Genomic DNA, 121,896 nt, shown 5'->3' on the forward strand with positions numbered 1-121,896 from the left:
AGCAATAGGCATAATTCATGAAATGTAAATACGGGCCATAGTGATGCTGGCCTCTGGAATCTGTTTATGATCCAGTGTGTGAATTTTTTTTTAGCATAATGAACAGCCACAGAACGCTTTTATTCTCCTGAGCACTGTGAGTACACTTATTCAGATTCTCCCCTGCTATGCCAGTGTTGCTAATCAATATCAAAGTGTATTTGTGTGTGTGTGTGTGTGTGTGTGTGTGTGTGTGTGTGTGTGTGTGTGTGTGTGTGTGTGTGTGTGTGTGTGTGTGTGTGTGTGTGTGTGTGTGTGTGTGTGTGTGTATGTGTGTGTGTGGGAGAGAGAGAGAGAGAGTGCTGTAGGCTAACAGATGCATTTGTGTCCTGTTTCTCCCAGTATTGCTTGGTGTCAAGCACAGTTTCATCAGAGCGGTTTCTTTAGTCCTCAGAGGCCTTTCATCACAAACTTCTGCCTGTCAGGTAGCAACCGAGACCTTGTTCCTCAGCTCTCCTTGCGTTTCATCCAAATCTTGCATAATTCTGTACTTTTCCATTTTTAAAATTTTCTTCACTACCTTATCTCATTCTTTACCAGTTGTTGCATATCAATTAAGTAATTTTCTTTGTGTATTTTGTGGAAAAAAAAGAGTGAATAGGATTTACCATGTACAAAACTCATCACCAAGATGTCGCCGGAGTTTAGCTATGATTGCTACGGAGATTTTTTGCAGGTTTCTGAGGGTGTTACTGGGTCCACTGTGATATTCTCTAGATTTCTGCTGTTTTATTGAAAGTCAGATGAAAATAGTAGGCTATGTATAATCTCTAAGAGAAGTAATAATACACATCTCAACCAGAGTATGGGAAATAGTAATAGTTATGCTTGCCTTAAGGCTAGTCCACACTTAAATCTTATCAGATCCCACAGAGACCACAAACATGGTGATAAAAAAAAATCATAATTGAACAGTTTTGTTCATATAGTGTGTGGTAGGGCTGCATGATATTGGGAAAAACTGACATTGCGATGTTTTGCATATTTGTGCATCTCCATAGAAAATAATAAACAAATTACAAGCATATAAATAAAACAAAGATACAAATAAATATGCAGTGCTTTGCTTTTCAGGTAGCCTAAATGTAACAGTGTACAGAAATGGAATAATCAAATATTATTCCATTAGTTAAATAACACTATTTACTGTATAAATGTAATACAATTAATAAATACAATTTATTTTTGTTAAAGCTACAAAAGTGATTTTCTCTTTTGTTGTTTGATTAACATTGCTGACACAAACAGCTTAGGGTATATTAGGCTGCTGTCACTTTAAGATGAATGCACGGATCCAATATAATGATACTCATCCGTTTCCTTTCTCTGTTTACAACACATAACCAACTGTGTTTACGAGGATACTCGCTGAGACAAGCTTTTTGACTTAATTTTGCATGCAGGTGTCTGTTCAGGCTCAAGAGAAAGAAAACTGAATTCGGTGTTCACATGCTGTCTGTGCGGATCTGGTGCGCGCACTGTTTCCAGTCTGCTTGCACTGGATACGCTAGACTGACACGACTTAAAAGCACATGCAAATGATAACATTCACTCTATGATGATTAAACTTAGCAATTAATCTGCAAATCACATGCGTTCTGATCCGGGGAGTCGCTGGACCGTTCGGATCAACTACGATCCCTATAGGGATCTCCCAGCCACGTGACCCCTAGCCGCGTGTCAGCCATTTTGTCGGAATACATCCGTCAGCTACTCAAAGGCAATGGATCTATTATTAGGGGTGGGCCACCCCTAATAATAGATGCATTGCCGTGGGTAATATATTTTATTATACTAATAATATAATTACATAAAAACGTTTTGACATTGGACTACAGTGTGTAGGTAAATGCATTTACCAGTAGTGACTCTGAAGCTAACTGAGCAGTTCCACGGCTCTCTTCTCTACTCTTTACTACTACTTTAATACTGTTTCTCGATAATGTTGGTAGGTTTTTTGTTCACTGCTACAAAAAAAACGTAGAACAATTTAGTCAACCCATACACCGTTAGAACCGTGAAGGGATCATAAAGTGTGACAGCTAAACGTTTGATTAACAAATGATTTTCTGTTTAAAGCAACAAATATATATATATATATATATATATATATATATATAATTATATATAATTTATATATCGTAAAATTGGGAGCCTGATGTGTCCGGCTAAGACAAGCTTATGTTATTTTGAATGCTTGGTAGTGCAGAGAAACATTGCGGACAACTTACCTGATCCAAAATGAAGACTGCAAAGCCGCGTGTGTTGAGTTTGAAGCCCAACACCGCCATCAGCTTTTTGCCTGTTTATTGCCGCCCACCACTTGTTAATCCGTTTTGTTTCTTTTGGGATAGGGTATAAAGATATTCATTTTGTATGATCACGTAGCTGATCACATCCAACTGCATCGCTCGGGCATGATAGAAATATTTTGCGACGAGCTGTATTATCACCGGCGGTATAGCATTTTCCATTCCGTCAAGATGGCTGCTCTACCGTCACACGGTACGTCCCTATACTTGACATCGCAAATCCTGGGATGTGACTATTGCGGATGCGCACATCGCGATATCAATGCTAAAACAACATAATCGTGCAGCCCTAGACTCTGTGGAGTGCCGCAATGTGACCAAGACAGTACAGAACAGATTCCATTCACAAACAACCAGAGTCTCGACTGTGAACATGGGAAATCTCGCAAAGTATGCTTCCGTCAGCTTGCTTTCTCATATGGAATGGTTTCGTTCCATTTGACAGTCAGTTTGTCAGTTTGCGTGCGTTTGTCCTCGGTGTTCCCCCCACTCAACAGGATTTCTGATCATAAATACTCAACATGTTGCTTATATATATATATATATATATATATATATATATATATATATATATATATATATACGATTTGAAATCAGTTTGGCCCTGAGCAGATTCAGTCACTCTTAACACACCTCACACCACAGGAATCTCTGATAAAATCATCTGTAGAACTATCAGCATAATCAGGACTTAGGATCATTGGAAGGGGAGAAATGGCCCCAAAATCGGCTGAATATCTTATAGTGTGTGTTTGTGGTCATGTTTTTAAAAAAATTTTTTATCAAGTCCCATTCCTGTGATCATGTTTCCTGCCAGGACTTCCTGAGTTTGAATGGGTGTCTCTGAGACATGATGTTTCTGCTTGAATGATGGATCAATAGATAGACCTCATGAGGAGAAAATGGCTTCACTTACACTCGGAGAACGCTTCCGGTGGTTTGGCAGTGGAAAAACACACTTAAATATCCAAAATGATTTTTGAAACGAGTCTCAGTTGATAAAGATAGAATATTTGATCGTCTCCTGTTAAAATGTTATTAATTCATTAATTGAGTCATTTATTTATTGCACTTATCTTTTTCCTTTTTTTCGTACTCGGCTCATTTAGCTTTCCAATTGATAGCCTTTTTATCTGTTGTTTCCATGACAACGTGCTATAGCTCAACCTCTCAACAAAATGTCTAAATATGAGCAGTGTTTGAGAGACACCCCTTATAGTCCATTTGTGTTGCAGTAGAAGGCAACTTAACGGCATGCATAAGAAATATACATTTGGATTTTTTTTTTAAATTGTTAAAACCCACTCAGAAAACCCAAAGACTTTAGATAAAGGCTACAACAAAGACAGTGCACTCATATATACGTAGATTCCACATTTGCCCGCCAGCTTGGAACAGTCAGCATGTCGTAAATCACAGTAAGAATAAATGGTCAAAACATTGTGCAGCTTCTGGTTGTGAATCCGTCGAGATTTAAATTCCAGAAGAAATGTGACTCTTGAATAAACTTGCTCTCGACGGTTCACGGACCAGTGTTTTGACCATTCGAATATGGCGGACGGCTTTCTATAGCGGTGTCATGACAAATCGGGTCCTCCCTTGAAATTGGGTCTCCAAAAAATGTCAGTTAATGATTATTCTAAGTATATACAAATTATATTAATTTAAAATACGCATAGCTTACTATATAATGCGTGATAAAACAAATTAGTGCATAATAAAATCAATTTAACATAATTTCTTACACTTGGTTAACTGTTAATTAATAAATAATAATAGCCTATTAAGTGAATAATTGAACATCATTCATTTGTTTTATTTATAACTGAAATATTTGGACATTTAACACTTAATTTAACACATAATTACATTAAAGATGATTGTGAGTAAATCTAGGTATAAGTGCAAATGTGTGTATAGGACGACGCGCTTTGCGGGTTGCGCAATCTTCACTTGGACGCGCGTTTCAATCTATCGCCGTTGCGAAGACTCTCTATTCATTCCGGTGAAATCACAAAATAAAATGCACACAAACGTGTCCCGCCTCGATATAGACTGTAACCACTGGTGAACATAGGCTAAGGCTATTCAGTTTTGATGAGAGAGAAAAAAAAACTGTACAAGTGCGCGGATTAGAACCACTGGCTATAATGAGATGTTCCTGATTCACCATCGTCTGGCCGCTGGAAAAAAGCTTTTAAGGCTAGTCTGCCTGGGCCTGGCCATATTTTAAACGTCTCACTCAATCATTCATTATTTAGGCCTATATTACAGCCGTTTTAGGCGTGCGCTTTATTTGAAATGCAGCATGCGATGTTGTTCTCTTACGAGAGTATCTCTCGTACTGCGTAATATCTTACGCTATGGGGAAAACCTCTTTTCCACGAGATATTGAAGCCAAAAATTATCCTTTAATTTTGATTAATGTAAAACGCTGTGCGGCAGCGTGCAGACATAGGAAAAACGGCTCGCGCGCCTATAGGCTGCCCTGCGGCCACAGCAGCAAGCCTATCGAGAGAGGCCCTGCGTGACGTGACATCCAATGGGGGTGCTTCGCGCCCATTTCGTCGTGTCCCGCCAGAATAGGCGTGGCCTTGGCCTATAAATACGCTCGACAGGCTGATACAAACTGATTTTCAACTCTTCAGCGAAGCACTACTGCATCGCTGGATCCGGAGTGAGAAGCCGCGCCGTCTGATTGTAAGCCTTCTGCGGGACGAGCCTTCGAGCCTGAAGTCGCTGGCCTGCACCTCGCCGCCTTCAGCCGCCGTACCTGCTACGCTTTCCGGCGTTCATATCCTTTTCACTGCTGAGTGTGTGTTCGCCGCTGCGACTCACACTCTATCTCTGTTTTCTATCTGTTCTAAAAGAGCAAGCGTCTTTTTAAAGATGCAAAGATCCTGCGGCTCGTGCCGAGCCACACTCAGCGACGGGGACCGTCATGTCATCTGCGCTTCCTGCCTGGGTGAGGATCATGCGGCTCTCGCTCTCGTCGAAGGCGGATGCCCTCATTGCGAGCTAATGCCTATGGTGACTCTGAGGACTCGCCTGGCATCCTTCTCAGAGCCTGCACTTCAACCCGCTGCGACGCCGCGCCGTGAAAAGCGCCGCGCTCAGCGCGTTCCCGAGCCCTCTCCTGCCCGCCTAAGCTCGCCGGTTCGCCCGCTAGCTTCGCCGGCATCGCTCGAGTCACTCACCGATGGACAGCGGCCGCCGTCTGCCACCGCTTCCGCCATTGAGATCGACGAAACAGCCGAGGCTTGTTCTATCCTGGCGTCGGACAGCGAAGATTGGGCGAGCTCTGTGGACCTCCCCTCCGCTGTTCGCGAGCCTTCCGGGAAAAGAGCGGGCATTGAGTCTGAGTTGATGCGTCTGCTCTCTCAAGCCGTCGACAACCTCGGCCTCGACTGGGAGGCGCCCGCGCAACCCCCGCGCAACCGACTGGATGGATGTTTCCTCAATAAGGACCACGCCCCATCACAGTCCAGACCCGCGCCTTTCCTTCCTGAGCTTCACGAAGAAGTCGCGAGGTCTTGGAACGCCCCCTTCTCGGCCAGAATGCGTACATCTGTCTCTGCTGCATTCTCCACTGTGGACGGTGCGAAAGACAGAGGGTACCTTTCTCTTCCTCCTGTGGAAGCAGCGGTAGCATCACATCTCTGCCCGCCCTCTGCTGGACGGCGAGCACAGACGGTGTTGCCATCTAAAGCCTGCCGAGTGACGTCAGCCATGCACGGTCGCGCTTACACCGCCGCCGGGCAAGCTGTGTCGGCGCTACACACAATGGCCATCCTGCAGATCTTCCAGGCCGACCTTCTCCGAAAAATGGACGAGGAAGGCGTGGGATTGATCAGCGTTGCGGATTTAAGGAGCGCTACAGACCTGGCTCTTCGCGCCGCTAAATCTGCTGCACAGGCCGTTGGGCGGAACATGGCCTCTCTCACCGTGGCTGAGAGACACCTATGGCTAACGCTGTCTGAAATGACGGATTCGGAGCGCTCTGTGTTTCTCGACGCGCCCATTTCGCCAGTGGGCCTCTTCGGATCTGCCGTCAAAGATTTCGCGGACAGATTCCAGGAGGTTCAGAAGACATCGCAGGCTATGAAGCACTTCCTCCCGAAGCGCTCTAGCTCCGCAGCAGGTCGCTCGAAACAGCCGTCTGCCCGTAGCTCACAGCCACAGCCTGCACCACCCGCCGCCGCTTCTCAGCGCCGCCAGGCCCGAGAACAGAGACCGCGCTCTCGCTCTGCTGGACGCCGCCCCCCTCAGCGCGGGCCCCGGCCGAGGATTGAGATCAAGCCCGAGGTCTCAAAGCCTTCCTAGCCATCCTAGGAAAGCGACGGTGTTCAAATCTCGCTGCGGCCGGATTTTCACCGAAACATTTCGCTCGTCCAGTTCCATGCGATGTGACTGTTCCAGTGTATTTAGCAGTCAACAAGTCGGTTCATTTGCCCGCTTGCCTGCACACAACAGCCGTTTTTACGGCTACCCAGATAAATCCAATAAAGAGTGTATTTTCTGGTGTCCCGGCCATAGCCGATGGTGTTATGAGTGTTGTAAGAATGCCCACGTCACAGTGCCCATTCCCACACACAGACACAGCCCGCCACAGTTCAGGGCTAGCACAAATAAAATCGACTCATGTCGATTGTGCAAACGTAGTGAATGTGCCCACGACACAGTGCCCACAAACACTACACAGTGCGTGTCCCACGGTTTCTGTAAAAACAAAACCAACACATATTCAGTCAGCGCAAGCCGACGGTGTTTTCAGTGCAGTAAATGTGCCCGCTGTCCCGCGCCCACATTCACTCACAGACACGCTGAACCCTACGGGGCTTGTCCCGCTCGTTCTCTCTCCACAATGTGTCATAGAGAAAGCGAGTGCGAACAGCCTGCCCGCCGTGATCGGCGCGCCCCCCGCCTCGCGCACTCTAAACACAGTGTTCATGTCTCAGCACACCGAAGCTCTGCAGCCGCCGCTGTGCCGCGGCCAGAGCCCGGATATCATTCTGCCTCTAGCTATCCACGCGAATGCATGGGCAATGCTTCCCGGGGTATCAGAATGGGTGTTGAACACTATAAAGAGAGGCTATTCGCTACAGTTCGCTCGACGTCCCCGCCGTTGCACGGCGCGTGTCGAAACCACGGTGGACAACGAAGTATCTCATCTACTTCGAACCGAAATAGCGAAACTACTGAGCAAAGGGGCCATAGAACCTTTATCTCAGGCTCAGAGCGAAGGGGGTGTATACAGCAGATATTTTCTGGTACCGAAAAAAGACGGGGGTCTCAGACCCATTCTAGATCTGCGACAATTGAACAAAGCGCTTCTGAAACGCAAGTTCAAAATGCTGACAACCAGCAAAATCCTCGCGCACGTGCGCCAGGGAGACTGGTTCATGTCAATAGATCTGAAAGACGCCTATTTCCAAATACAGATTGCGTCACGTCACAGGCGATTCTTGAGATTCGCCTTCGAGGGCCAGGCATATCAATACACAGTCCTACCGTTCGGCCTGTCTCCAGCACCCCGTATATTCACGAAGTGCATGGACGCGGCTCTCGCACCCCTGAGACTTCAGGGCATGCGAATTTTGAACTACTTGGACGACTGGTTGATTCTAGCTCGATCACGATCAGAGCTCATAGAACACAAGACCGCATTACTCGAGCATCTCGAGAATTTGGGTCTCACAGTCAATTGGGCGAAGAGTTCGCTGTCTCCCAGCCAGGAAATCTCCTTCCTGGGAACAGTGATGGACTCCCTGTCTATGACAGCACGTCTGTCGCCGGAGCGAGGACTGAACATTCAGCGCGCCGTGAAATCCTTCCGCCGCGGCTCTATAGTCCAGCTCAAACGGTTTCAGAAAATGCTGGGTCTCATGGCCTCAGCATCTTCAGTACTTCAGCTGGGCCTGCTTCGCATGCGCCCACTGCAGTTATGGCTGAAAGCACGAGTTCCGCCCGGGGCTTGGGCCGCTGGTCTGTTTCGCCTCAGGGTCGACAGGAAATGCGTCTCGGCTCTGAAACCTTGGAAAAAAGCCGACTGGTACCAGTCAGGCGTGAGTCTGGGGACTCCCTCGAGTGTGATGGTGGTGTCCACGGACGCCTCCACCTCGGGGTGGGGAGCGCTGCTCGAGGGCAGACCGTTCTTTGGCCAGTGGTCAGAACGGGAGAAGCTCCTACACATAAACTGTCTAGAGATGCTGGCAGTAGACAACGCGCTAAGGCGTTTTTGTCCCCAGATAAAAGGCCGCCACGTCTTAGTCCGGTCGGACAACATGTCAGTGGTGGCGTACATAAATCACCAGGGCGGCACCAGGTCCCGAAGCCTTTACAGGCTGACGAAACGCCTCCTGGGCTGGGCTCAGCACAACCTGCTTTCACTGAAAGCAGCGCATGTGCCTGGTCACCTGAATCTGGGACCAGACAGACTGTCCAGAAACAATGTCCCAGCAGGGGAATGGTCGCTGCACCCGCAGACGATCCAACTGCTGTGGGAGACATTCGGCAGAGCGCAGGTGGACCTGTTCGCGTCCCAGGAAAACGCTCACTGTCCGAACTTTTTCTCCAAGAGCAGGGACGCGCTGGCCCACGTATGGCCCCAACGCCCCCTCTATGCTTTTCCCCCCGTCTCGCTCCTGCCCCAAGTGCTGGAACGAATCAGGGAAAATGGATGCCCAGTGCTGCTCGTGGCTCCGCTATGGACGAACCAAACCTCTACCTGGTGTCAAGCTCAGGGCTTTTCACCCGTAGACTGCGGGGTTACGGAAGTGCTCTCCTTCCTTCAGGAGCTGCTGGATAAGGGTAGAACCCCGTCCACGCTCAAAGTATACGTGGCGGCCATAGCGGCGTTTGCAAAACCGACGTCTGGCCAGTCACTGGGGAAGAACGACCTCGTCGTGCGATTCCTCAGGGGAGCGCGGAGGCTGAATCCTTCCAGACCTCCCTCAGTCCCTATGTGGGACCTTTCTACGGTTCTGGAAGCCCTGAAAGGTGCCCCATTCGAGCCAATCCATTTGTCAGACATGAAGCACCTGTCTTTCAAAACGGTATTTCTTGTGGCTCTTGCTTCAATGAAGCGCGTGGGGGACTTGCAAGCGCTTTCAGTAAGCGCGTCCTGTATTGAGTTTGGGCCTAATGACTCAAAAGTCATACTCAAACCAAGGCACGGGTACGTGCCAAAATCCCTCAACACACCGTTCAGGGCCCAGGTTATTTCCCTGTGCGCCCTCCCGGTGAACAATGAGGAAGCGGATGCTAATCTCCTTTGCCCCGTCAGGGTGCTGAGAGCTTATGTGTCCCGCTCGTCTGTCTTCAGGCAGACCGAGCAGCTCTTTGTTTTGTTTGGCGGACGCTCCAAGGGACTGGCCGCATCAAAACAGAGCCTATCCAGATGGATAGTCGATGCCATAGCGCTGGCTTACACTTCTAAGGGACTGCAGTGTCCTTTGGGTGTCAGAGCGCACTCCACGAGAGGCGTGGCCTCTTCGTGGGCGTGGTCTAGTGGGATTTCCTTGCATGATATCTGTATGGCGGCAGGCTGGGCCTCGCCGTCTACATTTATAAGGTTCTATAACTTAGCAGTTCCCGCCTTCCAGGCCAAGCTGCTGTCGGTCTAGAATTCAGTACTATCTGTCCCGCTGCGCCGGCGCAGAATGCTGAGTTTTGATTGAGTATCGCTCACTGATCGATGGAACAGCTCCATGGGTGTTGAATAGCCCGTATTTTTGCCCAGTTCAGGCTGAACGCGTTCACCCTGTCTGCGGGATATACTGTTGACATAACTAGCTCCTATGGGATGCTATTACGTGGGGAATGATGCTGGTAGCCTCTCTTCTCCGACTCTCTGTGAGTCTACGGTGATTATGCACTATATGAGCCCCGGGCTACTGCCCTTGGGACTTTGGTGTCGGATCCCAGTACGCACGGCGTCTTACATTGTGTTCCCCATAGCGTAAGATATTACGCAGTACGAGAGATACTCTCGTAAGAGAACGTACTCGGTTACTAACGTAACCTCGGTTCTCTCTAGAGAGGGAACGAGTACTGCGTATCTTGCCGTGCATACAACAGCGCTGGTTCGCTTCAGCGTTGAAAACCAGTTTGTATCAGCCTGTCGAGCGTATTTATAGGCCGCAGGGCAGCCAATAGGCGCGCGAGCCGTCTTGCCTATGTCTGCACGCTGCCGCACAGCGTTTTACATTAATCAAAATTAAAGGATAATTTTTGGCTTCAATATCTCGTGGAAAAGAGGTTTTCCCCATAGCGTAAGATATTACGCAGTACTCGTTCCCTCTCTAGAGAGAACCGAGGTTACGTTAGTAACCGAGTACGTTTCATAACTTTCAAACGGTAGAGCCTGTTCCTTTATATTTATAACATAGCCAAAGATCGGTGTATTTTTGCTTTATACATTTTAGGCTTATTCTCAAATTCAGATTATGTTAGGGGGGCGGGATTATTAGGCAATTTTAATCGGACAATTTGACCGGAGAGATTTAATTTTGTCGGACATTTCATTTTTTTACCTCCCAATGTCCGGTAATTACCGGACAACGGAAACCCTGATATAAGGCTAACTGATACAGACATAAATGGTAATTATAATGTAGTTGAAAGAGCATCAACATGATTTTAGGAATTGTAATCAGGCGCTGAGGAGAGTACCTGTTAAAAGCAATTTGAACCAATGGGATCGAGTGGAGACCCAATTTGTCACTACAGCGGCCCATAGAAACAGCTGCTAATGAGGCATATACAGGTCCTTCTCAAAAAATTAGCATATTGTGATAAAGTTCATTATTTTCCATAATGTAATGATAAAAATTAAACTTTCATATATTTTAGATTCATTGCACACCAACTGAAATATTTCAGGTCTTTTATTGTTTTAATACTGATGATTTTGGCATACAGCTCATGAAAACCCAAAATTCCTGTCTCAAAAAATTAGCATATTTCATCCGACCAATAAAAGAACTGTTTTTAATACAAAAAAAAGTCAACCTTCAAATAATTATGTTCAGTTATGCACTCAATAGTAAATACTTGGTCGGGAATCCTTTTGCAGAAATGACTGCTTCAATGCGGCGTGGCATGGAGGCAATCAGCCTGTGGCACTGCTGAGGTGTTATGGAGGCCCAGGATGCTTCGATAGCGGCCTTAAGCTCATACAGAGTGTTGGGTCTTGCGTCTCTCAACTTTCTCTTCTCAATATCCCACAGATTCTCTATGGGGTTCAGGTCAGGAGAGTTTGCAGGCCAATTGAGCACAGTAATACCATGGTCAGTAATCCATTTACCAGTGGTTTTGGCACTGTGAGCAGGTGCCAGGTCGTGCTGAAAAGTGAAATCTTCATCTCCATAAAGCTTTTCAGCAGATGGAAGCATGAAGTGCTCCAAAATCTCCTGATAGCTAGCTGCATTGACCCTGCCCTTGATAAAACACAGTGGACCAACACCAGCAGCTGACATGGCACCCCAGACCATCACTGACTGTGGGTACTTGACACTGGACTTCAGGCATTTTGGCATTTCCTTCTCCCCAGTCTTCCTCCAGACTCTGGCACCTTGATTTCCGAATGACATGCAAAACTGAGCAACAGTCCAGTGCTGCCTCTCTGTAGCCCAGGTCAGGCGCTTCTGCCGCTGTTTCTGGTTCAAAAGTGGCTTGACCTGGGGAATGCGGCACCTGTAGCCCATTTTCTGCACACGCCTGTGCACGGTGGCTCTGGATGTTTCTACTCCAGACTCAGTCCACTGCTTCCGCAGGTCCCCCAAGGTCTGGAATCGGTCCTTCTCCGCAATCTTCCTCAGGGTCCGGTCATCTCTTCTCGTTGTGCAGTGTTTTTTGCCACACTTTTTCCTTCCCACAGACTTCCCACTGAGGTGCCTTGATACAGCACTCTGGGAACAGCCTATTTGTTCAGAAATTTCTTTCTGTGTCTTACCCTCTTGCTTTAGGGTGTCAATGATGGCCTTTTGGACAGCAGTCAGGTCGGCAGTCTTACCCATGATTGCGGTTTTGAGTAATGAAACAGGCTGGGAGTTTTTAAAAGCCTCAGGAATCTTTTGCAGGTGTTTAGAGTTAATTAGTTGATTCAGATGATTAAGTTAATAGCTCGTTTAGAGACCCTTTTCATATGATATCCTAATTTTTTGAGACAGGAATTTTGGGTTTTCATGAGCTGTATGCCAAAATCATCAGTATTAAAACAATAAAAGACCTGAAATATTTCAGTTGGTCTGCAATGAATCTAAAATATATGAAAGTTTAATTTTTATCATTACATTATGGAAAATAATGAACTTTATCACAATATGCAAATTTTTTGAGAAGGACCTGTATGTATATATTCATAGATGCCACCTACATCACTAGAAATAGAACGCCGCCATATTGACGACCGATCTCGCCCGGTATGGCCGCCCAAACTGCCCATTTGAATGAGAGAGAAAGACATCTTACATGGATACAATTTTAATTTTAAGCTCCGATCCTTATTTGTTACCCCCAGTTTTCTTTTGTCCTTTATTATCTGCCCCAGACTTGCCCCAATTTGCCTTCCATGATTGATATATATATATATATATATATATATATATATATATATATATATATATATATATATATATATATACAGGTCCTTCTCAAAAAATTTGCATATTTTGATAAAGTTCATTATTTTCCATAATGTAATGATAAAAATTAAACTTTCATATATTTTAGATTCATTGCACACCAACTGAAATATTTCAGGTCTTTTATTGTTTTAATACTGATGATTTTGGCATACAGCTCACGAAAACCCAAAATTCCTATCTCAAAAAATTTGCATATCATGAAAAGGGTCTCTAAACGAGCCATTAACCTAATCATCTGAATCAACGAATTAACTCTAAACACCTGCAAAAGATTCCTGAAGCTTTTTAAAAACTGTCAGCCTGTTTCATTAGCTCGATTTCATTCAGCTCGATAATTTTTCCGGCCGCGATAATTTCCATTTGCATGCTTGTTTGTTTTCTCTCTCTCTCTCTCTCTTTCTCTACCAAAGAGACTGGATGACAACTCTGTTAAAGACATAACCAACATATTTTACGTGAATACTCTCTAAAACGGACATTTAAACATAATGTTGTGTGTATTTGTCCATTCAGACACGAAAGCAGAGCTCAATTCATTACTCGCGCACTGTATAGGGGTCTATGGCTGCACGCTTCGGGTCAGGTGTGTGCGCACAGAAAGATGAGACATGATACAATATTAGACATTCATACAATATGAGACATTTCTTCTATCCTTTTCTTTTGGTATAGAATAAAATACCAGTTTGGGGTTCCTCTTTCGGCTGTTGTTGAAGCCAACTGCACAACATATTGCAGGCATTACTGAGACCGTCGGTGTCACGAGGACTGCTGCGTGAGGAAACTTCAGGAGACGAAAAGCAGGTTAACAGTCTTTAATGGAAACAAGGCAGAGCCGCAACGGCCGATCAACAGAAATAGTCTCAAAATATTCTTGAAGGAACAGAGGAGCGCACGCAGCAGGTCTCATGGACTGGTGAAGGGTGAGCAGAGTAGAGCTGGAGAAGCGCAGATCCCTCACACCTCTTCAGGACTCAACACAGGTAACCACTGATCTGGTAAAGTTGCAGGTCAATAACAGACAACTGGACTAGACGGGACAAAACAGATAACAACAGTTCAACAGCGGTAACGAACGTGACGGTCAACAATAATCCGACAAACTAGAGTGAAACACGAGAGACTATAAATAGAGAGTAGCTAATGATAGAGGACAGAGAACAGGTGTGATAATGAGAGGATGAGATTAAGCTGGGGTAGATAAGAGGTAAATGAAGAGTGAGAGCTAACAAGAGGGAACAGATACAGAGAATGACCAGAGGAGGGAGACAGAGACCAATAAAACATTAGAAGAGAACCAGGATCATGACAGAAACCCCCCCCCCCCCCCCCCCCCTCAAAGTGTGCCCCCTGGCGCACTAAAAGAGGAAGACTGACGGGAGCGAAAGAAATCGTCGATGAGCGAGCGGTCCAGGACATCCCGGGCGGGAATCCAGCTTCTCTCCTCAATACCATAACCCTCCCAGTCAACCAAAAACTGATGGCCACGACCACGAGGACGGACATCAAGGATCTTTCGGACCCAGTAGACAGGGGAACCCTCGACACGAACCGGAGGGTTAACTGGACGGGGGGGTGGGCGAACAACAGTCTTGAGAGAAGAGACATGAAACACGGGGTGAACACAGCGGAGATTGGATGGCAATCAGAGCCTCACAGAGACAGGGCTAGGGACCTGAATTATGCGATAGGGCCCAATAAATTTGGGGGCCAGTTTACGAGACGGATACTGGAGACGAAGATTGGCGCATTAACAGATCGAACGTTAGACTCAGGACTCGAAGGAAAGTGAGAGGGTTTGTACCCTAAACAGCTCTGAAAAGCAGATAGGCCGGTGGCGGACGAGGGAGCGGAATTGAACGCGTACTCTGCCCATGGAAGTTGCTCAGACCAGGAGGCAGGGTTGCGGTACGCGAGGCTTCGCAGAATACGGCCAATGGTCTGATTAGCGTGTTCAGCTTGTCCATTGGTCTGGGGGTGAAAACCCGAGGAGAGGCTGACCGTGGCTCCGATGAGGCGACAGAACTCTTTCCAAAACAGAGAAGCGAACTGAGGACCTCTATCGGATACGATATTCTCGGGGAGACCGTGGATCTTAAAAATGTGATCGACGACAATTTGGGCGGTCTTCTTGGCGGAGGGAAGCTTTGGAAGAGGGACAAAGCGAGCCGCTTTCGAGAATTGATCGAAGACAGTAAGAATTACAGTCTTTCCACCCGAAGGAGGAAGTCCTTTAATAAAATCAAGACCAATCTGAGCCCACGGACGTGACGGAACGAGCAACGGTCTAAGGAGACCAGCGGGAGGTCTATTACTAACCTTGGTCTGAGCACAGACAGGACATGCCGCGACGAAACGATGGATATCACGTTCCCGAGTGGGCCACCAAAATTTCTGAGACACAGACGCAATAATACCCCTAACCCCAGGATGAGCGAAAAGCTTGGAGGAGTGGCCCCACTGAAGGAAGGGACGAACCCTTCCTGAAGAAAGGGTTTGTTAGAACCCTTAGGTTCAAACAAACATTATTTGTTGAACCTAAGGGTTCGACAAATAATGAACCCGTAGGGCAGCCACGGGGAGTTATGGCGTGGGAAAGCACGCGCTTGAGGGTTCGTTCTATTCCCCAAGTAACAGCTCCTACCACTCGTTCCTGAGGATAGACTCGATGGGTGACGTCTCGGGGGAGGAGAATTGACGAGACAGCGCGTCAGGCTTTAAATTCTTTGAACCCGGGCGGTAGGAGAGGGAGAAATCGAAACGAGCAAAGAATAGAGATCAACGAGCCTGACGAGCGTTGTCTCTTAGCGGAACGGATGTACTCAAGATTTCGGTGGTCTGTCCAGACCACGAATGGAAAGGAAGACCCCTCTAGCCAGTGACGCCATTCTCCCAGGGCTAAACGGACGGCGAGAAGTTCGCGATTACCCAAATCATAGTTACGTTCAGACGAAGAGAGACGATGCGAAAAGAAAGCGCAAGGATGGATCCTCTCGTCGGCAGAAAACTGCTGCGAGAGGATGGCTCCTACTCCTACCTCTGAGGCATCAACCTCGGCAATGAAAGGCTTAGAAGTGTCAGGGGTGACGAGAACCGGCGCGGTCGTAAACAATGTCTTAAGATGATCAAAGGCGGTCTGAGCCACGTTACTCCAGACAAAACGAGACTTGACAGAAGTTAAAGTGGTTAGTGGGGCGGCCACCTGGCTAAAGTTCTATATAAACTTACGGTAGAAGTTAGCGAACCCTAAAAAACGTTGGAGCGCAATATGAGAGTCGGGTGTGGGCCAATCGGTGACCGTGCGAACTTTAGCCGGGTCCATACTGATGCCCTGTGCCGAGATGACGGAGCCGAGAAATGTAACAGACTGAGCATGAAACGTGCATTTCTCGGCTTTGACGAACAATTTGTTCTGTAAAAGTCGTTGGAGGACTCGACGTACATGCTGCAAATGAACCTGTAAAGATGGAGAGAAAAACAAAATGTCATCAAGGTAGACGAAGACAAAAACGTTTAGCATGTCTCGTAGAACGTCATTGACCAAAGCTTGAAATACGGCGGGAGCGTTGACCTGGCCGAACGGTAAAACCCGGTATTCAAAGTGGCCCAGCGGAGTATTAAAAGCGGTCTTCAATTCATCACCCTCCTTTATGCGGACTAAGTGATACGCGTTGCGAAGATCCAGTTTTGTGAAGAAGTTAGCTCCCTACAAGATTTCAAAAGCTGATGACATAAGTGGCAAGGGGTAGCGGTTCTTGACAGTTATGTCATTCAAGCCTCTGTAATCGATGCAGGGACGTAACGAGCCGTCTTTCTTCTTCACAAAAAAGAAACCTGCACCGGCCGGAGAGGAAGAGGGAACTATGGTACCAGCGTCTAAGGATTCAGAGAGATACTTCTCTAAAGCCTGACGCTCCGGGACGGAGAGAGAATAAAGCCTTCCCCGGGGAAGAGTGGTTCCGGGAAGAAGCTCAATGCTGCAGTCATACGGGCGATGAGGAGGAAGGGATGCCGCCCGGGATCGACTGAAAACTGTTCGCAAATCGTGATACTCATCGGGAACTCCTGACAAATCACCTGGCTCCTCCTGAAAAACAGAGACAGAAGACACAGGAAACACAGCAGACACCAAACACTTAGCATGACACGAGAGATTCCATGACAAGATAGTGTTCTTGGACCAGTTAATCTGAGGGTTATGTTCTACCAGCCATGGATGACCTAGCACCACAGGTATATCAGGGGAATGAAACACCAGACATTACCGGACACGGTGAGACTCAAGAGGGCAGTAGAGCGGTGCACCCTGGCGAGAACCCGTCTATCCAAGGTGAAAATAGTGGTGGGATCCTGAAGATCAATAAGGGGAACGCCATGCTTAAGAGCCCAGGCCTCATCCACAAAATTTCCCTCTGAACCAGAGTCAATAAGAGCCTGACAGTCAATAGAAGAGTCGGACCGGTGGAGATGAACAGAAAAAATTGTCTGTGAAGGCGGCGGAGGGCATAGAGAAGATGCGCTCACCAGTAACCCTCGCTTTACTGGGGAGCTTTGTCTTTTAAAGGACAGGAAGTGCCGAAATGGTTGTTAGCGCCGCAATAAAGACACAGACGGTTTATAATTCGACGCTGGCGTTCTGAAGCAGAGATCCGGACACCACCCAGCTGCATGGGTTCCTGGTCTGCCGCAGGTGCAGTAGAAGAGGAGCAGATAGATGAAGAGAGAGAAGGCGGGGCCGCTGGATGTGCTCGTCGACGCAACTCAAAACGGTCCTCCACACGTAGAGCCAACTCAATGAGGGGGTTGAGGGAAGATGGTATTTCACGAGCCAGAACCTCATCCCTGATCTCTGCGTTTAATCCTTCGACAAAGTGCGCTACCAACGCGGGCTCATTCCAGCCACAAGAGGTAGAGAGCGTGCGAAATTCCACCGAGAAGTCGGCGACAGAGCGTCTTCCCTGACGCAGAGAGGACAACTGACGAGAGGCCTCCGATCCCCGGACTGAACGGTCGAACACTCGTAACATCTCGTCCTTAAAAAGGAAATAGCTGTTGAGGCAGATGGCATCGGAATTCCAGACCGCTGTTCCCCACTCACGAGCCCGTCCCTTGAGAAGTGAGATGATGTAGGCTATGCGAGTCCGTTGTCCCGAATAAGTGTGTGGCTTAAGCGAAAACACAACTTCACATTGGGTTAGAAAAGACATGCACTCGGTAGGCTCACCCGCATAGCAGGGGGGATTATTCCCCCGTGGCTCGGAAGCGGAGGAATCAGAGGACCGCACAGGGTCTGTTCGAAGAAGATGAAACTGCCCAGACAAGTCAGACATCTGGGAAGCCAGCATCTCAACAGCCTGACGAGCGGCGGCGAGTTCCCTTCGTGTCTCCCCAGCATGGCTCCCTGGATCTCAAGCACGTTCCGAAAGGGTTGCTCATCAGCTGGATTCATGTTGGTCGGATTATTCTGTCACGAGGACTGCTGCGTGAGGAAACTTCAGGAGACGAAAAGCAGGTTAACAGTCTTTAATGGAAACTAGGCAGAGCCGCAACGGCCGATCAACAGAAATAGTCTCAAAATATTCTTGAAGGAACAGAGGAAGGCACGCAGCAGGTCTCATGGACTGCTGAAGGGTGAGCAGAGTAGAGCTGGAGAAGCACAGATCCCTCACACCTCTTCAGGACTCAACACAGGTAACCTCTGATCTGGTAAAGTTGCAGGTTGATAACAGACAACTGGACTAGACGGGACAAAACAGATAACAACAGTTCAACAGCGGTAACAAACGTGACGGTCAACAATAATCCGACAAACTAGAGTGAAACACGAGAGACTAGAAATAGAGAGTAGCTAATGATAGAGGATAGAGAACAGGTGTGATAATGAGAGGATGAGATTCAGCTGGGGGAGATAAGAGGTAAATGAAGAGTGAGAGCGAACAAGAGGGAACAGATACAGAGAATGACCAGAAGAGGGAGACAGAGACCAATAAAACATGAGAAGAGAACCAGGTTCATGACAGTCTGTCGTCAAGATGGCGGCGCAAAGCTACAGTGACGTCATGTGAACCGAACGAAATATCGATGGGTGCACTCATACATTACTTATGAATGTATATGGTGGAATAAGGCGGAATAAGTCCCGCCTTCTAAATAAAAGAGACAATCTCCAATTGTTACCGCAGGTTGTTTTTTAAGTCCTCGGATTTAAGTGACCAAATATGTAAATATGGCCGCTGAATGAACAGACTTTACTTGCAAGGGACAACCTGGTAACTACACAGTAACGCACTAAAACTGCTCAGAACAGAACTGGCGTATAACAAGCCTAGGAATTATGAATGTATATAAAAAATCTATTTGTTATATTGTTGCAATAAAAGTATTGATTCATATCATTTATTTGGTTGCACTTGAAGAGATTTAACACATAAAATATTCTATAACAGAGAGAGACCATGAGTCTTCATGCCCAAAGACAAAGCGATAAATTCGATTTGCTTGCATGCAGAGGTTGTGGCCCACTGCGTGTACTGCCGTGTAGCAGGTTATTCTGACACATGGCCATGACAGTACACATGATATCATTCGTCACTTCACAGATGAGATGTTCTCACAGGCCAGAAGGACTTGATTTAGGTGGAATTTTAATCAGGTCATGCGTAGGCTGGTGTACTTACATGCGGATCCTTCAGACGGCCGTGATTACGACCATCACTGAGGTTTTTTTTCCAAGCACAGAATAAATGGCTCTGTAATTACAATATATCGCTGCAGGCACTGGGACGGACATGCTCTCCAGCTCAGGTTTCCATGGATACTCTGTCTGTTCTGGAACCTTTCTAATGCGAGTCATTGACTTCCATTAGACAGCCGAGCATCAGCCAACGGGGGCATGCTTTAACAGAGACAAAAAAATACCTGTCTGCCTTCTTGTTACGTACACAACTGCGCATCCAAATATACATTACCACATTTAATTTAGTGCCAATCATGAAGCCAATCTTGATCAACAGCCTTCATTGAACATCTAAATGAATTAAATTCTTTAAAGGAAGTAGAACACTTCCACAGAGATCATTGCTTGATACATAGTACTGTGCAATAGTCTTAGGCACGTTAGGATTTCCACCCCAAAAAAAGGTTTTAAGGAAGTTATTTACATATTTTGCCTGTCCCTTTTTCAACAGTGGACAGGCACTGCTTAAACAAAAAAGTTTTAAAGAAGGCTTTTTAGAAATCCGTATTTCAAAAAAGTCTTTGTTAAAACTTTATAGGCCATGAACCAAGCCAAGCTTTTTGATTTGAAGCAAAAAAGCATTTGAAAATCAGGCAAAAATACAAGGGTTCAAGACTGTGTACTTGGCTTTAGTGATAAAAAAAAAAAACCTACAATCCCATGAAGCTTTGCGAACACCATAATCGAATTAGAAATGGAGAAATATAAAAACTATGCATTTAAAAATGTTGATTTATATACTGTATATATAAACAAAATATTTTAAGTTTATTGCAAAATATGCATACATCTTAAAAATATATTTAGATTATTAAAAAATATGTTGAGAGCGTATAGGGAGACCGACTCTATTACATACTCTTTGCAGTGTTTCATGGAATTGGGGGGAGCTAAAGAGATCTTTTGGCGATGGATTCGACTCTCTGATTGGTGGAATCTTCTGGACAGCATTCATGGGTAGTGTAGTTTTTCACCAAAAAAAAACTTTTGCAAGAGATAGTTTTTTTTTTTTTGTATTCACTCGCAAAAGCTTTGCTTTCCCCTGAGAAACTTTGCGTTTGCATTAATTTAGATAATGTATGACTGCTACATTTTATAGGCTACTTTTTTTGTTAAAGGGGAACTCGGCAACTCTAGCTATTTCTTCGCTGATTTTCACTTTTGTTGTCGCATGTTTTCTCAATGAGCTCCCCCTACAGCTGTGGGGCGTACATTTCACAACAATGTCGTAAAAAAAAACTCACTTGCTCACTACCGCTGCTCATGTGCATTTGTTATTATCGGAGCCGGCCAACTTTATCGTGTGGATCTATGTCTACCGAGGTGGGTAATACATCATACACATTGAGGGCGGCGTGTGTGTTTATGTCGAATTGCTGTAAAGCCGTTTGTGTTTCTCGCTCGTTCCCGCTCCTCACGAGACTTCCTATTTCCAACTTACCGGGACGTTAGTCCCCATGTTGCAAGGTTGGTTTTTCGCCTGGGAATGCTGGGGGGAGCGGGGAAAGTCACCATTCTCACCAGAACAAGTTATTAAACCATCCAAATGATTTCTAAACGGTTTTATTAAGTTGACATAGTTGCCGAACGCCCCTTTAAGAAACTTTTGCATTGAGTTTGGCTTCCTAATGTGTCCCATTTTTGTTGTGTCCCTTTGAGCCATGGGTGCTAACAGCAGTGATCACATAAGTTGCAAAAATGTTATTCTATAGTATGTTCCAGTGAATGATTAATTGATATGCATGATATATTTTTCCCTGTCTGCTGCAAGAGTTAAGAGTCACATGACATTTACAGCTCAAATGACTGACTTGCATGTTTCTGTAACTGAATTCCCATGAAGCAAAGAGAGAAGCATCCAGCCAGTTCGTATAATTCTGAATGTGCCACCCAAGCATCAACCTTTGAGATGAATGAGAATTCTAACAAATTGTTCTTTCCATGTATATTGGATTTACTTGAATTATGCACATAAAAAGGTCATGTAATACCAAAATCGCATCTACTGTATGAAATGCTGCATATTACATACTGCTTCACGTACTATTTTTAATGGTATTTTATTTATTTTTTTACCAGTATGTAGTGCTTCCATTCTGAACATTTTAATGAGTCTAACTTTGACATCTCGCCTCTGCACTCCTACGTTCAGTTAGTGGAACAGGTGCATCACTCCCCACCTGCTCTCAGTAGAGTTAAAATGTCTAATTGAGAAATTACAGTAGACATTAACCCTGATAATTACTGGGATTTAAACCTTGCGAATGGGGCACACATTATAATCATTTAATTTGTCTGACATACTGACTTAAAAGGAAAGCCATTTTACTTTCTCTGAACACTGTCGCCAGTTTTAATATGCTTTGCATCAGATATCGCATGCTGCTGTTTGATATTGCATGACTTTGTGTTACATTGTCAATACAGGTTCTTACAAAGTGGCTGCACTTTCTCAAAGGGTTTCCTTCTCGATCTGTGCTGAAGACTGGAGAAGAAAAGTGGTTGGATCTCACAGTCCTGATTGAAACAAAAGTGGCTTAAATTGGTAAGTAGTCAGTTTTAACTGATGCACAGAAATCAGAATGTTTCAAAGCAGACTCACAGTAATAAACAGGAAAATAACAGAATCAATTACGCAAACTTTATCAAATATGAGACAAATTCAAATTCTGCTGTTAAGCAGCTGTAGAGAAGACAATATTGTCATTATTCAGATCAGTGTTGGTTCAGTTCAATTCAATATCTGTCAAGTTCATCAATTTTGAAGCCCAATTTAGTTATAAGAAGCTCTACAGAAGACAACAGACTCTTCATTCAGCTCAAGTCAGTTCAGTGTTGATTCAATTCGGTTCAATGAAAATGTCTATATTACAAAATTAATCAATTCTCGAACAAATTCGATTCAGCATAGAGCAGCTCGACAGAAGGCAATAGTATCATCATCCACATCAATTCAGTTCAAGTTTTGTTCTCATCCGATATTGTGAGTGCAGTCAAATCAATAATATCTTTGAATATTAAGGCAGTGTCCGAAATCACCCCCTATACCCATAAATAGGCCACTATTATACAGCCATTTGTAGTGGTGTCCGAAACCATAGTAGACATTTATCGAGTACACTTATTCAATCCCATAATGCACCCCTTCAATCCCATAATGCACCCCGATAAAAAGTATTCAAACGATATTCACTTGTTATTGGGAGATGAGAGGGTCCGTGGCTCTGCCATTGGAGTAAGTGTAACGGCTAACTTCAATCACGTGTGCCTTGATAACCAATCACATTACAGCCGTGATGTCATTGAATTTCGTTCAGAGTTGTGCGACAGTCAATTACTGTTTGTGGATAAGCATAGAAATGAATGATAAGTGCCATAAACTGAATCTGTCGCGCAATTGTACCTGACTTCTCTTTTAAAACAGCATTTTTTTTTTGGTGTAAACTTTAAAAATAGATTGATCCAAAACTAATGTTTAATTGCAAACATGTTGAAGATTAGCCGATGGTCTGTTGATTCATTAAATAAGCCTTTTTCCCACAAAAGCAGTTTATTCAGTGTAGTGAATCAATTGAAATACATAAATAAATAAAAAAAACCTCTGGTCTCCTTCTCTGCGTACCGTAGTGTTAGTTAGCTAGCGTTACACTCTTCCAATGGCTTTGGCTCAACAGCTAGAGAATTCCCATGATGCACTGTGAGAGTTCCTTGCCAAATGAAGACATTCATCCATTTTCCAAACCGCTGGTCCAATGTGGCTACAGCGTAATATCATACAGGAATAGATTCCTTTTTTCTTGATTATTAAATTGTTTAATTAAAGCAGCACTATGCAGTTTTTTTAGCTTAACTGAACAGCTTCAGAGTTATTGGAATGGTTATATGACTCTTTTCAGGTTGAATGGTGGTCGTCTCGCCCCCCTCTGGTGCCTATGAGTGGAAAAACCGCACTTGTAACTTTGGGCCGGCGGACCTCAGCGTCAGGAAGTATCGCAAGAGTCCTACTCGCTCAGGCTTTCACTGTTAAAGTTGATTCCTGCGATTTTCATGAGAACAGTTGTCAATATCTCACATAATTATCAGGACATAAATAAGCCTACACGTTGTCAATAGTGTAAATGAGCGCAATTTGCAAACTATTATGATAAATTGCAATAATCATGTCTAACAACATCATAATAACGGACATTGTTATGAAATAATGCGACGTACATGATGTAACTTTATTGATGTCATCTGGCATTTAGGCTCAGGTTAGCCTAACGCGGTAGGCTACTTTATTATTATAAAGTGGAGAGGCCGAGTGCAGATCATAGACTGTCACGCTCTGCGTGAGTTGTATTTACAACTGTAACGTTACATACAAGTACTCTACAGCGACTCTAGGGGTCGCTGTTTGACAAAAACGGAATTCCTGCATAGTGCTGCTTTAAGGTTTATACGTGCTAGTTTCTATGACAGAGTTCAAGATAAATGGTTTAATCTCACTGTTGGAGCTGCCAGTTTGCTTTCAAATGATTATCAAACCGCAAGAACAAACTATGCAAAAGCGGCAGCCCCTCCTGCACACTCAGTGTCCGAATTCACTCACTCGTTTTCATTCACTCCCTCAAGTGGACTGTATTTGTGGAATAAGGGAAAAGTGAATGGGGGTGGTTTCGGAATTGTAATTGTGATGCTTGCTGTAGGACTTTTTATCGAAGAATAGATTGTCTGTAAAGCCACTGCTGGGATTCGGCTGGGAATCTAACAGGACCAAGAGTGCATGTTCTCACGCAGACAGGTGTGTTTTGGATGAAGGGTCATTGAATCTCTTCACACTTTTCCGGAGTGAAGGGTCCTTACACAGATCTCACCCTCCCGCTGATCTCTGCCAGACAGCATTACTGTATGTCTGAATCTGACCGCTGAGGACAAAAGAGTTTATACAGTGGAACAGACGAACTCTCAGCGGAGAGAACAGCGTGTCCTCTTTCCGTTGATTTTCAGTGATAGCTCATTTTTTTGTTTGACATGTCACTCACAGCTCTGTGAACATTATGTATCATGTTTAACAGCTGCAGAGCTCTTTTTGAACTTTCTCTTTTGGGTGCTTTCACGGTTACTGTTGCTTTGTTCTCTGGTTATTTTGGGTCATGTCTGTTAATGTGACGTGCAACATCTTGAGCCCCTTTCACACAGAGATTCCGGAAAATACACGGATAAAGTGACCTGGGATTTGACCCGGTTTCTTTTGACTTTGGTTCATTCACACTGCCAGTGATGTTCTGGAAATAGACTGTGCGTTCACACAAAACCTGTTAAGACACGTGACATCGATGTGACGTTATTGTCTCAGCAGCATCTATAGTTTGCTTATGAGCTGCGATTTCTTTCTCTCTCTCTCTGCATTACGTACCGTTTCATGCTGGCGAACGATCCCAGCTTCAGCGCCATCATTACGACAACGGCATTGATTACGGCTTTTGTTCACACAGCGCACGTTCCGGAACTGAACACGGCAATGTTACTAGGTCCCTAACCCGGCATCGACCCCGGCATCAATCCCGGGTCGTGTTTGGTTTATACAGAAGGTGTTCTGGCAATTTCCCGGGATCAACGCCCTGTGTGAAAGGGGCTTAACACTCCTAGAAGAAAAGGTTATACGCAAGGAACTATGTTCTTATGCAATCATTTCAAATAAGCCCCTTTCACATAAAAATTCCGGAAAATACACGGAAAAAGTGACCCGTGATTTGACCCGGGTTCGTTTGATTTTGGTTAATTCACACTGCCAGTGATTTTCCGGAATCAGAGAGTGCGTTCACAAACAACCCGTAAAAATCCTGTGAAGACACGTGACATCGATGTGACATGTAATGTCTCAGCAGCGTCTATAGTTTGCTTATGAGCTGCAATTTCTCTCTGGAGAAACCACGTTTGTGCATTTTTTTCTCTGATTCGATCATAAACTAGCGCATTACATACCGTTTCACTAACCTGCTTTCACTTCACTTCAGCGTCATCAATCCCAGAATCAATCCCGGGTCGTGTTTGCGTTCACACAGAAGGTGTTCCGGCAATTTCCCGGGATCAACGCGCTGTGTGAAAGGGGCTATATTGAATTTCTTTGGCATATAGAACCCAATTGAACCTCTGTTATGGTGGCAAGTTTGCACAGGCAAGAAACACATCATTAAATGTAAAAATCTAGTTTGTTTCTCTCATTTGAAGATGGCATGCAATGTTTAGTTACAACCTTTATTTTTCTGTAAAATAGATATGATTCGTTTTAAAGAGTTGTATTGCTTGCTTCATGAACAATCAAGAACAATCCACATTCAAATTATGAAGCAGAAAATGGCAAAAAGTATTTTAAAAAGTAAAATGAATTATTTATTTATGTGCTCTGTCCACATATTATAATTAAATAATATTAAAAGACAAATTAATATTAAATCCTAAAAGATAAAATAAATAACATTTAAATAAGTAATTGTTCAAATAAAAGATATCAACAGAGCTAAGGTCTCATGAATTTATTTCTTAAATGTATTTGTATTTTTTATTTTATATGATTAATAAATAATTCAAATTTTATATTTTGACAATAAATTCTGTATATGTAACATGCAATTTGTAAAAAGAAATTTAAAGTGTTTCTTTATTAACTATAATATTCTGCTCGGATATTATAATTATAAAAGTAATTATAAAATGAAATATTTAAAAGATGAACAGTTTAAAGGTATTTCTTAACTATAGCCTAATATTCTGCTTGCATATTATAATTATAAAACATGTGTGTGTGTGTGTATAGTGTATATATATATATATATATATATATAATTTTTTTATCATGCACATAATAGCTATTCTACATATGTGTATGAGTTTTTATCATAGTCGATCATGAAGTCAAGAAGTGTCTGTGCTGGAGGGGTTAGTTCTGATCTGCATGAAGCTCTTTGGGGTTTTATCTGATGAATAGAGGATCTGGTCATAGTTACCATGGAAATTGTAACCATGAGACCTTTGTGATCTGTTGCTGAGACACAGAGGGCAGGTAAAACTTATTTCAGTCAAATGATGGCCGAAAAACAGTGAAGTGTTGACAGCTGGATGTGAAAACCCACATGAATCCATATTACGGCTTCTTGTTCCTTCCTCGCCTGCACACTCGACACAGAAGGTTTTTATCTGAAATGACAAATATCTGAGTTTGATTACAATATTCGCTGACAGAATGAGGCTGTGATGCTTGTGTGTTTGTAATTACTGTGATGTTTCTAACTACAAACACACATGATCCTAGATGCAGGAAATGATCTTGCTGATTGAAAAAGGGTACAGTAATAGTAGCATTTACTTTTTTCAAAGACTAATGTCCATATTGTACTTCCCCTGTGCTATAAGCCATCTGAAGTCATACAATAGCGAACAGAGACATCAGGTTATTTAAGTGATTTAAAACTGGCCATGAAACGTGAGAACCACTGGCATTTACTGTTACACCCGTCTAGGGAAAAGAGTCTAGGGACTCTGGAATGCAGTGAATTTGGAACAACAATGATGAATTTACTGTCTTAAATTGAGACTCTAGATTCAAGACCGGGCCAAAAATAACAATCAAAACTTTATTTTCTTAAAACCTCTTTCCTAATCTCTAAACAAAAAATAAATTAAACATTAATTCCCTAACCAAAACAGAGATCAAACTGTTTAGTTTCAATCAGACTCTTTCCTAAATCCTCAATTTACACTATACACTATTTACAAATCTATTTACAAAGCCAAACAAATTTGAAAGGGCAATCCAAACCCAGTATCAGAAAACAGGCAAAGGGGACAATAAAACCAACACAGATCCTCAGGTGCAAGCAGTTTTCAACTCTCTAACACACATTCAAACTCTCCTAACACACACAAACTCTGCACTATATACTCTCGGTTCATTCCTAGACAGACTTGGGATGTGTCCGAAATCGCATACTCTCTTAAATAGGTACTTTTTTGAATATAATTATTGACCACTAAAAAAGTATGTTCTGTATAGTATGCATGTGTGTAGTATGAATGTAATCCGGATGTACTGCATTCACCATGTTGCCATTATCATGTGACCTACCAGCTTTAGTTGTGTCACGTCACTGCCATTCATAAATCCTCTCCTGTGGCCTCATGGGATAGTAAAGTGTCCATCATATTACACTTAGGAATCTCTACAGAAGTAGTAGGTCATCTCGGTACTTTTTGCCTACTTTTTTATGAGTAGTATATTCGGACATACAGTACTTTTGTCACATTTGTTTTTTGTCTTCTATATAGGGAAGTATCTAGTTTCTGATGTAGCCTTACACTCACAAAACAACAGAAATATAACAAAACAAACCATAGGGTAAAAGTCACTTATATAAAAACAAGTGTAATGCACTTTTGACTCTCAAGGTGTGATAGTGCAGAAACACGGATGAGATTTGAAAACTATGGTGACCTGGAGGATTTTCAGCTTTAAAAGACTTAATAAATAGTGCATATAAAGTATTATGAACAAATTTTATGGTTCTGCAAAACCACATTTCTTCTTTATTGTCATGATAAGAAAATTAAGATATTTGTGTGTATGTAATATATATATATTTATATGTATATATATATATATATATATATATATATATATATATATATATATATATATATAGTCTATATATATATATATGTATATGTATATATATATATATATATAGTCTATATATATGTCTATATATATAGCCTATATATAAACTGTATATATATATATATATATATATATATATATATATATATATATATATATATATATAGGGGTGTAACAATATATCGTGCCACAATATATCGCAATACAAAAATGCAACAATACGTATCGTGGATAGTGACAATATGTATCGTGGATAGTCCCCCCAAAATAAAAATTACTGTGTGAGAAAAAATTCAAGTTTTATATAATGTTGATTATAATGTATAATAATGCAATGGGGGAATATTTGTGGGTCCTGATAATGCCAAATGTCTAATGTTACCAGTAAAAAGTGGCCGACATTATTTTAAATATATCTAGTCAGTGAAAGCGTGCAAGCATATTCATCTACAATAACTCATGAATATTGTTATTCTGGTGTCACCATTGTCCTTGGGTTACAAGCACCAAGTCCAAGCCTATTCATTTAAACCCACAATGTAATATCAAATTTAGCATTTTAATCAACAGTACATTTTTTTTAACCTTTTACCATATGTCTTCAAAATCGCAATAATATCGTATCGTGAGTTCAGTATCGTGATATGTATCGAATCGTGACATGAGGGTATCGTTACACCCCTAATATATATATATATATATATATATATATATATATATATATATATATATATATATATATATATATATATATATAACGTTTTTATTCAGCAAGGACATTAAATTCAACAAATGTGTCATAAATTTATAATATTACAAATATACAAAGAATTTCTGTTTAAATAGAAGTGCTGTTCTTTTGAATTTCTGTTCATAAATGAATACTATTTTTTTTTTATCATGGTCTCTACAAAAATACGAATCACTGTTTTCAACATTGATAATAATCAGAAATGTTTCTTGAGCAGCAAATCAGCATATTACTGAAGGATCATGTGACACTGAAGACTGGAGTAATGATGCTGAGTAAATTCAAATATACAAAAGTTATTTAATTTGTAATATTGTTCACAATATTACTGTTTTTTTAACTAAATAAATGCAGCCATTGTGAGCAGAAGAAATATTTTTTTTAGAATGAATTTGTCACAACAGTGAAATACTACATTGAACTGCAAAATAGTGTTAAAAAGTAAAATGGCGAGCAGTTGTAGCACCTAAACCAGTTTAAAGATATAAACTTCACCTTGATTTAAATCATTTTTAACATGAAATCAGTGATATTGTTCTATTATTTCAGCTGCATGGATCCAGTTTGCAGGACTCCAGGGAAATGTGGGATTAAACGGATGGAGACCTGAGGTGGCAGTCGGGTCATATCCTGGAAGGAGCTTGTCATGGTATTGTACATAAATAATGCATAATATCTCAGAAGACAATCTGTGCAGGGCTACATGCTTTTTTGCTGCTGTCAGACTGTAGACAGACTATTTCCAACTTTATCTGAATAGTGACACTTTATCTGAGTGCGTTGCATCGTCAATGTCTTTTCCAATTTAGCAATTTTCTCTCTCTCTGTCTCTCTCTCTCTCTCTCTCTCTCTCTCACTCTCTCACTCTCTCTCTCTCTCTCTCTCTCTCTCTCTCTCTCTCTCTCACTCTCTCTCTCTCTCTCTCTCTCTCTCTCTCTCTCTCTCTCTCTCACCTCCCCCTCAATCTCTCTCTCATACTAAGAATCCTCAGGAAATGACAGGGTACACACGCAGAACGCCCACTTGACTCCAAACTCTTCCCGGCAACACTGTACATCACACTGTTTTTTTGGACAGTGTTTCTCACAATCATCACCATAAAACGGTCGCGCTTATCATGTGACTTGTGCGTTTGAGTGCAGCGTAACCATGACAACCTCAAGACATGCTACATGGTTTAATCAATGCTTTTATCAGTTCCGATATCAGGTGGTGAACGTGAAATATCTGAGGAAAAATGTGATGATTGTGAAATGAAGCAGAGTGCTTAAAGTAACACTATGTAGTTTTTCAAGCTTCATAATATATTTCCAAGACCCAGAGGAAAAGTTCCTTGGTGTTGCTTTAAACTCAATTTAAACCATGATAAAATCAATGGATGCACAGCCTTTTTTCCCATTTATAACAGGAAAGCCACAGCAAAATAGTATACACTGTTGTTGAAAAGCTCTGGGGTCAATAAGAACTTTTTTTTTAAAGACATTAATACTTCTATTCAGCAAGGATGCATTCAATTGATCAAATAATGACATTAATGACATTTATAATGTTGCAAAAGTCTAACGTCTTTAAGGTAAAAATGTCTATTTATTCTAAATAAATGCTGTTCTTTTGAACTCACTATTCATCAAAGAATCCTGAATAAAATGTTTTCACAAAAACATGAAGCAGCACAACTGTTTTCTGTATTGAGTAATGATGCTCAAATTCAGCTTTTTATCACTGGAATAAATTATAATTTTAAAATATTTTCATATAGAAAACAGTTAGATTAAATTGTAATATTATTTCACAATAATAATGTAATTTTTATCATATAAATGCGGAAGAGACTCCTTTCAAAAACATAAAACAAAAAAAATCCTTTTGAATGGTATACATCAGGCTGCTCCATTCCTCCTCTTCATTGTTTTGCATGTGTATGTTATCACGTCACACTCTGCAAGTGATAAACACAGCATTCATTTAGAACTATTAACTTTTCATTGGCCATCAACCATAGTGAAATCCTCCAAGAGGTAAATAACATTGAAACTCATATTTGTTGTGAGAATGGATTCAATTACTCCCATATGAATTCAGGCCTTTGATGAACATGAACCCAAAGCCACATGTGACTAAAACTTGGATCCAGACGGTAAGCTGGAAATCTTACCATTTCTGTGGAACTCTGCCAGACCACATTCGTCATGGGAGATCACCAGCAGCGGCTTTATTTTTTGTGCTATTTTGTAAATAGTTGTTCACATGAGAACGTCTCGGTTACGTATTTAACCCTCGTTCCCTGAAGGAGGGAATGGAGACGTAGTCGACGTGTCGACTGATTGGGATCACTCTTGGGGAACCTGTCATCTTCGAGTAGATCTTCGAGGAAACCATTGCGTCTACGGCTGCTATATGCCCCAGAAGCCTCTGAAAAGGTTTCAGTGGGACCCTTTCTTACTTCTAAATAGTACCGACCAGACACGTTACTGCTTTAAGGAGAGTCCAGCTCCTTCCCGGAAAAAGAGATCTTCAGCCCGTGGGCGAGTTTACTCTTTTCCCAGTTGACCTGAAGACCCAACTAGCTATGTAGCACTCGAAGGGTAGGATTTGTACTTGTGGACATGGTATTAATAAATATATGAGATATAACTAGAGAGTGCATTTTTTTTATCTTTATAGGATTTGTACTAAGATTTCGAACCCTGAAACACAAAACCACAGGATGGCCTGCGTTGCGGAGGATAGAGAGCTGAAGTACGCGTCCTTCAGGTCGAACGCTGCAGACCAATCTCGGGGACGGAGCATTCGAAAATACATCTCTGCGTTAGCAACTTGAACGGAGACTTGAAGAGGGCCCGAATCAAGAGTCGCAGGTCCGAGATTGGCCATAAACCACCACCTTTCTTGGGTACAACGAAGTACGAGCTATAGAAGCTGGTCTTCATATCGGCTGAAGGAACTGGTTCAATCGCATTCTTCGCCAGTAGGAGTGCGATGTCCGCGCGCATGACAGGGCACATTCGCTCAACACCGAAGTGTTGCAAACAACGCTGAACTTTTTTAAACACGTGCTGAACTTTTTTAAATACGTGAAGAGGGGAAATACCGTCAGAGGGGGCCAGGGAACGACCGCATCCAGAAACACTAAACAGTGAACTGAAACAGTGAAGCACTCACTTCTTTGTCCTTTAACCAAGCGTCAACAAACACACAGAAATGATTAAAACAGCGGTTGAGAGCTCAGAAGTTCGCGATCACTGCTGGACTCACGCTCAACCAGCACTGGGAGAGTCTTCCAGAAGAAGACCGACACACTCGCTCGTTGAAAACTTCAACACTCTTCAGAGACATCGACACCGATCGGCTCCGAAGCGAAAGACAACTGGTGCGTGCATCCACTTCCGTATTTGTACCCATGCCGCGGGGCGGAGTGTGAGATGCAGATCTCGCACGCCAATGTGCATTGGCTCGTTTTAACAGTACTCGAAGATGACAGGCTCCCTAAGCGTGATCCCAATCAGTCGACTACATCGAACGTGAGCGACTGAAAGGGAACAACTAATAACATGTCTGATGTTTTTGAGGTGCAGTATTTTCTAGGGACCATGCATTTTCTAAAAAAAATTACATCAAAAGACAATGTGTGAATTTTGCTGTATTGAATTGTATGGTAAAGTCTTTATTTAGTTTTGGAGTCTCTCATAGAGTCTCATAATCATCTCAGCTGGATGCCAAATGCTCTTCCCACACAAAACATCTTGCTTCACCCCCTTTTTTTGACAGGAGTATTTTCTTCTTGAAAGACTGGACATGTGCGGCATGCACATAATGTTCCAAAGAAAAAATAAAACTGCATTTGCAATCCATTTTACTGAAGTAATGGGACATTTCCGAGTGAAACAAGATAAATCGAGGCACAAACGTAGAGCTGGACTTATTCACATCGACATGATTGTATGGTGAAAAATGTCGATAGTTTGATAGGGATAGTTTGAGGGGTTGAAAAATAAGAGGAATTGGTGATCATCAGCCAAACATACTCACATTGGACCCAGTTGACTTTCAACAGTAAAACATTTTTCAAAATATCTTCTTTTTTGTTCCACAGAGGAAAGACAGTCAAACACATTCGATTGGAATGACACGAGTGTGAGTAAATGACAGAAATTAAATTTTTGGGTGAACTATCCTTTTAAGTGTCTGATTATTATTTTATTACCTATATATATATATATAAAAGTTTGTTGTTCTTTAGAGTCACTTTTGTATTGTAATCACTCAGAAAAGCTGTTAAATATTTTAGCTCGGATGCACTACCTTTATTTGCACTCATTGGAGATCAGTTCAGATGGTCGGGTCATAGTTTGGCGTAAACAACTTGAAAGCATGGATCCATCCTTCCTTGTATCACCTCCTTAGTACCAATTGAGCATCATGAAACGCCACAGCCTGAGTATTGTGTATTGCTGACAGTGTCAAGCTCTTTATGACCAGTGTTCTCATCTTCTGATGGCTACTTCCAGCAGAATAACATGCCATGTCACCAAGCTCAAATAATCTAAAACTGTTTTTTGAACATTACAATAAACAAATCCAATAGAGTAGCTTTGGGATGTGGTGGAACGGGAGAATCACATCATAGATGTACAGCCGACAAATCTGGAGCAACTGTGTGATGCTATCATGTCTATGGACCAGAATCTCTGAGGAATATTTCCAGCACATTTTTAAATCTCTGCTACGAAGAATAGGAGACGAAGTAGCAAGATGTTACCTTATAAAGTGAGTGTGTGTGTATATATATATATATATAATTAAAATTACATATATATACTGTATAATATTTGCACACCCTGCTGACACTTTGACGTGATGTGATTTGTTCTTCAAAGCACAGAAAAGAGTGAAAACACAATGACACGCGTCAATCATATGCCCATGTATGTCAATCGTTTTAGGCATGCTGTAATTATATGAGAAAAGCTTTTCACAAAGTTATTCTTCCACACACCAGTCTGCTTGTGCTTCCAGACGACTGCAGAACAGGCCTGTCAAAGACAAATGAAACAGACATATTGCTGTGAGCCTGAATTGCAAAAAGATTTTGCAGCCTGGACACCAGGGAGGCTTTGCCCCGACGTGTGTCATCCTCTCCAAACCCTACTGTATATAGAGAGCAACCTCGCCGTCTACATAGGCTGCTTCCTTCTAAAGCAGCGTTCTCAGTGAACTGTCCTAAAATGTCATTTATAGGCAGCAACTTGTGCATCAAGGTACTTAAATAATCTGTATAAGTTAAGTCTGATGTTGGCATTTCAATAAAAACAAATAAATACATGACACAAATATTGAGTGAAATTAGATTGTAACTATATTTATTTCAGTAAGACTAGTCGCTTTAAAAAACATGTTTGTATTTGTAAATATGCACATATACATTTAATAGCCTTTTGACTTCTTGGCATTAAAGAAGGAATTTGCTTAAGCTCATTTTCTCTAATTATTTCCTTTTTAAGATCAACTGTCAGGACAGAGCAAAATAATTTTGAAGAGAACTTTGCTAGATTAGTTAAAATTTTATAAAAATTTAAGTTTAATACTTATTCCAAAATCAAGAAAACAGGCAGTTTAAACACATCTAAACATAACAGAGACTGGAAAAAGAATGAAAGCAAAGGTGAGGCTTAAATAACAAACTGAAACGAGCTAATAAATGACACACAGCTGAAACCAATAAACTAATAATGACGGTAACCATGGAAACTGAATAAAGTAACAGGTGAAACTCAGACATGAACAAAACAGGAAAACAGATTAAAAAAACACATAATCATGACACATATCTGGTTTAATGGAACAGAAACTGAACTCAAGAACACATGCTAATCTGTATAACCGCACACACACTTGCAGTTCGTTGGATTTGCATCCAGCACGTTTCTGACTTAAGTAACCTCATATTAAAAAACAGTATCTTGACTCTGAACAGAGATCTGGTACAATGTTTTCAATGTCAGCGTTCAAGTTAATTAATTTAAAAGCTAAGTCACACCGCTGTTCAAAAATATATTTTGTTTCTGATAAAAGCCTCATGTTTACCAAGACTAAAAAATAAATACAGTAAAAAATGTAATATTAGGAAAATTTCTTCTATGTGAATAGATTTTAAAATGTAATTTTATTCCTGTGATCAAAGCTGAATTTTCAGTATCATTACTCCAGTCTTCAGTGTCACATGATCCTTCAGAAATCATTCTAATATGATGATTTACTGCTCAAGAAAAAAATCTGATTGTTATCAATGCGAAAACAGTTGTGCTGCTTCATTTTTTGGTGGAAACCGTGATGCATTTTTAATCAGGATTCTTCAAATAGAAGAATGTTTAAAAGAACAGAATTTATTTGAAATAGAATTTTTTTGTACAATTATTGCTGAATAAAATGGATTCCTTAAAAAAAAAAACATACTCACCCCAAACTTTTGCACAGCAGTGTACCTCAACCATGTGTATTTAACTTTTAACTCTTAGAGATAAAGTGGTATTGTGTTTTTATATTGGCAAACTTTATTGCAGTGAAAGTTTTGCGCCTGGCATCATCTCACGCGTGTGAGCGCCAATGCTCTCCTCCTCTTAATGAGAGTGGATGTTGATGGCCGTTATGGAGTGCTTCCGTTCTCCTCCCCGCAGTGCGCTCTTCACGGGGGGCCGCAGGAGTTCAGCGCTCAACCCTTCAAGCATCTATCGGCTCTGCGTCACCACCAAATCACCATGGCGATAGCGGGCGCTGAGGGCCCTGAATGAGGCACCAGCTCTGTTTGAGACGTCTGCTGAGCCGCGAGGAGGGGGATCATTCGCGCAGTGGAACAATACAGGGAAAGTAGACATAAAAAACCCCTTCAATTTAAAATTCCTTCTAAATAATTGGAATGCTGTTTTTTATGTTTTATAAAGTGCTCTGATCTTGAAGGACGTCTGATTCTGGCGAGGTCTTCAATTAAGAGAAGTCTCTCCTGCTGATATTTTGCTGGAAATGGAGTGTTTTGTATTTTTTCCTCCTTTTTACCATGGAAACTTCTGGCAGCTATTGATTTTGAACTGCGTTCCCATCTTTGGAGCACAGTGTGATATAAAAATAACACTTTCCACAATTATGCTATATTATATAGCCTAACACAGCACTCTTCTTCTCTGCGTGATTGTGTGCATATGTTGACCTTTAGATTCTCTGCAGATATTCTTCAGTTTTTGTGAGTTAGTGTGCTCCCCCTCACCTCATTTCAGACAGTATAAATGATGGTGAACAGATCGCAGCAGGACACTGGGTTGGAGGGGTGAAAGCCCCTGCCGTGAGCTCTGAATGCACTGTCATCTTCGGCGCTGTGTATCATTGCACAGGTCATGCGGCCGGGGTGAAAGCATTTGGCTTTTGTTATTCTGCTGATTACTAGAGAAAAACCTGGTGTCTGGTTTAAATACTTACAGGGAGAAGTTTGTTTGTTTTGTTTGTTTTACAGACAAAACTGAAGAAAAAACTAAAAACTTTTAGAAATTGAAAGGAATAGTTCACAAAAAATGTCATTATTTACTCATCCTCATGCCGTTCCAAACCCAAATGCTCTTTTTTTTCAGGGTATTTTCATTTTCAATGAACTATAATCTGTTAACACACTCCTTTAATCTGTTAACAGACTGCCAAACTTGAGGCAGACTTGATTTTCCCAAAGGAATATTTTATTGCTCAAAGGTTTCTCTTTTAATTTCAGGAGATTTACTGGATATGTTAAAGGGTTAGTTCACCCAAAAATGAAAATTCTGTCATTGAGTGCGTTTACATGCACATTCTTAACCTGATTATGTTTAATAAGCTGACACTGAACATGATCATGTAAACGTGTTAACCCAATTTCAAAGCACTCGCATTACTTCACAAAATTGAGGTTAAACCACTGGAGTCACATGGATTACTTTAATGATGTCTTTACTACCTGTCTGGGGCTTGAACGTGGTAGTTGTGTAGCTGTCAATGGAGGGACAGAAAGCTCTCAGATATGATTAAAAAGATCTTCATTTGTGTTTTGAAGACGAAAGTCTGACGGGTTTGGAACGACATGAGGGTGAGAGATAAATGACAAAATTTTCATTTTGGGTTTAACTCACCCTTTAACGTATAGTCTCAGATGTTTCTCCTAAAATGTGTTTGGATGAATAAAAATAGACACAAATTGTTATAGAGTAATATAATAGTAAGATTATAGATCTATAAAATGTGTATAGCAGCTCAAATCATTTGTTCAGATCCATGTTGAGATCTTTTTATTGCAGACTTTTCTTAAAATCTAGAGCAATGTTTTTCAACTGGTTTTGTTTCAGGATGTGTTTTTTTGCATTGTCTTTAACCACAAAAACATCTCGACACATCTGAAATAACTGGGGTCCGGAGACTATAACAAAGGCCTATGTTTGCTTTCTATTGAATCTAATAATCTATGAGCTGCAATTTAGATAGCCTAAGATTTAATTTGTGATTTTTCAGGTCTCTTATGCTTAACAAGGGTGCATTTATTTTCTATTGAAAACAATAGAATACTAATCATTGGAATCAACAAAGGCGAATTTAAAAAGATGGGTTTTTTAGCAACTTCTTGAAACTGGCTAATGTGGGAGCATTTCTAACAGCAAGAGAAAGTGCATTCCATAACCTGGGTGCAGCGAGAGAGAAAGATCTCTCCACCATAGATTTGAATCTACACGGAGGCTGCTGAAGAGTAAGAGGATCAGCAGATCGAAGGGAACGAGACGGCATGTACAGGGTGACTAGTCAAGTCAAGTCACATTTATTGATATAGCGCTCTTTACAATACAGATTGTTTCAAAGCAGCTTTACAGAGATAACAGGTAAATAATGCAACAAAGTTTGTTTCCAGAAGAAAATAGCGTCACAGTCCAGCTTAAGTAAGTTCCGTGATGTTTCATTTTTGTTGTAAAAAAGTTATTAATTTAGTTCATTTATAGCCGCTCTGGAGAGAATCGTGAGTTCAGAAACAGTTCAGATCTCATATAATGGTGTCAATGCAGGCAGATCAATATTATTGCTGAATATTAAATTAAATGTAAATGTCCCCTACTAAGCAAGCCAAAAGCCAAAGGCGAAAAAGGCGACAGTGGCAAGAAACCAAAACTCCCTCAGGTGGAAAAATTGAGAAAAAAAACCTTTGAGAAAAAAAGACTCAGTCAGGGGCCAGTTCTCCTCTGGCCAATGAACGAACAGTGTATGATTATGATTCAGGCAGCATTATAGGTCAGAAGTCAGTTTGGATTGGAAGCCATCAGTGCCGATGGCTGTCGTGTCAATGAGGCCTTCACAGGGGAGAGTCTAGTTGACAAGTTGCATTGTGGTCGTCACTCAAAAAAATAAGCTGTTGAACGAACTTAATTAAATTAAGGAAAGCTTTTCCACGAAAATGAATTAGATTTTTCCAACAAAATCTAATTTGTTTGAAATTATTTGTTGTAATCTTGTTGTATGAACTTAAATTAATTTAGTCATTCCTGCTAGATAAAGTTTTGTCAGGTTGACTATATTTAATTTTTGCCCTGCCTAAAACGACTCAACGACTCAACACCGGCGATATGGACCCTCTATGGTGGACGGCACTGATCCTCAACAACTCGTCTCAACACCGGCGTGATTACTTGGACTTCCAAAAGATGGAAATGGATAAATATTCTAAATGTTCCGATCCAATCTGACTTGTAATGCTGCCCGAATCATAAATCATGCACTGTTCCTTCGTTGGCCAGAGGAGAACTGGCCCTCCGACTGAGTCTGAGTTCTCCCAAGGTTTTTTTCTCCATTCTGTCACCTGATGGAGTTTTGGTTCCTTGCCACTGTTGCCTTGGCTTTTGGCTTATTAGTTGGGGACATTTAATATTCAATAATATTATTGATCTGCCTTACTTAAGGTGGACGTTGACTCAATTTTCTTTTAGAAACAAACTCTGTTATATTATTTTCATGTTATCACTGTGAAGCTGCTTTGATACAATCTGTATTGTAAAAAGCGCTATATATATAAAGGTGACTTGACTTGACTAAAATCACCAACATTAGAATTTTGGCTCATTTGACTCCACAGTTATTTCAAATGATAGTAGCTACTAGTGTTCAGTTTAATTAAAACCACTTTTTTACAGAGTAATATTGAATATTACTTATGCAGGTCTGCAAATGAGGTTTAATGTATAGAGTATTTTGAGTGCCCACAGGCCTAAACTAAACACAGTCACCACTCTTCTGCATAATGGTAACCACAAAATTCTAAAACATTACAGAAAGCCTTCTAAGTTTCTAACATTACTGAATATTAAACATTAACTGACAACATCTTTCCATTTACAGAAAAACACATAAAATAACACTTTAATACCAAAATTTACCCTCCTAATCCAGTCCCTTGCAAAGCATGCTGGGAACTACAGATCCACTGCCCAGTTAGTTGTCAACAAAAATGATTCATGTAGTTTTCTCACAGATGAATTATGTAAACTTCAGTTTTAAATATATTAGGTTGATTGAACACAATTAAATTAAGTTGTGACAAAATATTAAACAATTGTGTTACTCTTCCTTATTTTAATTAATTAAATTTAAAGAGGCAAAATTTAATTTGCAGGTCCTCCATCTGATCTTGATACGGCCCGGATCCGGCTGACTACATCATGCGCTGTGGTCGTGTCTAGGCGCAGATCCACCATCTGAACTGGATACAGCCCAGATCCAGCTGATTACAGTAAACCTCGGAATAAGCAGAAAGACTAACATCAGCGTAGATGCCATTCTTCTTATGATGTAACGAGTACATCAGGTGTTACAGGAAGTGTTCCCAGTTCCGGCTGACCTAATCTATGGAGCCTAATAATCATTTAACTGATTTTAATTATAGGAATGTATAATATTCTATATGAATGCCAGGTAAAAGAGATGCATTTTTAGTCTAGATTTAAACTGACAGAGTGTGTCTGCTTCCCGGACAATGTTAGGAAGACTGTTCCAGAGTTTTGGTGCTAAATAGGAAAAGGATCTACCGCCAGCAGTCGATTTTGATATTCTAGGTCTTGATTATCAACTGGCCAGCATTTTGAGAGCACAATAGACGTGAAGGACTATAATGCGTTAAGAGATCACTCAAGTACTGGTAAGCTAAACCATTTAGTGCTTTGTAAGTAATCAGCAATATTTATTTAATAGGGAGCCAATGCAGTGCTGACAGAACCGGGCTAATATGGTCATACTTCCTGGTTCTGGTAAGAACTCTAGCTGCTGCGTTTTGTACCAACTGTAGTTTGTTTTTCATTTATAAACTTAGTCACAAATTTGTCACATATACAGTATAAGAAGGGGCTATTCCATGCATACTGTAGCTCTTTATGTTAGTGTAAGAGTTTTAAAAATGATACGCGACTGAAGAGGAAACCAATGCAACTTATAATAAAGCACGCCTGAGATGTGCATGCTTATGTGATGGTGTGTAAGAACACCTGCAGCTGAATTCTGGATATACTGCAGCCATTTGATTGATTTAGCAGGTAAACCAACTAATAATGCATTAAAATAATAAATGCTGGAAGTAACAAATGCGTCAATAACCCTCAGGATCAGGTAAAAGTGATAACCCTAAGTCAGTGATTTGCCCCAAAGGAACCATATAAATGCTAAACAATATAGGGCCCAAGACAGATCCCTGAGGAACACCATAGCAGACCTGTCCAATTTCAGATTTGTTGTTTCCCAAAGACAACAAACTGGGAACGATCAGTAAGGGTAAGGTAAGATTTAAACTATTTGCACAGTACCAGTGATATCAAGCCAACTCTCTACCCTATTTAGCAGGATGGAATGGCACACTGTGTCAAATGCTGCACTCGGATCTAACAAGGCCAAGATGGTAGAGCTGAGACAGGAAAGTCATGTATAACTCAAACCAAGGCTGTCTCTATCTGTGTCCCTTTCTAAACCCAGACTGAAAAGGTTGTTGCATAACAAGTGTGAATGGAGTTGTGCCACAACGACACGTTCCAACCTTAGCGAGAAGGTAGATAGACCTGTAATTTGATGGGTCAGACTTATCACATTCAGGCTTTGTAATAGCTGCAACCTTATGGGCTTTTGGAACAATACCAGTAGTAATGGAGGTGTTTACAATGTTCAAAATGAGGGGACTAATTGATGTCAGACTCCTTTTAAGAATAGATGTTGAGATTAGGTCAAGAGTACATGTAGTTGTATTCATTGCCATCACTAATTTCAAAATACAATCAACAGTGACTATTATAAAGCTACAGAATGCGGTTTCAGGAAAACTCAGTGGATAGGTATTAGAAATTGCAGAACAAGGGAACGAACTGATAGACTCATAATGCTCTAAATTTTTTCCGTAAAGAAACTAAGAAACGTGTTACACTCCTGCATAGAGGAACATATTGATGGCTTAATTGGTGTAAGAATATTGTTGATAGTCTTAAGTCTTAAAAATCTTGTTGCGGTTTACAGCACCATCACTAACGATGGACAAGTACTTGGTTCTTGCCGCTTTAAGTGCATCCGTGTATATTCCGTATAGTTTATAACATTGCAAATGTCTTTATGCCACAGTTGATCAGTTGAATGCATCATCACTTGATAAAGTATTAATTTCTTAAGTTTTTTTTTTTAACTAAACTTTTCAGTGCTGAATGGGTTTTTTTTTCCAGAGTGAGAGAAAACAGCACAGCTAGACAGAACTTAAAGAAGACAGCACTCTTATGACTGATCAGAGACGGTGAAGCCCAGCCGGACCGCTGTGATCTGCTCCGCTTCTCTCCACATGATGGATTCCTGCTTGTCCAAATTGTACAGCTTCTTTATTCTTGGCATCAATGGTGGAACAAATTCCAGCTCATACATCAACCATTTCCAAAAGTAACCTCAACTCTTCTATAACTAGACCTCACAGAAACACACACCAGAAAACATGCCCTGCTAATGTATTATGTACAGTAGACCGATGTTTTGGTATGAAAGCATACAAACAGACTATTCTAGTTCTCACACTGAACTGTGCAAACTAATTTAACTTGTCACAAGACAGTATAAAATTATTTTTACTTCTATGGGGGCATCAATCATCTGTGTTGAATGACGGTTCACTGATTGTGTGTAATGGCGAGTGGTGGCACTGTATGGAATCTTCAATGATGATGAATGATAGTGATGAATAATGGTGTGTGAGTTTGAATGTTGTTATGTGATGATTAGTTTTGACAATTGTTTACTGATTGGTGAAACATTTTAGTGCTGGTTATAGATGGTTCAGTAATAGGGAATGATGGTGTGTATGATGATTTATCAATATGAGTGATTTTCAGTGTTGGACAGTGATATTAGTGATGGCAAATAATGATGAATAATGGTAGGACTGATCACTAGTTATGGAGTGCAAACAAAAATTATAAACTTGTAAAACGGCCTTCAAAGAAAGACTGTTTAGTAAAATTTTGAATGATTTTTTAATAATACAAGTGAAGTTCAGTGTTGGAGAGGAATATTAGTGATGATAAGCAATTGTTGGATTGTTCACTTGTTAATGGATTATGAACCACATAAAAACAGTTTTCAATGAAACTGCATTGAATGTGCATTATGCTGATTGGTGAACAACTGTGAAGTGGTCACTGTTGGTGATTAATAATTAATAAGGATGCGATTGTTTATTAATATAAGTGATGTTCAGTGTTGGAGAGCAATATTAGTGATGATGAAGACTGGTTGGATCGATCACTAAGCATGACCAGAAATTGACAAAAGACAGGAAAAGAAAAGAAAATGCATAATGCCAATTAGTGTAAAGATTGTGAGGTGATCTGTGTTGTTGAATGATGGCTCATTTATTTAATTATGTTCAGTGTTTGAGAACAATATAAGTGATGATGAATAATGATTGTTTAATTAATGGGTTATAAACCCCAATTTTAAACCCACAAAACAAAAAATACAAGAAAATACATTGAATGCATCACGCAGGTTAGTGACTCATTGTGAAGCGTTCACTCTTGGTGAATTCAATATTGGAAAGCTATATTGGTGATGATGATGAATAATGATATAATGATCACAAACACTAAAAACCTTGATTCACTGTTGGTGAATGATGGTAAATAATGGTGAGTGATGGTTTATTTATAAAAAAAAATATGTTCAGTGTTGGAGAGTGATATTAGCAATGATAAACAAGGATTGTTCACTAGTTAGTGGATTATAATGATGTTCAATCTTGGAGAGCAATCTGATGGTGACTAGTCAGTGGTAGGATTATTAATGGATTTTAAACCACAATGAGAAATTCACAAAACAAAGACAAGAAAATGCGTTGAATGCATAATGCAAATTATTGAAAAAATGTGACGTGTTGACTGTTGGTGAATGATGTTTCATTGATGATGGATAATAGTGTGTGATGGTTTAATAATGTGAGGGATGCTGGTGTTTTGTCAGTGCAGGTGATTGTCAGCAGTGAGGGAATCACCGAGCACACACACACACACACACACACGAGCGCTCTCAGTCTCACGCTCCTCTAGTGCTCTACAGACCTTCATTACTCCAGTCTGTCGATGTGAGACGCGGATGACAAAGTTGAAATCGCAGGTGCACGAAGCGAACCGTCCATTTGCAGCCGTTATAAAGAAGAAGGAGGATTATATCTTGTGCCATTCTGTGATGGTGAGTTTGCGCTTCTTCACGTTTCTTCAGTCATTGATCGCAGTCTAGCGCTACAGCGATACATTGAATGTGGGCGACCTCCGTTCACAATAATACACGATTATCAACGACATATTTCTCATTCGGTTCACGCGTGTTTTCTATAGACGGATTAATCATGAATAAACGATAAGTGAATATTCAGGGAACGGAGAGATCATTGGGCTTTGCATTGTTTGATATATGTTCAGTTATGTAATTTAAAGATTATTTATGGGTTATAATGCACCGATTCATCAACATCATCACTTGAAAATTATGCATTTCAATGCATCCCACACATATTTGACCAAAATCGTTGCTCAGCATATGAGCGTTTTTTTAGAAACTATAATGGGTGAATCTTACGAAGCTTGTCCAGAACATTTTACATTTCACATCGCAATAAAAACGATATTATTTCAGTTTTTTCCCAACGGTGACCTTATTTTAATGACAATTCATCACCTTTTAATTGACTGTAATGCAGAAAATATGTATATAGCCTATTATTTAAACAGTAAATTATTGATACATTGAGGCTCTGTTTGTTAGTGCTACCTTTAACGCAGGCTATAGCCTACTGATCTAAATAAAAAAACTGTCCAGACAGGATGATTTCATTACTCTATTACAGTAATGAGAATCTAATGAGAACCATCATTAAGAATAATGAGAAATACAGTCAAACTCAGAAGTAGAATCTCTTGACGTTAACACTGACAACAAAGGGAGGAAAAATGTGTTATACTGTAATGAAGATAATTCAAATATCTTAAAGTGTGATAAACATATATTTAATAGAATAATGCTTTTTTTCTTTTGGGGTGAAATGTTCTAAACAGCCATTGAACATTGATCATGAACCAAGCTCATGTGTGTCTTAGTCAGAGAAACATTGCCAGTGTCATTTGAAGCAAAGCACCATGTAAAGCCAATAATCAGACAATTTTGATGGATTCTCTCATGCATTAGGTCTGTTGTCTCTTTCTAACGCCTCACATCATCATCAGTAAATCAATCCAGATTTCTGCAGTGAATATGAAGGCATGCAGTGAGTCACAGCACACATTAATGCTGCCTTCACATCCATGCAAAAAACTGTATACTCCCTTTCGAATGATTGTATCAAAACGAATCAAATTTTCAAAAAGTGTTTCAAATGTATTGACCTCTATCTTATTCAGCATTTGACCTTGTAAAGGTTTGGCATTATGAACCATATGAAGTACCATATGAAGAACAAATGAAGCACTCTGTGTTGGTTTGGTGCTGAAACTGTGATGCTTTTCTCTTTGTGTTACAGTCTTTTTGTGTAGTGGAAATGATGTCTCACCATTAATAGGCTACAGCAATACAGTAGATCACAATAGCATTAGTGTTATAAAAATGTACAAGAACATACAATGTTAAATGACCGTCGTTATTATTGCCAGATGCTGTTTTGCCCTTGCTTCAAGACACAGAGCCCATTCAAAACAGAGCCGTGTTTAGCCCTGTGCTTCTCATTATGCTGGTTATCAGAGCCTCAGTGTGTTTTGCATCCATAAATAAAAACCTTCTGTTTGATTGACACTCTGTCTTTCTCTCCTTGAAGTACCTGTTTGCATCCCATAGGGTTACAAAAGCATATAAAAAGTGTATTTGCAAGCATAAGATGTACATTTACAAAACGAGAGCTTAGTGAATGTAAAGCGTTCACATTCAACCAGAACAAACTTTCAGAGGTTCAGTATGAAATTAGATTAATTTACTCTTAAATTACTGGTGTCATAGAATTCTTGTTTTTCTGATCAGGCAAGAAAGGAGTTCTTCGGCTGCATGTAATTGAATCTGTGGTCGTTCTGTGTGTTTTATGTTTTATGCTTTCTCTGTGCGCTATGATTCATCCATTTATTCATTTTTTGGGGGAACTAATAAAGATGAGTAAGACAGTGGGGGCCCGGAGACCGCTCACTATCCTGGCACAGGTCTCGTCTTAAGGGTTTTTATACCTCCTTAGATTCGCTGTGGATCAGTAAATCTGGTCGACATAAACCCCTCCCTCCCCATCGTTCCTGCGCACTTCAGCGATCAGAAATTTGATTATTTGAGATGGGGTTATAATAAAGAATGTAGGGGTAATTCAGTGATGGGTTGGTTGTGTTGTTGTAGGTCCAGACTGAACATCAGCTACTCTGGTGCAGTATGTTATGATGTAGCCAATAGTACTGAAGCAGTCTCTATCTCTCTCTCTCTCTCTCTCTCTCTCTCTCTCTCTCTCTCTCTCTCTCTCTCTCTCTCTCTCTCTCTCTCTCTCTGTATTTTAAAACAATGTACCTTCTCTTTTAGACTTTATAATGCTGTGCGTGAGATCTCTGGGAACAATCGTGATCAGAATGCATAGACACATGGCAAGAGCGTCTTTCCTCATCCTCTTCCTCATCATCAGCCTGGTAAGAGCAGAGATGATCATGTATTTATGTGTTCTTTGGATCTGTATTCTAATGAATTCACATGATTATATTTTACAAATGTGACGATTTTGTGAAGTTTGAAATGGCAAGAATCACTATTATGGTTTATCATTGGGAGTTAGTGTTTTGAGCAAACCCCTAACCCTTATTATGAAACATCGGAAATTATGATTTTGCCTGGTACACCTATTTACAGATCAGAATATCATAGAGACTTAATGCAACCATCCAGAAAACCACAGAAACCAGCGTCCAATAGAGAGCTACAGTCGGGTTCCAGAAGTAAAAACTTTCCATGGGGAAATTGATTTTTAACAATAAATCATAAGCTTTTATAGACAGCCTTACTGTGACCTACAAGGTTCTTAATCAACACAGTATTTGCTTTTGTTGAAGCCTTTGGCCCACATTGTTTTAAAATAATCATGTTCAACAGCAGAATTCATGGTAAAAAAAAAAACATTTACCCATGATGCTGTACAGAAAATGTAACCAATCAGAGGGTTGAAACAAGCAAGACACACCAAATGTACTGCCCACTGCAAATTATGTAATTGCGTTGATACCTACACTCTCAAAAAACTTTTGAGAAAAATATTTAAATATATATTCATATTTGTGCAGTAAATTTAAAATGTAGTTTTTTTAATATATTATCATTTTTATATGAGTAGTTTTATATTTCTTCATCATTTTTAATTACGCTGTTCTCAATGCTTTATGGGATTATAGTTCTTTGTAGATTGTAGTAGTCAAGTCAAGTCACCTTCATATATATATTGCGCTTTTAACAATATGGACTGTTTCAAAGCAGCTTTACAGTGATAATAGGAAATTAAAGTAACAGAGATTGTTTTGGCTTTATAGCATCTCTAGAATAAAGTTATTGTCCAGCTAAAGTTAGTTTTGATTGATTCACTTCCGTCACTCGCAACGACGCACTTCCGTTGCATAGTACACAGTCTTGTACTTATGCATTTTTGTCTGATTGTCAAATACTTTTTTGCTTCAAATCAAAGTTTGTAATGTAATGATTCACATCGTGGCTGATTGGTTTGGTTCATTGCTTATAAAACTTTAACAAAGACTTTTTTGAACATCATCGCTGAACAAAGTTGGTGGGAACTAATGCACTATATGCCCTAGCAACCACTCAGAACACCCTAACAACCAGTTTTATTGTAGTATTTTTATATACTATTATGTTTTTTTTTTATTTTAATAACCCTGGCAACCACATTAAAACCAACCACAGGACACCTTAGAAACAGCACAGTGAAATGATGAACTGGCAAAACACACAAGCATTGATTGAAAAAAAAGGTAGAAAAGCACATCCTGTGGTTTTGAAGATACCTACTGTACGGCTACAGTTCTGTGAAACATTTTCTGTTAGTTCTCTGTAATTTCCATGCAGTGAGGTAACAAGAGCATCTTATCTTTAATCTGTCATCTTTAATGGTCTTTTTCTATCAAAATAAAGATAAAAATATGTTTGAATGGTGGAAAATCACCTGCTTTTAACTGTAACTGATAAGCTTCCATGACAGTGCAGCACGGCAACGTCACATGAGTCAAGTCAAGTCAAGTCACCTTTATTTATATAGCGCTTTTTATAATACAGATTGTATCAAAGCAGCTTCACAGTGATAACATGAAAATAATACAACAAAGTTTGTTTCTAGAAGAAAATTGCGTCATCGTCCACCTTAAGTAAGGCAGATCAATAATATTGTTGAATATTAAAATGTCCCCAACTAAGCAAGCCAAAAGCCAAGGCAACAGTGGCATGGAACCAAAACTCCATCAGTGACAGAATGGAGAGAAAAAAACCTTGGGAGAAACCAGGCTCAGTCGGGGGGCCAGTTCTCATCTGGCCAACGAACAAACAGTGTATGATTATGATTCAGACAGCATTACAGTTCAGAAGTCAGATTTAGATCAGAACATTCAGAATATTTATCCAGTTCCATCTGGTTGGAAGTCGGAGTCATCATGCCGGTATGGAGACGAGTTGGTTGAGGATCAGGGCAGATGGCTGTCGTGTCGATGAGGCCTTCACAGGGCTGATGAGGCTGGCACTTCAGACATGCGTTGTGGATGGGTCCAGGCACAGGTCCACCATCTGATCTGGATAGCGCCCGGATCCGGCTGACTTCAGTAAACCTCTTATGATGTAACGAGTACATCAGGTGTTATAGGAAGTGTCCCCGGTTCCGGCTGACCTAACCTAACTGATTTAAAAAAGTATAAATGTATAATGATCTATATGAATGCCAGGTAAAAGAGATGAGCTTTTTGTCTAGATTTAAACAGAGTGTGTCTGCTTCCCGGACAATGTTAGGAAGACTGTTCCACAGTGTAAGTGCTAAATAGGAAAAGGATCTACCGCCAGCAGTCGATTTAGATATTCTAGGTATTATCAACTGGCCAGAATTTTGAGAGCGCAATAGACGATAAGGACTATAATGCGTTAAGAGCTCGCTCAAGAACAGGGGAGCTAAACCATTTAGTGCTTTGTAAGTAATCAGCAATATTTTAAAATTTATACGATGTTTAATAGGGAGCCAATGCAGTGTTGACAGAACAGGGCTAATATGGTCATACTTCCTGGTTCCAGTGAGAACTCTAGCTGCTGCGTTTTGGACCAACTGGACTTTGCTTATTAAGGGTGCAGCGCAACCACCCAGTAGAGCATTACAATAATCTAGCCTTGAGGTCATGAACTAACTTTTTCACATTTTTCATTGAAAGCATATGTCGTAAATTTAGATATATTTTTAAGATGGAAGAATGCGGTTTTACAGATGCCAGGAAAGCTTTCAAATGAAAGATTGGTATCAAAGAGCGCACCCACACTGTAAAAAAAAATCGTAAAAAACGGTCAATGACTGGCAGCTGCGGATGCCAAACAAAAAACGTAAAAATAAAGTAAAATATCGTAATTTAAATGAAATGCAAAAAACTTTTACAGAAATTGTACTTAAATTTTTTACAGAAAAACACTGTTATTTTTCAACTATTTGCTAAATTATTACGATCAAACACCTTCATTGTAAAACAATCCCATAAAAAAGTCAAATGACTGTCAGCAACGGCTGCCATACAAAAACCATAAAATTAATGTAAAATATCTTAATTTAAATAAGTGCAAAATACATTTACAGAAATCTCAATTAATCTTTTTTAACAGAAACACACAGTTAAAACAGTTACTTCACATATATTTTCTGATTTATTTACTGAAAAACACACAGTTAATTACATGCATGATTTGCTTTGACTATATACGTCACTACATCAGTAACTACACAGTTTCTGTCAGTTAAATAAAGAAACATGCAGCATTTCATCAGTGTTTATTTGCTCATCCTGGAGTGAAGCTCAGGCTCTACTCTTCAACACAATGGTGACACACGAAATACACCATACAGAAACACTTTAAACCCCAACAGAACATTAAACACTACCAGATCTCTCAGGATCTAAGCATCTTCACTTATTACAATCCAGACTTTATTTCTTTCATACTAACATTATTATTGAGAATTAACAGAGGTTTAGAAGTTGAAGCTTTATTGAAAAGAATAAAGTTTGATGGCACCATGATGGAGATCAGTGTTTGCTTTAGTTGGACTCTTGAACTTTTAGTGTTGAACTATAATGTTTCTCTGGCTGCATTAGCTGTGTGTCTCTGATGCATATTTGTTATGGTAAGAGTCTAAGAGAAACTCGGATCAGATAATATTGATCACTTTGTAGTGAGAATAGTCATCACGTAGAGTCTGGCTCCATTGATACCATCTGAAGTATAATATCTGATTATGTCATTAAATATTAGTTATTCATTTTGAATGACAAAGCTTCTATAAAACATTTTCCAGTGCTGTGATACTCAGATTTTATGAAGTCATTATACAGAAAATATTTGACAGGATCATATAGACTCACTCAGACATCAAGAATCAGCGTATGAATCACAACAATGCTGACAATGAAAGAAAAAACACATTTTGGTTGTCACCATTGTTGAGATTCATATGTTGATTCTTGATGTCTCTATACAACTAAAAAAAATGACAAAACTTTTTTTGTGTAGTATATATATATACTTTTTTAAATGCAGATTGTTATAATACTGATACCACAATATTCCAAGGGTCATGTGAAAAAATTATGACATTATTTTAAGACTTTGTGTAAAGCTAAATTCCACCTACATACTCTGTAATCTAAGCTATCATATTCAGAGATTTGACTGTCATATCAGTGAATCAGATCATCATATGATGACTATAACATCATCTATTAATGATCGAGATCATCTGATATTTTCTCCAGCATTTATGACTATGACAAACGTGTATCAAATACACAGTTAAAGCAGCCAGAGAAAAGCAAAAGTTAATTCTCAAGGGTCATGACCCCAACTAAAGCAGACACTGATCCCAATCATGGTGACATCAAATTTATTTTAAAGTTTTTTACACTTTATTTAAATTAGCATATTTTACTTTAATTTTATGTTTTTTGTTTGGCAGCCGCAGCTGCCAGTCATTTGACCCTTTTTTTACGATTTTTTTACAATGAAGGTATTTGATCATAATAATGCAGGAAATACCTGTGAAATAACAGTGTTTTTTCGGTTTATTTAATTTAGGATGTTTTACAGTTTTTTTGGGGAGCTGACAGTCATTTGACCATTTTATCATTTAACTGTTTTGTTACTGTTAAATTACAGATTATATTTGTAATTTTACATACCTTTTTATGTAATTTAAGAAAACAGAAAAAATACTGTATGAAAAATACAATCAATTTTCTGTATAAAAAATGTAAATTACTGTAATTTGTCATTAATGTCACAATACCTAAAATAACAGCTGAATTTTTATTTTACAGATATTATTTGTAATTTTAAAGTTTTTTGAGTACAATTTAAAATGAAAGAAAATGATCGTCAAAAAATCAGTTATTTTCTGTAAAATTAGGATTTTTTTTTTGTAGTGCAGGTTCCTAACTGACGACAAAGAATTGTTAGACAGTATTCTGGGTTAATACGTGCAGAGGTTTTTTGCCCAATTATTAGAAACTCTGTTTTTTCAGAATTAAGTAGTAGGAAATTACTATTCATCCAAATGTTTTTATATCAGCTATGCATTCCGTTAATTTTGTTAATTTGTGCGCTTCGTCGGGGCACGAAGAAATATAAAGCTGAGTATCATCAGCATAACAGTGAAATCGAATGCCTTGCTTCCTAATGATATCTCCCAAGGGTAGCATGTACAGGGTGAACAGCAACGGTCTTAGTACTGAGCCTTGTGGTACTCCATACTGAACTTTTGATCGATATGACATCTCTTTATTTATTGCTACAATCTGAAAACTGACAGATAAGTATGATTTAAACCATGCTAGTGCAATTCCACTAATGCCAACATCATTTTCGAGTCTATTCGAATGAATGTTGTGGTCGATGGTATCAAATGCAGCACTAAGATCCAGTAACACTACAACTCGATTGGATGATAAGGGCAAATCATTTGTAACTCTAATGAGAGCAGTCTCAGTACTGTGATATGGTCTAAATCCTGACTGGGAATCCTCGAAGATACCTTTTTTTTCAAAAAAGGAACATAGTTGTGACGATAATGCCTTTTCTATTAATTTTGACAGAAAAGGTAGATTTGAAATCGGCCTGTAATTGACTAATTCTCTAGGATCAAGTTGGTTTTATTTTTATTTTTCCATAATTTAGCCACTGTTTCGAATAAATACCTAGGGTTGTGTTTGTTTTCTTCTAAAAGTGTTGAAAAACAAACAGATCTAGCAGTTTGTAAGGCCTTTCTGTACGCAATCATGCTCTCTCTCCATGAAATGCAAAAAAATTCTAATTTTGTTTTTTACCAGCTACGCTCCATTTTTCTGGCTGCTCTCTTAAGGGCCCAGTGTGCTCATTGTACCACGGTGTTGGACTATTTCCTTTAATCTCCTTTAAGTGCAATGGAGCAACTGTGTCTAAAGTGCTGGAAAAGAGAGAGTCAAAAGTTTCTTTCGCAATATCGAGTTTTTCTAAGCTATCTGGGATGCTGACGAAATGAAACTGATCAGGAAAATTAAATATATAAAGCAATCTTTAGTGGCAGAAGTGATAGTTCTACCATATTTATAGGACAGAGTCGGCTTTGCAACCTCGGCTAAATTAAGTATACATGAAATTAAATAATTATCTGAGAAGTCATCGCTCTGCTGCAGAATTTCAATGGCATCAACATTGATTCCATGTGACAATGTTAAATCTAAAGTATGATTACGACAATGAGTAGGTCCTGACACGTGTTGTCTAACTCCACCAATAATTAGGTCTTTATCTGCAGCCAGTGCTAACTCTGATAGAAAATCAGAAAATTCTTTGATAAAATCTGTATGGTGCCCTGGTGGCCTGTATACAGTAGCCAGCACAAATGTCAAACGGGATGTATCACATACACTAGATAACGTTAAAGAAAGCACCATCACTTCAAAAGAATTATATTTGAAACTAGACTTCTACGTAATACTGAAGATATTGCTATATATTAAAGCAATACCTCCCCCTTTTCCTTTTAAACAAGCCTCGTGTTTATAGCAGTAATCTTGCAGGGTGGACTCATTTAAAATAATGTAATTATCTGATTTTAGCCAGGTTTCTTTCAAACACAGCACATCTAGGTTATGGTCTAATCATATCATTAAAAAATAAGTGCTTTTGAAGAAAGGGATCGAATATTCAGCAACCCAAGCTTTATCATTTTTTCATCTGTATTATATTTGTTTTTTATTTGTTGAACATCAATCAAATTTTTACCCTTAAATGGGTTTGGGAGTTTTTTGTATTTCCTAATTCGGGGAAGAGACACAGTCTCTTTTATGTTTATCTGGGATTTATCTGACCTCAGTGACGTGAAACAACTAGCAGACGGTTGGTGTAGCCAGTCTGTCTGCTTCCTGACCTGAGCCCCAGATTGTCATGTTTGATCTCTAAAGGTGATGATACACAGGGCAACTTTTTGGGCAATGTCACTGGGCAATGTTGCCGTCAACGGGCAACCAGGTGAGACACAGGTCCCACGACCAATCTAAATTATCCAGATAGACATTTATTGCCCATTTTCAATGGGAAAGTGCCCAAGCAACAATCGCTCAGCAAGATTGCCCAGCAACATTGCTCAAAAAGTTGCCCTGTGTATCATCACCTTAAGACTATTTGCCATATTACTAGAGAGAAGAGCAGTCCAATCCCAGGAGGGATGAATACCATCTCTTTTCAACAGGTCAGGTCTGCCCAAAAACTTTTCCAATTGTCTATGAACCCTATATTATTTTTCGGACACTACTTAGAGAGCCAGCCATTGAGCGAGGACAGTCTACTAAGTATCTCATCACTCCTTCGAACAAGAAGGGGGCCAGAGCAAATTACAGTGCCTGACATCGTACTTGCGAGTTCACACACCTCTTTAATGTTAATTTTGGTGATCTCTGACTGGCGAAGTCGAACATCATTAGTGCCAATGTGAATAATAATCTTAGAGAATTTACGATTAACATTAGCCAGCACTTTTAAATTTGCTTTGATGTCATGTGCTCTGGCTCCCGGCAAACATGTGACTATGGTGGCTGATGTCTCTAATTTCACGTTCCGTGTAATCGAATCACCAATAACTAGGGCACTTTCAACAGGATTCTCAGTGGGTGCTTCACTGAGTGGAGAGAACCTGTTTAATGTTGTTATCGGAACAGAAGAGCGGTGTTTTGTCCTGCGACCACAGCATCTCACGGTCACCCAGTTGCCCTGCTTCACAGGCTCTACAGCCGTAACCAAACAATGTACAGAGTTCACTAAGCTAGTCACATCCAAAGCAGTATTTAAAGCCCTTGATTTCTTACTATCCTCGATTAAAATTTGGATGCGTGTCTCTAGTTCTGAAATCCTCTCCGTCAGCCTGACTGTCTCCCTGCATTTATCACATGTAAAGCCCTCGACGCTGACAGAGAAGGCTATACTATACATGTGACATGAAGTGCAAGTGACAATAATAGGAGAAGACATGACTCACCGTGTTTGTTGACTGATCCTACTCACCTCATATGTTTGATGGACTCGAAAAGGCGTGAGAGAATAAAAGACGGCAAACACGGATGGCAGATTAACAGGCTAGCGGAAGGCTAGTGCGTTTTGCGAGCGATAGTGATTTAGATGAAAGCTAGCAAAGTCAGATCAATGTGACAGACAAAACGTCTCGGTTACGTGTGTAACCCTCGTTCCCTGAGTAGGGAACGGAGACGTTACGTCGGATGACGACGAATGGGGGTTTCGCTTAGAAAGCCTATCAACTTCGAGTATTACTAAACGAGCCAATGGCAAAGAAATGCCATGGGTCTGCGGAATTTGCATGACGTAACTCCGCCCCACCTCGTGGGTATAAAAGGAGGACGCCGGCAACAGGCAGATATGTTTCCTCATATCTGCGCTGCGCTGCCCCTGGAGGAGGCAGACCCAGCCTTGGCACTGCTCTGTCCAGCACGACACTGATCGAACATCTCCGGGGGTCTTCTCGGTGAGAAGAGCACCAGTTGACGAAGAGGTTCCACTTCAACGCATAGAGATGTCTCGTGGACGAAGCTCTAGCGGAAGTGATGGTAGCCACCACCGGTGGTGGTAGGGTACTCAAACCTACCTCGTCCCATCCAGGAGCCACACGTGGAGGTTCCAAAGATCGGGACGAGGGTGCCACAGGGTGCCCCGTCCCTGAGAAAGGAGGTCCTTCCTCAGAGGAATGGGCAAAGGAGGTGCTGTCGCGAGGAGTACAAGTTCGGAGAACCAGGTCCGGGTGGGCCAGTACCGCGCGACCAGAATGACCTGCTCCTCGTCCTCCCTGACCTTGCGCAGGGTCTGCGCAAGAAGGCTCCCTGGGGGAAACGCATATTTGCGGCCCCGCGGCCAGCTGTGCGCCAGTGCATCCGTGCAGAGCGTGCCCTCGGTCAGGGAATAGAACAGGGCGCAATGGGTCGAGTCGTGAGAGGCAAACAGATCTATCTGAGCGTCCCCGAACTGGTCCCAAATCAGCTGAACCGACTGGGGATGGAGTCGCCAATCTCCCGGGAGGGGCTGAAGCCGTGAGAGCTCGTCGGCTGCACAGTTCAGGGCTCCGGGGATATAAATGGCATGAAGCGACCTCAGATGCTTCTGACTCCAAATGAGGAGGTGGCGGGCGAGTTGCGACATACGGCGGGAGCGCAGACCACCTTGATGGTTGATGTACGCAACGGTGGCGGTATTGTCTGAACGGACTAGTACGTGTTGGTTCTTGAGCACGGCCCGGAAGCGGCGCAGAGCAAGACGTACAGCCAGCAACTCGAGGCAATTGACGTGCCATAGCCGCTGGGGTCCTGTCCAGGAGCCCGCAGCGGCACGTCCATTGCACATGGCACCCCAGCCCGTGGCGGAGGCATCTGTCGTTACAACAACATGCCGTGAAGCTCGTTCCAGGGGGACACCCGCCCTGAGAAAACAGAGGTTCAACCACAGGGTGAAGGTCTGACGGCAGGTCGGAGTAACTAGTACTCGGAGGGTGCCGCATTGCCATGCCCACCTCGGGACTCGGTCGCGGAGCCAAAGCTGAAGCGGTCTCATATGAAGCAATCCGAGCGGCGTCGCCGCGGCTGCAGATGCCATATGCCCCAGGAGCCTCTGAAAAAGTATCAGTGGAACCGCACTCTTGCCCTCGAACTGTCTCAGGCAAGTCAGCAGTGACTGCGCGCGCTCGCTCGTAAGCTGCGCTGACATGGCGACCGAGTCGATGTCCATACCGAGAAAAGAGATCCTCTGCACGGGGCAAAGTTTGCTCCTCTCCCAGTTGACCCGAAGGCCCAGACGGGCTAGGTGCTGGAGCACAAGGTCCCTGTGTTCGCAAACCTGGTCTCGAGAGTGAGCTAGGATCAGCCAGTCGTCGAGATAGTTCAGGATGCGGACCCCGTGTTCCCGAAGGGGAACAAGGGCAGCCTCGACGACCTTCGTGAAGACGCGAGGAGACAGGGCTAGCCCGAAGGGGAGAACCGCGTACTGATATGCCTGCCCCTCGAAAGCAAACCGTAGGAACGGTTTGTGTCGAGGAAGAATGGAGACATGAAAGTAGGCGTCCTTCAGGTCGATTGCTGCAAATAAATCCTGGGGCCGCACACATTCGAAAATGCGTTTGGCCGTGAGCATCTTGAACGGCAGCCTGTGAAGGGAGCGGTTCAGAACGTGCAGGTCCAGGATTGGCCGTAACCCACCGGTTTTCTTCGGGACAATGAAGTACGGGCTGTAGAAGCCGGACCTCATTTCGGCTGGAGGGACAGTCTCGATCGCACCCTTCGCCAGCAGGGTGGCAACCTCCGCTCTCATGATAGGGGCATTGCCACCGACCATAGTGGAGCGGACTCCCCTGAAGCGGGGAGGAGACCGCACGAACTGAATCGCGTAGCCGAGCCTGATCGTCCACGCAACCCAGCGGGACAGGTTGGGAAGCTCTAGCCAGGCTCCCAAGAACTGTACCAGCGGGGTCATACGAACCACAGACTTCCCACCGGTGGTGCAGCAAGGCGGAATGACTGTCCCAGACGTGGACGGCATAGCGGCCCGGTGTGGGGGCACAGTCATTGACCGCGCCCTGACAGAGGAGACCAGGGAAGGACGAACGTTCCACGGGGGTCTGCTCTGCCAAGGGGCTGGTGACAGAGGAGGATGAGAGCGGCACGGTCCGGGGACGGCGCTCACTGTCATCCGGCTCTGAGACAGAGGAGGATGGGCGGCGCACCGTGTCGTCCGAGAACTCTGTGTGCTCAGGGATGTGCCCGTGGGTGAGCAGCGGGGAGTGGAGAACAAAAGATTTTCCCCCGGCCCTCCACCGGGGGAAGGAGTGGTCCTGCTACCATCTCCTGAGAAGTGAATTTCAACATCCCTGAGCAGCCCGTCTCAGAGAGGGCTGGGGCGCCTTCTTACGGCTTCCTCTGCTACCGGGCCCGGGTGGAGGCTGCTGCTTGGGCCGGGCGGGAGGGGGGGAGCCGTAGGAGGGCGCCCTCGGCGGCGAACAGACTGAGGGTTCTGCCCGGTCGGCTGGGTGGAGCCAGCAGCGGGCCGTCGGGGCAGAATGTGTTTGATGGCCTCAGTCTGTTTCTGGGCGGTGGAAAACTGTTGGGCAAAATCCTCCACCGCACCGCCGAATAGGCCGGCCTGGGACATGGGGATGTCGAGCAGACGGGACCGCTCAGCATCCCGCATGTCAGCCAGGTTCAGCCATAGATGTCTCTCCTGGACCACAGCTGTGGACATCACCAGACCCAGGGAGCGTGCGGTCACCTTCGTCGCCCGGAGGGTGAGGTCGGTGGCAGCGCGCAGCTCATCAAAGAGCCCTGGGTCCGTCCTACCCTCGTGCAAGTCCCTTAGCATCTGGGCCTGGTAGACCTGCAGAGGGGCCATGGCATGCAAAGAGGCAGCCGCCTGTCCCGCCGCTCTGTAGGACTTCGCCACTAGGGTAGACGAAAACCTACAGGCTTTGGATGGGTGCTTAGGCTCGCCACGAGAAGAAGCACTCTGAGGACACAGCTGCATCGCAACAGAGCGTTCAACCGGGGGGAGCCCAGTGTACCCACGGGCAGCTGCCCCATCGAGGGGAGGAAAGGCGGATGAAACCAGCGAGCGGTCACAGGAAGACATGGGAGTCTTCCAGGACTTCGAGATTTCATCATGCACATCCGGGAAGAATGGTATTGGGGCAGGCTGAGGACGGGAAGCCGCAGCTGCACCCAAAAACCAATCATCCAGCCGCGAGCGCTCGGGACAGGGCGGAGGGGTCCACTCTAAACCGATGGTCGCGGCCGCCCGGGAAAGCATGGCCGTCATCTCTGAATCAGACTGAGCCACAGCCGTATTCACACCAGAAGGTGGCAGCTATGACGAGTCACTTCCAGATGAATCAGACCCGCCTTGTGATGCTGCGATTGACATCGTGTCTACATCTGGAGCGCCAAAGGAAACCCGCGGGACATCAAACGACGGTCCCGCGGGAATCCCCTGAACGCTCGCGGGTTGCAACAAGGTGCTGTGGGGCACGGACAAATAGTCGGCGCTTTGTTCCACACAGTCAACGTCAGATCACCCTGGCCACCAGCCGAAGTAGAGCCTCTCGAGGAGGCGCTGGATCGGGGTGTGGATGAGGGGACTCTCACTCTTGCGAGATCATTGAATCTCGATCTAAGTGTCGCGATGGTCATGTTCCCACAGAGAGAACATGACTCATCCACGAGCGCTGCTCTAGCGTGATTAATGCCCAAACACACTAGACAACGCTCGTGCCCATCAGAATCAGACACAAGTCGACCGCAACCAGAAGTGCACGGGCGAGGCATCTTTAAAAAGACGTGCCTCGTGCAAGCTCTTTTTGTGAGAGAAACTCAGTGCTGAAGCGCCCGCAGAGAACACACTCACTGGCAAACCACGCTCAGATAGGCAGGAAGTGTGCACTCGCCGGGAGATCGCCGTCACACCAACACTGGAGAGTTGCTCGTCTCGTAAGAAGCTGACAATCAGATAGCTTAGGGAGTGAAGAATACACTTGGCTCCGAAGCGAAAACATATCTGCCTGTTGCCGGCGTCCTCCTTTTATACCCACGAGGTGGGGCGGAGTTACGTCATGCAAATTCCGCAGACCCATGGCATTTCTTTGCCATTGGCTCGTTTTGTAATACTCGAAGTTGATAGGCTTTCTAAGCGAAACCCCCATTCTACGTCATCCGACGTAACTCGGAGTGACAACGAAAGGGAACTAGATAATATCAGATATCTGGTTGATGAGTACGATATATTTAGCGATATAAACAACAAGGAATGATGCGTAACCGCCATATGAGACAAAGCAGTATATCAGCCACAACTACCTGAGGCATTAAATATTTTAGATAATAAACTTTTTGTATATATTTTGGTGCCCCTTTTGCCTGCCTTTGGGACATTCAAGGCTTAGTTGGAGGGGTCAGGGCAGGGGTCAGACCTTAAAATCTCCAAACTATAAAGATCCTGTCTGCTGTCATCCAACAAAAATAAAATCTTCCCAGAAACACAAATAATTCAATGAGTGATGGTTCCATTTTTGTTGCAGCTGACCACACTGAGCCATCTGGATTCTGTGAATCTACTGCATTTGCAGGCTCAAAAATTAGATTTTACTCAGCAATACACATGCAAAAGTGGCCATTCATACTCTTTGTCTTATAGGACAAAGAAAAATCACAAATTAGAATCTTCTTTTAGACATCAAGATTTTTGCTATAGTCATCTGTTTCTCAGATGATTCTGTTGACAAAAAGACCACAGTAATCTCACGTTTTAACCCACTGAAGTGCAATAAGCAACGAAAAGGAACTCATTTCGGTATATACAGCGCGTGAGTACTGAAATTAGTTATTTTTGGCAACGTATTGAGCTTGAGCGGTCAAATACTGTCTTTCAAATGCTTGCTTTTGCATTTGCAAGTATCCTTGTAAGCAGCCGTTTATGTCTTAAATGAATGCAAATAGTTGAGAAAGAAAGCCAATGTGTATCAGTATATTAGATCCATAGGGTCTTTAAGTGACAGCAGCCTAATATACATGCTGTCGTCTGTGGGGTTAATATTGATCAAACAGAAAAAGACTAAGAGAAAATCCCTCACTGCTCTTGACTGAATCACTTTTTTTAACTTTAATAAGAATAAATATATATTTAATTTACACAGTAAAGACTATGCAGTTGTAAAAGATCCACTGGAGGCGAGTGTAGTGAGAACCCAAGTGCAGTTTTTATTGATCCAAAACATGAACAAATACAAATAAACCAAGACTTGGCTCAACTTGAAAATTAAATTTGACCATAACATAAAACTCACCACACAGCGGTTACGGGGACAATATTAGACAAGGCAACAATGAAACTAAAGAGCAAACAAGGAACACATGTGCACAGTCAAACCAATGAGAACCTATGAGAACATAACATGAAACAAGGAGGCACATAACAGGATCACATGAGGGCAAGGACCTGAAACCAAAACTTCAAAAATAAAGGATATGAAACAAAACTCAAAACTAGACTTGACGGCAGTGTGTTTTTGTGCATTTAATTACATTATACAATTCATGTAGTATGTAGTTTTTATGTCTAGTGCTTAAAGTTTTTCAGGTAGGTCTATTTTAATTGTGTCTTTGTTCTATTGTAGTTTTGTCCTATTTCTTGTCATTTGTTTCTCAGTTCTTATTTTATCACTGACTGTTTACTTGTCTTCAGTTATTGTGAAATAAAATTACTCATATCGTGATATAAGATTTTCGTCATATCGCCCACCCCTATAGCTACACATTACAGTCGAAATGTTAGGATTTTCACAGAATGACGTTTGAGTAACCACAAGATTACAAGTTACTCAGAGCATGTATTTTCACTCAGTTGCAGTAGGAGGTAACCATGGCAACAGTTGGCTGGTCAAGTGCTTTCCATTAAGTTCAATGGACAGTTACATCAATTTATTTGGAACTTTATTATAGATTTAAATTAGCAAAATGTGCAATATTCTTGTATGGAAGTAAGTGTTTTATAGTGTGTTTTAAATGTATGTCTATAGTGTGTGTACTGTACTTTTTTTTATTGTGTGTATAGTCTTAATAGCTCTATTTATTAGGCTATTTATTTATTTTACTGCTGACTCTAAGAGCTTTGCTCAAAAAGTCCTATGCACTCGTACTTGATGTGCTTGTACAACCAGCAAATAAACTTCAAACTCATTTAAATTGACCCCCATCAAATATAAAATGCTGTATAATTCACATCCAACTACAGACAAATCATTGTTTTTATATGCATACTACAAGAGTTTGGCACCAGAAACCTCAGCTGCACACATTGCTTTACAATTTAGACCAATTATATTTTTGCTTTCTGATCAAGAGGTATAATATCACAAACATCATTGTTACTCCATGTCTTTTTGTTGGTAACAAAAGGATATTTGGTAAGATGTGGTTTGGACAGTGATAACAAACCAGGTCATACCAGCTTAAACTGTCTTTTGAAAAATAGTAACTGGTTCTCAGTGGTCTAGGACAAGCTCTAACCAGCTTGATCCACCTACAACCATTTAGACCAGCCAGAAAGCATGTAAAATGACCTGTTTTATCTGGATTTTTACAGAGATGGATATTCAATCCAACCCAGTATCAAACCCTATATGGCAGAGACAGAAATAACACAAAAGATAAAGTATGTAAAAGTTAGTTTTATTTTTTTATTTACCCCCAGAGTAAATAGTCTGAACCAGCACAGATTGTTCTGGATATGTTTACTGTATATGCAGGCACACGGTTTGTGGAAACATTCTTTTTCTTTTTCTTTTCTTTTTGGCGTGAATTCATCCTCTCCACTGCTGCTGTTCGTTGGTATTGCTCTTGTGTTGTTCTGTTTTTTTATTTTATAATTTTTTTTTTAACTTTGTTGTTCCAGATGTGGCCCATACATTCTGAGGTCTCCAAATGTGTCATCAAGCGCGAGGAGGAGAGATGCCTGGAGCGAATCGCTCTACATGACCGCAAAGATGACGAAAACTTTGGTAAGAGATGTAATGCAATGTGTTTGACTTGACCTTCCAATTAAATCAAAAGATGAGCAGGAAACAATATAATTAGTTGTGGTTGCCAAAGGCAAGGCATCACTAGTGTTCTCTTGCATACTTATTAGTGGTGCTTGCCAAAGGCAAGGCATCACTATTGTTATTGTGCATACTTATTAGTGGTGCTTGCCAAAGGCAAGGCATCACTAGTGTTCTTCTGTGTACTTATTATTATTATTAGTGGTGCTTGCCAAAGGCAAGGCATCACTAGTGTTCTTCTGTATACTTATTATTATTATTATTATTCTTATTATTCTGGACAAAGTTTGGCGCGTGCTACATCTTTTCTAAGAGATCGGGGGTACGGTAATTGCCCCAGGGGCAAAAAAGCGCCCAAAAAAATCCCATAGACTTAACATTGCAACAAACTTTGACGAGTCATAGCTCAGAAATCAGATTTCACAGAAACGTGTGATTTGCCACATTTGAAGAGGCTGACAGGCTCTTTAAGAACATACCTCACAATGGGGTAAAAGTTGCACCAAAAGTTGGGGGTCAGGAGCTGCTCAAAGTTGCCCCATTGACTTACTATGGTGTAGGACCGTTTCATTGGCCGTTCTACACATTGCATAGGGATTTTGTATTGAACATAGCTCTGGATCACAGTGTCATAGAGACAAGGGGACGGGCTCATTTTACTCAGATGACCAATCAGTCTCTCAGGATCATTGTGGAGCTATTAAGCAACGCCCTAGCAACCATTTAGAGCACCTTAGCAACAAGTTCCATAGACTTCTATTGAAAGAGATCAAAAGGAGATCTCCAGATAGAATTGTCATAGAAACACAAGGGTGGACTCGTTTGACTCGGGGCAATAAACAACCAATAATGAATCACCTCAATACTACGTAGCCCCTCCCTAGCAACCATTGTCGAGCACCTTAGCAACAAAAATCCATAGAGGGATATCTTCCATTCTGAATGTAAACAGGACTTCCAACATGCTACACATGCTAGCTGTGAATAGCTACATGCTAATAGCAATTAGGTAAGTGCTAAATCATACCAAAATATGCTAAGAACTCCAACAGTAAACATCTGTGACAACTACCAACCACCTAGTAACACCATAGCAACCATCCAGAATACCCTAGCAACACCATAGCAACCACTCAGAATACCCTAGCAAACGCCTAGCAACCGCCCAGAACACCCTAGCAACCACCTAACAACACCATAGCAACCACCCAGAACACCTTAGCAACCACCTAGCAACGCCCTAGCAACCACCCAGAACACCCTAGCAACCACCTAGCAACGCCCTAGCAACCACCCAGAATACCCTAGCAACCGCCTAGCAATGCCCTAGCAACCACCGAGAATACCATAGCAACCGCCTAGCAACACCATAGCAACCACCCAGAACACCCTAGCAACCACCTAGCAACCACACAGAACACCCTCGCAACGCCCTAGCAACCACCCAACATACCCTAGCAACCAACCAGAACACCCTAGCAACCACCCAGAATACCCTAGCAACCACCCAAAACACCCTTGCAACCACTCAGAACACCTTAGCAACGCCCTAGCAACCACCTGCACAACATGAATAAGTCATATCTCAGCACCAGAACATAGTGCAGACATGTTTGTTGGCTTGTATGCAATCATGTACCACACCCTAGCAACCGAGAGGTTAGTTTTGCCACTGCAAGCACCACTTCACATTTTCTTCTGGAAATGTACATTCTAGTTAGTGGTGCTTGCCAAAGGCAAGGCAACACTAGTGTTCTTCTCCATACTTATTATTTTTCTTATTATTATTCCACACAACAGTTTGGCGCGTAACTAGTCCCGCAGCTTTTGTCACAGACCCACGAGAGGTGTTCTATGACTTTTATAAGCGATCGGGTGTACGGTGTTTGCCCCACGGGCAAAAAAGCGGCCGAAAAATCCCATAGACTTAACATTGAGACAAACTTTGACCACTCGTATCTCTGAGTGAGAATTTCGCAGAAATGTGTGGGTCTCTACAATTGAAGAGGCTGGCAGGCTCTGTAAGAACATACCTCACAATGGGGTAAAAGTTGCACCCCTGTTGCCCCATTGACTTACTATGGTGTGAACGGCCCCTGAAATTAATGTGTTAATAGTGTCACAGACCCCTGAGTGAGGCGTCAAATCGACCGGCTCATTGAGGAGAGGTGTGCTATGACTTTTCTAAGCGATCGGGTGTACGATGTTCGCACAGCGGACGAAAAAGCGGCCAAAAAAATCCCATTGACTTAACATTGCGGAATGTTCAGAAATTCAAATCCCAACCGACTTTTTCACACACACAGACACAAAGTGCCTGACACCCCTGCGTTTCTCTCCCTCTCTCTCTCCCTCAGAGGATTTATATTATCAAGCAGCCAATAAGTAATGGTCTAAAATCTTCATAGCCTCACCCTAGCAACCAATTACTGCACCTTAGCAATTGTAGGTCATAGGCACGAGGCCTTTCATGGGCCGTCCTACACATTGCATAGGGATTTTGTATTGAACATAGCTCTGGATCACAGTGTCATAGAGACAAGGGGGCGGGCTCATTTTACTCAGATGACTAATCAGTCTCTCAGGATCATTGTGAAGCTATTAAGCCACGCCCTAGCAACCATTTAGAGCACCTTAGCAACAAGTTACATAGACTTCCATTGAAAGAGGTCAAAAGAATATCTCCGGATAGATGTGTCATAGAAACACAAGGGTGGTCTCGTTTGACTCGGGGCAGCACACTGCCAATCATGAATACCCTCAACACTTCCTAGCCCCTCCCTAGCAACCATTGTCGAGCACCGTAGCAACTAAAATCTATAGAGGGATATCTTCCATTCTGAATGTCACAGAGACATGGGAGTTGGTTTATATCATTCATACTGGCAAGCGACCTTTGGACTTTAATGACTGGCAGCTGCCAACCCACTCCCTAGCAACCAAACAGAGTACCCTAACAACCATTTTGCAAGACCTATATCTCTGCATCAGAACATCATAATGAGATGGGGTTAACACAAGTTTGACTCGGGGCAGCAAACAGCCAATCATGAATCATGTCAACACTTCTTAGCCCCTCCCTAGCAACCATTGTCAAGCACCTTAGCAACCAAAATCCAAATAGGGATATCTTCCATTCTAAATGTCACAGAGGCATGTGAGTTGGTTTATATCATTCACACTGACAATCGGTCTTTGGAGTTTCATGATTGGCAGCTGCAAGCCACTCCCTAGAAACCAAACAGAGTACCCTAGCAACCATTTTGCAAAACATATATCTCTGCATCAGAACATCGTATAGAGATGGAGGTTGGTTCTTTTGACCCATGCTAGCAAACAGGACTTCCAACATGCTACACATGCTAGCTGTGAATAGCTACATGCTAATAGCAATTAGGTAAGTGCTAAATCATACCAAAATATGCTAAGAACTCCAACAGTAAACATCTGTGAAAACTACCAACCACCTAGTAACACCATAGGAACCATCCAGAACACCCTAGCAATCACCTAGCAACACCATTGCAACCACTCAGAATACCATAGCAACCGCCAAGCAACCACCCAGAACACCCTAGCAACCACCTAGCAACACCATAGCAACCACCCAGAACACCTTAGCAACCACCTAGCAACACCCTAGCAACCACCTAGCAATGCCCTAGCAACCACCCAGAATACACTAGCAACTGCCCAGCAACACCATAGCAACCACCCAGAATACCCTAGCAACCACCTAGCAACCACCCAGAACACCCTAGCAACCACCTAGTAACGCCCTAGCAACCACCCAGAATACCCTAGCAACCACCCAGCAACGCCCTAGCAACCACCCAGAATACCCTAGCAACCGCCTAGCAACACCATAGCAACCACCCAGAACACCTTAGCAATCACCTAGCAACCACCCAGAACACCCTCGCAACGCCCTAGCAACCACCCAAAATACCTTAGCAACCAACCAGAACACCCTAGCAACCACCCAGAATACCCTAGCAACCACCCAAAACACCCTAGCAACCACTCAGAACACCTTAGCAACGCCCTAGCAACCACCTGCACAACATGAATAAGCCATATCTCAGCACCATAACATAGTGCAGACATGTTTGTTGGCTCGTATGCAATCATGTACCACACCCTAGCAACCGAGAGGTGAGTTTTGCCACTGCAAGCACCACTTCACATTTTCTTCTGGAAATGTACATTCTAGTTAGTGGTGCTTGCTGAAAGCAAGGCAACACTATTGTTATTGTCCATACTTATTGTTTTTTTTAGTGGTGCTTGCTGAAAGCAAGGCAACACTATTGTTATTGTCCATACTTATTATTCTTTTTCTTATTATTATTCTTCTGGCCACTTTTTGACGCGCTACTCCTCCTGCAGTTTTTGTCACAGACCCACGAATGAGGCGTCAAAACGTGCGGCCTGTTCGGGAATGGTGTGCTATGACTTTTATAAGGGATCGGGGGGTACGATGTTCGCCCCAGGGGCGAAAAACCGACCGAAAAATCCCATAGACTTAACATTGCGTCAAACTTTGACGAGTCGTAGGTCGGAACGAGGATGTCGCAGAAACGTGTAATTTACCACATTTGAAGAGGCTGACAGGCTCTGTAAGAACATACCACACAATGGGGTAAAAGTTGCACCCCTGGGGGGCAGGAGCTGCCCAAAGTTTCCCCATTGACTTACTATGGTGTAGGACGGCCCATGAAATGGGCCGTCCTACACCATAGAAACTGCTTTTATATTGAACATAACTCTGGATCACAGTGTCATAGAGACAAGGGGGCGGGCTCATTTTACTCAGACAACCAATCAGTCTCTCAGGATCATTGTGAAGCTATCAAGCCACGCCCTAGCAACCATTTAGAGCACCTTAGCAACAACTCCCATAGACTTCCATTGAAAGAGATCGAAGGGATATCTCTGGACTGAATTGTCATAGAAACATGAGGGTGGTCTCGTTTGACTCGGGGCAGCAAACAGCCAATCATGAATCACCTCAACACTTCCTAGCCACGCCCTAGCAACCATTGTCGAGCACCTTAGCAACCAAAATCCAAAGAGGAATATCGTCCATTCTGAATGTCACAGAGGCATGGGAGTTGGTTTATATCATTCATACTGACAAGCAGCCTTTGGAGTTTCATGATTGGCAGCTGCCAAGCCACTCCCTAGCAACCAAACAGAGTACCCTAGCAACCATTTTGCAAGACCTACATCTCTATATCAGAACATCGTATAGAGATGGGGGTTGGTTTATATCATTCATACTGACAAGCAGCCTTTGGAGTTTCATCATTGGCAGCTGCCAAGCCACTCCCTAGCAACCAAACAGAGTACCCTAGCAACCATTTTGCAAGACCTACATCTCTGCATCAGAACATCGTATAGAGATGGGGGTTGGGTCTTTTGACTCATGCTAGCACACAGGACTTTCAACATGCTAAACATGCTAGCTGTGAATAGCTACATGCTAATATTGATTAGCTAAGTGCTAAATTATGCCATGAACATTATAAAAACTCTATAGTAACCAAATGTGAACACTACCAACCACCTTGTAACACCATAGCAACCATCCAGAATACCATAGCAACCACCTAAAACACCCTAGCAACCACCCAAAACACCCTAGCAACCACCTAGCAACACCATAGCAACCACCCAGAATACCCTAGCAACCGCCTAGCAACACCCTAGCAACCACCCAGAATACCCTAGCAACCACCTAGCAACACCCTAGCAACCACTCTGAACACCCTAGCAACCGCCTAGCAACACCCTAGCAACCACCCAGAACACCCTAGCAACCGCCTAGCAACACCCTAGCAACCACCCAGAATACCCTAGCAACCACCTAGCAACACCCTAGCAACCACTCAGAACACCCTAGCAACCGCCTAGCAACACCCTAGCAACCACCCAGAACACCCTAGCAACCGCCTAGCAACACCCTAGCAACCACCCAGAACACCCTAGCGACCGCCTAGCAACACCCTAGCAACCACCCAAAACACCCTAGCAACCACCTAGCAACCCCCTAGCAACCCCCTAGCAACCACCCAGAACACCCTAGCAACCGCCTAGCAACCACCCAGAACACCCTAGCAACTGCCTAGAAACGCCCTAGCAAACACCCAGAACACCCTAGCAACCACCAGAACACCCTAGCAACCACCTAGCAACACCATAGCAACCACCCAGAATACCCTAGCAACCGCCTAGCAACACCCTAGCAACCACCCAGAACACTCTAGCAACTGCCTAGCAACCACCCAGAATACCCTAGCAACCGCCTAGCAACACCATTGCAACCACCCAGAACACCATAGCAACCGCCTAGCAACACCCTAGCAACCACCCAGAGTACCCTAGCAACCTCCTAGCAACACCATAGCAACTACCCTAGCAACACCCTAGCAACCACCCAGAACACCCTAGCAACCGCCTAGCAACACCATAGCAACCACCCAGAATACCCTGGCAACCGCCTAACAACGCCCTAGCAACCGAGTGGCGAGTTTTGCCACTGCAAGCACCACTTCACATTTTCTTCTGGAAATGTACATTCTAGTTCTTCTTATTATTACTCCACACAAAAGTTTGGCGCGTATCTCCTCCCGCAAAGTTTGTCACAGACCCCTGAGTGAGGCATCAAATCGTGCGGCCTATTGAGGTGAGGTGTGCTATGACTTTTGTAAGCGATTGGGTGTACGATGTTTGCCCCACGGGCAAAAAAGCGTCCGAAAAATCCCCTAGACTTAACATTGAGACGAACTTTGACCACTCGTAGCTCTGAGCGAGAATTTCGCAGAAATGAGTGGGTCACTAGAATTGAAGAGGCTGGCAGGCTGTGTAAGAACATACCTCACAATGGGGTAAAAGTTGCAGCCCTGGGGGGCAGGAGCTGCTCAAAGTTGCCCCATTGACTTACTATGGTGTAGGACATTGCACATTGCATAGGGATTTTGTATTGAACATAGCTCTGGATCACAGTGTCATAGAGACAAGGGGGCAGGCTCATTTTACTCAGATGAGCAAGCAGTCTCAGAGGATCATTATGAAGCTATTAAGCCACCCCCTAGCAACCATTTAGAGCACCTTAGCAACAAGTTCCATAGACTTCCATTGAAAGAGATCAAAGGAATATCTCCGGATAGAACTGTCATAGAAACACAAGGGTGGTCTCGTTTGACTTGGGGCAGCAAACAGCCAATCATGAATCACCTCAACACTTCCTAGCCCCTCCCTAGCAACCATTGTCGAGCACCTTAGCAACCAAAATCCAAATAGGAATATCTTCCATTCTAAATTTCACAGAGGCATGGGAGTTGGTTTATATCATTCATACTGACAAGCAGCCTTTGGAGTTTCATGACTGGCAGCTGCCTAGCCACTTCCCTAGCAACCAAACAGAGTACCCTAGCAACCATTTTTCAAAACCTATATCTCTGCATCAGAACATTGTATAGAGATGTGGTGTTGCCTCTTTTGACTCATGCTAGCAACCACCCAGAATACCCTAGCAACTGCCTAGCAACAACCAGAATACCCTAGCAACCGCCTAGCAACAACATAGCAACCACCCAGAACAACCTAGCAACCGCCTAGCAACACCATAGCAACCAACCAGGACACCCTGGCAACCACCAAGCAACACCCTAGCAACCATCCAGAATACCCTAGCAACCGCCTAGCAACCACCCACAATACCCTAGCAACCGCCTAGCAATGCCCTAGCAACCACCCAGAATACCCTAGCAACCACCTAAAAATGCCCAAGCAACCACCCAGAATACCCTAGCAACGCCCTAGCAACGCCCTAGCAACCACCCAGAATACCCAAGCAACACCCTAGCAACCACCCAGAATACCCTACCAACTGCCTAGCAACACCATAGCAACCACCCAGAACACCCTAGCAACTGCCTAGCACCACCCAGAATACACTAGCAACACCATAGCAACCACCCAGAACACCCTAGCAATGCCCTAGCAACCATCCAGAATACCCTAGCAAAGCCCTATCAATCACCCAGAACACCCCAGAAACCACCTTGCAACATCATAGCAACCACCCTGAACACCCTAGCAACCACATAGCAATGTTCTAGCAACCATCAAGAATACCCTAGCAACCGCCTAGCAACACCATAGCAACCACCCAGAACACCCTAGCAACCACCTAGCAACCACCCAGAACACCATAGCAACCGCCTAGCAACTCCATAGCAACCACCCAGAAAACCCTAGCAACCGCCTAGCAACCACCTGAAGACATTAATAAGCCATATCTCAGCACCAGAACATCATACAGACATGTTCGTGTGCTCGTATGCAATCATGTACCACACCCTAGCAACCGAGTGGCGAGTTTTGCCACTGCAAGCACCACTTCATTTTTCTTCTGGAAATGTACATTCTAGTTGTTATTGTTATCTTTCTAGACACATTTTTATCGGACTGCGTAAAAACAGAACCGTCTCTTTTGCGCATGTCGAATTCACAACGAGCCGTGGATCAGTTACTGTAGCTGATAGTCAGGATTTTAAGTGAGCTAAGGATTTGACTGATGTGGCAAAAAAAAGTTTCTTTAATAGCTGATTACAGTTAAAAATGTTATGTAGCATTTTATTAAAAGTTGCTAACCTTTTTGGTACACTACCGTTTAAAAGTTTGAGGTCAGTAATGTTCTTGAAAGAAGTATTTTCTGCTAACCAAGACTGCACTTATTTGGTTAAACATACAGAAAAAAACAGTAATACTGTAAAATAACTGTTTTTTTAATGGACTGTTTAAGGGCCTGTAATATGCCATGTGGGGATGTCAGGGACCATGCGAGAGAACTTTTTTTTAACCGAATCATTGAAATGAATGTGCAGCATATCAAGTCGCATGTATTCCATTCTGTACTTCATAGCTGTTTCTTGCTATCAGTCCTTCTTTAAAATGAATTAGTCATGATTCTCCATCTCTTCCTCACTGAGTTTACTAGAACTTTCATATATTGGGTTCATTTTGCTCACCGTTCACTAAATGTATCATCCGTCCCCATAGAGGTATTCGGGTGTTGTGGTAAACAGGAAGCAGGGCTGTGACACCTGTCAGCAATTACACAGAAGAGTAGTTCTTTCTGTGAGAGCTGGAGGACTCATACAGCGAGATGTGGATAAATGGGCCGAGGGGGAAGAGGAAGATGGAGAGAAAGCACTTTGACTCTGACTCATATGTTTACAGCCTCAAGGACACTCCAGATATTTCGGACTGTTTGGAGCAGAAAATAACAGATTATAAGGTGTGAAACAGCTTGAGTTGCTAGAAAGACTGAACAGTGAAAGATTGCATGTGGAATTTCAGTGCAAAAACCTGCATGTTATTCAATAACCACCACAATGCAACTTAACCAGATGCACAGTACTGTGCCATTTGCATTTAATGTATATTGTCGTTGTTATTCTTACCAGAGCAAACTCAACTTTTCTTTTCTGACATCAGCAGTAAATAGAGTTTTTTTCCTTTTAGACTGGTTTCAAGCTGTTTGTTTCAGCATCGAGTTGATGTGTTGGTTTGTGATGGTCCTCTTTAGACTTTTTCAGATGTACAAAAATGGCACAACACACTACAATTCAAAAGTTTGGGCTTAGTATAAGAAATGAATATTTTTGTTCTCCAGGGATGCATTAAATATCAAAACTGACAGTAAAGACATTTATAATGCTACAAAATATTTCTGTTTCAAATAATTGCTGTTCTTTTGAACCCTCTATTCATCAAATAATCCTGAAAAAAATGTATCATCACATCAGTTTTCAACATTGATAATAATCAGAAATGTTTGTAATGATTCTGAAAAATGAGCTTTGCATAACAGGAATACATTACATTTTACAACAGTTATTTTTTTTTATATTTTTCTATTATTATTAAATAAATGCAGCATTGGTGAGCATAAGAGAGTTCTTTTAAAAGATATTAATAAAAAAAACGTAACAACCCCAACCTTTTGAATGGCATATGAACCTACATGTTAAGTAATATAAAATGTTTAGTAACACTTTATTTAAAGCCTTTTTATATAATGCATTATGAATGTATTTTACGCCTTGTAATGCACCTTATATTGCATTGTATGATCTCATGAATAATTGTAACCACAGTTATAATACATTATAATTCTTATCTATAAATTGAAAACACCTTTAGACAGTATAATACATTAAAACACATGACAAACAATCAATTTCAGACGCAACAAGGAATCTGCAAATATTATAATGTATTTTTACTTCGGTAACAATTATTTATGGTAAGATATAATGCATTATAACATACATTATGTATACATTTATAATGCATTGTGTATAAAGGCTTTAAGTAAAGTGTTTGCCAAAGTTTTCCACAACAGCCTTAAATTAAAGATGCACTGTGACGTGCAAAATAAACTAGCAACTTTGATACACAAGGAGGTAAAACGTTTGGCTTCATTTTTTTATAGGCACATCTCCCTCACGTTTCACTTCAAACCCATTAAATTCTTGGCAAATGTTAGCCATCCAATCAGCATCCTCTGGGGGCGGTTAAGCTAATTAGACGACAATAGTACCCTCAACCGCAACGAACAGCAACATGCTTACCAGCTGAGAATTAGGCGTCAGTTTCAAGATATGTGAAGACCATTATAACTGCAGTAATTGAAGACCTTGTTATATTGAAAGCTCTTACTGGGGAAGAATGATGTTGTAGCTGCAAAATACTCATGCTCACTTATCGCTGACTGACATGGTTTTAGTGAACTCAAGTTAAATCTGAGTACAGAGACCTGCAATTTACATCTTTAAATGCATTTGATCAATTGACATGGCCTAACAAACTTCTGTTGTGAAATATTTAGTTAGAAATGTGTGCTTTTGTAACCTTTCTTTAGAGTAAATTCTCCTTGGTTTGATATTTTGTGCATATAATGCCGTGACATTATTACACGTGACTATTACACAGGGCCACGTCTCGTAGTATTTTGGAGGAATGACCTCTGTGTGCAGCCTGTTTACATCTGCTTCATTGATCCTCATCCTCTCCTGTTCCTTAAAGCACAGCAGGCTCATCGCTGCGCAGACAGAAAATCATTCAGCTGGAAATAAAACAGCCACGTTTGCAAGAGGGGGGAGACAAGGAGATTGACAGATGCAGACAGAAAAATCAAGTGTGTGAGAGAGAGAAAATGAGACAGAGAGAGAAAACAAAAGAGATAGTGTGCGAGAGCGATACTAGAGTCGTTTGGACCATGAGTTACTATTGTAACTAAAACTAAAACCATAAAAACATTTTTGTTACTTGAAATAAAATAAAATATACAAAAACTATCCCCGTTTTCATAGACAAGGCTTAAAGGGTCAACCCTTTAAGCCTCGTCTCAAACTAAAATGCATGTTTGAGCTGTTTCAATGGAAAGCAACTTGCACTGATATATCTTTAAATATATCAGTGCTATTGTTTTGTCTCAAGATGCACACACGTAATTCTTCTAAAGCACGTTTATAAAGCTACTTAAATGTCCTAGTTGAACTAAAGTCTAATCCTGGTTTAATCTAAACCCTGTCTGTGAAACCAGGCCTAAAATAGTTCCTCGATGATACTAAAATAACACTGCTACCAAAAGATCAGACATTTTACATAGAATTGGGTTAAAACAAAATCTTCAAAAGATATTCTTCTTTATATATAATGTCAAATTTGAAAGATAATAAATGGGAACACTTTTGAATTAAATGTATGCAAAATGAGCTCATGTGACAGTGTTATTCAGGTATTATTTATATACTATTATAGTTTTATTATACTATTGTAGTATTTATTACAGTAATATTTCAAATTATGTTTTATAATAAGAATTATTTTAGGTTATAGTATTAGTTTTTATTTCTTTAAATATGTAAGTGTATTTTTATGTCCGTTTTAGTTTGAGTGATTTTAGTACTTATATATTATAATATATAACTTATATATTTTAGTCAGTTGTAATGGCATCTTTCCATTGTTCACTTTAAAAGAAAAAAAGTATAATTCATATATTTTATTTTAGCTTTATTTCAGTTCTGCTTATAGTTATACTACTCGTCATTTCATACTGAATGCTTCTTCGCATGCTATTTTTCAAAATTTTTAAATGTATTATTACACTAACAGGTTATTCTATATTTGTGTTTTGTTTAATCCTTTTTGAAAAGTTCTTTAGTATGAATGACACACTAATGAGGTTTATGCTAAAACAGCAGTATGCCCTTTGGGCTCATGACTCATCAATGACGTCACACTCTAATTAGCCTTCGAGTCCAATCGGCAAAATCTCACCAATAAACTGATTACAATCTTAGCAATGACCTTTATAGCAGTGAGTCAGACTCTGATATGAGCAGATGTGTTCATCTAAAGCTGTTCGCTTTAGAGAGTTTTCAGTGGAAATGATTTAGAGAGTCAATATTCCGTGTCAATATGAAGACTTTTATCTGTGTCTGGTTAGTTCACAATTCTTCCGTCTCTCTCTTGCTCTCTCCGCTGGTTTAGCGAGCTCTCGTTTGGCCTTTCGCGTAATTGACTTTATGTCCAGATTGGTTGGAGATCTGTGCGAAAGAACATGTGCCACCTGACAGACAAAACCTAGTGCTCTCCACTTTCTCTTCGCATATTAACTATCATATAGAAACGACAGACAGGATGTGTGTGTGTGAGGAGAAACTGAACGTTGCTCTATAGACTCTAATCAAAATTCATGTACAACTTTTAGTTCATCAGACTCTTGGCCAAAGTAACTATGACTTCATTCCATCCTCTGAACAACAGCATGATTCATTATTCTTTTCTCATGTGAGTTAGCACAACATCTAACCACATGTTCATGAATTATAATTGTTTTCACTGATCAGTTCTGTGAAATGAGCTGTAGAGAAATGTTATTTTCTCATTGAGAGTTCCCAGAAGAAAATGATTGCTTAAATGTTGATTCAGTTTGATTGTGTGTGTGTGTGTGTGTGTGTGTGTGTGTGTGTGTGTGTGTGTGTGTGTGTGTGTGTGTGTGTGTGTGTGTGTGTGTGTGTGTGTGTGTGTGTGTGTGTGTGTGTGTGTGTGTGTGTGTGTGTGTGTTGCGTATATGATATTTATTTAATTGTATTTATCTATTTTTATTTTTGTTTTTATAGTATTGATATAATTTATTTATAGAATTGGCATATTATTAATTCATTCATTCATTTATTTAATTTAGTTTGTATTTGTAGTATTCATTTTGAGACTCAGTATTTATTTATTTATTCATATTTAGTATTTATAGTGTTCATATCTCTGCCTTTAGTTTGAGATCTGAGTTTGAGACATAAAGGTCTCTTCTGAAACACTGGAGATGTTTGTTTCCATGTCTACTGTTGAAAATCAGTTGAAATAGTTTTTCAATCTTGAATTTTTCTTTCATTGGGCTATACAATAGAATGAAACGGTTTGCAATAGAATAAATTAATGTATCGTAAATGCTTCTATGTTAATGAACAGAAATAATCTGCCGACGTTTCATTACAAAAGCTGTTGTTAATGTTCTGAATCTCCACGTTCTTTCCTTCATCTTTGCATCCTCTCTTTGCCATTAGATTGAATGAGAAGCATTTCTGTAATTAATTCGAGAATCATTTATGTAATGAGCTGAGGGAAATGATGAGTCAAATGCCGTTCTGAATGTGATGGATTCTGATCCATTTCACATATTGATCATGTTGTCGTCCTGGGGCAGGCGCTGAGTCACAGGAGCCCGTGCTGATGCCCCCTGCTGGGTACATTCACATTCACCTTGGCTTCCTCTCAGGAGCTAATCTTAGAAAGGCCTCGGTATAACTGAGAATTAAACAGAGACATCTGTTATAATGTCAGGAGTCCAGATGTAATTCGGCATTGGTGTTTTCAGGAAGACTTGGTTATATGCAAAAGAGTTTGTTTTCAGTGCTGTTCTATATTGTTTCAGTAGGAAATACCATGATGAATAAAACCTTACTGTAAACTCTTAGTGGTATCTATCGAAGCTGAGGTTTCATTTGTTAACATTAGTTAACTACATTAGGTACATGAACATGAACTAACAGTGAACAATATTTCAAGCATTTATTATTATTAATGTTCATTTACTGTATTTGTAAACATTGTGAACTATCAGGAACAAGCAATGAGCAATTATATTCTTAAATGCTTTAAAATATATATCGCTCATTGTTACTTCATGTAAGCTAATGCATTAACTAATGTTTACAAATGAAACCTTACCGTAAAGTGTTAGTTTACACTAAGGTTTCATTTGTAAACATTAGTTAATGCACAGTGAACTAACATAATCTAACAATTAACTTTTTTCAAACAAATATTTCTACAGGTTTTATTAGTTTTAGTTGATGTTCATTTTAACATTGAATACATTTAGGCTACTAATAAATAACTGTATTTGTTAACATAAGTTAATGCACTGTGAACTAACATTAACAAACAATGAACAATTGTATTTGTATTAAATTGACAAAAAATATTAAATGTCGTAAAACATATATTGCTTATTGTTAGTTAACTTTTGGCGCTCTAGCGGTTAATAAACAGAACTGCATGCCTCTTGCGGAAGCATATTGTAGCCGGAGCTACTTCTCTCTGTTTATGTCTATGACGAGTCACGCAGACACTGGCCTACTCGGTGGCGGTACGATGCGAACCAGTCTAAAATAGTCCGAATATAAACAATTATTATAGGTGGACCGTAGTGATTCAGGATGAGATAAAAACACGGTTTCGAAAATAGATTTATGATGTACTCGCTCATTTTATAATTTTTGTCCCTGAGTTCATTATGCGCAACCCCCTTTTTCCTCAGCATGTTTTTGGCCAAGACTTTCCGTCCATGGTGCGAGCTTCTCATCTATTACAATCCTGTATAAGAACAGTAGATGGCATCATAAATCCTGTTTTTTTCACAGATGATTGCTTTTAAAATATATCATTTGGGGTTTAAACCATTTTGCCCAAATAGAAGAAAAAAATATCAGGTACAGTATCTTTAACAAATGAGACCTTATTGTAAAGTGTTACCTATATTGCAATTTGCTTTTGAATTATTCTTAAAATCATATACCATGCTATTTACTTGGTACTCTAGGGTAGTTCAGATAATACCATGGTTCATGTTGAAAACAATATATGGTACGATAATAAATCATTTGCAAACATTTTGATGAGATTTATGCAAGCTGTAAAGTTTTTTATTTTTATTTGAGTGTTGTTGTTTTTTTTCCATTGTCAAAGAGGCCTTTAAATCTCTGGTAAAAGCAGTCCCAACACATCAAAAACAACTAGCTCCTGTCAGATGTGAGGTGTATTAATGTGAAAAATGTTGTGTTGTTTTCAGAGTGTCCATGGGAGTGGGACAATCTGACCTGCTGGGAGCCGGCCGATGTCGGTAAGGTCGTGGAGGTCAGCTGTCCCGAGCTCTTTGATTTCATGAGTCCAGAGGAGGGTGAGAGACATTCATAGTAATGTATTTAAAAACCCTACTTACAAGAACAAAGTATTGAATAAATACTGCAAAAAGATGAATAAATACTGCTCATTGTTAGTTAATGCATTAAAGGGATAGTTCACCCAAAAATGAAAATTCTGTTAGTAATTACTCACCCTCATGTTGTTCCAACCCTGTAAGACCGTCACACGTAGGCTCACGATTGGCCGACGCTGGTCATGTGTATGATGCGTGTGACGTACAACACAGAAGCGCTGCGCTGGTACACTACGTGAACTCAATCGAGGCTCACAGAGAAGGAAATAAAGTAGATTATCGTCGCTTGATAAATTTAAGATTGAGCCACTGTAGTCAATTGGACTATTTTAACGATGTCTTTAATAACTTTTCGGGGCGCCAAGTTTCAATCCCTTAGAAGCAGGGACGTGCACAGGGGGGTTGCTCAGGTTGCAAGGGCAACTGCCCATATGCCCTTCTCGACTCAAGTTGCCCTTCCGAGAAAAAAAAAAAAAAATCGTACAATGGCTGCAGAATTTCACATAGGCCTAGATACATTTTTTTTTTTTTTTTTTTTTAAATCGCAAAGCCTCATTCACTTCCATTCGTGCACCGAACGTGAAAGTCAGTAAGGTAAGGGCAAACTGTTTACGTGGCTGCAGCGCTGCACGCGACCGGTGCGTAAGACCCCACAAATTACTTAAGGCCCCGCCTCCATCTCGTGTCATAGCGTGTCAATTAATGTGTACAACATCCATGACAAAATGAAGCGAAACTATCCTTCTGGTCACGAAAAGAGGAAGAAGAAAAAACCCATGAGAGTGAATTGCGGGAACAACAATCAGGTAAACTTGTGTTCTCTCCTCTCTAAGTTTGATGTCAGCAAAGTTTGATGTTTTTCGGTCTTGCTAACCTAGCTGGGCAGGCAGTGCATCTCTTGCATCACTTTGTGCCTGACAAAAGTGAGAGTAAAATAAAAAAAATTATTACGTTTGTTTTTGATAAACGACAAAGTGCAACGGTGTTTGTTTACTGCAGCTCGGAAAACATAACCGCGTCGCGTGTGTTATCGTGCGTTCATATGCGCGTGCACGAAATGAAACTCGCATTTTTCAAGCAGAAATATGTGGAGACCAGACATACTGTACAATACATGCACGTGAATGATGGCACTCCCAATCAAAGTCACATTTATAAAACAAGAAACTGATTATCTAGTCTCAGTGTAGTTAAAAACTCTAAACAACTGCACTAATTATGCAAGATAGAAAGCAATGTATTGACAATTTGACATTGATTGACTATTGATTTATAGGCTATATTGAATTTAAAATGTTGATTAGCTGGACATACTCGTCAATATGGATGCACATCCCTCGGTAAATAATAACCATAAATCAAGAATTGCTTCAACATGCATAAAAATCATACTGATGCCGAAAATACCCAGGCTGTAGAGAGAACCAAAGTTAATCCCAAAAGCCAAAGCTCAGGGTTATAATTTATTATTTTCTTCTTATTTATGTTTACGTTAATATTCACTTGTTATGTTAACATTCTATAGAAAATATTCTATTCAATAAATATTGTTTGTTTGAACCTCATTCTGTTCTATATTGTTGTACTTTTTCTTTGACTGATTTGTTTCAAGGAGGGAGGATTGTATTGGGAGCACTGAAGTGTCAGGTGTGATTGTGTGGCAATGGCAAATGGTTTACATAGCTCACGGCGTCACAGGTCAGGTAGAGGGCCCCTTTTGCTTAGGGTCCCAGGGGGAGTTCAGGATCGGCCCTGGGTTTAGCAGTCAATTCTGTTCCCTACCGGAATTCCTGCTCCCTTTACGCAATCATACCTCAAATCATGCGTAGTTGCCCGTAGCCTACCATCAGAACTGAATACGAGCAAGAAGCACAACTGAATGTACAGGAAGCCCTTTTTTCAGGTCAGAGCAACTGCCCCTCATAATTCCTTTGCACGTCCCTGCTTAGAAGCCTATGGAGGAGTGAACCAGCTCTCAGATTTAATCAAAAATATATTAATTCGTGTTCCGAAGATGAACGAAGGTCTTAAGGGGTTGGAACAACATGAGGGTGAGTAAATACTGACAGAATTTTCATTTTTGGGTGAACTATCCCTAACTAACAATAACTTATGGAACCTTATTGTAAAGTGTTACCAACATATTTTGGTATACCTAATATATGAAGTTTATTCCTGTGTTGCAAAGATGAATTTTCAGCATTATAACTTATAACAGTGTCACATGATCCGTCAGAAATAATTTATTTTGAGAAGAATAAATAGTATAATAAAAATGAGTTAAATATATAAACATAAACAAGAGTTAAACTATAAAATGGTATTTTGTATCTTGTCAAAAATTAGAATGTTTTTGCCCTTTTTTATGCTGCAAATCAGCAACACTGCTAAACCAGGCATTACAGACTGAAACTGTGAACTTTAGGCTATATGTGAGATCATGCGTCAGTCGATATAAATGTATGTGGTGATGTATGTACGCTTTTGCTCTTGCAGTTCTGCTGACAGCAGCAAATTTCAGCAGTTGCTTATAGGTTTTTAAAAAAATTGAGAAACACATTTGATTTATGGTTGTTCTGGTTGTTGCCCTACTGCCTTTCAGGGCTTGGCAAGATCAGCAGAAACTGTACAGAGTTCGGTTGGTCTGAACCGTTTCCACACTATGTTGATGCCTGTATGATAGGTTACAACGCAACCAAGCCTGTGAGTATTTCATCTGACTGAAATCTTAATGATAGAAACCATTGGGAACATGATGGTCATAACCATCATAGTTATTTAGGGTTATAAGAGACCCCCATTATTTAAAGGTGCAATAAGCTATTTCTGAGAACGCTGTTGAAAGCCTGAAAACAGACCCCGAGGTTGTGTTATTTCTGCTCCACAGTGGTTTTACTATGTTTCCCAGAATCAAGATATGCTGTTGTTGTAATGTTAGCAATAGTGACAGTTTTGAGTGTCATTGTTTGTTTGGAGCTAATGTGTTGCTAGTGACTAACAACCAACTTTTGCTTGTATATACTCTTGTGTACTGGATGTTCATGTTTTGTTCTTTGCATTCGTTCGCTTTTGTTTTTCATGAAGCATTATTTTACTTTGTTTCAGCTAGAAAGAAACATCCACTCTTGCATTGTGTGTTCATGCATTTGGGGGGCGGAGCAATGAATATCAACAGTGTTTCTCAGAAATCGCTCACTGCACCTTTAAATTAGACCAATTTTTAAAGTAGTGGTAATTTCGTATTTGCATAGTATTTTACTTTATTCATCTAATTTGTGGTAAGTATTTACCCTAGGACAGTGCATGCTCTGTATTCAACTCAAAGAAATGGAAGAAAACAAAAACCTTTGCAAAATGGTTGCTAACCAAAAGTATATATTTTTTTCTCCTCCCTTCAAGGACGACATGTACTACGCATCTGTGAAGGCTCTCTATACGGTGGGCTACAGCACGTCTCTAGTTTCTCTGACCACAGCTATGGTCATTCTGTGCCGGTTCAGGTCAGTTTTAAAGCAGTGTCATCACACAACATTGACCTTTTCATAATATGCTGTTTCTCTTGAGTACGTAATTTTGTCCTAGTCACTTGAGGAAGATTCAATGGAAAATTATCCAACCTGCTTGCAAAGGGCTCTTAGGAGGAATCTCTTGAAAACTGTCAAGAACGTCATATTTGTCAAGAATTGTGACATTATGTTCAATAATTAAGCACAATAATTTAACCTCTGGTCATATATACTGTATGTATAAATAAAACGAAATAAATGGATAAGAAATAATATTAATTAATCGCTTGTCGATTCCTCCTTAATTTAAACGCGATCGATTAACCGAATACTTAATGTGAAATTAAGTATATATCATTTATCTTGTTTAACAAGTTTATTTTGCCATCATTTGCTATATCCAGCAATGTAAACTACCAGATTGAACGCATAAAGGATTTTGAATTAATCGATCTCAAAATTATCATACCGTAACATAAATCGGTAACAGTATTTCTAAAAAAATTATATATTGGTCAAACTCTATAAGTACATGATGAAGGTTAAAACATGGAGTTACCATGATATCTTATAAATACAGGTAGCATATTATATGCAAAATATAATTTCTTTTTTTCTCTCTCTCTTTTCTTTTTGGTGTGTATTATCACCCAGATTTTTTTTTTGTGTGAAATTGTCCCCATAACTTTCAAAAATAACATTTTCCAATTACAGTGAAAAATGATTTCACAGCCTGGTTCAATTGAAGAAGCTTTTCGAGATACACAAAGTACTTTGTTTTCTTTAGTTTTTTTTTTTTTTTTAGAAATCTTTCTACGTACCGGTGCTTTAAAGTACCCTGAAACCAAATAGAGTGATCTGAAGAACCTACGTATAATGTAAATTATGATAAGATGCCAAGGGCTTTAAAGAACTTTTTATGAGTGTTTACACAGTCATTGATACAGACCCTCAGCTTCCCACCCAAACACATTAGAATTTCAATCTCATATAATGGCGTAATCCTTCCTTTGAACGTCTGTCAACAGAAAGCTTCACTGCACCAGGAACTTCATCCATATGAACCTGTTTGTGTCCTTCATGCTGAGAGCCACCTCTGTGTTTATTAAAGATGGGGTTTTGTACGCGGAGGAGGACAGTGACCACTGCTTTGATCATACTGTGAGTAATGCACATCTGCCATTTTGTTTTTAATGCTAATGCTTTTAATACAATGACAAATCTGATTAAAATGATGTTCACTAATACACAATGAAGCCATTTTATTTGACATGAAGTTGAGAGCACATCACCAGCTTAATATTACTAATTTCTTTTTGAACTTACTGTTTTCGACACCAAACCATATGGAAAGATGTTTCGGGCAACATCGGGCCGTTTTTGGGCGACGGCCAACTTAGTTTTTTCGTTGTGTTCTGCACCGTTGGCTCTGGTCGGACTCTGCCGGGTTTTTTGGACCGATAAAACATGAAGAATCGGTGTCGGGCCGTCGGTGAGAGAGAGAACTCTGATTGGTCGTTCAGTTTAGCAAACAAGTCAGTGACCAAGAATAAGAGAAAAAGTGATGAAAGCAAGCAAAGAAGTCATGACCGCTCTTCTAATTTTACGTCATCTTACCTGAGCATTCCACTGCGTGAATATTTTAATATTAGCATGAGCGGAGTGAAAAAAAAACGTGATCGGCAGGATTTATATTCCAAATGGAAAGCAAGCGCTGCTTTTTTATGGTTTGTGACCTGCAGTCTTAAGGCCATTGCACACTGAGTCCGAAATTCACATCCGAAATTTTCGCACGTAAAAAAAAAAAAATCGACCTCACGTTGTCAATCACGCTTGCACACTGCCTCCGAAACTTTCGTCCGTCATAAAAAAATTAGTATCAGGTTCAATTTTCTGCTTTTTCGCATCCGTAGAAAGCAGTTTGAATGGTGTTTGAATGGTGTTTTGACAATTCAGAGCCACTGAATCACGAATACGAAAAAACGCATACGAAAATTTCGGACTCAGTGTGCAATGGCCTTTAGTTTCGCTTTCCCTTTTGGGGAATATAGACGAATATATCTGCTGAAAGAGACAGTTATCTTCTTTACACGCAGGCGCAGAATGCACATGCTAGCTGACAGTCGGCTCTAGTTTTTTCGGTGTGTTCAAGCACAGATTGTATTTTCCCCGACGCAAGGTGACAACACAGTCAGCTTTTATCAGCGCTAGTTCTTTGGCGTCGGTTTGGTTTGTCCCTACCTTAAGACATACTGCAGCTGCACAAATAGAGTATATGAAATTACCTGTAGCAGATCTATACAGGTGGAGCTGGGGAAGGTGAAGGGTTTCAGAGGAACTTTGAAAGCACGCCGCAAACTGCTACAGCAAACGCTGACCAACGGTTTAAATGTTGAGCAGCAAGCTCATTGGCTGCAGATGCAACATGAACCAATTAGCTTGTGCCGTGTAGTTAATGATGTAACGATGTAATTGTCAGCGCCATCTAGAGTTTCATGTCAGAACTTGCTGTTTATTAGTGAACCATTTAATGTCCATAGCTCAATAGTAAGCTTGAAAAATAACTCTAGAGAAGAGCATTTTGCTAAATATATTACATATTCATTATATTTTTGTTTAACCTTTTTACTTTATTTATTATGTTTAAAAAAAAGTTTTCATGAAAACAAGTTATTTTACAGCCACCATTTAAATGTTTATATTTCAACAATGAATTGTAGTAGAAATATAATTATATAAAAACTGCCTTATGTGCAATTTAATTGTTTATATACAACTCATTATTTATTTGAGTGCTGATTATTAAATAAATTTGACCAAGTAATTGATTATTAAAAAAATTTTATTTCCGGTTGAATTTTTCAGCTAAATTATAACTCTAATTTCAGTTTCGGTGTCTCTATAAGCTTTACTTTCACAGTGAGAGACTGAACTGTTGGTCTTGGATGCCATTTGCATGTGAAACCCACAGACTAATAATAACTCGATCCGTTTATGTTCAAGCCCACGTTCTGCAGCAGCATGTTCTGTTTCCCCCATCTGTGCCTGACAAACAGCTGTAATTATCATGAAGCCGAGTTCAGCGAGCTCGATTCCATTATTTCCATATTAGCATTTGAATAGCTTATCAAAACGTGCACTCTCTCATTATACACCTGAATGAGGGCTTTGAGCTCTTTCCCCCAGCCAATCAGAGGCCGTGGTAATGACATCACTTAGCTTTGAATTGGTTCAGAGGGTAACTGATGAACAAAGACTTCAGGGTGTTCTGACACATAGCGGGCTATATATTGTGAATGGAAATGTACAGGGTACATGCCATCTTTCAGAAGAAAGGATGCATCACTGATCCAGATGCTTATAGCTGGTTTAAGCTGGTCATTAGGCTTGTTTGATGCATTACCTGGTTAGAGCACTTTAAACCAGCAACACATCAGCTACTATGTTCTAAAAACCAGTTTGACAGACTTAAGCTGATTTAACCTGAGGAGGCCTTTGATACTAATCATCTAATCAACTAATCTCTAATTTATACTAATCAAATACCCAGTTTCAGGTTTTTGCAATCAAATAATTTCACGATGTCCTACTTTTTTGTTGTTGTTGTTGTTGAACATCCTCTTTTACTCTAAAATATGTCGGAGTAGGAATTAAGGTGGTCAAAATATTAAGTGGAAAATATAGATTTTTGTTTTATAATTGTTGTGGGTTATATTATTATTATAATTAACCATTTTTATGATGTTCGCGACTGCGAGTCAAACTGACCCTAACTAGGTTTTAATACAATTCGCCAAAAATCACGCTATAAAAAATAGTAAATTGCAAATAGCAAACAGATCAAAGTGATACAATATTAAACTCACGACTTCACAAAACCATTACAAAAATTAATAAATTTTTGCATTTAAAAAAAAATAACTTTATATAACAAATATTTTGTAATATTTTCATTTCACAAACTGTGAATATACTGTATACAATTCTTTTCCAATGTTATTTTGATGTTTGTGCTTTTGGAAAATAATCTTTTCTGTCTCAATTCATGCATATTATTTTGCAATTTAGGGTGATTTTAGCACAAAGTATGTGTTTTCTGCTAATGTAATTGTTGGCAGTGTAATTTTTCAGTTAATTGTTTTTTCATATTTTGGTGTCTTTTCAGACAATAAAGTATTATCGTATCGTATCGCATCGTTAAGACTTGTTTATGGAAATAACTGTGTTGTGAGTGCGGGAACATTTAAAATTCTGTACAAAACATTCGCATGGCCTGTTATATAGTACAGTTCTACTTTAATTTAACATGAATAGATAGTATGTCACTACCTTGAAACCATCTGTTTTGATCATTGATGATAGTATTGCTCTACTCTAGTCCAGGTTTAGTTCTTCTGGCTATAGTTGCAGCGTGCAACCAAGTTAATACTTACAGGGTGTTTTGAATGTGCTATACATTTCCGGGCACAGGACACTGAAAACTGTGACTATAATGAGGTCGTCTCGTCTGATGGATTACTAAGAGGGATCCACTGGCTTTTCTAAATGTGTTTCTCTGTGTTCAGGTGGGGTGTAAGGCAGTGATGGTGTTCTTCCATTACTGTGTGATGTCAAACTACTTCTGGCTCTTCATCGAAGGTCTCTATCTCTTCACACTGCTGGTGGAAACCTTCTTCCCTGAGAGACGCTACTTCTACTGGTACACCATCATCGGCTGGGGTATGTCACAGTGATGCATCATACAAAAGCGGATTGTTACGTGATTGATTATGTGTCACACTCTTAGATATGGAAGGAAATGGAGTGCAGCGTCTATTAACTGGCCACTGGCTCTTTATGATGTGATTTGTTGTGCTGGCATATGTAATACATTAATATTGAAGGTCTAAATGCATTAGAGAACCGCTTTGAGATCTGACAAATTTCCTCTTCCTCTCACACTTTCAGGAACGCCCACCATTTGTGTGACCATATGGGCTGTTCTGCGTCTTCATTTTGATAATTCTGGGTACGTGTAATGCCGCATAAACAAAAAGGGATATACTGTAATTGTTGCTTTGATACCTACGCAGATGCTCGCACTGAACTACACTATTAGCATTCAGTGTCACTAGTCACAAGAATGAGTCTATGTTTGGAAAGGAATACAAATGCAAAAAAAGTGTAAGTGTAAGGATAATTGCACAGTATATACTGTATACTCTATACTATTTAAAGCACATGTATGCAGTATGGAACAATACATGTTTTAGATGAGATTCTACTACTTTGTTACATAACCTCACTATGTTGCATGTTTAATTCTGTGAATGCCATCTGATGCGTATGGTTTAATCCAGGTTTATTTTTTATATTTTTTTATATCAGTATTATATCATATTTTATATCAGTATTTTTATATCAATATTTTTTTAGTCAGTAATGAGTTGAACATGAACAACATGTAAAGGTGCAACTAATTTTACTTCTATAATGTGATATAATAATGCATAATATGACATTTATTAAACCTATAATGGCTGTATCATATCTGATATGCTAATGTTTAAGGCCTTTAAATTATTATGAAAAAAAAAGTTGAACAACATCTACTACCTTCTGTCCACCTTTAGATCATGGTTCACATGTCTTTTTGCTTTGAAATACTGAAGTAAATGTAAGAATAACTTTTGTATTATATATTTCACAAATGGACAGAAGTAACTTAGTTTTAGTTGATTATCAATACATAATTATCTTAAAAATCCTGTTAAAATGTAAGAAAATGAAAATAAATAGGGTCAATTTTGATTGGAGCACATTGCATTGTGTGACAGTTTTCCAGGCAGTGTGCGCTGTCGAATATTGTGCATTTAGGCAAATGTAGCCGGGAATCTGGACATACTGCAAGCTATTCTCTTTCAAAAGCATGTAACTCCTAGCTGTTAAATCATGTGACCGAACGGACCAATAGCCAGTTTCTTAAATCAATTGTTTTTCATCAGTTGCTGGGACATGAATGATAATACTGCCCTCTGGTGGGTGATCAAGGGACCTGTTGTGGCATCAATCATGGTAAGCAAAGAAATAAAAATAAAATAAAAAAGAAGCTAAATCATGGATTAATAAAACATATATATTAATTTATGAATGTATGTGAATGGGAGCCATAATAAACGCATGCATTTGCTTCCAGATTAATTTTGTCCTCTTCATTGGAATCATCATAATCCTGGTGCAGAAGCTGCAGTCTCCAGACATCGGCGGGAACGAGTCCAGCATCTACCTGTGAGTAACTTGTCTCAGTCTCCATGGAAACAGCGTACTGTTGGTGTGCTGTGTGTGATTGGTCGATATGGAGCATCGCATGATGAACTCGGTGGCTGAAACGAGATTGAAAGTCTTAACAGTTTTATACAAAAAACTATACTTAATAGCGCTTTATACAATACAGATTGTTTCAAAGCAGTTATAGTGATAAACAGGAAAATAACGATTCTATGATGTAAAGCAGCTCTAAAAAGACAATAGTAAACAGTCATTATTCAGTTGAAATCATTTCAGTGTTGATAGTATAATCGGTAGCATTCATTTTGCATGCATACAGAATTCCTTTTGGAATTGGGTGTAATAATAGAATGTGTGAATAATGTTTCACAGTGTCAAAAATCTCCATAGGCCGTTTATTTTTTGATTGTTGTAAGAACGGTTGTAGTTTATGTTCAGTAATTTAGTTGTGTGCTGATTCCAGGAGAGAATCCAGGAGGAATCATTGTTGTGTTGATCGAGGTGACATGTGGCAGTGAAAAATATATTACAATGACTGTATTTTGTTTTCTGGATAAGCCATATTGTGTATGAGGACTTATGTCTTAACATTCACATTGCACTGAAGGTATACATTTCATCAGTTCTTGTTTTCCGTGGGAATCGAACCCATTACTTTGGAGTTGCTAGCACCATGCTCTACTGTTTGAGCTACAAGAATGAAACCCTGAAGTCTATTGAGAGTGACTTCAGTGTCTTAATAGTCTGAATAATCTAGTGCACAAGGGTTAGGGTTAGCGCACACTAAAAAATGCTAGGTTGTTTTAACCCAAATTTGGGTAAAATATGGACGAACCTAACAGTTGGGTTAAAATTTGAATCAAAAAATGTAACCGAACGGCTGGGTTTGTCCATATTTGACCCAAATCTGGGTTAAAACAACCCAGCATTTTTTAGAGTGAACCATAGGGTTACCATTGCATGGAAAACAGTATCGGGCGAAGTATGTGCTTGAGGAATGTCCTTGAGGTCTCTCAGTGTTGAGGTCTGTTGTGTGCGGTCAGTTTTATGAGTGTGTGTGTGCGCGTGTGTGTTCTGTCCTAAAGAGTGTTTGTTGTCTTTGTCGTGTTTAGCAGCTGTGCACAGAAATGCTTCAGTGAGCCCACACAGGCCGCCCAGCATTCGTGCAGGATGTCAGAGCTTTCTACCATCACGCTGTAAGTGTGTGTGTTTGTTTGTGTGAATGTGTGTGTGTGTGTGTATCTGAGTCTGTGTTGGCCAACAAATGTGCATTTTTGTTTTTAAGCTGTGAATATTCCCCGCTGATAATTTTTGTGTTCTTTTCTGTACATTTGCATGTTTGGCAGATGCTTTTATTGCATTGCATTCCTGTTTGTATACATATATTTCTATCAGTTGCATTCACACGCGACTCGAATCCATGCCCATGCTGTTGCTAGTGTCACGCTTTACTGTTTGAGCTACAGGACTTTTACCTGCTGGTAAATGCAGTTGCATCTGTGTTTTGGAACTGGTGGTTTATACAAGGTGAACTATACCAGAACTGTTCAATTCTGCCAATTAGTTATGGTTATTGATCCTTGATAAATACCGTATTTAACTACATAACATCTTAAGGTGGTCCAGCTGGTTTTTGGAACATGTCAGATCACTTATTGCTGATCCAAACTGGTCTACCAGCTCAGGCAGTGCAGAATAGCTTAAACCATGATCCCAAAACACAGCTGCCAAAACTTTTCGGAGCATTTTTAGCCGATATAAATGTTTGCTGAGCATTTTTTCTGCTCTAAGCTAGTTATTAGATGAGAACTAAATCCATTATTGAGTAGTTGACAAAAATACATTTGTTGATGCATAGTTGAATTCAAAGTTGTTTTATTGTAATATCAACTCTATCTCAGATGTTTAGTTCTTCCTATATTTTCTAAGGGAAAAAATGAAATAATTGTTGACATGCATATGAGTGTCACCATTATGTTCAGTTTAGCTTTAGTTTCTTTTTCATGGACTTTTAGTTTGTTTCTCTTCTGTTACCCGTTTCCTTTGTTCTAATTTCCCGCCACTAATCAGTTGTCATGGACATTCATTTGACGAGCACACCTGTCTGTATTCAGTTCATTATCTCTGTGTATTTAAAGGAATCGTTCACCCAAAAATTAAAATTCTGAATGAAATGAAAAGTCATAATTTACTCACCCTCAAGTTCTTTCTTCTGCTGAACACAAAAGAAGATGGTTTGAAGAATGTCGGTAACCAGACAGTTGATGGACCCCATTGACTAAAATACTATGGAAGTCAATGGGGTCCATCAACTGTCAGGTTTTAAACATTCTTCAAAATATCTTCTTTTGTGTTCAGAAGAAAAAATAAATTTTTACAGGTTTGAAACAATTTGAGGGTGAGTAAATGATGACAGAATTAAAAAAATTAAGTGAACTATCCCTTTAAGTAAACTATCCCTGTGGATTACCTTAGTTTACTTTGTTATAAATAAAAACACTTATATTTGAATCTTCTTCATCGTCTTTGGACTGAAACGTGACATTGAATACATCTAAAATATATATAAGTATACTTATTATTATACTGCTCTTCTGATGATAAACGTTTCAGTTCATATTAACCATAAAGCCTATCATATTTGATCAATTCTAAGGCCTATAAATTATTAACATGATCACGTGTCTGATGACCACCTTCAGGTCTTGGTTCACATGTCTTTTTGCTTTTAAATATTTATTGATTTTATGCAGTAAACAAAAACATTTTGTATATTGTTATTAATAATTCAAGATGCACACTTACTTGACTGAAGTAATCTCATGCTATATATTTCTGATATATTATATTGATATTTCTATATTATATATTTATAATATAGAAATGTCATGCTAAAATGTGATTATCAAATATGATACAACAGGCTTTTGAGGAACGTTTACAGTATACGTTCATCTCTCAATCGTTATTGTATTGCATTGTCTTCCCCTCCACAATAAAAGCAACAGAGATTTGATCATAAAACTAAGCATTTAAATATCATCACAATAAGACATTACTGGGAAGGAGTGACAACTGATATTTATATGCATTTTATACTATACTGTTATAAAGATCTCATTGGTTTACATTACAAGATATCATAGTTGTTTTGTTCCTCCTTGAGTATGAGATCTATATTCTCGCTATATGAGACCCTGGACCACAAAACCAGTCACAAGTCGCACGCGTATATTTGCGACAATAGCCAAAAATACATTGTGGGTCAAAATTATAAATTTTTCTTTTATGGCAAAAATCATTAGGATATTAAGTAAAGATCATGTTCCATGAAGATATTTTGATACCAGATACCATAATATATAAAACATTTATTTTTGTGAGTGAATGCAGCACAATCACGAACATAAATGACAACTTTAAAGGTGATTTTCTCAATGTTTAGATTTTTTTGCACACTCAGATTCCAGATTTTCAAATATTTTGTATCTCGGCCAAATATTGGTCCTATCCTAACAAACCATACATCAATGGAAAGCTTATTTATTCGGCTTTTGGGTGATGTATAATTTTCAATTTAAAAAAATGGACCCATGTGACTGGTTTTGTGGTCTAGTGTCACATATATCATATTGTCTAAAGGTTCAATAAACCATTCCATTAAAAAAAAAAGATTCAGACTATTATTTCATATGTCAGGCTTTGCAGGACTTTTAATTGCAGACTTTGGTATTTTGTAAAGACATTTTTGAGATCAGTCTAGACTAGAGAAGACACATGTGAGATTATTGGGGTCGTTTGCTCTGGAAAAACATCTGAGAAGCATATCTCTATTTATTGTCTTTGCTGTCTAGGAGAAACTATAGATCTATTAAAGAGATCATCTTTCCTATGGAGCAGGATTGTTGTGGATGGCTCTGATCTCCAGTGTATTACAGTAACTGTGTGTTGACATGGCGAGAGATTCAATCATCCGTCTGAAGCGCTGTGTGTGTGTGTGTGTGTGTGTGTGTGTGTGTGTGTGTGTGTGTGTGTGTGTGTGTGTGTGTGTGTGTGTGTGTGTGTGTGTGTGTGTGTGTGTGTGTGTTGACAGACGGCTGGCACGGTCCACCCTGCTCCTCATCCCTCTGTTTGGAATCCACTACACTGTGTTTGCCTTCTCCCCGGAGGATTTCAGCAAGCGGGAGCGACTGGTATTTGAGCTGGGCCTGGGATCCTTCCAGGTACTGAGCATCTGCTTTCACAGCGGCAACTTTAGCATTGTATTTTAGAAACATTATAGCTGTGATCCCATTGATATTAGGCATCGATATTACATGATGCCATTTCTTTGATCGGAAACTAAGCTTTTGCGCTTTAGGCAATTCCAGAATGCATTTCCAAAATCTTAGAGAAAAGTAGAATCAAGGGAAAGGATATATTATTCAGTAAACGTACCCAGTGCTGTCTTAAATATATAACCAATATTTGTGAGTATGATGTATTTATTTGAAACCATTAGCTTAACAACATGCTTATGTTAGGGTTTGCGGAGTGAAGCATGTGTGAGAGATATTTTTCTTATGCCTATGTAGGGAGTTTCAATTCACTTCATTTCTATTTGTGCTGTTTCATTTGTAGTATGCTGCCTTAGAAGGTAGTCGCCATGTAGACATCGAGGCAGCTCTAGGTTTTGGAGCTTTATTGAATAAATAGACACTTTTTTTGTGTACACTAACAGTTTGAGGTCAGTACGATTTAAAAATGTTTTTAAAAGAAGCATCTTATGCTCACAAAGGCTGCGGATCAAAAATACTGTAAAAACAGTAATTTTGTGAAATATTGTTACAATTTAAAATAACTGTTTTCTGTCTGAATATATTGTTAAAATGTAATTTATTCTTGTGATGCAAAGCTGAATTTTCAGCTTTATTACTCCAGTCTTCAGTGTCACATGATCCTTCACAAATCATTCTAATATGCTGATTTGCTGCTCTTATTATTATCAATGTTAAAAACAGTTGTGCTGGTTAATATTTTTTTGTGGAAACTGTGATACATTGTTTTTTCCAGGATTCTTTTGATGAATAGAATTTTGAAATTCTTTATTTGAAATCTTTTGTTACTTTACAAGTGTCTTTACTGTCACTATCAAACAATTGAATGCATCTTTAATTAGTTTAAGGCAATTTAGTAATAATATTAACTCTATGCAGGGCTTTGTGGTGGCCGTGCTGTACTGCTTTCTGAATGGAGAGGTAAGAGCATTTCATTTGAAATTCTCAAATGCATGCAATCAGTTTTTGGTTAGAAAACAATACATTTCCACAATAATTTTTCCAATATTACTACATAAACAATGATATTTTAGTTACTACCATATCCTAACCAGGCATGACGCGATAGACAGGTTAATCAATTTCATCCATGTAACACACAAAAAGACATTTTGTCAGTTGATTTGTTTTAAATTTGTTGCATTGCTGTAGGGTAGCCCCGCACATGGTGAAATCTCATTGGCCGAACATAAAACATCAAATAACTTCTGATTGGCTATGATTTCGCTAAAATTGATGCTTGAAACGCGTCACATCTGGCTAGGACATAGTGCAGAGCTTGAGGGAGAGAGTGTGTATTGATGGAGAACGCATGCACCCTTTCAGCTGAGTACATTAAAAAATGACCTTTTCAAGTTTCTCCCGAAAGGTGCAGTCGGAGATAAAGAGGAAATGGAGGAGTTGGACGGTGAACAGGTACTTTGCTGTGGACCTGAAGCAGCAGCGTCACCCTTCGCTAGCGAGCAGTGGGGTGAACGGGGGGACGCAGCTGTCCATCCTCAGCAAGAGCAGCTCACAGATACGCATGTCCAGCCCACTGGCCGAGACGGTCAACCTCAACCTGCCCACCTGAGCGCCTGATTGGCCCACGTCCCTAAAGCCCCGCCCTCAACTCACCCTCTTTACCTGCAGTAGGGCCGGCCATTCACAATGAGAGAAGAACTAATAATTATTCATCAATTCTCTGGACAGTATTTAAAGATTCCAAACAAGATCCTCAACGCATCACCCATTATCAGTTAGCAAAGATTCGTCCAGGTATATATTTATAGTGCCAAAACTGTTTTGAGCTAATGCTAACAAAAGTTGCAGTTCCGGTTAGAAAGCTTTTTGACCATAACGCAACTTTTTGAAGGCTTTCTAATTAATCTAATAAGAAACCAACAATATGAGCATAAAAGAATGTTATTTTATCACAAGAGTTGTACGTTCTTTCTCAGTCAATAATAATGCAGAGCAGGGGGCTGTACGCTTCACACCGCTGCCCCAAACGCCAAAATGAGATCGCAGCAGAAATTCGAGTGAATTTTCATATCGCATTATGAGCCATAGAGAATGTGAATCGTTTGTGGTTAGAATGTAGTCAGAAAAAACGTTCATACATTCATTTTTGTCAAACTAATAGCACATTGCTTTCTAGTTATGAACATTAGTTAGTGTCTAATCGGAGACAGAGAGACGGGTTTACAATTCAGTGTTATGATAAGATCAAGGAAAAAATAATAACAAAAAGTGCCAAAACATGACTATTTCAGTATTGTTTTATCAGTAAGCTACTGTGTTTATCAGAAGTACACCATAAAAGAAAATGTACAGACTTCGTGTTGCTCGTTCAAATGCTGTGTATTTGATTCAGTGTTCTCCACAGAGAGATTGTAAAACATATTTTTTTACAATCAGCCGTAAGTACAGAGTATGTCAATAATATAAAGACTTTTGAATGACTCATGACGTTAGATTATATGTAAATGTTGTTTCGATTTAGCTTTTAGACAGTGTATTCTTCTTTTTCGTCATGCAAATGGTTTATAACTACACAGAGCCAATTTAAACAAACCAAGGATTGTAAAAAAAAAAAAACATTTTACTGGAGCGATTGCCACAATTCCCTCTGATTTATTCTGAAGTGCCTGTTGGTCACAAAAATAGCTTTGATGGATCTATTGTAAACAACCAGTGCCGTGCGGTATTGATTTAATTATTAGTCGATTAGTTGTGTAGATTAACAGATTCAGTGTTCAGGTTGCTTTTACAATCTTTCATTTATACCGAGTAGGAATATATTCATTTATACGTGGTATTAGAATGCATATATAGTCATATCTAAAGCTTTGAGATGCGCAAATCAATGCCATTACGTTACTATCAGGTGCATTATAAGTGCTTTTTAGGGCTGACAGGAGACATCTGAATGAAATGTGATAGTGTTAAAGGGGTATTTCACCCAAAATTGTGGATTCTGTCATCATGTGCTGACCTTCATGTCATTCCAAAATCGGACTTTTTGAATGTTTATCCTCTTTGAATGAAAATATACAATTACATTAAGCTCCAAAAGGCCAACAAAGCGCTGTTTTACTACCAGAAATGGCGCACAAGTCATGTGAAATACTTTTTATGGTATGGTAAAAGTATGTCATACAGGTTTTAAATGACATGATGATGAATAAATGATGACAGATTTTAATTTGTTTTTGGATTGAACCCTTTTAAAGCTTGAGAGACAGTTAACCACAACCCTTTACAAGTACATTCTCTGATGTCAATCCATGAAGCCAACCAAATTTACTGCATCACCACTGACTGACAATCATAATTAGTTATCCCTCACGTTTGATCACGAGAACAACGTGCATCAGTGTATAAAGTGGCAACAGTCTCTGCTAACGGTGTTGTTTATTTCCAGTACAGTATTTTTCTCTGCTGTGAAGTTCTAGAGTGTAAATTCTTTGTATATGTTAAAGACACACATGTGACAGTAAATGATGGATGTACCAGCACTCTCTCTATACATTAGCCAACACTTGCAGTCAACATGAAGTACTAATGATGTGTGTAAAACTTCAGTGATTATGAACGTGCCAATTTTGAAGTGCAATATGCTTTTGTTGCAGCTCAGTTGTCGGTGTATCATATTGGAGGCAGAGTTGAAATTATTGAAATGTACAGTAAAAGTAATGGTTGTGTAATTTGCACAAATCTTTCTTTTAAACAATGTGGAAAATCTATGTTTTTTCCCCCTTAGTAGTTATTTTAAAGTTGAATCATGTAATTTGTAATCTGTTCTAGAATCACCATACAAAAGTGCAAAAATAATGACAGGTTTCATACACTCTCCCCATCTTTCATTGGCCGAATAAAAATAGCCCCACCCCGGTTGAAGCAACAATTGCAGTTCCTTTAAAGGTCATATTTTTTTATGTGAAATACGTTTTATTCTTAATAGAGACAACTATAAGTCATTTGTAGCTTCTGCTTGAAAATTGTAAACACTGCGGCTCTTTGGTGCTATAAAAAACGTTTGTTTTCACCATCACAAACAGCAACATTAGCTCAACCAATGGCATGAGTTTGGGGCGGGGCTGTATCTGTTTGCCGACCAATGGCAGACGAGGGGAGTCTTTAAATAAAATTATCCATGAGTGCTCAACGGTGATGAAAACTCTTTGACCTTTCTCATTCTTGTCTTATCGTCATTTTTCAGTGTGTAAATATTGATCTTGAACAAGCTCTCAGTGATAGTGAACTTGTCTGTTGAATTAAATTGTGAAATCCTAACAGTGTCATTAACAGAGCGTCAGATGTTGCTTGGATCATGTGACCTTACGACATAGAGCTTCATACGTGTTTGGATATAGTAACAGGAGGGCCGAGCTCCCTCTGTGTCTTTTTCTTAATATATCTGCATGATAATGAAAAAAAAAGAGAGAATTTTGCTGCTTTCTATGTTCTTGACACCAGCCGTCATTCTGAGTGTGAGCGCTCAGAAGGTAACGACCATGTCTCAAAGCTGTTACAGACGTGTTTTCTTGTGCTTGTAATACATCTATCTGCCAGTAGATGACGCTTTTATTTCATAGAATAATTGAGCGCTGTATATTTGAGGAACGAGGATTGTCTGTCGTGTAGGTCTGAAGTTTCATTGTGTCTTTGAGATGTCTTCATGTTGTGGACTAACTCATTTCAGTCTGAATGTAACACCCGGACAACAACTGTATTGTACATTCAGCTGCTCTGTAAAGCTGCCCGCTGTTTCTTCTGCTTTGATGTAGAGATGATGTCTATGTTTGACCTGTGAACATTTTTGTACGTGTCTGAATTCCATTCTTGACATACAACTCTTGAATTAATGGAATTTGTGTAGTTTTTTTTATGTATGTATGTATAAATGTGTCTTCTTTGAATGTGTGTGAGAGAGATTCAGTATAAATATGGTTGGCTGTTAACTGCACTGTGCAAAATGGGAAAATGCTAAACTCTTCTGATTTTATTTTTGTTAAAGATGCAGTAAGCGATTTTTTTCGTTGATCTGACCAAGCACCACAACGCACTTGTTGCCAATCAGCAGCAGGGGGCGTGTCCACTCGTGTTGGGGGAGGAGAGTGAGTGAGCCAATCACCAGTAGGGGGTGTGTCCACTCATGATGGGGGAGGAGAGAGTGAGCAAGAGGGAGATTTGAAAAAAGACTGCTGAAAGAGAGATGGCTGGGTAAACTGGTCCACACTCCAACACAGTAGGTGGCGATAATGCACCTTAATGTTGGTGCAACCCACCATAAAACCAAAGAAGAGAGAGATAACTGAGAGACATTGGCCGTTTCTCAAAACCAAGAATGCAAAGAACGGACTTGTGTTCTTGGGGAGAACGCTCTTGCTAGTTGTTCTTGGAAGAATGAACTTACAAGGTGACGAGCACACAGAACGCTGCTGACAGTTTGAGGCGATGTGTTCTTGCTGGTATTGCGCTATACCCCCACACAGCGCCGTCATCAGTACCCAAACATAACAAGAATTATTGATGATAACAGCCAGGTTTTTAGCATGACTGCCCGGTTGGCTCGCTATCTACTCCCGCGTGCGCTTATGGAGATTCTTCACTACCGAAAATGTTTGAGCATATTTTCGATTCGCCATTAATTTTCGTAAAAATGGCAATATTTGAAATCTACACAGTAGATTTCTCGCATCAAATGTTCTCAGAAGTGAATTTAGTGATCAAATAGCATACGAAATTGTAGAAAAACGACTTACTGTTGTTCTGCCTTTCTGCTCCCCGCTTCTTCCTTGAATGCCGAAATGAATGCTGGGATATTTCTGCCGTCAAGTTCACACAAGTTACCAACCGATGCATCCTCGGTAAAATGGGCGTGTCAAGAACACTTCCGGGATTTTTAACCGTTCTTGCCAAAATGCAAACTTGTGTATTGAGACAGTACTTGGGCATCGACTGATGACGTTTCACAAGTCCACAAGAACACAAGTACAGACAAGAACGCATATTGAGAAACACTCCTTCAGCTTTCAGGTCAGAGGAATATCACTGGAAATTGAAGAGTTTCAGAACCCACGTTAATATTAGAAAAGCTTTCCAGCGCTGGAGAGACCGAAGCAAGGAAGCCTGAAAACAGACACTGAGTTTGTGTTGTTTCTGCTCCATACACGAGTAACATTGGTTTTACTATGTTGCACAGAACCAAGATATGCTGTTGTTGTAATTTTAGCTTTAGTAACAGGACAATTCTGGGTATTTATTGTTTGTCTGGAGCTGGTGTGCTGTTGGCAACTAACAACAAACTCTTGCTTATATATACTCGTGTGTACTGTATGTTCAGTTTTTTTTTCTTCCTTGTCGTTCGTTCATCATCGCTTCATTTTTAAGCATAATTTTGCTTTGCTTCTGCTATCATAAGGAGACATCCACTCTTGCATTGTGTGTTCGTGGATTTTTGGGGGCGGAGCAATGAAGGGAGGGGTGTGTTCGTTAAAGGTGATTTAAAATATCAACAGTGTTTCTCAGGAATCGCTTATTGCACCTTTAAATTTCACAAAAAGACAAATGTGCAGGGCAGGTCTTAACCTCCATGCAAATGCATTTTTTTATTAGAAATAAAAAAAATCTAAAAAATAGTAAAAGTAGTAACAGTAAAATAAGCTATGCTACAGCCTGCATAGTCAAATTAACTGGATACATTTAAATATTTTCATAAATATATTAAATATTAAAATAGTCAGCTGTAATTTGATCTAATACATATTTCATACAAAACCAAACATTTAAAAACTGTGTCAGTCGGGAAAAACATACAAATAAACTGTCAGCATCTCTAAAAGGGGTACAAAGTTAAAATAAATGAATTACAGTATAATACATATTTTTAAAGCTGTAAACATTGTTCTCAGTGTAACATTGCAACATAACTATTGACATTTCTGAAGATTCCCTTTTTTTAAAGTCTAAGTGCTCCAGTTAATTTTGTACGCTATTGGTATTCAGCTGTAATGTCTGCAGACGTACAATACCATTTAAAAGTATGGGGTCAGTAAGATTTTCTTTGAAAGAAATTAATAGGCTATTTTTATTCGGCGAGGATGCATAAAATTTATCAAAATTGACAGTAAAGAAGACATTTATAAGATTTAATCGACAATTTAAAAGATTTATTTTTCAAATGAATGCTGTTCTTTTGAACTTTCTACGAAAAAAATGTGTCATGGTTTCCAGACAAATATCATGTAGCAGAACGTCCTGGTTGCGTATGCAACCCACCGTTCCCTGAAGGAGGGAACGGAGGACGTAGTCGACGCGACTGAAATGGGATCACGCTAGGGAGCCTATCATCTTCGAGTACTATTGAACGAGCCAATGTAATTGGCGTGCGTGATTCGCATCACACACTCCGCCCCCGCGGCGCGGGTATAAATACGGAAGTGGATGCACGCACTAGTTGCTTTTCGCTGAGGAGCCGAGAGTAACCCGGGGTCAGCGGTGGTCCAGCGGTAGTGGCAAGGGGACTACGTCCTCCGTTCCCTCCTTCAGGGAACGGTGGGTTGCATACGCAACCAGGACGTTCCCTTTCAGTCGATAACGTCGGACGTAGTCGACGCGACTGAAATGGGATCAACCATTGAACACGCCACTAACGCTGCCACCTTCCAGTGCCTAAACCAAAGCCTCCTGATGCCCCCGCAAACTTAAGGCGGGGAAGGACAGGGCTTAGGCCAGGGAAGTCACTGCTGTTCCTACAGGACCACTGGGAAAGCGTTCCCCGTACGTGGAAGGAAGGGACGCTGCGGAAGCCACATCCAACCCGAGGGAGGAAATGTGGAGAATACACATATGAACTGGGCGGAAACCGGGCAGTCTAACATATGGAATGTCACTGGGGTGGCTCCAGCCTAAGACGGGGGGAGACACACCGGACAGTGACGGCAGAGAGACTCTGCCGAGGGAAGACACGGGCTCACCGCAGGGAGCCGTATCGTGGAAGAATACACATATGGGGTCACCGAAGGGACCGCAACATATGGACCCAGCCTAACACAGGTTCCACACTGCTTACGAGTGGTAGGCCTAACACCAGACGTTCCGCACGTCCGACGTCGGAGGGGTGTGGAGGAACTCAACAGGGTTCAATTTTAAGGGAACTCAACTGGAGTAGAAAGGCGCACGTATCCAGTCCATAGGAGGGGAATGGCGCAGCAAGCCGACACTTGAACCGGGCTCACGGTGAAACTGGCTTCATGAGAAGGGAGCCCACGGGAAGCAGCGGTTCAACTAGGTGTCGTCCAGCCCCCAACTCTAGAATCTGTTTAGCAAAGTATATCGTCAACGCCCAGGCGGAGCACTTTACACTCATCATAGAGGAGCTCAACACCTAAGTGGACATGTTGCATCTCGGATCTTTGCCGAAATGAAGGCAAGCACTAAGTGCAACTTTGCATGGAAACAGCCTTCCCTCTCTGCTGAATTCCACAGATATTTGAAGAGCTGGTCTGAGGTCTATGACTTGCATTCTGTACACGTCCAAGCGAATCGGACAGAGAAGCCAGGGCTGGATCTGCCTCCTCCAGGGCAGCGCTTGCAGGCTCACCACCTGCTCCTATTACGGGAGAGGTAGGAACCTTGGGCACAATCCGAGCCGGGATCTCAGCTTGTGAGAGTTAGCCGGCCCAGACTCCAGGCACAATACGTTGACCGAAAGCGAGCAAGTCCCTACCCTCTAGTAGAGACCACGCGAGCAGGAGAACTGATATAACAGAATTTTTAACTCACTACCTGCAGTGGCTCAGGGGCGGTCTCTGCAGTGCAGTCGCACCAGGGACAAGGCCCAAGAGGATAAAGAGGGACACAAGGATTTACAAGACCTTGCTCCTCAGGAACCTGACGATCAGAACGTGCTTCTGCATACTTCTGCAACACGATGAGCGTCGTTTAAACACCGAGGCAACATCATTTTGAGGGTGATTTAGGAAAACAGCCTACTGCAACCCATTTTGCAGGAAAGAGAGCACCGAAGTGATCGAAAGCTTTCAGGATCTCCTCAGGGGAGAAGACGCACTCAACGACTAGGTTCCACTTCTAAAGGCGTAAGCACGCTACCCAATTCTAGGGGGTGCTCGCAGAAGTGATGGTAACTAACACATGTTCTTGTGATAGCCACCTGAACCTCCGCGTTCGGATGTAAGACCGCCCGGAATCTCCGGGGGAAGAACGCGTGTGCCATCGTGCCCCGTCCCCGAATCCAGGGGAAGTCAGGAAGGCTGTTGAAGGGAACCAGGTCTAGTTGGGCCAATGAGGGGCAACTATGAAGACCTGTTCCTCTCCTGACATGGCACGTAGGTGCAAGTGACGGGCGCAAAAGACAGGAGCATTGCTCAACACAACATGTGAAGATCACTGGGCTTCAGGAGCATTTTCTGCTCAGCACTTGGGTGTGACAAGTTCACTGAGCTTCAGGAGCATTCCTGCTCAACACCTGAGTGTGATAAACTCACCGAGCTTCAGGAGCATTTCTGCTCAACACTTGAGTACGAAGAACCTCACTGAGCGACAGGAGCATTTCTGCTCAGCACTTGAGTGTGACAAGTTCACTGAGCTTCAGGAGCATTACTGCTCAACACCTGAGTGTGATAAACTCACTGAGCTTCAGGAGCATTTCTGCTCAACACTTGAGTGCGAGGAACTTCACTGAGCACCAGGAGCATTTCTGCTCAGCACTGCGTGTGATGAATTCACTGAGCTACCTGTGATGGACTCACTGAGCTACAGGAGCATTGCTGCTCAACACCAGAGTGCGATGAACTTCACTGAGTTTCAGGAGCAAATCTGCTCAACATGAAGAGTGATGATTTCACTGACTTGCAGGCGCAAGGCGACCATGAGTCGCAGTCACTTTTAGAAGGCTCACTGGGGTTAAACGCATTTCTGCGGGCCCCTGGGGCCGCTGAGTCCCAGTGTTTGTCCAAGGGTAGTCCGCTCGGTTTACCCAAACACTGGCGGAAAAATAAAACCGGGGGGGCAACTGAGCGGCCCCGGAATGGTCATGACCCAGCCGGACCCAGGGGATGGAGTCTCCACTTGCCCTGGCTATAACTGTCGTGAGGCTCGATGGCGGCACGATTGAGTAAGCAGGAGGAGTGGAATAAGGCGCCCTCAGAAGCGTCTGACTCCAAGGAGGAGGTGACGGGTGAGTTTGTGACATGCGAGGGAAGCTTGCGCAACGGTCGCAATGTCTAACAACTCGAGGCACGAATGCCCGTGTAGTCGGGGGTCGCCCAGGCCCCCGTTAAAACACGCCCTTTGTACATGGCCGCTCTGTTGAAGAGGGTTTGGCAGCAGACCGGGATGAACTATAGTCACACAGGGTGAGCTGCTCTGCCACGGTCACCTCGGGACTCGATCGTGAAGCTAGCGCTGAAGCGGTCACATATGGAGGGAGCCAAAGGCTGCGACTACCATATACCCCAGGAGCCTCTGAAAGTTCTTTCAGTGGGACCCTTTCTCACTTCAACACCAGCTGAACACATTCTCATTGGAGAGACATGTTGGACCGAGTACCTCTCCAAAACTAGAAAAGAGATACTCAGCCCGTGGGCGAGATTACTCTCTTCCAGTTGACCTGAAGACCCAACGGGCTCTGGAGCACTCGAGGGGAAGGACACTGTACTGATACTCCACCCTTAGACGCAACACACAGGATGGCCTGCGGTGCGGGAGGTAGAGATCTGAAGCACATGTCTTTCAGGTCAAAGCTGCAGACCAATCTTGGGCCAAGATGGTCACGACCCACCACCTAGTAGCACGAAGAACGAGTTTACAACTGGCCTTCGTACCGGCTGGAGGAGCGGCTATATCAAATCCTTCGCCAGCAGGATAAGATAAGCACGCACAAGTCAGGAGCACTGCTCAACACTCGGTGTGATGAATATCACTGAATTTTCAGGAGCACGTCTGCTCAACACCTAATGTGATGACTATCACTGACTTGAGCGGGGTAGCCGAGCCTGAGGTGGGGCAGCAAAGTAGAGAGAGTGGTGTTAGTGTGCTGTGCAACACTTACCTGTCTCCACAAGCGGCAGGGGGCGCGTGAGAAGGCGGATGACCGGGTCCTCGAACGCACCAAGCTGCCTGCTGGCGACCAAGGGGGAGCTGAGGGGTGTAAGGCTATACAGGGTCACACCCGCCAGACTGGCCCTCTTGGGACCCAGGAACAGATGAAATTGCTCTCTCTTTGAAGTGTGGGTACCGCTTGCTCCGCTTTTTTTTTTTTTTTTTTTTTAGGGAGCCAGCGGCGGAACAGACACACACACAAACAAAGGCTCCACCCGGCCCTCACCCGGGGGGAGGGAGTGATCGTGCCACTCCAAGAGCATCTCATCCATTCCTGGGCGGCCCGCTCCGGAATGCTTTCGCTGTCGCTTGCCACCTGGCTTGGCAGCGCCTGGAGCGGGCTGGGCGTCTCTACTGCGGCCGGCTCCCTGCTGAGGCCTGGGTGGAGGCTGCTGCGGAGGGCCAGCAGGAGCGGCGGCCGGAGAACGCCCACGGCGACGAGCAGGCGGAGGAGCTGCCACCGGCGGCGGGTGGAGGCAGCAGCTGGCCACCGGGGCAGGATGTGCCGGATGACCTCCGTCTGCGCTTGAGCGGCAGAGAACTGTTTGATGCAGTTCTCCACCGCGTCGCCGACCAGCCCAACCTGGGAAATTGGGGAGACCAGGAACCGAACCTTGTCCGCATCCGCCATACCAACCAGGCTGAGCCAACGAAGGCGCTACTGGACCACCAAGGTGGACATCGCCAGACCGATCACGCACGCTACGACACCCGTACCCCGGAGGGTGAGGTCGGATGCAGTGCGGTGCTCACCTATGAGCGCACGGTCTGGATTACCCTCGTGCATGCCATGGGTGCCCTAGCCTGCAGCAACGCCATGGCACGCAAGAGGAAGGGGCTTGCCCACAGGCTTTGTAAGCTCTGCCCGTCGGAACGGACGAAACTCACAGGCCTTAGGGGGGAGACGAGGATCCCCCCAAAAGGCAGCGGCCGCCGGACACAGGTGCACCTGTGTCGACAGACCGCTCCAATGGAGGGACACCTCGCAACCCTTCACCGTTCCTCCATCAAGGGTAATGAGGGGGAAAAGCTATTCAGGCAGTTTCTGGCAGAGAAAGATGCTGTTCACCACCTGATAAGCTCTCCATGCATTTCGGGAAAGAAAGGCACTGGGGCGGCGAGCTGAGAACCAGCGCGGCCCGCCCCAAGATACCAAACTCCAGATTCCAACCGAGACTGAACGGGACACGGTGGAGGTTCCACTCGAGCCCGGCAGCCTCGGCGGCCCGTTTCAGCATAGCTGATAATTCTGGATCCGGCTCGGGCAACATTGAACTCCCGGAGGGAGACAATGCAGCCGAGTCATCATCTCCAGAAGTCAGCTCACCCTCTGATGCTGCAATCGGCGTCCTGTCCTCCAGGGGAGCCCCGAGTGAAACCGCTGGCCCACCCATTACAGATGGACCAGCAGAAAACACCGGAGGCTCCAGTGGTTGCAGTGGAAGGGAGGAGTGAGGAGCCCACAGGGAATGGTTACCGGGCGGGACATCCAACACTATCCTCCGGTCACCCATCCCACACAGCACCCGAGGGTGGGGCATGGTAATGGGGACTCGCTCTCCGCGAACGAAGGCGAGTCTCGCCCTCAACACTGCGACAGTCATGTTCCCACAGTGAAAACATGAGCTGTCCACAAAAGCTGTCTCAGCGTGCTGTAAGCCAAAGGATCATGTAACACTAAAGACTGGAGTAATGCTGATAATTCAGCGTTGACATCACAGTATTAAATTACATTTGAAAATATATTTAAATAGAAAGAAAATTGCAATAATATTTCACAATATTTCCTTTTTTTTCAAGGACAGCCTTGGTTAGCAGGGGACACTTCTTTAAAAAATGTACTGACCCCAATCTTTGGAATAAAAGTGTACACTTAAAAAAAATATATTATATCCCACAGTACCATTTAAATACATTGGTATGATGATAAGCACTATTATTATCAGTTTCTGTCAATGTACGAAGTGTTAATTTCAAAAAAATTCTTAAGTTAAAAACAGCTATAAGTAAGCATTGGCATGTAAGAAAAACCTGTATCATTAAAGTCATGGCACATCCTGCCATCAGCAATAATAAATAGCTTATTAATAACTGTAAAAATGAAATGCCTCCAAACTGATAAATACGAATTGTGTTATTATCAGTTTACATTTTACGCCATCTAGCTCATCTAACTTGGAATGAGGATGTAAATAAAAAATCCTTAACATTTTATAGTCATTCTCATTTGCATACCAAAATCAAATACAGATCCGATTTTTCAAATGTTAATCAGCCATTTGCCAAAAAAGCCACCCTCAGGAACAGGCCACAAGAATTATCAACTGCTCCTCAATCAAATCAAACCTCCACACACTTGCTGTGTCACAAACTCTAACATCTGGTTGTAGTTTTAAAACTCTGGCGTTTTCAACATGACCTTGATATGTGCCGTACGGGTCCCTGTTTCCTCTCATGTGACCGTCTCGTGTGACCACTCTCCAGAGCTGAGCGGGAAGCTCTTGAAGTCTTGAGCATGTTGTTCCAACTGCAACATCCAGGTGTGTTCACACAGACGTGATGTAGCCGTTGCAGATGTCAGTCTGTGGATGAGCAGTCTCATGCATCATGATCTGAGTAACAGTGACCTGACGCTTTTTACTGGGGCTCAGATGAGTCTGCGTCCGCCACGTCCATAACCTGCGCTTCAACTCTGCCTGTACCTGAAGGAGGAGAGAAAGTATTGCTCACACTTAATGCTCCTCTAGTCTGTAGTAGTCGACACTTATTGCAGAAATCTGGGCAATCAGAGTTAACAGATTTCACAGAATATTGCGTTGTGTAGTAAAAGCCCTATTCGGACCGGACTGGATTTCATAGAGTACGTGATTCAATACCACGTCTGAATCTGTCATGTCAGTGTTTTTCTCACACAACTTCACTTAAAATTCCAGGGCAAAATACCTAACGTTTTTCTGTAAACTCAAAGATCCTCTGAGAAATCAAACCCTGTCCGAATGTGAATGTCTGTGATTGCCGATATTGTATTATAGCCCAGAAAGCACACATAACCTACGTCTCCAAGATGTCTTATAAAGAGCACTTGGTCTAGAAAGCATCTGCATTGTACAAACATCCGATAAACATCTTTAAAAAGTCAGTTTAAACATCTTAAAGACATTTTCTAAACATCTATATACCATATGTATTTGATCAATATCATGTTGAAGTTTTCCATTATGGGAATACTTACTTCTCCATTGAGAAAACAATAAAGAAGTGCCACCACAAAGCCCTGGGGGAAGGGGGGGGGGAAAAGACTTTCAGGAATAAAAGCAGACATTTCCACATTATTGAATCTGTAAAATAATACTTAGCCGATCATCTCTTAAATAAAAAAATCATCTGTACTTGGAAGGAGCCCAAGCCGAGTTCGATGTAGAACCGGATAATTTCACCCGTGTTTTCCGGCAGAAAGGCAAACACAGTGTAGTGCATCCCAAACAGAGGAATCAGAAACAAGGTGGACTTGGCCAGTCTCCTGTGTGATGATCAAAGATAACTATGAGTCAATATTAATGCCATCACACAAACAATTCAGGGCACATCTACTAGATGTACAGTATTATGCGTGTAACATCTTTAGCATACTGGTAATATATTTCATTTAATAACAGTACATATTACAGTATAAACTACATATTTTGTAACATGCATTACAGCAAAGATTAAAGAGGCATTATTAAGCTCTTTTTACAAATCTTGATTTTGTTTTTGGGCTCTGTAGAATAGGTTTTCATGCTTGAAAAACTCATTATTTTCCCATATTTGACATTGTTGCAGCTCCTCTCTTCCCAGTCTGTCAGTAACGCTCTGTTTAGTTCCTGTCTCTATGAAACCCCTCCTTCTGAAAAGCGCAGTGTGCTTTGATTGGCCAGCTGGACCAATGTGTTGTGATTGGTCAACTGCTTCGAGTGTGTTTGGGAACTGTCACTCCCATTACCATTACTGCGAGTTTCAACACACTACTAACGCACCTGAACCAAGCCTCATCCCTTTATTTTGATATAGAGAATAACCAAAAGTTAGTGCGTTCATAAATGCTGAGGTTGAAAGGTCAAACCCAGTGCCAGTATGACGTTAAATCACACATAATCAAATTTGAAAGACGGATCTGAGCTTTCAGAAACTAATAAGCCTCCGGATAATGGGCTAAATGCAATTTCTCTTCGTCTTTGCATATACATCACATTATCAGGAGGTACAGGTATTGAGACACAACGGGGCCTTAAATAGAAACTCACCTTTGCATGAACCGTCAAGCCAAATATTATTCATGCATGAAGCACGACCTGGCAGCGTGTAAAGCCGTATTCTAATGAACAGACATTTTGCAGAGAAATGAAGATATGCGTTTCACTCGCATTAACACGTGCCATCTGTTTGATTCTAAACTGGTTTCATCTGGAACACCATACATAATATGTTTACCTTTTAGGGTTTCAATCATGGTATCATTTTATGGATTTAGTTTTAATTTAGTTTTTTATTTTGATTCAATTTTAGGAATTAAGCAGCTTGTAAAAATACTTTAATTCTAGAAAATTTTGAAACAACACATTAAACATGACAGTATTATGCAATCATTTAAGTCGTTTGTCCTTATATGCAACCTTTTTGGCATAAAGTATTCTTTAAAACTGAGTCAAGAACCTATAGCACACATACTCTATATAGAATAAGATCCCTCAATATGGGAATCTCTATATAGAATCCCATTAAATGTGCATTTTAGGCAAACACTTTTTTTTGCCAAGAAAATTTGAATTTTTTTATTTGACTTGCATAACTCCAGCAAATTCTGTATTGAAATATTCTCTGCAGTTTAACAAAATTATGATTACACTCATTATGTTTTGATGAAAGGCAAGAAAACTGTCTGGTAAGTAATTCTGAGTGATATAATGTTATATGCTGTTTGCTGCAAGACTAAAATAAACAACTATTTGGTTTGACAAAAAGCAAATATTTTAAAGGAAAAAAAGACTGTTTTTTGTTCTCAATTTACCAACCATTTACAGGTCTGGCAAAACGTTCCTTTTCAGCACTACTTGCACATTATTATTTGACTCACATGAAGTGACCCGTGTCATTCCCACCAACTCCAGGACTTTTCAATTTCTCAACCAAGATTCGAATCACATTTAGGAAGATGATGATATTAGCCTGTCAGACAGAGAAAGAGCTACAATAACAGTAGAGCAGGTATATTTTCATATATATATATATATATATATATATCTTTGAATGAATGTTATATAACTAAATGTTGTCAATCTCAGAATCTGACATACAACAACATCATAACTCACAAACAGTGATGCTGTGATCGGTCCTTTAATGATCCACCAGATGTTCATATTATCGGTGTCATCCCAACATCTGCAAACATGAGAAAATTATTTATTGTAGTAACATTATACTGTATTTGTAGTATTTGGGGGTGGGGGGGGAGGGGGGGGGTTTGATTAAATATTAAAGACAAACATTTCAATAAATAATTCATGATCAGACCAGGAAAGTGCTTTAAGAAAGTAAATAGGGTAATTTTTGTTTAGTTTCATGATCATTTTAAAGTTGAAGATGTGACATACCCTCTGTTATCAAAGAATTGTCTGGTCAACACCCACACAATCAGCACAACTGATGGGACGCCTACAAAAAAAAAAACAGACAATGCGTTCTTTCTCCAAATTCACAGAAAAACGACCTGCAGGTTTTTAACATATCATTTGTTTCAGAACAGATTTAACAGATCTCAATAATGTGACGCAGTGTTGGAGGGAATGTGAGTTATGCAATCAGATTACTTTTTCAAGCATCTAGTATTTATTTGATACTGCACATACACAAAAACAGATTCAGTATTCCTCAAACTCAAAATACTTTATGTATTTAATCGCACTTTATTGACCAATGTCTTTGCTGTTGAACTTCAATGATCCTATTCAATTATACTATATGCAAAAATGACTTTAAATAAACATCAAATTTTTTTATTGCTGAAGTAAGTGTCAAACTATTCTCACTATTGCGCCCTCTACTGTACAGCTGTGAATCTGCATTTCCTTCAGCCTGAGGCTCATTCATTTCATTTTTTGTGCCTTTACATTTGCCAAAAAAAAATACTTTTTTTAAATTAAAAAACAAACAAGCAAGCCCAGCCCAGGTAAGAAAAAATAACACAAAAGTAACGTAACACATTACTTTCCATAAAAAGTAACTAACATTAATTAGTTATTTTTTAGGGAGTAAAGCCAGGTTCACACTGTACAATTTTGGCCACGATTTGGCTGTCTGAGAACAATTTTATGACCCCTAAAAGACTCCTAGGATCCTAAGCCAAAACCTGAAGTCTTTAATCGTTAGTTTGACATGTTTACCGACAGCCGATTAATGACCATTGTAATAAAATTTTGCCTCAGACAAACTAACCATCAAATCAAAAATAAATTTGTCAAAGTTAACGCTAGAGATTTTTTTGTTTGCTAGCCGATATGCCGCATTTAAATGCAGCTCACATCACTGAACGTGTCACAGATTGATGATGTAAAACTTCGGACATTCTTCTTGCATGCGTCTGTTTTTACCGTGTCTGACCTTAATGACAACTGAGAGGATGACATAGTTTACAGCAGGGATCATTTTCATACAGTCTGACATTATAAATTGTACAGTGTGAATTCAGCTTAACACAATACTACGCATTACTTTTAAAAGTAACTTTCCCAAACACTGGAGACACAAACTGCTAATTTGTATAGTTCCTCTAGTACTGAAATCCCGGCAGACTGCCGGAGATTTTTTAATCTGATTACACACAGGCTTTCTCCTGGAAGCCATTTTTCAGGATGTACCAACCCCATCCTATCAGAATGTACCACCAGAAGTACTTCCTCTGCGAGACGAAGGTGAGGGCGAGGAGCGTCTGCAGGTACATGCCCTCCACCAGCAGCCAGAAGTAATTACTAAGGATGCAGAACTGGAAGAAAGTTACGGCCGTCTTACACACTATCTGTGAACAACAACACACACAGGTACAGAATGAGAGCACAACCCTCACCTGTCCTGCACTGAAACACATCATCCTCATTTAAACATCAAAAGGTTTGCTTTCATAGCAGGATTAAATAAAATTAAACTAATAACTGTTTTTGGTGATTGAAATAAAGCTAAAATGAAATATTATTAATAAAAATTTAACTTAAAATAAACATAACCCGCGCGTTGTTTTCCAGTCATTTTGTCCTGGATAGAGCAGTTGACTAAAGGCCCGTTCACACCAAGAACGATAACTATAAAGGAAACCATAACAATAACTACATTAGCGTCCACACCAATGAACGATAATGATCTGTTTAATCTAAACGTACTGCAGTTTTGTCGTCTGCCACTTTAAATACTTGAACACTTCACAGTGGAATGGATTCTGATTGGCTGTCAACCTTTATCGTTCATCAGCTGAAAAAAAAAAATCTGAAAGTGATTCCAATGATATCGTTTCTCTGTGCCGTTTTAGTTGTAGTAGGAACTCTGCTATTCTTTTATATTTAGAACTACATCTCTATCATTATCGTTATAGTTATCGACCTGCGGGCTTAAAACTTTGCTAACTTTGCTATCTAACAACTTTTCAAACGTTTTATTCATAATTGTGACACTTGTGGTGTTCCCAGGCAAAAATTACCAGGCTAAAATAATTGCTTATAAATCTTTCATTATGCTATGTTATTGCCAAATATTGTATTCAATCTTTTTATCAACTTGTTTTCTTTCAATAAGCTCAGGTTTTGTATTTCTATTTGGAGCTGATTGATCGTAGGCCTCATTGATCTGAGCTTGTGCACCTCAGTTTTTTTGAGCTGAATAAGCTTGAGTGAACTTTTTTCATTTAACTATAATAGTATATAAATAATTATAAAATAAAACAATTTCATGTAAGTGAAGTCTTATAATTTAATTAAATTACTCAAATTCAAATGTCTATCCTACAGAGCATGAAAGATCAGGAACAACTGTTCCTTTCATTTCCAACAGACATTAAAAAATGTATCTTCTGTACAAAGTTACAACTTAACCAACCAGCTTCCAAGACATTTGATGGTAAAAGACACAAGACTGGGTCGGCTACTTAATGTTTTTTTTTAAATAAGCTACACATCCCTTAAATAACAGAAACAATGACGTGCGATAAAAAACTATATGTAATTGATTACAAATGAACTATATAAATGAAGTTTACTGCAAAATAATCAAGTATCGTACAATTAGTAGTTTGAGAGTACAGGAATTCAAAGGAATCATAATCTTGCCTTGGTATATTGGTATTTCTCTTCCGGATAATAGTTTAATCCTTCACATTAAAATTACACATTTATGCATTTAGCAGATGCTTTTATGCAAAGTGACTTTTTGAGAGGAAAGTGAACCTGTGAATTCTTTATCGTACAGAGACATTCTCACTCACCGTGGACATTAAACAGTGGTCCTGAGTTTCATCTGAGAACAGAACGGCGTCTTTGATGAAGACTGCACTAGCCCGCAGGATGAAGGAAACAAACAGATTGATGTGTATGTAGTTTCTGGTACAGTGAAACTTCCTGTAATGAACAGAGCATGTTGGGTACTTATAAACATAATTTAATACAATTTAATGTTATTCTGAAGATTGCATACTGAATATTTACAGATATTTTAATTCACCCTGATTCCATTTTGTGTATCACAATTTGTTTTGTATATCATAAAGATAATAAGTGTTACCTGAAGCATGTGAATATGATAACGGCTGTAATGAGGGATATGAGCGATGTTGCGTATCCTGCAGTGTACAGCTGTTTCAAAGTCGATAAGTAAGTTGTCTGAAAAATAAAGGCCAAGTCTGAGAGAAAAGGAATTTACATCAATAGACAAACTGCATCAAGTCAAACTATTCCACCAGATTTATATTTCATTATGTGTCAGTAACTAATACCTTAGATTTTGATTAAAACTATCGGGAAGGAAAGCCCTTCCAAATCTTAAAGCCCAAAAAATTCAACTATGTATATTCTGTGTAATTACTGTTGTTGTATTTTTTTCAGCATGAAAAGGTCGATGACCTGCTTAGTTTTAAAATAATCCTAAAAGAAGAACAGGAAACAAAAGAACAGAAAGCAGGAGGTCAAAGCATTGTGCAAAAACAAAACACAGCGACCACTGGTGGTCATCATGGGAAGTTCAAGTACACATACATGCACCGGAAGTCATTCATCAGCCTGAGACACTCCACACCGCTAATGTTTTCAGAATTATGGTCATTGCTGTCAATCATGCATGTATTATGGGAATATATTCACCACAGTCCCCGACTCTGAATCATCTTCAAATACACAGGCTTCTTCATATGGGGGATATGGGTCACTCCAGCCATGAGCCGTGCAGTTCCTGTATATAAAACCTGCCGAACAGACAGCAAAGAATTATGGTTTAAAGATAACTAAATAGCACCATTTGTCCCTGAGGGGCTTTGTAAAATTTCACTGAAACTTATTGCTCAAGAAACCCAGTTAAAGGGCCTTTGTCTTGATTACAATGAATAGTCATTAAAATCTCTCATACGCATGAGTGCTAAATAAGTCTCAAGTTCGTGAGTTGTTACAGACTCCTGCTGATCAGCCCTCATTTCAGAGGGAAGAAAGCACAATTCCCATTTCATAACACGTCAAAAAATGCCTACAGAAGCCTGGAGAATGCTTAGGGGAAAACATGATCACTAGAACTGGGATAAAACCTGCTGCTGGTTGCTTTCCTGTGCAAAACAGGTGTTTTTCAGCCCCAATATGTGCATCACGGCTTCACCTGCTTTACCCAGAGCGTCTGAACAGCAGTGTGAGTCCGACCAGCAAATACTTTCAAATCATAAGGTATACAATAAAGCTGGAAATGAATAAGAACATGGAATCACACAGACACATGTTGGGTTTTTATGTTATATGGGGAGTTTCCATAGACATATTGATTTTTATATACCTTACAAACAGTAGGCTATATTCTATCCCCGAACTCTAAACCTACCCCTAAACACAACCTTCACAGAAAACTTTCGCATTTTTACATTTTCAAAAAATACCATTCTGTTTGATTTATTTTCCTCATGGGGACCAAAAATTTCCTCACACGGGCAAGGATTTCAGATATTGACTTCTTTGTGGAGACATTTTGTCCCCATAATGTAGGGTTTGCTATGACCACACACACACACACACAAACACATACACGCACACTAACTTTTTGCCACACTGGCTAAAGGCAGATGATTTAAGAAAATTTACCGGCCATAAATATTATTTACCAGCCATGAAACATTGATTAATCCTTAATAAAGGTACAAAAGTTGTTCAGTTAAGAGCAATTGTTGTGTTACATTTATCTGACGCTTTTATCCAAAGCTACTTACAATTGCTATATATGTCAGAGGTCGCACACCTCTGGAGCAACTAGGGGTTAAGTGTCTTGCTCAGGGACACATTGGTGTCTCACAGTGGATTCAAACCCAGGGTCTCTCACAACAAAGGCATGTGACTTATCCACTGCGCCATCACCACCTCTTTTGTTGTTTGATTAACATTAAAATTAAACAGCAGCAGGAATATTAGGCTTTTGTCACTTCGAGAGCTAATGCACAGATAAAATATACTATTACACATGCGTTTTATTTCTCAACTGTTTACGTTCACTTAAGACATAACTGACTAGTTTACAATGATACTTACAAAGATTGTAATTTTGACAATATTTTGTTTGAATATGTCTGTTCAAGCACAAAAAGATGTGAAAGAGAGCTCGATTCAGTATGTCTCGCTGTCTGAGACGCGGATTTCTGCGTGTGAAGCAGATGTTTAGAGCGTGAGTAACCAATTGAGTTCCCTTTCGCGTCTTCTTGAGCTTGAATATTAAAATTGGCAAGGCTTAAACTTTCATGACAATGCAACACTGCCCCATCAACTGTCCAGAGTGTTCATGTTCTTATAATTTTTCCTTGTTAGAATATATATAGAGTATATGTTTACGTGAGTGTGTGTGTGTGTTAATATGGCAGACACCATATTTCAAAATGAGGATAGGTATCATAGATATAGTACAGATGTACACACACACAACATTTGAAATAAGGTGTGTGTGTGTGTGTCTGTATTTTTTTTATTTTTATTATTTAACCTTTATTTAACCAGGAAGTCCCTTGACACTGAAATCTCTTTTTCAGGGGAGACCTGGCCAAGACGGCACACCAGTTACAGTTTAAATACAAAATACAACATAGTCAACAAACAAACAAGCGTCACACATAAAAAGGAACAGGTCACATATGGCAGTTACATTTTTTAGTTATATGGCATTTTAGCATGGCCTTAAATTCATTTAATGGGACTAGATTAGTTAGATGTAGCAAATTTTATTCAAAGTTATTCCAAGACCATGGCGCAAAGTAAGAGAAGGCTTTTATACATTTGTACTGCTTCTATTCCTCCCATCCTCATTTTGAAATATGGTGTCTGCCCTGATTAAGATCAGATGTGTCTACTGTCATCTGAACATCCTGATCTGTAAGCACTCCTAGAGGATTTAAAACATTTACAAAACCAGACTAGATTTAATCCTACATTTCCAGATTTAGGGGAAAAGTAATCACACAGATGTGATATACCACCGGATGTTTAATATTGAGTGGCAGTAACAGATGTTACAATACCTTGTTGAAGAGAATTTTGATGAAATTATGGATTATAAAAATGCCATATTGTTTGTTGTCAGAACGAGACAATCATATATGTAAAAAAATAAAACATCCCCAACATGTTTTTTTATTTAAACACTGACAAGCAGCGAAGGAAACACTGACAATAGTTAAAGATTAATCTTATATAAGGACTAGGTCAAATTGGGCTGGGTAAAATGATCGACTTTTACATTCATCGCAATCCTCATTTGATGTTGATATCGATTTTAAAATCCAAAGATCGATCTTGTTTCCTTCACAGCTTTTCAGTGCTGCCACACTGTTGCAGATGAATCTATAACGCACTGGCAAAGTGTTATATTTTACCAGAGTCTGCGGTCCGAATCAAATTATGATTATGATTATGTTCTACGTAAACAGTTTTGTTTTGTTATGCCTTTCACACAGAATGAAAAAGAAAAGAACTGAGACCTGTTAAAATTTTTGGCTATTTATAAAGCACTTTCTTTTTTTGAGAACAAAAAATAAAATAACCTTGTTTTAATTTAATAGAGCACTAAATATCTTCCCAACATCTCTGTCATCTTTTATTTCCATATATCCAGTTATGGCCAACAAAAATTATTCATGTAGACCCAATGCAAATGGATTAAGTAAATTTCCATTTTAGGAATTTAAATTGATTGCATGCCATGAAATTAAGCTGTGAAAAAATGTTCATGAATTGTGCTGCATTGGCAAATTTAATTAACTAAATTTAACCAGCTGCAAAAATCCATTCTTGAGTGCATATACACAGGTCATCGCAGTTCAAGCTGAATCCCAATCTCTCAAGGGCTCTGTGACTTTCTGTCTGCATATTCAACATTTCACCGAATCATAGCCCTGTAACTTTAAAGACTACTGACCCGTACAATATTACAACCCCTAACTAGAACTATGACAGCTTTCAGCTATGGTTATTGCACACCAGCCTTTAGAAGAAAAAAATCATCTGCTGCTGTTTGACAAACTTTTCAAGGGAAATGAGCCTGAAGCTCTCACCAGCTGATGTTAAAGAATGACAGAAAAGACAAAGAGCCCAAGAAATGATAGATAGATAGATAGATAGATAGATAGATAGATAGATAGATAGATAGATAGATAGATAGATAGATAGATAGATAGATAGATAGATAGATAGATAGATAGATAGATAGATCTGACCTTTAGTGTTAGATATATGCTGGAAGACTTCTGAACAGGACACATTAATGAGCTGTCCAGAATTGGCTGTATGCCAGCAGCGGATCCCATCCCAATCCGTCCCACAACCTGAGGCACACACAGGAACAGTCATGACATAGTCAAAATCCCCCTAACAAAAGCTGTTGACAATACGGTATATGTTAAATTCATTCTATCACTCCTCCTTCCCTTGACCAATATTTCCAAAGTCAGAAGTTTCCAAACTGCAGGACGTATGATTGACACAAAATGATTCAAGTGAGCTAGTGATTTATCCATCTACATTAACAGAGCAGCACCAGCTAGCCCAGTCAGCCCATGTTATCTTATAGACAGGGTTAATTTATATCCAAGTCTAAAAACAGCCTTTTGTTAAGCTAACATGTGCAGGTCAGTGGTTGCATGGGATGAACTCTTATTGACTGCTCATCCTTCTGCATGTAAAACATTTTTTTTCTGTTTGCTGCCTGAAGGCATATACTGACATTTTTGACAACTATTAGTGTCCTTAATATGATGTCACTGAATATTCATTAGCTAGACATGCATCCAGTTTTCAAAGGTCAGTAAGCTTCTGTTCACTAGTCAATATCTACATGTATTCATGCCATATAAAAAATCCAGTCTATTAAAACGATGTAAACCTGGAACAATCAAATAGAGTAATAAAGAATGTGAAAGGCTGTAGTATAACAGTATCTTTAAGACACTCAAAACTTCTGTTGCAGAGTGACCTAGAATTCAAAGGCTATTCATAGCAACATTCATTTTTTTATACTCAGTTTAGGGTATCCCAATACTTAGAGGGGGGAAAAACATAAGGTAAAATACATCAAGGGCATGGCTGCCTTGCAAATGAACTTTGTACAATTGCAAGACTTCAACAGATTTCAGACACTTGGCAGATATACATGGTGGCATCGGAAGATGCTTTCTCAATTTTATGAATCCAATTTCTTTAGACAATTAAGTGTACAAGGCTGCCATTTTGGGACTTTGTGCGCCATTAACACTGTAGTGGGGAGTCACAGTCCCCAATCAGCATGAGGTCTTCCCACACTGACTGTCCCTCCTTTACTCATTCAGTAAGTGGAAGCCCCAGTCCTGCAATGACCCGGAATCGGAAGAACGGTACGCCTCCTCTGCCACCCACTAAGATGTGCCCAAGCCCATTGCAGCTTCTCCTGAGGCACCGGAGACCACTGCAGAACTCTACTAGGATGCGGAGTGCATTGCAGCTTCCCAGGTGGTGGCTGTCTATTTATCACCTTGCCGTCACAAGCGCAGGAGAAGGAGGGCTCCTATTGCTCCCCCAATCCAGGGGTCCTGGAGGACCTGACTTAGGTGGTCCCGAATCAAGTGGTCCTGGAGGAACCGACTCCATTGGTCCCAAGTCTTATGGTCCTTGAGTACCTGGCTCCAGTGGTCCCAAGTCTTATGGCCCTGGATTACCTGGCTCCAGTGGTTCCAAGTCCAATGGTCCTGGAGTACCTGACTCCAGTTGTTCCAAGTCCGATGGTCCTGGAGGAACCGACTCCATTGGTCCCAAGTCCAATGGTACTGGAGGACCTGACTCTGGTGGTCCCAAGTCTGATGGTCCTGGAGAACCTGGCTCCAGTGGTGCCAAGTCCGATGGTCCTGGAGGAACTGACTCCGTTGGTCCCAAGTCCAATGGTACTGGAGGACCTGACTCCGGTGGTCCCAAGTCCAGTGGTCCTGCAGTACCTAACTCCGGTGGTCCCAAGTCCGATGGTCCTGGAGGACCCGACTCCAGTGGTCCCAAGTCCAGTGGTCCTGGTGTACCTGTACATTGCCACCATTATGTGTGTCTGGGCTGCATACAGCTCAATGTTGGCTACCTCTGCTCCAGTCTCTCCTGCCACCTGATCTATCAGTCACGGCCATGGAGGCCAGGCCTGAGACACACGTTTTCCCGGTCAGTCCTGCCGTGGCCAAGAGGTTAGTCTTCACCTTTGGTTGTCTTCACGCCATGGTTGTCCTGTGTGCCTAGGCAGTGAATGCCTCTCAGCTTCCTCCATTCTTGTTTGCCAGCCAGAGTCCCCTCGAGAGTCCTGCTCTGTATTGCTTGTTAGATGAGTTTTTGATGCTTGATTATAGGTTTTTTGTTTTGTTTTGTTGTTTTTTTAGATCAGTGTACCATTGTTAACAAAGGCAAAGTGCATCCCTCCAGGGTTATGTTATGGCCTCATACAATCTTATAAAGGTCTTATGCCTCATCAGGCTGGAAAACCATGTTTGTAAGCTTAATTTTTTTAAGGAAATACTGCATTTCGCCTAAAAGACATAGACAGGTTTGTCTCTGTATGTTCCCGCCGCTGAGGGGAAGACATGTCCTTTTAAAGTCTGCAGGTCAAAGTCGGTCAGACAGACAGTCTGTGTGTATGGATCAGCAATTTAAAAATGCCGCAGACTGAATACAAGAGCTTGCCGTGTGACAATAGCCCCCAGCACACTTATTTGGATTTGTTTTCCCCCAGCAAATATTGATATTCAAGTTTAATTGGGATTAATTAATGTCCAAATGATGTAATTCATTTGATTAAATTGTAATCATTCCAATTACTGTTTATTATTACTATTATTATCTTAAATCTGGAGGTGAAGCTTTTCTCTCCTGCTGAATTTAGTTTGAATTCAAACAAGGAACAGCAAATGTTCTATTTACCAGGATGGAGTCCTAATTTGACTTGCATAGATAGGTAACAATATTGTTGATTTTACCTTGTTTGATGAAAGCTCAAATAATAAAGCATATATGAACATGAGCTGCAGAAAACAGCAAGAATACAATTTCACACAATTTCCTTTACAACTCACACATTGTCAAGTTGTAAGAACACAGATCTCCGGAGGTTTAAGCTGCCACATAACATAATTATCACATGTCCTGTGGGTTGAACCATCTGTCTGCATTTATCTCATTTAAACAAGTTCTATTCATAGAACTTACGTCTTAGGAATGAACGTAATCAGAAACCCAATCGAAACTCATTTCAAATAATTAATAACTCTGCAAGTCACTTCAGAGATTATGCTTGACTGGTCTAAAGAGCTTTCTGGGGGATATTTCCCACAGTGCTTAACTGTTTCCGACTTTCTGTATTATTTAACAATTAAAGTCCTTTTAAAAAAGGACAGCACTTCAGTAGTAATCCGCTAAAATGACACTACAGAATTGCTCTGTCTTCAAAAACCACAGATCTAATGTGGGTAAATTCTGTAGTTCTGCTAAGTTTACAACCGTTTCCTTCATTTCCCTCACTATATTCAATTAAAGTAACATGGTTACATTTCTGCATGGTAATTTCATCTTTAGTTAACCAGGCCAAGCTAAGCATGAACACATCAGCTGCATGCTGACACACACACACACACACACACACACACACACACACACACACAGAGAGAGAGAGACAGACAGACAGACACAGAGAGAGTGCATTTTTTATCAGTATGATACATATATCACTATAGTGTAATGTAATGTTTCATAAGTACAACCTTTTTTTTGGGACTGGTTCTTAATTTCACTCTTCCTATTTTTGATGCAGATCTCTTGGTCTTGGATAAGCTGGGAGATAATCGCACAATCTGGATGGATAGCATGCACCTAAAGAGAAAGAAAAGGCACATTAACCATGCAGCATATATTCTACATATATACAGTACATTACAAGATGTTTGCAGTAGTAGGTGTCATTGGTTCATACCAGCTTTTACAGTAAAGTAATGCAAAAACGTAAAATGATTTCAAAGAAGTAATGCTTCCCATCTTGCCCCATTCTGAATTACATAAAGTCACACTTGTGACTTGTTCACCTTTAAAAAAAATAAAACTCTAGACAAAAAAAGAAAGAAAACGTGTTTTATTATCATTTGAAGTCAATCAAATGAAGCGTATTTGGATAAAAATTAAACAGTTGGTACAGTTTTCCTACTTTGCTAAATAGTGGAAAAGAAAGCATACGTTTATTTTTTATTTTTAAGAATTCTAGATTCCATGTTATGATGGAACTTCCAATATGATTCCTTTAGCGTTTTTACCATGGACGTCTTTGTAAACATATTTCCATAAATGTATTCTGACAGATGCGCATAACTCAGCAATTGTTTGCAGAAATCTGATCAAGACATAAAAAATGAATAGGCAAGTTCAGTACATTCTGAAAGGTATCTATTAAAAGTATTTTTATATGGTAATATGGAAAAATGTAGGCTAGGCCTATAATATTAAATACTTACAGCTCTCCAAAAAGTCGCGAATAAGCACAGATGTAGAACCGTCATATTAAAGTCACTGTGTGATGACCCAAGAAACACGAAATATCCCTGTAACTCCTCCAACAGAGTGATCTGCTCAATTCATACTAGACAGACTGAAGTCACACTCACAGTCACTCTCTCTCTCTCTTCGACTAATGCGCGTGTGCGCGTCCTCATCATGGCTCGTGGAGCGCGCACTGGCGGATTGGGTTTAAAATGTAACCTAATTTCACAGCTGAATATATAAGCAGCTGTTTGTGAAATGCATCTGGAGAAATGCTGATCTTTTCAGAGATGTGTGGGATTTTGTAGAGGTAAGCTATGCTTTTGTAGACAAAGCATGCTTGATGCATCAATATTTAATATGAGAAAACATCTATTTTTAGTTTGTTAAACAGGGGCAGATGATTCAGGGGAGAGGAAATGTAGTCCGAAAAAATGTGAATAATTGAAAACAACACTGGTAAAAACACAGTGAGCCATTTCATGGGATTTTGCAGGGAAGACCAGGATTGGTTGGCACAGGGGTTGGTCGGCACAGTTTTCTTTCATTGTTGAATGTCTCTGGTGGAACAGGCAGTAATAAGATTACACAATAGGTGCAAATGAAAGCTAAGGTTCATAAACAGACATAGAAATGTCAAGAAATGCTCACAAAGCAACTAAAATTATGTTGTACTAAAATTACATTTGTTATATGCCCATAACAAATGCTTGGCAAATGGGGATGCTTACAGTAATTATAAGAGAGAAAGCAACTAGAAAACATAACAATGTTTAACGAAACCAAACTAATAACATTTAACCCACATTTGTAATTACTTTTGTGGTTAAGTATTTTTATTTTATTGTGATAAAGTATTTTTTGTGATTTAGTATTAACATTCCTTGCTCTCTTTTAGAAATTAAAAAAATCCCTAGCCTTATATTATATCATCCAAATTCTTTTTCATTGAGGAGGTTGATTTTTGTTTTATATTGAAAAAAAGGGTAATCACATTGATAGGTTTCACTATCCAGATTATCCAGATCCACTCTCCAGTTTATGCAACCGGTCACAGATGGTTTTACTCCACTCTAAAAAGCCACGTTGTCCAGATCAATCTGATAGAATTTGACAATTCTACTTAAGAACACTCAATTTCCCTACCATTAATCTATGGTTGATACACTCTTGAAGTAAGATGAGAAAGCTCAAACCTAAACAACATATCATTAGTAATATCATCCATCCATCCAGACTGTAAAGGCTTGCAGGAAGGCTCCACACAGAAAGGCCTTCTGGCTCGAAACATGGAGCCCTTTAGTAACAACGGCATTATTGATACAGAACAGGTTGGCTGAGTGGTTAAGGTGTTGGACTTATCCAATGGACAAATGTCCTTGTGGGTTAAAACCCCACTCCTGGTAGACACTTTTGGCTGCTCAAATCTAGGGTTTGTGCAAGGTTATTCTCAGACATGATTTAATCCAGATTGTGAATAAAAGTGGCCTGTCAAAGGAACAACAAATGCTTTTACTCCACTCCAAAAAGCTACTTTACTTTGTCTGGATCGGTCAGCTAGGTGATCCTAGTTAAAGACACTTTATGATTAATTGTTTTCCTTTCCATTTTTTTGAGACAAGGGTTGCCGAGTGGTTAAGGCGTAAATGGACAAAAGGCCACATGGGGTTCGGATCCCACTCCTGCTAGAAGTTTACTGTACTCAAAACTGGGGTTGAACATATTGTTTAGACTAGATTTAATCCATATTCCGAAAAACAGTAGTGTTTAATGCATATGTAATGTTAGGAA

The 121,896-nt window shown here is 40.7% G+C and overlaps 2 protein-coding genes and 1 long non-coding RNA gene across 6 annotated transcripts; 2 read left to right on the forward strand and 1 right to left on the reverse strand.

Annotated features, from left to right (window-relative positions):
* Positions 1 to 22,179: 22,179 nt before the first annotated feature.
* LOC143731476 (uncharacterized) lies at positions 22,180 to 33,693 on the forward strand. The gene is made up of 4 exons (XR_013200764.1): positions 22,180 to 22,281; positions 29,693 to 29,792; positions 33,237 to 33,277; positions 33,655 to 33,693. It is a non-coding gene; the product is annotated as an uncharacterized LOC143731476 (long non-coding RNA).
* Positions 33,694 to 43,677: 9,984 nt separating this feature from the next.
* On the forward strand, positions 43,678 to 96,578 carry adcyap1r1a (adenylate cyclase activating polypeptide 1a (pituitary) receptor type I). 4 transcript variants are annotated; one of them, XM_077222427.1, is made up of 15 exons: positions 43,707 to 43,888; positions 46,238 to 46,341; positions 61,913 to 62,018; positions 77,488 to 77,595; positions 80,237 to 80,337; positions 81,034 to 81,134; positions 82,169 to 82,301; positions 85,706 to 85,859; positions 86,088 to 86,148; positions 87,125 to 87,194; positions 87,316 to 87,407; positions 88,520 to 88,603; positions 91,501 to 91,630; positions 92,603 to 92,644; positions 93,080 to 96,578. In XM_077222427.1, the coding sequence occupies exons 2-15, from the start codon at positions 46,246 to 46,248 to the stop codon at positions 93,302 to 93,304; spliced, it is 1,503 nt and encodes a 500-aa protein (XP_077078542.1). In that variant the 5' UTR covers positions 43,707 to 43,888; positions 46,238 to 46,245; the 3' UTR covers positions 93,305 to 96,578. The 4 variants fall into 4 exon arrangements, with proteins under 4 accessions (XP_077078545.1, XP_077078542.1, XP_077078543.1 ...); XM_077222428.1 differs by having other exon boundaries at positions 43,709 to 43,888; positions 93,093 to 96,578; XM_077222430.1 differs by lacking the exon at positions 88,520 to 88,603 and having other exon boundaries at positions 43,678 to 43,888; positions 93,093 to 96,578.
* Positions 96,579 to 104,976: 8,398 nt separating this feature from the next.
* ghrhra (growth hormone releasing hormone receptor a) lies at positions 104,977 to 120,145 on the reverse strand. Its single transcript, XM_077222259.1, has 13 exons — positions 120,081 to 120,145; positions 119,340 to 119,448; positions 115,797 to 115,904; positions 112,210 to 112,310; positions 111,635 to 111,732; positions 111,339 to 111,471; positions 109,733 to 109,886; positions 108,466 to 108,526; positions 108,184 to 108,253; positions 107,946 to 108,037; positions 106,223 to 106,352; positions 106,065 to 106,106; positions 104,977 to 105,534 (listed from the first exon to the last, which is right to left on the reverse strand). The coding sequence occupies exons 1-13, from the start codon at positions 120,123 to 120,125 to the stop codon at positions 105,379 to 105,381; spliced, it is 1,299 nt and encodes a 432-aa protein (XP_077078374.1). The 5' UTR covers positions 120,126 to 120,145; the 3' UTR covers positions 104,977 to 105,378.
* Positions 120,146 to 121,896: the final 1,751 nt, after the last annotated feature.

This window comes from Siphateles boraxobius, unplaced genomic scaffold, assembly GCF_051911475.1.
Source record: "Siphateles boraxobius isolate OS27281-9 unplaced genomic scaffold, OSU_SipBor_1 86, whole genome shotgun sequence".
NCBI lineage: Eukaryota > Metazoa > Chordata > Actinopteri > Cypriniformes > Leuciscidae > Siphateles > Siphateles boraxobius.

Bases quoted from the DNA above. Each gene is read 5' to 3' on its own strand.
- adcyap1r1a (XM_077222427.1), top strand. From the start codon at position 46,246: ATGCTGTGCGTGAGATCTCTGGGAACAATCGTGATCAGAATGCATAGA. The intron at 80,338-81,033 runs GTGAGTATTTCA...CCTCCCTTCAAG, and splicing joins GTTACAACGCAACCAAGCCT to GACGACATGTACTACGCATC. The intron at 91,631-92,602 runs GTACTGAGCATC...AACTCTATGCAG, and splicing joins TGGGCCTGGGATCCTTCCAG to GGCTTTGTGGTGGCCGTGCT.
- ghrhra (XM_077222259.1), bottom strand. From the start codon at position 120,125: ATGACGGTTCTACATCTGTGCTTATTCGCGACTTTTTGGAGAGCT. The intron at 111,472-111,634 runs GTAACACTTATT...TGTTCATTACAG, and splicing joins ATCATATTCACATGCTTCAG to GAAGTTTCACTGTACCAGAA. The intron at 109,887-111,338 runs GTGAGTGAGAAT...TGTTGTTCACAG, and splicing joins ACCACTGTTTAATGTCCACG to ATAGTGTGTAAGACGGCCGT.